At 35.0% G+C, this 111200-nt stretch overlaps 15 protein-coding genes and 1 long non-coding RNA gene across 28 annotated transcripts; 6 read left to right on the forward strand and 10 right to left on the reverse strand.

Annotated features, from left to right (window-relative positions):
* Window positions 1-5264: 5264 nt before the first annotated feature.
* Window positions 5265-16369, reverse strand: LOC140982981 (uncharacterized). Of its 3 annotated transcripts, XR_012176367.1 has the most exons (7): window positions 16043-16369; window positions 15564-15882; window positions 6586-7111; window positions 6456-6504; window positions 6033-6073; window positions 5859-5949; window positions 5265-5768 (listed from the first exon to the last, which is right to left on the reverse strand). It is a non-coding gene; the product is annotated as an uncharacterized lncRNA (long non-coding RNA). The 3 variants fall into 3 exon arrangements; XR_012176366.1 differs by lacking the exons at window positions 5265-5768; window positions 5859-5949; window positions 6033-6073 and having other exon boundaries at window positions 6240-6504; window positions 6586-6888; window positions 7000-7111; window positions 15729-15882; XR_012176365.1 differs by lacking the exons at window positions 5265-5768; window positions 5859-5949; window positions 6033-6073 and having other exon boundaries at window positions 6240-6504; window positions 15729-15882.
* A 1916-nt stretch (window positions 16370-18285) lies between these two features.
* Window positions 18286-18849, reverse strand: LOC140982162 (uncharacterized). Its single transcript, XM_073448579.1, has one exon. It carries the CDS (start codon window positions 18847-18849, stop codon window positions 18286-18288), a length of 564 nt encoding a protein of 187 aa, XP_073304680.1.
* A 2066-nt stretch (window positions 18850-20915) lies between these two features.
* Window positions 20916-22857, forward strand: LOC140983083 (DNA-directed RNA polymerases II, IV and V subunit 10). The gene is made up of 4 exons (XM_073449985.1): window positions 20916-21042; window positions 21137-21195; window positions 21860-21954; window positions 22470-22857. The coding sequence occupies exons 1-4, from the start codon at window positions 21007-21009 to the stop codon at window positions 22493-22495; spliced, it is 216 nt and encodes a 71-aa protein (XP_073306086.1). The 5' UTR covers window positions 20916-21006; the 3' UTR covers window positions 22496-22857.
* A 709-nt stretch (window positions 22858-23566) lies between these two features.
* LOC140982833 (embryogenesis-associated protein EMB8-like) lies at window positions 23567-29853 on the reverse strand. Of its 3 annotated transcripts, none has more exons than XM_073449585.1 (14): window positions 28896-28915; window positions 28565-28626; window positions 27937-28034; window positions 27726-27826; window positions 26938-27027; window positions 26436-26558; window positions 26275-26352; window positions 25849-25934; window positions 25593-25677; window positions 25033-25089; window positions 24830-24960; window positions 24680-24763; window positions 24241-24310; window positions 23567-24141 (listed from the first exon to the last, which is right to left on the reverse strand). In XM_073449585.1, the coding sequence occupies exons 3-14, from the start codon at window positions 27983-27985 to the stop codon at window positions 23731-23733; spliced, it is 1365 nt and encodes a 454-aa protein (XP_073305686.1). In that variant the 5' UTR covers window positions 27986-28034; window positions 28565-28626; window positions 28896-28915; the 3' UTR covers window positions 23567-23730. The 3 variants fall into 3 exon arrangements, with proteins under 3 accessions (XP_073305686.1, XP_073305684.1, XP_073305685.1); XM_073449583.1 differs by lacking the exon at window positions 27937-28034 and adding an exon at window positions 29510-29853 and having other exon boundaries at window positions 23569-24141; window positions 28896-28985; XM_073449584.1 differs by lacking the exon at window positions 27937-28034 and adding an exon at window positions 29510-29853 and having other exon boundaries at window positions 23571-24141; window positions 25629-25677; window positions 28896-28985.
* A 681-nt stretch (window positions 29854-30534) lies between these two features.
* Window positions 30535-34647, reverse strand: LOC140983201 (sucrose transport protein-like). 3 transcript variants are annotated; one of them, XR_012176393.1, is made up of 7 exons: window positions 34548-34647; window positions 32564-33057; window positions 31504-32289; window positions 31219-31416; window positions 31077-31140; window positions 30958-31001; window positions 30833-30858 (listed from the first exon to the last, which is right to left on the reverse strand). XR_012176393.1 is itself a non-coding variant. In XM_073450140.1 (6 exons), exons 1-6 carry the CDS (start codon window positions 34621-34623, stop codon window positions 30679-30681), a joined length of 1644 nt encoding a protein of 547 aa, XP_073306241.1. In that variant the 5' UTR covers window positions 34624-34647; the 3' UTR covers window positions 30537-30678. The 3 variants fall into 3 exon arrangements, 2 of the variants coding, with proteins under 2 accessions (XP_073306242.1, XP_073306241.1); XM_073450140.1 differs by lacking the exon at window positions 31219-31416 and having other exon boundaries at window positions 30537-30858; XM_073450141.1 differs by lacking the exons at window positions 31077-31140; window positions 31219-31416 and having other exon boundaries at window positions 30535-30858.
* A 6602-nt stretch (window positions 34648-41249) lies between these two features.
* On the reverse strand, window positions 41250-43890 carry LOC140982434 (protein DETOXIFICATION 54). 3 transcript variants are annotated; one of them, XM_073448936.1, is made up of 4 exons: window positions 43816-43869; window positions 43492-43609; window positions 42519-43388; window positions 41250-41880 (listed from the first exon to the last, which is right to left on the reverse strand). In XM_073448936.1, exons 2-4 carry the CDS (start codon window positions 43543-43545, stop codon window positions 41338-41340), a joined length of 1467 nt encoding a protein of 488 aa, XP_073305037.1. In that variant the 5' UTR covers window positions 43546-43609; window positions 43816-43869; the 3' UTR covers window positions 41250-41337. The 3 variants fall into 3 exon arrangements, with proteins under 3 accessions (XP_073305037.1, XP_073305036.1, XP_073305035.1); XM_073448935.1 differs by having other exon boundaries at window positions 41251-41880; window positions 43492-43690; window positions 43816-43890; XM_073448934.1 differs by lacking the exon at window positions 43816-43869 and having other exon boundaries at window positions 41251-41880; window positions 43492-43787.
* A 2862-nt stretch (window positions 43891-46752) lies between these two features.
* On the reverse strand, window positions 46753-48526 carry LOC140983437 (protein DMP7-like). Of its 2 annotated transcripts, none has more exons than XM_073450491.1 (2): window positions 47540-47678; window positions 46753-47447 (listed from the first exon to the last, which is right to left on the reverse strand). In XM_073450491.1, exons 1-2 carry the CDS (start codon window positions 47553-47555, stop codon window positions 46765-46767), a joined length of 699 nt encoding a protein of 232 aa, XP_073306592.1. In that variant the 5' UTR covers window positions 47556-47678; the 3' UTR covers window positions 46753-46764. The 2 variants fall into 2 exon arrangements, 1 of the variants encoding a protein (XP_073306592.1); XR_012176428.1 differs by lacking the exon at window positions 47540-47678 and adding an exon at window positions 48293-48526 and having other exon boundaries at window positions 47212-47447.
* Window positions 48062-49535, forward strand: LOC140983434 (F-box/LRR-repeat protein 25-like). The gene is made up of 2 exons (XM_073450489.1): window positions 48062-49066; window positions 49156-49535. Exons 1-2 carry the CDS (start codon window positions 48062-48064, stop codon window positions 49237-49239), a joined length of 1089 nt encoding a protein of 362 aa, XP_073306590.1. The 3' UTR covers window positions 49240-49535.
* LOC140983436 (uncharacterized oxidoreductase At4g09670-like) lies at window positions 49373-50679 on the reverse strand. Its single transcript, XM_073450490.1, has 2 exons — window positions 50156-50679; window positions 49373-50072 (listed from the first exon to the last, which is right to left on the reverse strand). Exons 1-2 carry the CDS (start codon window positions 50615-50617, stop codon window positions 49452-49454), a joined length of 1083 nt encoding a protein of 360 aa, XP_073306591.1. The 5' UTR covers window positions 50618-50679; the 3' UTR covers window positions 49373-49451.
* A 3572-nt stretch (window positions 50680-54251) lies between these two features.
* LOC140983562 (uncharacterized) lies at window positions 54252-57711 on the reverse strand. Its single transcript, XM_073450653.1, has 3 exons — window positions 57378-57711; window positions 55931-56428; window positions 54252-54950 (listed from the first exon to the last, which is right to left on the reverse strand). Exons 1-3 carry the CDS (start codon window positions 57651-57653, stop codon window positions 54741-54743), a joined length of 984 nt encoding a protein of 327 aa, XP_073306754.1. The 5' UTR covers window positions 57654-57711; the 3' UTR covers window positions 54252-54740.
* A 2236-nt stretch (window positions 57712-59947) lies between these two features.
* Window positions 59948-66578, forward strand: LOC140983633 (phosphoglucan, water dikinase, chloroplastic). The gene is made up of 19 exons (XM_073450756.1): window positions 59948-60479; window positions 60718-61339; window positions 61444-61530; window positions 61611-61742; window positions 62054-62179; window positions 62266-62444; window positions 62684-62765; window positions 62942-63109; window positions 63179-63231; window positions 63400-63608; window positions 63696-63814; window positions 64037-64107; window positions 64196-64313; window positions 64401-64487; window positions 64583-64669; window positions 64743-64819; window positions 64960-65098; window positions 65177-65291; window positions 65506-66578. The coding sequence occupies exons 1-19, from the start codon at window positions 60259-60261 to the stop codon at window positions 66405-66407; spliced, it is 3594 nt and encodes a 1197-aa protein (XP_073306857.1). The 5' UTR covers window positions 59948-60258; the 3' UTR covers window positions 66408-66578.
* A 39-nt stretch (window positions 66579-66617) lies between these two features.
* LOC140983634 (auxin response factor 17-like) lies at window positions 66618-69967 on the reverse strand. 3 transcript variants are annotated; one of them, XR_012176458.1, is made up of 3 exons: window positions 68951-69967; window positions 67180-67918; window positions 66618-66871 (listed from the first exon to the last, which is right to left on the reverse strand). XR_012176458.1 is itself a non-coding variant. In XM_073450757.1 (2 exons), exons 1-2 carry the CDS (start codon window positions 69914-69916, stop codon window positions 67238-67240), a joined length of 1647 nt encoding a protein of 548 aa, XP_073306858.1. In that variant the 5' UTR covers window positions 69917-69967; the 3' UTR covers window positions 66679-67237. The 3 variants fall into 3 exon arrangements, 1 of the variants encoding a protein (XP_073306858.1); XR_012176459.1 differs by having other exon boundaries at window positions 66678-66995; XM_073450757.1 differs by having other exon boundaries at window positions 66679-67918.
* Window positions 69968-71879: 1912 nt separating this feature from the next.
* LOC140982163 (uncharacterized) lies at window positions 71880-72485 on the forward strand. Its single transcript, XM_073448581.1, has one exon. The coding sequence runs from the start codon at window positions 71880-71882 to the stop codon at window positions 72483-72485; it is 606 nt and encodes a 201-aa protein (XP_073304682.1).
* Window positions 72486-75555: 3070 nt separating this feature from the next.
* LOC140982333 (uncharacterized) lies at window positions 75556-76620 on the forward strand. Its single transcript, XM_073448810.1, has one exon. It carries the CDS (start codon window positions 75700-75702, stop codon window positions 76429-76431), a length of 732 nt encoding a protein of 243 aa, XP_073304911.1. The 5' UTR covers window positions 75556-75699; the 3' UTR covers window positions 76432-76620.
* A 6855-nt stretch (window positions 76621-83475) lies between these two features.
* On the reverse strand, window positions 83476-87597 carry LOC140982906 (uncharacterized). Of its 2 annotated transcripts, XM_073449690.1 has the most exons (7): window positions 87278-87597; window positions 86713-87202; window positions 85869-86590; window positions 85697-85786; window positions 84936-84971; window positions 84189-84839; window positions 83476-83829 (listed from the first exon to the last, which is right to left on the reverse strand). In XM_073449690.1, the coding sequence occupies exons 2-7, from the start codon at window positions 86798-86800 to the stop codon at window positions 83707-83709; spliced, it is 1710 nt and encodes a 569-aa protein (XP_073305791.1). In that variant the 5' UTR covers window positions 86801-87202; window positions 87278-87597; the 3' UTR covers window positions 83476-83706. The 2 variants fall into 2 exon arrangements, with proteins under 2 accessions (XP_073305791.1, XP_073305790.1); XM_073449689.1 differs by having other exon boundaries at window positions 86713-87597.
* Window positions 87598-101424: 13827 nt separating this feature from the next.
* LOC140982270 (nitrate reductase [NADH] 1-like) lies at window positions 101425-105503 on the forward strand. Its single transcript, XM_073448729.1, has 4 exons — window positions 101425-102540; window positions 102667-102807; window positions 103782-104014; window positions 104129-105503. Exons 1-4 carry the CDS (start codon window positions 101514-101516, stop codon window positions 105461-105463), a joined length of 2736 nt encoding a protein of 911 aa, XP_073304830.1. The 5' UTR covers window positions 101425-101513; the 3' UTR covers window positions 105464-105503.
* The last annotated feature ends 5697 nt before the right edge of the window (window positions 105504-111200 follow it).

A 111200-nucleotide genomic window follows, 5' to 3' on the forward strand; every position in this document is an offset into this window, starting at 1 on the left:
AATATTTTTAATACGATAATACTCTTAGTGTAGGTTGAACTCAACCTGTTAGATCAATTAAGTTTTGATAATTTAATTAACTGAGCTAAACTGAATAGACATTATTTGAAAAATCAGTTAGACTACTCAGAGTTACAAAACTGAATTATTGGATCAATTCTTTCGTACAAACAGTCTCTGAATTGTCAATAATCCGTCAAAACTATCTACAGTGTACAATTTGTTAGAAGGTACAATGACGTGAAAAACTATATTAATGACTGTCATATTTGAAACATATATAATATTTGATTTTACTGATCGTTGGATCGAAGTATATAAATAGAAGAACTTGTAAATTAGTTAAGCTTTACGGAATATCGCTTAAGGTCAATTATTTAAGCTTTCAATTGCCCAACTATTTTCAAGACTTCTTAGCACACCCTTAAGTATTATATTAGATCATTAAGGATCATTTGAGGTTAATATCTTTCGTTTCGAAATACTTATAAACTTACAGTTAGTGTATTATTCAGTGTTGTTTAAGTAAGCAAGTTAAACTAAGAGTTTCAGTTAGGTAGTGATAAAGTCTGACTGAATTGGGTTGTTACAAAAGTTGTAATTTCCAAAGTCTTATAATGAATATCATTCCCACAAGGAAGAATAAGTGGCGTAAAAGTTGTTCAAATTTCCGAACATCCAAAAACGTCTATATGTTATTTACATTTCAGTCAGTATATTCTTGATAACCCAATTTTTTTCTTACTTAGTCATTTTTTAGTGCTCGGTCTGTCATTCTAGCTTTCTTCTGTACAAAACTTATCTGATTAGCCAACTGACATTGATTTGACGAGAATTACAAAATTCAAAGTTGTTAACACGACTGAATTTCGGACAAACTAGCATGATGTTTATTCAATCTTCTTCTAATCAATCACTTGACTCTAGCACAAACTATTTTTAATTAAGGCAGTTAATTAATATGTTACATACTATTGATTACGCGTGACGGCCTGACGGGAGGCAGATAAATAAATAGTTCAATATGAAGCTAAAGGCTTGTTTGGAAGGCGGCGTTACACCAAATTTCACGCCACCCCTCCACTCCTGAGGCTTTGCAGCCACAGTAATAACCACTTAAAATTACTAATATTTAACTAGCTGAGTCCTGGCATATGCAATTTGTGTAGATCTTAAATAATTGAAAAGGAAGTATGTTTTTAAAAATTGAAAAGGATTTTTTTGTTTATTTAAATTGAAATGATAGGAGAGAAGAAATATAAATGTGGAATTAGATAATTAAAATATTTTTGGAAAAAAAGAGATTAACGGCAAGAGAGAAGATATGATGGAAATATATATAAATGCAAAATTAGATAGTTAAGATTTCGTTTCAACAAGTACTTTAAAAACATTTTTAGTATTTTATAAGTGAAGGAAACGTAAAGTATGTGTTTGGATAATGTTTTCGTAAAACATTTTTAAAAAAAATTTAAAAAAAGTGTTGTCCAAGTGTAGTTTTTAAAAAAACAATTGAGATGTACGTATTTTTTTTATGTTTTTAGAAATGAAATTAATGATAAAATTTAATTATTTTAGGAGTTTTAATTTTGATTAATAATATCGATTATAACTAATCTCTATCCAGTTTCTATATCTGAATTAACTATATCAATAATCATTCGCTTCTTGTTTTTAATTTTTCTTCACTTTTCTGTGTTCTTATATTATGACTACGGACTTAAAAAATAATGTTTTTAAAAATAAAAAATTATACAAGCACACAACGCGTACAACGAATTTTTTCTGAATTTGGACCAACTTTGCTAGGGCTTCTATAGGAATTGTAATCAATAGTGAGGCAAAGTAAGATTGAACAAAGCTTTCGGAATCGATGTTGGCTAGTGTGGTAAAAGTAGAACGAAAAGTGTGAGTTTTTCAAATTTCAACTGATCAATTTCTCTCACGCATGGCTATATCTACTTTTGTTTTAGTCACTCATTCTGCTTAAGCTAATACCATCAATTCTTAATGCTTAAAGTTTTTTCCTCAATTAAGAAAACCATTTTTGGAATATATGGTGCCACATTCATTGGCATGCAGAATATAGCAAACTTTCAACATTTTGACCAATCTTCCCCAAAAAAAATTAATTAATTAGAATTATATATATAAATCAGATTATAGCAACCTTTGAAACAATTAAATTAATAAAAACTCAAAAAATATTGTTCCTTAATTTAAATAATTTGATTAGTTGCCTCATACCTTAATTAATTAATTAAGACGTGGACCCTGGGAATTTGCTAAACAATTCACAGTGTGTCCTTCAAGATTTGCAGCAATCTGTATAGCCCTTTCCGAGTCCGAAAAGGTGATGCCCCAAATAGAACTTCGCTTTGCAGAAACAATATGCATGGGATCTTCAAGCTCAAGATTCAGTACTCGAACTGACTTTCCAATTTTATATATTTTTTCCAACACAACACAACATAACATGTAAAGTTCAGGTCGATTTCAAATCCGCGGCAGGCCTTTGCTTGAATTCTGTTTTGAATTTGATTATTAAAGAGAGGTAAAAGAAGCACGATCATTTTAATTTCCATGGATATATATGCATATATGGTGCATGCAAACACATATCTGAACAAAGCCTGACGAGATTCGATAGCGGTGCATCGAGTATTTTGAACACTTTGGCCGGGTCTGGGTACAAAATCATTGAATTCCTATAGATGATAGAAACTGAAAGACAAGAGAGGCCAATGAGCTTAGCACCCATCAAAATACTCCCAAATTGCTGCTTTTTCTGGTTCTTTTTGGGTGGGAAAATGTATTTTCATAAGTACACTACTACTTAAAATTATATAACATCTATTATTATTTATAAACAATCAGAAGCAACAGATAATATTGATTTATATTATAAAAAATTATTGTAACTTAATGTAATTCTTATCAAGTTAGTTGCATAAAGTTTATTTTTTTTAAAAAAAAAATATTCTACTATGTACACGTATATATCATGTGTATCTCTTGTTCACTAATAATACTTTATGTTCGTGTGAGTCGTTCTCCAAATTGTATCTTTACTTTGAAATGTTCTTGTTAATCTAATGGTCTTTTGGATTGAACCCTTCCGCTAGGCCGAAGACCTCATGACATGATGCTCTTGTTGAGAGACGATGAAAGATCGCGCTACCGGAAAGTATTTTTTTGCGCATGGTTGCCAAGATTAAACGGGATATATGATACAACAATTCATATAAATTGTATCGTATCGGACAAGAGATTACATGCAAGCTGAAAGAGTAAATTATCATCTAAAGATATTTTTTAAAAATTTATGTATCTATCAGTTTCTATAATTTCATCCATAGATATCTTAAAAGGGGTTAGATTAGCAAGAGTAACAGTGTAAATCAAGCAAGGGAGTGTTTTTGGGGCGGTTTGTGGGACTAAGGAAAATGTTTGACACTTGAACATCATTCTTGGATTAATTTCTTAGCACTATATAAGTCATTTTCAAGCTTAGTTATCCCCACCAGAATCCATATAAACACATGTATCTATATATATAGCTACATCCATATAAACACATGTATCTATATATATATATACACATACATATATATGGATTCTGGTGGGGATAACTAAGCTTGAAAATGACTTCAACAAAGGCTTCTAGATCTAGTAGGAGTGGATCCAAGTTACCATTTATTAACCGAGACTGATTAAGACATGCCTCCACACAAAACCAAATATTGTCTCTCATTACATCATAGGACAGCAATGGTTTGATGATTGATGTATTACAAGGTTATTCCCTTCAATCCAGATTTGATTTCATTGCTTACTCAAAAAAAAAAAACATCTTTTTACCCCAATGCATCCTTTTATTGGAAAATAAGAGGGTCCTCCGTCTTTTATCCCTGTTTAACTTTCAAATGACATTAATAAAATGTGAAGAATTAATCCAGCTTGATTTCATGATTTTGGAGCCAATCATGCNAAAAAAAAAAAAAAAAAAAAAAAAAAAAAAAAAAAAGCCATTATATTATGGTATTATAATATACTTTTTGAAATTAAAATTTCTTTCCTCATTCAGTTTAACTATTTTGCGAATTGTATCATTATTTTATTGGGCATTGCTTGGATTGCAAGAGGGATGATCATACGAGCCGAAAAGTTGTATCCGTAGATGATTGCTTCATTTCAAGCTACAATCAATTATGATGTTTTTGAAATCATTTTTCATATCTTTATGGACCAACGACACTGGGGATCCTCCGCGTTGAGCTCCAAAATTATACAAGGACCCGGCAATAAGTTTTAAAAATATTTAATATAATTTTGTCATATTTTAAAAGTTTAATTGATGACATGTATTTATAAAAAGCTTTTTTTTGTTCTAAAAGAATTTTACGTCTGTTTGAATACAACAGTGAAATAAACTTTATTTCAAATTTTTAAAACATGAAATCGAAGAAAACCTTGCCCTGAGTCATGTTTTCACGGTTAAGGTTAACGCTTTGCCTCCCGGCAGTTAAATCCTTTTCTAGGCTTCCATGGATAGGGGTGTCAATCGGGTCGGGTGGGTCGAGATTCGGATCAACCCGTGCATTTTTTTCTCAACCCGAACACGAACCCGTATAACCCGAATTATATTTATTTATTTTATTTTTTAAAAAAAAATTAATGAAAAAAATTCGAAAAAATAAAAAATAATAATATTTTAATTTAAACATATAATAACAAAATTTTCGATTTAAATTTGAAAGTTTAATTGTAGAAAATTAAAAGTATATTTACTAAATCAAATAAAAAATTATTAAAAAAATAAAAAAATATACAAAATAAATATTAAATGATGAAAATTTATCATATAAATATACAATAAATTTTGTTCAAACATACAATATATAAAAATATAGATAATATTTTCACACACAAAAAGTTTTCGGATTAACCCGCGACCCAACCCGAAACCCATCTAACCCGACACTAACCTGAACCCACCCGACCCGAACCCGAAAAACTCTAACCCGAATCTGATTTTTTTCGTGTTGGGTCGTGTCGGATTGACGGATCGTGTTGCATTTTGCCACTAGGATGACTCCCCTCCCATTCCTGTTTCACGGACTCCTGCTTTGACATCTTCTTTACACGACTCTTTGTTGACGCCTCCTGGCGCTTTTCCACCAATGATTTTGATCGTTTTGCCTTATACTTTCATGCATATTTCATATTAATGATTTATTTATATAAAAAAAAAAAAAAAAAAAAAAAAAAAACTTTGGACAAGGTGTTTTATAGAAGAAACGGAACTTCAGACGAGGTGATTATACATTTAGACTTCACATCTATTTGATTTGTCTCTTGACCATCGATATTGGATAAACTTACAATCTTATTATCATCTAAAATTGGCAAATCGCTAGTGGCGAAAGATGGCTAGAGAATTTTTGACAAGATAATATAGTCGCTTTTATAACATAACTTTCATTATCAGACCTAGCCACAAATTGAAGAAGCAATTACGGAATTCTCCAAGGTAAGACGATTAACATAACTATTGAACTCAGTTGTCAACTCTAATCTTTACATTTACGGGTCATGTGCATTCTGCTAAATGATACGAGTCCCTCGTATTTTTATGAAAATTTACACGACGTGTTGGGGATCAAAAGGCTAAAATTTGACTACACCATATGGAAAAATTAGTCCGGGTGGAGCATAGACAAAGCCGGTGCAAACGCGGTCCCCAAGAGGCTTAATTGTGTAAAAAGCTAGCATAGTACATTGTAGCTTTTAGAAATTTAACCTGAATTGTGAAGGTGCCGAAAAAGAAAGTGTGTACATGACAACATTGACCCTACCTTTCTTTCAGGAGGTAATGTCGTCATCCATTCTTCCCTCTTTGGGGCCACTTTAACATCCGACTCAGCCAAAAGTATGTCATCGCCCTCCCTAGATATATCTACCAGATAAGAATTTCATTTTGCATAACAAGATCATTCTCATGAGCTAAATATCTTCGAACCTATTCTTACCAACATTATGATGATCATGATGATCTGAGTCCCTACAAAACCTGAATAAAGGAAAGCCAGAGGTATGGCATACAAAAGATAGCAGTTCAGATTTAATAAATTCACAAGATTTTTGTCAATTTTTAAAATGACATCCAGGAGCAACTATACTAGAAGAGCACGGTAAAGGATTAATGACAGGTGTCGAAAATGGTAATATATGAAGTGTCCAAATGCAACTCAAACAATAAGGTCAAATTTGCCTGTTCTGCAATGGACTGGAAAACTTCAATCGCGAATATTAGACCACTTAAGCTGACTTTAACCAAGAAGATATTTAATTTAACACATTGACTGTCTACAAGCAAGTCTTTTAGGTTTCATCGCCCACCCACTTCATGCATCAGCATATGTATCACACGAAATTTTCCAGAAAATACACACCTTGCAGACGTCTCCATTGTGCAGCCCCTTGCATGACTTTCAGCTCTGCCTGCATAAAATTAACAGTTTGTCAATAAACAGATCTGTGGTGCCTGTCACGCTGCATACATAATACAGTGACATATGATACCTGAAATGATTCTTGTTCCTCCTTCGCCTTTATTTTGTCATCTAATGCTCTTTTCGTTGCCAAAAGATAGTATGCTTATGATGTAAATCAAATTTCTTATCTGTATTATAAATTACAGTTACTTGTAGCCTCCTATGCAAGCTGTCCAGGCTACGGATTATTCCATCTTCAACATAGGCTCCTTGCTATCGTGGATTCTTTGAGGTCTACAAAGCGTGATCAACATCTTCAAAAAATCCAGGCACATGACAATATAGAACGACAGTTATATTATCCCAAACATGCCACCGAGGCAATAAGCTCCTACTCACATATTAAGTTCAAATCATGAGCCTGAGCATTGCTTACATTAGCATGCAAGTACGTAAAATTCTTTCCAACTTTCACAGAGTTGAAACTTGTCAAAGTACTTACCTTATCTGGATCCTGTAAATCCTTAAATGCTTTGTTCAACATAACAAATGCTTGGTTAGCTTGAGGGTGAGAGCATTTGTCAGGATGAACCATAAGAGACAATTTCCAATACCTAAATATCATATTATATGAAATTATTGGCCACATATTTCAAAAAGAGCTGTGATGCCCCGTGACGTCCAGAGTCATGGATAGGCCCTGGGACTTCATGGGCCATGAATAGTGCCCGGTTCAGGATGATATGCTCCCAGGCCGCTAGCATGACAAGACGGGTTAGAAACCTGAGTTATATAATTGTTCGAAACGAAGAGAGTACAACTTAGAAATCACAAAGTGAGCAATCAGTCAATGGGCCGAGTCATTGGACCACCCGGGACATGACTTCCCCAAGACGTGGAATGCCCGAGCTTTTCTATAATCGCCCGAGAAGCATTCTGCTCGGTCACCTCGATATGAGTAAAGCATTTAATGGCGTCAATTTGGTAGAGCATGCACATCCGACTTATTTCTGACAATAACATAAATGGTTGACAAAATTAGGTGGGTTGGATGTGACTAATATATGATTTGACATGTCAGAATATAGGGTATAAGCAGCCACCCTATTATAATTAATGATCAGCGCAAGGAACGAGGTCATCATTGTGATCTTTACTATAAATATCAAGTTTTTTATTTACATTTACTCTCGATTAAGATATTAACTCACATTGAATACTCTCATTTATTGTCACACCAATCACGTTCATCACTTACCTATATTGGTTTTATTGCTTGAGTACCCTGCTGACTTAAGCATCGGAGTGGCCACGCCGGACATCCCCCGGCGCCCATTCACGAGTTCATCTCCTTGTCTACAGGTCACAGGGAAAGCCATATCTCACACTGCTCTTATTCCCTTCATTATCTTGATAGCAGATCCGGTGGAGCACTCGACCCGGCTCGTCCATTTCACCCGGATCGCATCATTGGCGCCGTCTGTGGGAAATAGAGTTCTAAGACGTTGATATGGCTCCTACCAGAAGGACGAACCAAGACACCTCTCGAATCCAGGAGGAAAATAACACTCATCTTTCTGCTGCAGGTGGCCCGCCACCCAATGGCCCTCAGCCTACTATCCATTTGACACCTGCTGAGTTGACTAAAATTGTGACTGATGCTGTCAAGACAGCCATGGAAAAGCAGGCCACCACCCATCATTCTAGCCAACCTGAACAACCACATGAGCAACCACAGGAAGAGGAGAAAAGGGAAGAGGAGAGAGAGTCAAGTGCAGGTTCTAAATCCCCCACTGTTGCGGAAGAATTGGAGGAGTTGAGGAAAAAAGTAAGAGTATTAGAAGGGCAGGTTGGTTCTAAGAGCAATGCTCCAGCTATAAAGGGTTGCCCATTCTCTGATATTATCATCCGGGAACCGTTACCCGGACATTTCAAGTCAGCCAAGATCAAAGACTATGATGGGAGTTCTGATCCTGAGGAGCACTTGGCTCGCTTCGAAAACATGGCTATGTTGCATTGCTACGGGGACCAGATCAAATGTAAAGTGTTCCTCACCACCCTCGTCGACTCTGCCCAAAGATGGTTTGAAGGGCTGGTACCACAGAGTATCAATTGTTTTGAAGATTTCCAAAAAGTATTCTTGCATCAATTTAACAGCAGCAAGAAGTACAAGAAGACCGCTTTCAGTCTATTTGAGGTAAAGCAAAGGCAAGATGAAACCCTAAGGTCATATCTCAAAAGATTCAACCGAGTGGCCCTGGATGTGCCGGCCTGTGCACCCGAGACGAAGACCACAGCGTTCATGCAAGGGCTGTGGGAAGGTGATTTTTTCCGATCCTTGACTAAGAAATTGCCCAGAAATTTTGAAGATCTCTTGTCCCGTGCTGAGAAATACATTAATATGGAAGAGGAGCAGAATCAAAAGAGAGAGGCTTTGAAGAGATCCAGAGGAGACCGGGTAGCCAAGCCTGATGAAAGAGCTCCCAAGAAAAGTGGCCCGGGACTTTAATCTCATGTGCCTTTGAGAATTTCCCGGGACCGAGAGATTCAGGAATGCAGCTCGGATGTAGTCTCGCCTCCTGGACCAGTAGCCAGGACCCCAAGACCAGAGCGGAAAGGGTACTGTACCTTTCATAAAGAGTGTTCTCACAATACAAATGAATGTCGAACTCTAAGAAAAGAATTCAAGAAGCACTCTGAACCGGAATCTTATCCCTCTCGGGATGAACCTAGATCAACACCTTGGGTATATCGTCGTCCCGGATTTAATGCTCCCAAAAAATCAGCAGATATCCCGAGTAGAAGTAGAAGAGCAGAAGGAAGTTCCAGGGAAAAGAAAAATATACAAGAGAAAAGAGATCCTTCCCCAAGCCGAGGAGTAATAAAAATGATTTCGGGAGGATCCACAGATGGCGACTCCAATCGGGCTCGGAAACCCAGAAGCAGGAGGGAATGCTTGGAGGTCGATGGGATGAAGAGAGACGAGCCAGTTATAAGCTTTGGACCAGACGACCTCAGAGGAGTTAGTTTACCCCACAATGACGCTCTTGTTATTCAGGCCCGAGTGGCTAATTATGACGTGTTGAGGGTATGCGTTGACAATTGCAGCTCTGTTAATGTCATATTTAAGGAAGCCCTTATCCAAATGGATTTGCATGAATATCAACTAGAGGCGGTTGAGACTGCCTTGTTTGGTTTTGCTGGGCATTCTGTATACCCTGAGGGGGAAATCATTCTAACCTTAACCCTGGGCACTGGAGATCTGAGGAAGACAGTGATGACTGTTTTCACAATAGTGGTTGCCCCATCCTCGTACAATATTATATTGGGAAGGCCGGCCATGAATGAGATGAGAGATGTGGCCTCCACTTATCACCAGAAAATCAAATTTCCAGTGCGAGGACGGGTTGGAGAAGTCAAGAGGGACCAACCCTCTTCTCGGAAATGTTATGGGGAGACGATCCGAGTAAATCAAAAGAAGGCAAGGAAGGAAGGGAAAGAGTATCGAGAAGGGGCAAAGGAGGGAGAAGTACATTTTGTCGCAGAAGAGGAGCAAGAGGTGGTGGAAATTGAACCGGGAAAACACGTCCGGGTGGCCCGAGACATCTGCGCATCCACCCGGGTAAATCTCTTAAATTGTCTAAAAGATAACATTAGTGTTTTCGCCTGGTCTCAACAAGAACTAAGCGGGATCTCGCCCCAAGTGGCCGAGCATAAATTAAATATCCTCCCGAGATCCCGGCCCGTAAAGCAAAAGAAGATGCATTTTGGCCCTGAAAAAGACAAAGTGATTGAAGAGCAAGTAGGAGAGTTGCTGAAGGCCGGACATATCAGGGAAGTCTAGTTCCCCACTTGGCTATCAAATGTGGTGCTTGTCCCAAAATCCACTGGGAAGTGGAGAATGTGTGTTGATTTCAGGGACCTGAATAAAGCTTGTCCGAAAAACTGTTATCCACTCCCCGGATTGATCAGATGGTAGATTCTACCGCTGGATGAGAATTATTAAGCTTTCTGGACGCATATCAGGGGTATCATCAAATCCCCTTAGCTCTGGAAGACCAAGATAAAGCCAGTTTTATCACCTCCGGGGGCACCTTCTGCTATGTTGTTATACCTTTTGGATTGAAGAATGCAGGGGCTACGTACCAACGCTTGATGAATCTAGTCTTCCAAAAGCAAATAAGCCGGAATATTGAAGTGTATGTGGATGACATTCTAATCAAGACCAGGGAAATTTCCAACTTTATTGATGACTTAGCTGAGACCTTCACCACCTTAAAGCAGTACGGAATAAAGCTCAACCCGGGCAAATGTATATTTGGGGTCAAGAGTGGTAAATTTTTGGGTTTCTTAGTAACTGACAGGGGAATCGAAGTCAACCCTGAAAAAATCAAAGCAATAATGGGCATGCCTTCTCCTCAATCTGTCCGAGATGTGCAAAGTCCATTTGACCATTAGCCTTGATAATGACCGCTAGGAAGTTGAGACCTTATTTTCTCTCACATCCCATCGTGTTTTTTACCAATTCTTCACTCGGAAGGATCATAACTCACACCGAAGTCTCCATACCTTTCCCCATAGCCCGAGTACAGAAAAAATTCCTTCTTGTGGCTGTGGATTATTTCTCCAATTGGGTAGAGGCCGAGCCATTATCCAAGATTACCGAGGAAGAAGTCATGAAATTTTTATGGAAGAGTATTGTTTGCAGATATGGTATCCCGAGGAAATTAATTTCAGATAATGGAAGGCAATTTCAGGGGAAGAAAATCACCTTCTGGTGTCGAGAAATGAAGATTACTCAATCTTTCACCTCAGTAGCTTACCCTCAGGTTAATGGCCAGACTGAAGTAATTAAATAGGATCATTGTGCAAGCACTGAAAGCCCGACTCTATGGGAAGGGTAAAGATTGGGTAGAGAAATTACCGAGTATATTATGGGCATGCCGAACTACACCTCGATCATCTACTCAGGAAACACCCTACAACCTTGTCTATGGTTCAGAAGCCGTCCTACCCGTGGAAATTGGGCAATCTTCTACTCGGATAGAATCTTATCCGAGCAACAATGATCAATCCCGGTCCATTGAACTTGATTTAGTAGAAGAAAAAAGAGATCGAGCGGCCATTCGAATGGAAGCTTATCGTAGCCGGGTAATGAAGTCCTATAACAAGCATGTTCGACCACAAAATTTTCAGGTTGGTGATCTGGTTATGAAAAAGACCAAGCCGGTAGGTGATGTGGGAAAATTAGAAGCAAGGTGGGAAGGACCTTTCAAAGTAATTCAAAGAGTTAGTTCAGGTGCAGCTTATTATTTGGAAGATCCTCAGGGACATGTCCTTAAAAGACCCTGGAATGCATTTCATTTGAAGAAATATTATGTATGAAGAATTGTACCTATTATAAGTTTTCTTAATAAAGGAATCATTCAACAATTCATCTACAAAGTCCAAGGACCCGTACCTTGGCCCGGGGACCCGTACCCCGGTCATCTATACAGTCCAAGGACCCGTACCTTGGCCCGGGGACCTGCACCCCATTCATCTACAAAGTCCAAGGACCCGTACCTTGGCCCGGGGACCTGCACCCCATTCATCTACAAAGTCCAAGGACCCGTACCTTGGCCCGGGGACCCGTACCCCGGTCATCTATAAAGTCCAAGGACCCGTACCTTGGCCTGGGGACCCATACCTCGGTCATCTATAAAGTCCAAGGACCCGTACCTTAGCCCGAGGATCCGCACCCCGGTCATCTATAAAGTCCAAGGACCCGTACCTTGGCCCGGGGACTCGCACCCCGTTCATCTATAAAGTCCAAGGACCCGTACTTTGGCCTGGGGACCCGTACCTCGGTCATCTATAAAGTCCGAGGACCCGTACCTTGGCCCGAGGACCCACACCCCGGTCATCTACTAAGCTCGGGGACTTATACCTCGGTCATTCACCGATTTCAGGGGCCTACACCCCATTAATTTAACAAGCCTAATTACCTAAGGAACTTTATTTGGTAAGGGTTGATTAAATCTCACAGAAATACGGGAAGAAAAGTCAATGTGAAGATGTGGGAACGATTATTCGAGGCAAGAAGAAAAAGGAAAGAAATATTTCATTAAAGAAGGAAATATTTACAGGGTGCCCGAAAACTCGGGAAATAAAAAAAAAACGACAACAACAATAGAATTTATTCTACAGGGGGATCCTGCTCTTCTTCTGGCCGAGACATTGCAGCCTTTTCTAAATCAGGAAAATCCTCCCGGTCGGCTGGAACCAGGCCTGCCTCTTCGAATTGTTCCAGGCACTTATTGAAGCCCTGTTCACAGTAAGGAAAAGCCTTATCGGCCACCATTTTCTTGAACTCTCGGGACTTCAAGAAGCGAACTGTGTGTTCTTCCTGGGTTTTCTTTATTAGTTCAACGCCAGCCTGAAAGTCCTCAGCCCTAACCCGGGAATATTCCGCTTCCGCCTTTGCTGCCTGCGTCTCTGCCCGGGCTTCAGCAAGTTCTGCCCGAATCGAATCCATCTGTCCCTGCCAAACAGCCCTCTCCCGAGCCAGAATTTGCTCATGAAGCTCATTCAACCGACCGATCTCTTCTTGGAGTTTGTCATGCGCCTCTCGGGCGGTTTTGGCTTGAGTATTGGTCCCCTTGGCCGCATGAGCTACCCGTTCGTAAGCATACATGAGCATCTGCAGGCCCTGAAAACCAAGAAAGGTCAGAAGAAATAATATGAAAGTTTGTACAAAATCAGAAAATTAAGGAAAAGAAAACTTACGGAGAAGGACCGGGCAACTCCATCTGACAGTAGCATATTAGGGTGGAGCCCCTGAAGATGTTCCGCCTCGTCGGGACGTAAGAGGCCCCGGATCATTTTTACAAGGTCCGAGCTGACCTCATCCCCAAAAATATTGGGGAGGATCCAGGGCCTTCCACTGGTGGGGCCAGCAGATGACCCGGTAAGTGGAGGAGACCTGACAATCTCCTCGGGTACATTTCCAGAACCACCGTTTCCACGACCGGTTCCGCGGCGGCTTTTCTTTTTCTGTGGTTAAGAGGAGCCGGGTCCTCTTCAGCAGCCTGGGAGGTAGTGTCCTCCCGCGCTTTTGTCTCTGTTTCTACCCGGCATTCCTCAACTTCCCGGGCCTCCGCCGCCGCCCGAGCTCGGCGTCCTCCTCCTCCTCCTCTTGAGCCTCCCGGGCTTTTTTGTCCGCTCGAGCTTTCTTCTGCTCGGCCTTCTTTTTGGCAGCCGCCTCAACCAGGCTTGCCTTTATCATATCTTCTTCAGCTGCGTCAATCAACAAGTCAGAAGAATTTACATACAAGAATAAAAGAACTAGGAGAAATAATTTACCAGCCCGTGACTCGGCTTGATCGTATTCATCAATAATCTGGTCCATCGGGTCTTCAGGTCGGGACCCAATCCCATAGAACACCAGATTATCTCCCCCGATCAGCACTGAAGACTGAAAGGATTGCTTTTCCAAAGCATCCCAAGCTTGAGTAAAAGGAGGGAGAAACTTGTAGTCTCGGGGAAGCTCAGGTTGCGGGGGCAAAGAAGTAAGAAAGCCTGTCGCACAGGTCAAAGAAGTGGGGGGTTGTAAAAAGAAAAATTTTGTTTTCCATCCCTTCAGAGAGGAAGGGATGTCAGTCAAGAACCGATAATGCATTCGGGCCATGAGAGAGAAGACCCATCATTAAATCGGCAAGAAAAAAATAATGAAAAATAGAAGAGTTGAGTAGAAGAGATTTCATACGAAACAAAATAAAAGTAGCAGCCATAATGCGGAAAGTATTAGGGTGGAGATGATTAATGGGAAGTCCAAAGAATCGGGCAACCCCTTCAAAAAAGTGATGGACTGGAAATCGGAGCCCACTTTTGAGTTGTTCAACAAAAAAAGTCAGATAACCCGGGGGTGGGGTGTCAGGATGGTCGGAGGACCCGGGAATTTGAATTTTGTAATAGGAAGGAATGGACCCTAAAGACCTAATTTCTTCCATATTACCCGGGCGAAGGGTAGAAGTCACAGTAGAGAACCACAAGGGCCCTGCTACCTTATCTTTCCTTTTGTCAAGAGAACTGGAAGGACGAGAAGAAGTTTTGGGTTTTTGGAGAGGTTGGGAAGAAATGATAGGGATACCTATGGGGATTTGAACAGAATGTTCGGAAGAGTTCGGGGAGTTATCAACCGACCGACCCTTGGCATTTTGGCCAGAAGTAGAAGAAGTGGAATTTGACATGAATCAAATAAAAGTAAGGGAGAAGGAACTTACGATCCACTCGCTGTCCCGATTCGTGTGCCCGGGTCAGGATGATATGCTCCCAGGCCGCTAGCATGACAAGACGGGTTAGAAGCCTGAGTTATATAATTGCTCGAAACGAAGAGAGTACAACTTAAAAATCACAAAGTGAGCAATCAGTCAATGGGCCGAGGCATTGGACCACCCGGGACATGACTTCCCCAAGACGTGGAATGCCCGAGCTCTTCTATAATCGCCCGAGAAGCATTCTGCTCGGTCACCTCGATATGAGTAAAGCATTTAATGGCGTCAATTTGGTAGAGCATGCACAACCGACTTATTTCTGACAATAACATGAATGGTTGACAAAATTAAGTGGGTTGGATGTGACTAGTATATGATTTGACATGTCAGAATATAGGGTATAAGCAGCCACCCTATTATATTAATGATCAGCGCAAGGAACGAGGTCATCATTGTGATCTTTACTATAAATATCAAGTTTTTTATTTACATTTACTCTCAATTCAGATATCAACTCACATTGAAAACTCTCATTTACTGTCACACCAATCACGTTCATCACTTACCTATATTGGTTTTATTGCTTGAGTACCCTGCTGACTTAAGCATCGGAGTGGCCACGCTGGACATCCCCCGGCGCCCATTCACGAGTTCATCTCCTTGTCTACAGGTCACAGGGAAAGTCATATCTCACACTGCTCTTATTCACTTCATTATCTTGATAGCAGATCCGGTGGAGCACCCGACCCGGCTCGTCCATTTCACCCGGATCGCATCAAGCTGCTTTCAATCACAATGGGTATTCACATACATCAAACAACGATAGCATGATCTACCATAGAACACAGCTATATTTTTCTAGTTCCTGAGATGGTAGGAGTGCTATAGGGCAAAGAAATTGATGTTACAAACAACATTTGACATGCGAATAGTATGAGAATTTTCTGTTCATCCTAAAATATTATCACAAGTGTACCTTTTCTTCATGTTTTTTAGCTGACATATTTTTATTCACCCCAAGAACATCATATGGACGAGCTTCTTTAGCACCGATTATTCTTGTAATATGAACCCACGCAATGATAGTTAAAAAATCGATTGCACGAGCAACCACCAAATCAACATGCTGCCTGATGGAAAGTAAACAGAAAAAATATTTCTATCAGGAAAAATTTAAAAGTTAGAATTGTGTACCCGTCAACTAAGAGTAAAATTCAGAACAAAACTGAAAATTCAAGGAATGCACTAAAATGAAAAGATAAACTTTTGCGAAACATATAATTAAATTACTCCAGTTCTCGTGAAATTGGACTGACCATCTCATTTCCATCAAGAAGTTAAAGTAGCTGGAAACAGGAACACTACAAAGCATAAACACACACCCACACACAAGTAAGCACGGATTTCAATATAATAAAGAAAACCCATGAAGAAAAATATTGAATCGATTATAAATTCGACAATAATTTGTAGAAAATAGGAAAACAAAGCAACTTGAATTGCTGGACTGAAGATGCCGTGCGACGGGGGAAGATTAACAGAAACACCGATTCGGTGCTTTCCACTCCACGCGACTCTCCTAAGTCAGGCTAAATCTTTACAAAAAGCGTGTTCCACTTACGACTGTTCATGCGATTTAAACTATCCAACATTTTTAAAGCAGGACCTGGACTAGTATTATAAAATAATATCGATTAAAATATAATTGCAGTATTATATTGTATTTTAAATTTGTAGTTGGAAAATTAATGGCTATATATAATTTAAAAAAATTTAAATAGTGAGTTGACATGTAAACAACGAATTGGTTATTAAATATTTTCCGATCGACGTTAATGTAAAAATATATTAAATGCATCTGACAAAGTGATACAAAGAATTAGTTGAGATTAATGATTTAACATATTTTGATATATAAGATTTACAAAATAATAGTATAAATGCATAGTTCCATATTTTTATGTCAGGTAATTATCAAAAGAATCTTTTAACTTTGATTTAAAAGAGTAGATTGTTGGGTTGTAATAGTTGTATTTGTTTAATAAAGGAATCGAAACGTGACATCTCTTGTACGATTTAAAATATTTGAATTGTATAACTACCATCAACTATAATTTTTTTGTAAAACGACAAGTGTTCGGTCCTACATTTACAAATAGTGCAATTATTTAGAGATAGACTGTTGGAGTGTAATAATTATCTCTGTTGGTGGAGCAATCGAAACGTAACGCTTGTGATGTCGAATGATTTAAAATGTTTGAATTTCATCATTTTCACCTATTAACAACTTAAATGTTAGTAAAACGACAAACGTTAGTATTACATAAATTTATATAATTTTTTTGTTTGTCAAATTCACGATGAACTTGTGAAGTTTATAAGATTTTGTGACTAGAATTCGCAGCATAATATCTTATTTTTTTAATAATTTAATTATTTTTATTCTATTGTTATTCTGTCTTTTNATAGACACACATATATTTATCACAAAACAAATTTTATGTGTGACACAGTCTCACAGATCAATTTTATGAAACATTTTTATTAATCAATTTTGTGAGACGGATCTCTTATTTGAGTCACCTAAGAAAAAATATTATTTTTTGTGTTAAAATTATCATTTTTATTGTAAATATGATTATAATTGACACACCTTACAGATAATGATCTGTGAGACTGTCTCACACTATATTTGCGTTTGGAATTCAAGATTTATATATTTGGAATTATATTCGATAATAATTTGTGTATATAATATGGTTTTTATGCATAATCATTAGGCACCAATGTGTTAATTGTGATGTACCTTCTTGGTTGTCGGATCATTTATTTCGTGATATTAGTTTACAATCTTAATAGATAGTTTTATTTTATTTTTTTTAAAATAATTAAGTCAACCCTCTTTAAAATAAATTTCTTAATATACCAATTAACCTATTTTGGACACATATAAGAAGAATAGTTCGATCTAGAATTATACTAAATATTGTAATCTAGATTTTTACAACTACCAAATGAAGATATTATTATTTTTAAAAAAAGTAAAAAAAAAAAGAAATTATTATAAATGAACACCATTAGGTGATGTTTATATATGTATAGGGAAAAATTTGTTTGAGACGGTCTCACGGGTCGTATTTTGTGAGACAGATTTCTTATTTAGGTTATCCATGAAAAAATATTAATTTTTATGTTAAAAGTATTACTTTTTATTTGAATATCGGTAGGATTGACTCGTCTCACAGATAAAGATTCGTAATACCGTCTCAGGAGACTTACTCATATGTAAATCATGTGCAATAATTGGTCGGCATGTATGACTAATTATGAAGGAAATGGAATCATATATCTTGTCTCCGTTTGAATATACAAAATGCATGTGCTGTTTTTTCGATAAATCACACACGATTGTTCGAGAATTACATTACAAGTACGAGATTAACAAATAAAAAAAGGAAACGTATTCTTCTTCAAATTAACATCAAGAAACTGTAATTTCCTAAAATGAAACCAAAAACTAGAAAGAAAGATAATCACCATGCTCGTTTCTTGATGGAACAACGAGAATTACGGTGGACAAGAACTTTTTTCAAGATTTTGATGAAAACTAGGATCTTCGGTTTCTTCCCAGAAAACCTGTGTCCATTTGATCTTGACAGTTTCAACGCTTCGATGCAACTTACTTGCACCGCTCGTCCAGGTGATGAATTAGCATTATTATCACAAGTTTCCGCCATTTTCACACAATTTCTCGAGAATTGTACGTCTTCGTTCAAATCTTCCCACAACACGTCCATTCTCTCGTCTTCGTAATCGCCATAAGAATAACTCCGTCTCTGAGTAATTACAGAACTTTTGGGTTTCAGTTCTTGGAACAAGCAAAACTTGAAATGCGGTGGAGGGACGTCAGTGGTGGTGGGGTAATTCATGTTGCTGTTGCAAGTTCTGAGTTCTTGGAAGGAAGAACAAAAGTCGAATTCTTGGTAGTGGTTTTGGCGGGGGAGCCGCCATAGAGGCGGGGAATCCATGAAATGCGGTGGAGGGACGGTGGTGGTGGCAGGGAAGCTGAAGTCATCATCTTCTGCGCCGGCGGCCATGGATTTGGGATTCTTGAAGTTTGTGAAGGGATACTGTCTGTTATAGAAGGTGGAATATGTATGCGGATTCTAACGGCTATAACTTGTCACTTGCGGCACTAGTTAATATCTTCTCGTTATTATTATTGTCATTAAGTAAAGGATGGGGGGACGTTTATTAAATTTTCACCAAATCTAGTTAATGAGAGAATCAATATGGTATAGTATCTAGATTTTGTGAGACGACATCTAATTCGATCTGATTCATGAAAAATATTATTTTTTATATTAAAATTATTGATTTTACTTTAAGTATGAATCGGGTTTATCGTTTCACAAAAAAAAAATCAATGAGAGCGTCTCATAATGAATCTTATTTATTACATTTGCGTTTGGAATTTGAGATTTATATATTGGGAATTATATTGGATAATAATTTTGTGTATATAATATGGTTGTTATGAAATATGCATAATTATGAGGCACATATGTTTCATGTAACTTGGTGGTTAGATGGCATCTCGTCTCTCTTAAATTAAACTAGCCAGATCTCATACTGCTGGAACAATCGTATCTTTTTTTTAAAAAAAAATAATTAGATAGCTTCAATTATCATTTTGCTATCGTTAGTCTTGATTATTGAAAGCAAATTGTGATCAAATAATTTTGGAGTCAAATCATATTATCTAGATAAATGATTTAATTTATAGATTGTGAAGAAATTAATGTGAAAAATAAAAAATGGTTAGTGTCTAAAAAAACGAAAAGGTAAATTTTTAAGTTAGAGTGTTTGGTAAATAAGTTATTACAAGAATAATGTTAACTGTATAACAAATATATGGTACAACGATCTGCACAATAATTATATCGTGGTATTTTGTTAATATTTCATGAGATTTTGAAAAATAAAATTTTTGTATTATAAAAATTATTGTATAAATTTAGTTGTATATATAATATTACACTTATTATAATACTAGATTTTTAATAAAATATCAAATATTCTTAATTGGATAATACAGATATCCCCTTCAAACGTTTATTTACCAAAATATCATAATCATTTTTTAAGAATCAAAACCGTCGTGAGACCAACTATGACATTTTCATGAAATTAAGCGGAAGCTAACAAATGATTGAAGAATAATTTTTTTTAGAAATCGCAAAGTGCATTGACTGATGTAATATTCACTTATTAGATGTATGTGACGCACTGCGACAATACTCACGTAGATACTCACATAGACGCCAACTGTGGGTGTTCATCATATTAAAACTATATCTATAGAATTTTGATATGATGAACATTTACTTGAACATTTATGTGAACACCGCTGAGACGACGTCGTGTACATTTAATATGTGAATGTTATCTCATAAGATGTTCACTATATCAAAACTATACCGTTGAGGTGATATCATGTAAATCTAGAACAAAAGGTAATTTAAATAATAATTTTCACAATTTTTATTCAAATAATTCTCTAAGAGTGTAAAATTTATTGTAAATTTATGGAGTGAAAATATATTTCTCATTAAAGTTATTACAGTAGCATTTATTAAGAGAAGTTGATATTTCGATGAATTAATTATTCGTAAAATGTCAATGAAAAAATTATGATCTGGTACTATCATTGAATTAAAATATTTAACTTCAATTATAAAATCAAAGTTTTAAAAATCACTCAATCGAAAATATTTATGAATTTAATAATTAGAAAAAACTTACATTTTTTAAAAATTATTAAAAAAAATTATGGTAAACTGAAAACTATGTAATATAGCACATTTATTTCAATAATATGCCAGAAATTTTGGAGAATAATTTCAGTTGTCTAGTTTTTTTTTTTAAAAATAATAACTCACCGAGTCGTAGTAGTGGGAAAAAAGTAATTTATGATGATTATTAATCAGCAAACAATTTGTTTTAAATGAGTATTATAATTAAAAATAAAAATCATTACAACACTCAATTTTATCATATATATATTTTATTTAGATTATAAATATAATATAATTAATTCGTTTCATAAATAAATAAAAAAATTTAAATGTATAAAGTCTGACCCAATTTTCGTATGTGGATCGAAAAATATGGGCCTATAAATACTGGCTGCTGGCGATACAAAATTCTTCTGGAGTTTTACTTACCGGAGAAAAACCCTAGCGAAGGGCAAGATGATTATTCCGGTTCGTTGCTTCACGTGTGGGAAGGTCGTCTTTCACTTTTTGTAGTCTTTGTTTAGATTTACTGATGCTTAATACTTTGTGTCGATGTTTTGATTTTCTTGGAAAACCTTTCTTTTAGGTGATTGGAAACAAATGGGATATGTATCTTGACTTACTCCAGTCTGATTACACCGAAGGGTGAGTTTTCTTGCAGCGGGGTTCATGATTTGTTTCCTGTAAGAGGTTAATTTAATGTTCTGATGTTGATATTTGCTTTGAAGTTATGTTCTCTTATCTTCGGGTCAAAGTGCAAGAATCGCGGTTTGTTCTGGAAACATCAAAGTTAAATTTTGATTCGCGTAAATAAACCTTAATTTTTGTCCATAAAGCAGTGTGAATGAATATATTATTCATTTACGGATATGGTTTATGGTGGTTTCTTGCCTTTGAGATTCATGTATTGATGAAAAGTATCTTTTCCTGGTTCTGTACCGGGTAACATATGAAAGTGTCACTAACTTATTGTTTTATTCTTCTAAAAGTAAATTTGAACGAATTCCTTGAAAAATAATCCTTGAACAATTCATTCAAATCCGTGAGATGAAATAATCCTTGATTACGACACCTGGTAAATTGCATGCTTTGTCATGATCTTGTTTCGTGAGAGAGAATATTAAATTGGTAGAAGTGTGTGTTAGGATGACCTTTGTATAGAAAATTGTAGTTTAGCTAGTTAACTAAACTTAATCCATTCGTCTTTGTTGTTTTGAGAAAGAAGTGAGGATGAGTTATTTTAAAATTTATTTCCGATTTATGTTATCTTTGTACAATTTCAAGGTAACCACACGAGTTTTCTTTGCAGCGATGCTCTAGACGCACTTATGCTTGTTCGGTACTGCTGCCGAAGAATGCTGATGACTCATGTTGATCTCATCGAGAAGCTTCTGAACTACAACAGTCAGTGTCATCTCCCTTATTTTTAAATCTCTCCTGCTTTCTATTCTTAGTGTCTGCATGCTTGATCTCTTTGATCGGTGGTTATGGATGCCAAAATCTGTGAACATGTCCTGTCAAGAGCTCTATCTGGTTGAATGGTTATTTATCATGATGGTAATTCTTTCCTTCTTTACAAATTACAAGCAAGGTCAAATCTAGTTGTTGCAATCGCTCTATGCGGCTTGGACCTATGGCAAACCACTTTGTGATATGAACATTCAAACATGTGAAGCGACTTAAATTGGCTTTCTGATGAAATTGATACATGTAATGGAACATTTGAGAACTCGTTAACTTCCCAATACACGACACTATGTTCCCTCGAAGAACATGTCACAATACGAGTTATTGCTTATTGAATCTGTTCATACTTGGATGCTTAGAAAAAACCCTTAAGCATCAAAATAATATCGCCCTTGGTTCACCGCTCTCCATAGTTGGAACTCACTTGGCAGTTGACTCTTTCTCTCTTACAGCTTTGGAGAAATCAGATGGCAGTTGATGCAGCTTCTTAGTTACTGTATTTGCGAGTGTGTATCTCGCAGTGCATCGTTTTGTTTCCCCACTGGTGGGAGGTTCATGTTAGCAGTGTAAAAGAATACTATGTAAAAATCTGGGAAGGCAGGCAAGGTGGTCTTTGAATCATGTGAACTTTCGAAGGAAATCAGCAATGAAATATATTAAAAAAATTTATTTCTTTTCCTTGCATTACACAGTTATATCAATCCTTACGTGGAAGACGCCTTTCTTATTCATTTCTGATTTCTTTACGTTATTAAAGTTAAAGATCTTTTATATTAACTCTTGTATTTCGATATATGTTGTAAAATCTTACTGTCATCGTTTTGAAAGTCATAATTCGAAGTTTTTTTTTTGTTCTAAAAAAAGAAATTATACTTGATGGTGATTGTTTACCTAAGGTTTTCCTCTTTGCAATGGATTTACATTTTTGTTCTTTTTATTTATTTTACTTTGTTTCTGGAAAGCAAGGTTCAAATTGTTTTTATCAGCCAGCATTAATTAAATTAATCCGTATTAATAGAGAAACATCATCTTGGAAAAGAGATTATGGTTATAATGCATTTTGATGAAAGCATTGAAACTATGAAAATTGTTAGAAGATGAAGAGTTGGAGATGACAAATGGAGGAATGTGGTATTTTTTTTATGTAACAAGTAAATTGATCTAGTACATGATTGTATTAACCAGTGTTTTCAGAATTAGATCGGTCAGTTGGGGTTTGTTCCAGACATCTTCTTATAACCGTTTGATCCGTTAGAACCAATCGAACAGGTATTGAACCAGAGTTTTCAATTTTTTAAATTTAATTTTCTTATTTTTAAAATCTTAAATTTAATATTTGATTATATACATACATTATTATTTGAATTAAAAATATTATTTTGGTAATATTAAAGTTTATTTAATGGTAAATTTGATTTAAATCCTCACACCCAAACTTAAATTTGTATTTTGTCAGAAAAATTACACGTTTACACTTTTTTTATTATAATTATAATTACAAAAAAACACCAGATACCGTATATGTAAATGATACGTATCTATCAACGTAACACAGAGTTCACAACAGCTATAACAAATTGAATTAACGCATGATAAAATTATTTGTAGTAATATTATAACAATACGAAACGAGACTTGAGCGGTCTTAAATGTTTCTTGAAACTTAATAAGAAGCTTTATGCAAACTAGTACAGGAACTGTGATAGATTTTAATTACGCGGTTTTTCCTTGTAATGCTCTTTTAATCTTCTTTTGGAAGAAAAAACCAAGTGCTGCCCCGACTATAGGCCAAGTTGATAGAATGGCTACATAAGCAAGCAACCAGATGGACCTCTTATTTTGTCGCGAAATCTGATATAAGCACCTTTCAACGACAGTTGAGCCCTTTGAATCCCCACCTTCTTTTTGAGCCACAAAGGATGAAGAATCCGGTTTTCTTGGATCAGTGACCTCATGGTTGCCTGTATCAAAACCGGTTCTGTTAGTCTCATCAGATGTCTCAATGATAGCACCATCCGTTTGCTCATTTCCCATTGCAGCCACCATTCCATCAGCTACGTTGAGATATGGGCCTTGATCTATCGAAGATTGAAGTAGTACAGAATGAGATCCATTGCTTTCTTTCTGAAATGATGATAGTAAAAGTGTAACCATTATTAGCCGAGCTTTATGCTGCGAATGTCCTGTTCGCTAGAAAAGTAAGATAGTGAAACAAACATGGACCTTCTTTTGTTTATGCATGTAAGAACTCGAATATAAAACTTCGAGAAATTCATTAACGGCTGTCACCCACCTGTGGAGAAAAGAACACTTTGAATTCAAAGATCCATGCCAAATTTCTGTGAAATTACCATTTAGCGGATCATGGGATCATGGGAGAAGTTTACTTTTAAAACGAGTTCGCATTGGCTGACTGGTCATATAGTGTAGAGGGAAAAGGCCTAGTTGCATGATAATATTCCTATTTCATATCAACGAGGCTAACCTAAGTCTACTCATATTTATAAATTTGTAGCGGTTTTATCAAGGCGTAAAAAACTGAACATTAGTTGCATGCTAATAAATTTGTAAAGATTGGTGAAATTTATATTGTCACGCATCACTGAAGACGTTAGTTTACAGAAAAAATGACAAGATAGGTATAATGTAGAGAAAAAAGTACCATAGGCCAGATGCAGTGAAGCCCTCAAAGAATGCCAGGTGTCCACCATGTTGTGTTGTGGCTAGAACGATGTTTTTATTTGCTCTACAATAAAAAATTAGTTATGGCGGGTCACATGAACTGTAAGAAGGCAGGGAGATGTAAACATACCGGCACTCATCCCAAGGAATGGCTTCTCTAGTGCAAACCGGGTCGTCCAATGCACTTATGCATAATAGTGGAACTGAAACTTGTCCGATAAAAGCAGCACTGCTACAACGTCTATAGTACGTGTCCACAGTCTTGAAGAAATAAAATGTATTTCAATATGCTTCCAACGAACATGATAGGGAGGAAGAGCAAGAGAAAGATACCTCATAGTTTCCAACTAGACAGGTGGCATGAGTATCAAAATCCCGAATAGATCGTGACTACAAAAAGACACATATTTAACCAGAAAGGAAGAATATTCTATACAAGTAGCTAATTTCTGAAACACAATATATCGCACAGGGAAAAACACACTTGAAAATAAGTTGCATTCATCATTCATGTTACCCATGTTCGTTTCACTAATTCCAGAACAATTTTAGATTAAAACATTTACAAAACTTTCAAGAAGAATCAAGTTTCAAATGAAATAAAGGCCATCAATCTAGTGGAAGACATTTGGGTAAAGCTATACATTTGTACATGACAAAGAAGTCCAAAAAACACTTAGGCGGACGAACCGTGTGATATATAACAGAACAAAGCTACTGGGGAAAAGGTAGTCTAGTTTAATCAACTAGTTCCTTGCAGTGCCACATAAGGAGCATTTACAAATCAGCAATTAAACAAAATATTAAGGCAACCTGCGGTATGTACAAATTTCGAAGGAAAAAAAACAAATTTTTAGTAAAAACAATACAAAATCCCAAAAAAGTAAAAGTACTTGCTCGAAAAGTACACAGCACTGCAGAAGACTAACTTTTTTGATACCCTCCCAGTTAGCAAGGCGAGAATAACGAGTTTCATGCCTGCATAACACAATTATATAACACAATAAGTTAGTGACCTTTTATGCCAGCCCAACATAAGATAGCTTATTAATAGAAATAAGTGAATGAAAATATTGCATCTTTGAAACAGGACTAGAATTCTAAATGGACTAACAAAGTTATATATCATTTTAGAGGGTAATAACATACAATTGTGCATAACCTTGAAGACCAATGGTAAGAGCTCTGTCATATAACTTTTGTACTAGTCTTCGACATATAAACCTGGAACCAATCTGTGAAAGTGGAAATAAAAGAGAGAAAATTCTATTAAATTATGAGATTGTATTATGTATAAGATGTTCCACTCAAGAAAATAGCTTCCGAAAATTGATAATTGACTTCTTATGGTACATGAAGGATTGGATGATGTCTTTTTCTAATATTGTCCAGCTACAGTTATCAATTTTTTTAAACCACAACTTTTATGAATACTTTATAATACTGAGCACCAACACAAACCAAAAGCAGCAGCCTTTTTACAAACTATCAGAGTCATATAAATTGTGTCTACAGTTTGTTAACAAAAAAAATGATATGACTTTAAACCAGTACTAGTAGTTCACACAAACTGACCAAGAGATCCCAAGGAGAGCAAACTGCTACAGCACCTGCAACCGGAACATTCTCCCCATCCTCTCCAAGATATTTTACCTACAAAAAAATATTTAGGTACCAACCAGTTACTAATACTGTCATTCTGCTCCATAGAACAAGGTAATACACTGGGAACATACCAAAATGTTAGCACCGATACTAGTTCCCACAACAAACAATGGTGCTGCATAATACTTTTCATGTAGATAATTAATGACATCTCGCACATCCTCTGTCCATCCAGCATTATAGAAACAATCTGACTGCAGAAATATAATCACTCAGGCCAAAGTCAAGGGTCGGAAAAACAACTATGATCGATATTTTTAATGAGAAATCCTGGTTGGCCAGCTAAACTTAACAGCTCCCACTCAACCTCAACAAGAAACTTTAAAACAAGTTTTACTGGAATGATCATCAAATCTTTCACAGAGCAACACATAAGATACAACAAATTCCAAGCATCGAAATAGAGAAGCATTGAAATATAGATATTGCAGGTGCTTGTATCAAACATAAGCACACTATCGCTCCTCTGAAATAAATACTTTCTCGAGAGAGAAGAGAGATGTTTTCACAAGTAGTTACACTTCAGAAAACCTACCATCCTTTGCTAGTATCGCCAAGGATCCTAGTACTTACAGTTACAGAAACGCCACCTAATCCTCGGTGATTGCTGACAACCACATTCCAACCATGTTTTGCTGTATTGAAAACAAGATGTTTCATGTACTGTAGCAAAAATCAATTAGATAAAGTCAATTTCTAAAAAGAGATGCAAGTTATCCAATGATCACGTAAATTAAAAAAGAAGCAGACATCCAATCACTAAATGATTCTTAAGGATTTGCCATTCCTAGTGTTTTGTTTGATTCCAACAATAAGTAATGAAATTCAACTCTGATACAATCCAATCATCCTATAAACAAAACATAGCTTACTTGTCAAAAATTCCATAAAACATGGTAAGCTGAACATCAAGATAAGAATGCCCGAACTAGCCAGTATAACCATTAAAAGGTCCATATAATAGGTTTCGGAAAATTGGATTTGCCATATAAACATGCTTCTTGCAACTCTTGTTTCATTATTTTGCTACTAGAACTCTGGATTAGATTTTAGGGTCCGTTGTTATGGATGTCGTTCTGAGCATGCAGTATTTTTTCTCTCTACTCTCTTGTTTAGTATGCAAGCTTCTGATGTTTTGGATGGCATACCGTTTACTTGGGTTATCAATGAAATCACCTTATCCAAAATTGCAGGAGAAAACTTTTAGGCAAAACGGTCAAGTTTGTTTACATTTTTTAGTTCATATTCAACTAATGATGACTGCCAAAATACAAAACAGGTACAGCACTTGAAACATCGAACAATTTCTCTTATGCCAACAGACAAAATCTGTATTCAGTGGATCTCAATCCCAAGCTCACCGGAGAAGCAGAATCACTTGTCAGTCCTGGAATCATAACAATAATTGGAGTCGCATCATCTTCAGAAATAACGTGGTTATTTGTAGCATCTACTCCAGATACTGCCAAAAAAAAACTGAAAGTCATATACGAGAAGTAAGCAACCACACCTCTTAAACAAAAAATAATCAGTTTTAACTGTCAGAAGTTGGAATATAATAGGATACTCAACAGACATAAACTTGTGCACAGGTGGGGATACTAGTTGCCAGATATGCCATGTTTCTTCTATCTATTCATACCAGAAACATGCACACCAAACCCGGTCCTCTTCAGCCAATCCAAAGAAAGTAAGTGGTGAATGTTTTCGTTTTTCTATATCTGTGGAGTGATGTTCGAGGTAGAAGACATTTAAATGCATTATAGTTAATTTATAACGTGAAAATGAAAGAACAATGATTTAAAGATTGATTTTTGCATAAATAAATTAATCAAGAAAGTCCATAATTGAATGTTGTGGTGGTGGTGTTTTTTTTTTTTTTTGGTATTAATGCAAAGACTGAGTGCAAAAGATATCAAAGTAAATAGATCGAGAAGATATAAATGACGAAGCTTCTTCGAAGGGAAAAAAAATAGAAAAAAGAAAAAAATCAGTATTAGTAATTGAGCAATTGTACTCATGAACATGAAACATGACTACTGCAGCAAGAATAGGTTTAGCATTCTAAACCCATTTATGGAGCTGAAGAAGCTATGTTGGGGAAAAACTCTTTTTATGATGCATTGGTGTATGCTTGCATTCTGTATCTGCTACATGCCTCAACCAGTCAAATAACAATATAAGGTATCATTCTCTTTACCATCAGAATGCATTAACCAATCCAGAGCAAACGTCCCACCATCAGATGCATGAAACATTTGTCTGAGATAAATTTCAACACAAGCATTAGAGGGGAGTATCAAGATAATTTCAATAGCATGAACAGAAACAATTTTAAGTTTCTATCATCCCTGGAAGATTTGAAAAGTGAATATACAGCAAATACTGAATACGGTATTATCTTACAAAGATCAAAACATTCTAACACCATAATATGCATATTGCTCTGAAGGTATGCTATCTATTTTCAATTTTCCCGACAAAGAAAGTAATGCGCTTGAAATCCTTGAGTATAAGCAGAAATACTTCACCTTCGATAGCTAAACACTGGAGGCCTCCCAAAGAAGTTTATGAAAGAAGTTTGGAAATGTGGATTTGAGAGCCAGGGTGTCGCCAAATACCTATTCAGTGCCAGGGTTACAGTAAAACAACATATCAACCAAAGTTGAACTGGAAAAAAAAGCAAGCTAGATTATAGCTACAACTATGAAATTTCCCTGCCAGTCATCTCTAATCTCGAAGAGGAAGTTGCTGGAAGTAATGTTAAAACAAACATCCTGAAATCTAATGAAAAATTGACCATCGAAATGAGAAAGGATCACTAGGAAAGAGTATAATTATTTTTTATCCCTCGCCATCTTCATCAACTAATAATGCAGATATTCTTCCCCTAGCCTCCACCAAAATTCATATCCAGAGGCCAGCATCACCGGCAGAAATGCAATCAACCATAAAAACCCGAATCATAAATGCAATTACATTTCAGCACTTAAATGATTTGTTCTTTTAACACCAAATTGTTCATCGATTCAAATATCTGATAAGCCAATATTTTAAAGCCCTTGTCTGAACTCTACTATCAAGAAAGTTCTCATTTGAGTTTTATTTTTATTTTTGCAATTTTTTTTTAAAAAGAGAACTTTACCTCCCATGAAGCGTCTTACACTTGGATACGACTGCACGATATATATCCGAGCTCGGATTAAACGTCAATGAAACCGGACCACCGCGAAATCCAGTAAAAAGATCCTGGAAAAAATGGAACTCCAAAAAATTGTACAACAAAATAGTGCAAAAGAGAAGAAACCCAGCAAAATACTTCCAAATGGGTATTGCAAAAGCGGTATCAAGAAGGAGCTTATAAGGAATTGCCGGAGGTTCAAGAATTGCTTCAGAGCAATCATCCATGGAAAGAAAAATTAATCGTTTTGATTAAATGTGATCGAAATTTCAGGTATTTGTGTCGGTTAATGGTTATTAATTGAGTAAACTGCCTGAGAATTTATAGTGATTAAAGAAATATTGTTTTAATTTTTTTGGAAAAAAAATATTTAAAAATTAACGATACTATTAAATATGTTCAAAATATATGATTTACGGAAAAAATTATTTATTAAACTTAAAACTATATAGTTTTAAAATCGATCACAATATTCTAAAACTATTTTCTGTAAAAATATGTCTAGAAATAATTATTTGAGTTTTTTTATATATATTATCATGCCGATGATAAAAAAGGTTTAATAATACCAAAATATGTTTAACTTTCATAATCTTATTTTATCCAAATGTCTTCACATCTTAATTATTATAGGAAGATATTATATTATTTAACATAAATTTACTCAAACATCCTTTAAAAACCAAGTTAGAATAATTGAAAGCCCTCTATTTTCGTTTGATTTGATTATTTTGTGAGAAGGATTAGTAGCCATATATATTAATTTTTTAGATAGATGCAACATAATTGGAGTACTGTACTGAAATTTCCATTTTCCTGCTTTCACACATAAACTTGTGCAAATTTCAAATGAATCCCAGCACTAATTAGTCAATAGGATATATCTAAAAAAATATTTAATAGATTATTATTATATGCTTTTGAATTATGATGAAATCCCTATTCTTGAATATTTTTCAAGTCAAAGAGCTCACTGGATGCGATAACAACTTAATTAGTTAATTCTTTTGTTCAACCAAAGGCCAATTGAACTAACTAGTGATTTCATAGAAGGGATCATCTCCACAACAATTTTTACACAAGCCGATTGTTTTTACCCAAAAAAAAGAGAAGAAACTTGGGACACAAAACATTCAATGAAATCCACCGGTGCACAAAGCATTGGCTGATGAAACATCAGAATGTGGAGATGGAAGCATTGTCAATGCAACAATACCGCTGGCAGCGGCTGCCACCGCTCCCGCCACAAATGCAGGCAGGTTACTGCCTCCGAACATGGCATCCCACGGCCCACTTGCCACAGAAACCATCATCTGGTTTCAACCAAAAAAATCAAGATTTTCATTCCCATCCACATGAAAAAGTGTAGCGCACAGTCGTTTCTCAGATAAATACCGGAATATTTTACATACCTGTGGTATGACAATTGCAAGATTTAGAACTCCCAGTGAAAGACCTAACCATGTCATTACCATAATCAGTTAATGAAAAGATTGAAAAAACTCCAAGGGATAAGGTAAGCAGTGTTTACCTTGCCCTGCACCAGAATTACTGGAAAATATGGATGCCAAAGTAAATGGAATGCTGTAAGTTATCTAACAAAACAGATGATATATGTTAGGCTACAGCCTTTCTTCAAAAATTTTGGAATGTTCAGATTACTGAAACATTACCATTGGAAACACATTTGCATTTTAAGCAGCCAAATCCTATCAGGACAAAACTGATTTATGTGGCTGTTTTAACTGATATCATGTCTGCTTTCGAAAATCAAATAGACTCGCCCTAATGAACTATGGCTTGAAGGTACAGGGCTTTCGAATCAATGCTCAAAGTCCTAACAGACACATGCAATAATCTGCATACTAAGCCTGACATTTTGAAGCAAATTCAGTACCCAAGATTGCATATCCAAAGCATACATTATAACCAAGTGACAAAGAATCAACAAAACTCACTGCTTGAGGTATCCCAAGAACAGCAAAGAGGGCCAGAGCTCCAACCCTAACACCAACCTGAGGCGGCTGCAATGTGGCACCGGCACTCCCATTGGTGGCAACACCACGCCTACTTGACTCGGCAAATTTAGTGATCCAAAGAGTCATTCCCAAACAGAAAGCCAACAAAAAGTTAACCCCACCCCACACCTTTTTCACCCCACCAAAAGAATGAACCAAAAATTGTACTCCCAAAGAAGTGATACCCAATACCACAGAATTAAGCATCAGCCCCAGTGCACCAGCATGCACACCAAGATCATACAACTTCCCCTCCCCCACTTTACCACCGTACACCTCCTTCCCCATCCAATCTGTATCAAACAACAAGAAGGGGAACCAAGCAAACCAGTTAAGAAACGTTACCAGTAGTAAAATCCACATGGGTCTAGGCAAGTCCTTAAGCGCACCCAATAATTCCCCAAAAAGTGGAATCTTTCGTTTTTTGGCTGCCTCCAGTGATGAGATGTTTGGTGTTTCCTTTTCTCGTACAATGATTAATGCTAGAGCGGTCAAAGTCAACAAAAGAGCAACGGAGATGAATAAACAGCTCTTGAGATTTGCACAGTACAAGTCGCAAGCTTTGGTCTTCGAGAAAGGGAAGATTTTGTAGAGGTGGGTATATGCTCCGGCGGCGTAGCCTAGAACGTTCCCCACTGCCATGAAGAACGAGTACAGAGCATTTGCGGTGCTCATTTTGCTTGCACTTCCTCCTGATAAATCGGCCAAGAATGCCCTACAAGGACCCTGCAGAAGGGGAAAAAAAAAAGACTCGGAAAAGATTTCGAGAAACAAAAACTCAGAATCATATTATTTACATAATTTTTTAAGTAAATTTCTTGCGTTTTCTCATTTTGACATTCTAACCCGGTGCTGATAGAGCAGTATGCTTGAAAGTAAATCCTTATCCGCGATTTACATTACATGAACAACATCAGGAATTAAGGAAAACGATGCTGATGGGGCTTTTTTCAGCAACGACATGGAAAATTTAATTTTCTTATCGACCATTTTAGCTTACCTGTAACATGTTATTGGCAACGTCAAGAATCCAAAACCCCACCACAAAAACAGTAATAGCTCGTGGCTTCACAGCCTTCCCGATGTGATCACCCGCTGCATGGCCTAAATCAGCGGCGAATCCAACGAGAAAAACGGCAACGGAAACCAGGGCAGACCCGGCGGCGATGAAGGGACGGCGGCGGCCGAACCGGGAGGTACAGTTATCACTGTAGTAACCAACAATTGGCTGAACCAACATCCCCGAAATGGGTCCGCAAAGCCAAATAAAAGCGGCCCACCTATGGGGTACTCCTAAAAGCTGCACGTATGGAGTTAGAAGAGAGAGCTGCAGAGCCCACGCGAACTGCACTCCCGCCGCTATAGAGGCCACCAGAATAACTTTTTCCAGTGGCTCCGCCCCTAACGGCGGTTGTTGTACTTCCAACGAAGAAACTCTACTGTTCTTTACTTCAGCATCAACCTCCATGTAACTGCCTTTCTCTAGTCTTTTTCCTGTGTGTGTATTTATGTAACTTAGATTTTTGTATTTTTGCATGTAAACACGGCTAATCAGTAAAGAAAACAAAACCAAATCATCAATTTTCTGGCTATCACCAATTGAATTGGTAATCTTGGGATAAAAATAACTCAAATCAAACATATTCAAACAAGACTATATTAATATAAATGAATCGTTAAATAAATTTTGTTAGTTTAGGTAATTTTTCTTGATAGGAGTATTTTTTATTTTATTTTTAGTTTCTATTATATTATTAGTGGGTTTTTTGACAGTATAAATATATTGAAAATTTATTTATCTTGATTTTAGTTCAATTAAATATAATGAGTAGGTCTTTTGTGAGACGGTCTCACTAATTTTTTTTTTGTGAGACGGGTCAATCCTACCGATATTCATAATAAAAAGTAATACTCTTAGCATAAAAAGTAACAATTTTTCATAGATGACCCCAAATGAGAGATCCGTCTCACAAAATACGACCCGTGAGATCATCTCACACAAGTTTTTGCTAAATATAATTATAATTCTTGAAGTCTAGATTTTTTTTATAAATTTCGAAATTATGTAACTTTCTTAAATATTTTAATATATTTTTTTTACTTATAAATATTTAATCAACTATCAAATAAAATATTCACTCAATATATGTCAAATGTCAATCGTTAATTTTTCCAAATTATAATATAACATGCAATAAAATAATTTACTCTCAAACTCAAAACTTAAAATTAGTTATCTAAATTGGACCAAACCGAAATTCATGGTTTAAATTGGTTTGGTTATAAAAATATATTGTTTGTTTTGAAATTATGTAGAACCGAAAACGCAAAACTTAAAATATTGAGCATATTTAACTTTGAGAAATATAAAGATTTGTTTTTCGGGTATGATCATATTATATCCTAGTTTTATTTTAAAAATATTAAACTTAGCATATCAGAATATATTCAAACTATTGAATTATATTGAATTTAAAATTAGTTTATTCTAAAAAATTCGATATTAAGAGAAATGATTGAAAGAGCTAATTTCCTAATTTTGAGCGGTCAATTTTAAGCTAAAAAATCATAACGAATTTAGCTTTTGTTCGGTCTCTGTGTTCGAATAAATTTCACTTCCAAAAAACTCTTGCAAACATGATGCAGCTCACAATTCATATGTCACTTTTACGTGTTAAGAACTGATAAAACAGGACATCAAGAAAAATAAGAATTTGGAAATCCCTTTTGAGTAAAATAATCAATACTAACAATGAATACAAATTTGCACTAGAAATGCATAAAACAAGCAATTTAGTTGAAGGAACAATTCAATATATATATATCGGAGTGAGAGAGTTGGTGACAGCAAGGTCCAGACAGCAAAATGCTCACTTGATGATGATAACTTCATTTTCTGGCAATAATCATAAAAAATTATATGCCATGAAACAAAGAATAACAAATAGTGTTACTAAAGATGTTGGAGTCTGCAGAAAGCATACCCAAAAAACGTAGTACTATGCTGTCAAGTTCATGAATAACTGCATCATAGCAAAAGAAATATTGCTCCTGCAACATCAGAAGCACAGATATATAATCAACAATTAACAAAGGTTGATCGGCAAAACCATTAAATTTCATCCTATATACTACATGCATGAAGTCCTAAAGTTCTGGACTTCTAATACTTCATTTGAGAAGAAAATGCACTAGATTGATTATTTTGCTATCATAAAACACAAGGATCTGGCGTGTATCTAGGAATTTAGTTGAGAAAGGCTATCTGTTTTGGTGAGAGATCACTTGGCGTGGATGACGAAGAACCAGGAAAACAAACCTGAGTTTGAATCGTTCCGTTTCACGGTCTTGGCCAGATCCACAGCAGACACGTCTCCAAGAAGAACTATTTGAATTGTGTTGTGAACCAAACAGTGAGTTCCAGTTCTGCCAATACCTGCACTGCTAAAGTAAATAAACGTCAAACATGAAAAAGATTTCCTGGAAAGTCATAATACAAGGGGTCCATCATTTAGGTAAATTTATAATCAATCTAAATTGGTAGATCACATTGTTAACAGATGATTTCCTCACCTCTTTGCGTTTCACCTCTAAGAATAGCAAAATTAATGAAGTATCTGTTGTTTGTACCCATTAGTTCAAGATGCATATTTTGCTAAACTCTTTGGGTACGTAAGTCATCTGCTTGGAAATAATCTCCATGTTTCACTGTCTGAACTGTCATTCCACGTGAAAGGTTAGTATAGTTCCCTAAGACATATTTAGCAAAGACATTATTAACCAGATAGAGACAAACCAAGGACTCGGATAATGCTTATACAAAAGATATACTTGTAAAAGAAGGCTTAAAACTGGAATGAAAATTTAAAACAAACTGACACATGGACCTCTAGAAAGGGAGCTCGAATTACCTTTTGGCTTAATTTTAGTGGAGGTGGTGGAAGGGTTATCATGAGGAACCAGAGAAAAACAAATATTCAGAAAATACAGCAAAGAGGTTCATCATATCATGATACTGTAACTCTGTAAGCCTGCCTATCACACGCTGTCAAATTCTAATTTTTTTGCAATGAAAAGCTTGCATTGATATATTTCCCGGGTGATTCTCCGTTATCTTTAAACTGCTTCAAGATAACCCTGTTATTGTAAACTGCAGCGATGAAGTTTAAAGATCATTACTATTACCGATCAAAACTAGCTGTAAATCGTAAGCTGCCAGAGAAATTTTCAGATTGGCATACATGGCAAGATATTGGCGTAGCGGTTCTTGCAGAGATTCGTGCTACCAAGAGCCAAGGTGCATCCGTTCCTCAAGTCCAGATTATTCATCATATTTGCCTGAAACAAGCAAATTTGGTCTTTACACGTTGTGACAGAGCATAATTAGAAGCCGGCCGGGCCGGACCAAGCCGGGATGTGAAGAGACACTCATTCTCTAACACAAAACTTTAACCCATGTCCTCTGAAATTCCATCTTCCTTGCGAGTTAAAAAGCCACGTATGTATTAACGACNAGTAATACTCTTAGCATAAAAAGTAACAATTTTTCATAGATGACCCCAAATGAGAGATCCGTCTCACAAAATACGACCCGTGAGATCATCTCACACAAGTTTTTGCTAAATATAATTATAATTCTTGAAGTCTAGATTTTTTTTATAAATTTCGAAATTATGTAACTTTCTTAAATATTTTAATATATTTTTTTTACTTATAAATATTTAATCAACTATCAAATAAAATATTCACTCAATATATGTCAAATGTCAATCGTTAATTTTTCCAAATTATAATATAACATGCAATAAAATAATTTACTCTCAAACTCAAAACTTAAAATTAGTTATCTAAATTGGACCAAACCGAAATTCATGGTTTAAATTGGTTTGGTTATAAAAATATATTGTTTGTTTTGAAATTATGTAGAACCGAAAACGCAAAACTTAAAATATTGAGCATATTTAACTTTGAGAAATATAAAGATTTGTTTTTCGGGTATGATCATATTATATCCTAGTTTTATTTTAAAAATATTAAACTTAGCATATCAGAATATATTCAAACTATTGAATTATATTGAATTTAAAATTAGTTTATTCTAAAAAATTCGATATTAAGAGAAATGATTGAAAGAGCTAATTTCCTAATTTTGAGCGGTCAATTTTAAGCTAAAAAATCATAACGAATTTAGCTTTTGTTCGGTCTCTGTGTTCGAATAAATTTCACTTCCAAAAAACTCTTGCAAACATGATGCAGCTCACAATTCATATGTCACTTTTACGTGTTAAGAACTGATAAAACAGGACATCAAGAAAAATAAGAATTTGGAAATCCCTTTTGAGTAAAATAATCAATACTAACAATGAATACAAATTTGCACTAGAAATGCATAAAACAAGCAATTTAGTTGAAGGAACAATTCAATATATATATATCGGAGTGAGAGAGTTGGTGACAGCAAGGTCCAGACAGCAAAATGCTCACTTGATGATGATAACTTCATTTTCTGGCAATAATCATAAAAAATTATATGCCATGAAACAAAGAATAACAAATAGTGTTACTAAAGATGTTGGAGTCTGCAGAAAGCATACCCAAAAAACGTAGTACTATGCTGTCAAGTTCATGAATAACTGCATCATAGCAAAAGAAATATTGCTCCTGCAACATCAGAAGCACAGATATATAATCAACAATTAACAAAGGTTGATCGGCAAAACCATTAAATTTCATCCTATATACTACATGCATGAAGTCCTAAAGTTCTGGACTTCTAATACTTCATTTGAGAAGAAAATGCACTAGATTGATTATTTTGCTATCATAAAACACAAGGATCTGGCGTGTATCTAGGAATTTAGTTGAGAAAGGCTATCTGTTTTGGTGAGAGATCACTTGGCGTGGATGACGAAGAACCAGGAAAACAAACCTGAGTTTGAATCGTTCCGTTTCACGGTCTTGGCCAGATCCACAGCAGACACGTCTCCAAGAAGAACTATTTGAATTGTGTTGTGAACCAAACAGTGAGTTCCAGTTCTGCCAATACCTGCACTGCTAAAGTAAATAAACGTCAAACATGAAAAAGATTTCCTGGAAAGTCATAATACAAGGGGTCCATCATTTAGGTAAATTTATAATCAATCTAAATTGGTAGATCACATTGTTAACAGATGATTTCCTCACCTCTTTGCGTTTCACCTCTAAGAATAGCAAAATTAATGAAGTATCTGTTGTTTGTACCCATTAGTTCAAGATGCATATTTTGCTAAACTCTTTGGGTACGTAAGTCATCTGCTTGGAAATAATCTCCATGTTTCACTGTCTGAACTGTCATTCCACGTGAAAGGTTAGTATAGTTCCCTAAGACATATTTAGCAAAGACATTATTAACCAGATAGAGACAAACCAAGGACTCGGATAATGCTTATACAAAAGATATACTTGTAAAAGAAGGCTTAAAACTGGAATGAAAATTTAAAACAAACTGACACATGGACCTCTAGAAAGGGAGCTCGAATTACCTTTTGGCTTAATTTTAGTGGAGGTGGTGGAAGGGTTATCATGAGGAACCAGAGAAAAACAAATATTCAGAAAATACAGCAAAGAGGTTCATCATATCATGATACTGTAACTCTGTAAGCCTGCCTATCACACGCTGTCAAATTCTAATTTTTTTGCAATGAAAAGCTTGCATTGATATATTTCCCGGGTGATTCTCCGTTATCTTTAAACTGCTTCAAGATAACCCTGTTATTGTAAACTGCAGCGATGAAGTTTAAAGATCATTACTATTACCGATCAAAACTAGCTGTAAATCGTAAGCTGCCAGAGAAATTTTCAGATTGGCATACATGGCAAGATATTGGCGTAGCGGTTCTTGCAGAGATTCGTGCTACCAAGAGCCAAGGTGCATCCGTTCCTCAAGTCCAGATTATTCATCATATTTGCCTGAAACAAGCAAATTTGGTCTTTACACGTTGTGACAGAGCATAATTAGAAGCCGGCCGGGCCGGACCAAGCCGGGATGTGAAGAGACACTCATTCTCTAACACAAAACTTTAACCCATGTCCTCTGAAATTCCATCTTCCTTGCGAGTTAAAAAGCCACGTATGTATTAACGACATGTGAGGCCCAATACCTAAAAGGCCCAGCCCATTTCATTTAATTAAATACCCAAACCCATTTGATAGAAATCAGATCGTTCAATTCCAGCAAGCTCTTCGCCAGCCTTGCCCGTCGCTTCTCTCCATTTTCTTCTTCAGTCGCGCAGCGCCACCGGTGGTCGGAGAATAGTGCAGCAGCTTAGCAAACTTTCTTCCTCCATTCTATTAGCTTCTTTCTTACCTTGAATCGGAAGGTTGCAAGCTTAATCGGTCTTGTTTTTCCAGCAACAGTTTGTGTGAGCTTCGATTCGGGTTTAGGTAAGCTTTTGGCTTCGAATTTTTGGTTGTTCTTGGTGGATTAGTTTATAAAAGTGTAGCAGTAAGCTTTTTCCCTAATTTCCAACTCGTTTTTCAGATCGTGAACAGTGTTTCCGGCGACATTCCGACGAGCTACTTCTCCGAGATCACTATTGTGCGTTTTAGCCTAGATTATTGAGGTATTAAGCTTGAATTTCAGAATTTGATAGGTTATATAGGCTGCCCGGAAATTGATTTTTAACCGAGCCAATTTAATTTGTTTTAGTTGGTTAGAATGCATTGTATTGAAGTGTATAGCGAATGTATATTGTAGGTTATATCGTTGGACGAGTTCATTCGATAGTCCTTAAGAATTTACTGTGGTATTGTAAGTTGTAATTGAGGTACGCTCAAACCTATATTATTATGACGCTTATATTGACGTGTAAGAATATTCGGTGAATGTTGTTTGCTATTACGTGCCTTGAATGTTTATTCTGATGCATTCATGCATAAATTATATTGACATAACATATTGAGCCTTGACTCCTTTGACGGCGATTTATGTTGATTCTGTTGAGATATACTGAGTCATCAGAGGGACGAGTGGGTTAGGATTAGCCACATTCCCAGATGACAGCTAGGGACGAGCGACTTAGCTACTCGCATTCCCGATGCTACGTGCATGGACGAGCGGCGATTTGATGCTGCATTCCTGGCACGGGTGGCCACTGTTACTGTTGATGATGCTATTCGTTTGGACTCCATTTGGTATCCGTTATTCCATTGTTACCATTCATGCATCGCATATCATTGCATTTACTTGGTATTATTACATGTCTTTTATATACGTCGTGATTTTACTGGTTTGTCGTACTGGGGTCCGACCCCTGTTTTCTTTTTATGTTGTGGTTGTTTTTGATGCCATAGCAGGTCATTCCAGGGGATTTGACGCGTCTGGTGGAGCGTCAGCGAGTGGTACCCAGTAGTCAGTCGGTTTGTGTCAGAGTTCCCAGATATTTATATATATTATGCTGGTTTGATACATTTGCTAGGGAGATGCCCTGTGTAGCTGTATGGTATGATGTTTTTATGTTGTTTGAGATTTTATTTGTGGTATGTCGTGTCTAGTCCTGGCCAGTGCGGCTGTAGGATGTTTGTGTGGTTGATTGTGAACTTGATGTTATTTTCGATCGTATAATGTTATTGTTGTGTTTTGAAATTTTTGGGATGTCCTACTTATGGGGAGGTCATGCCGAAATTTCTGTAGGCCCAAATGAACGTTTTAAACTCGTTTTCGCTGTTTACACCAATTAATCCTTGTTGTTTGATAATTAAATATTAATTAAGTGCACGGGCCCTGACACGACAAGATATTATAAAGAAAACCTATTGGTGTGAGTGCTAAAACAGGGATTTTGGAATTTTACAAACATGAAAATATATAAATATCAGAATGTGACAAATGAATATTCTGTGTCCTAAGCCAAAGAAATTTGCCTCAATATTGCATGTTTACATTATCTATTCATCGTTTTCTGTATGGAATTGTAACTGATTTTCTAATTTAATATATTTAAAAAAATTACCAGATGAATACAACAAACTCAATATTTGACAATAAATGTTAATATAATAGAAAATGTTGCATGAAAAGTTAGAAGACATTTTTCTTTTCTGTCATAGGACAATAAATCGATGAAGGGATTTTTATTATTATTTTTATATAAAATGCTACATCTATGCGCTCAGTTAAAAGATTAATTTAGGTATAAAAACAAATTGAAAACTCGTGAAACATAAAATTTATAGACTATCGATATCATTCATCTACATCAAAAGGAGAGGAACGAATTTGTGTGAGATATATATATATATACATACAAGATTAAAGATGGAAATAGCTAAGGTACACCCACACTGATCTTCTCTGCTACAATATCTTGCTTTTACGTGTCGGCAAACGAGTGTATAGTCTGAATAAAAATTGATGGTGGCTGAGAATAATAATGTTTCCTTTTTCTTTCTGCAAAAAAATATGCATGGATGACAGTAAATATTGCAGTGCTTGCAACTGCACTGAACTAAGCACGTACATCTTTTTATAGTTGCAGAATGTAACGTTTCTGTCCTATTTTAATTTTATATATATTCGGACTAACTTGTCACCCCACACCAACTAAAGCCAGTGAACAATTCAACCCCATCCACTACCCTCTTCCTTTATACTTTTCAAATTGCAAAACAATCTTTGTTCCATCAGAAAATTCCTTCGATCATCACAATTTGTTGCTCAAACACACATGCTCCATGAATTAAAATTTCAAGCATTTTACATTAAATTCCCGTTTCACCGTAGGCTAAACAATTACATCATGCATCAATCTCCAAAACTAGTAATCCCTTCTTCTCTTCGTTAATATTCTTGCCCTCACTATTCATCTCTAAGCCGCTAAGTTTTGAGGCATTCAAAGACTCAATTTCCCAGTCTGTGCGACGAAACACAACATATAATATCGAAATAGCACATGCGGCTTGCGCAGCGAGTAAGCCAGACCACAGCCCGCTGAACCCAACGTTGAGCCAGAAGGCTAACGCGACTGCCACAGGTGTGCCGACAAAGTAGAATGAGACAAGATTGATTCGTGCACCAACAGATGGCCTAGCCGCGCCACGCAGGATGCCACAGCCAGTAGTCTGGGGGCAGTTTCCGAGCTCACATAAGCCGATGACAGGCAAAACTGAGGCAACTAGAGCTTTTAGCATTTCATCATTTGTAAAGAGTCCACCCCATTTCTCCTTAAAGACGGTTGTCCATATCACGTTGATGAATCCAATAGCAAATGCACAGGCCAATGCAACCACAGCAGCCAACTTGGCCTTGTATGGCCTCCCTGCTCCGAGCTCATTGCCAACCTTAAAATAGGATCAGTTGATGAAATAATTTAATTATTCAACAGCAATGTAACTACCACGCGTAGTTTGATGCTCTCAAGGAATTCAAGACTGTTAACTCGTGTCAACAACTAAGAAAACACATGCATCAAGTACGAATATGTAACAGGAACAAAAAAGTGGCCAGTGGAGATGAACATGTGTTAAGTTGAGCAGAATGATGGTTGATGAGATTACTCAAGTCGGGGTATTGTCCCAACCGGAATGGCTAATTTTCGGATCATGCTTTCTCCCTGAACTTCTCTTGCGGAGTGAATGGTCCCGCAATGGTTTAAGCTTGTGGTTCGCTTGACCCTTGTGAAAGGTCAATTATGTACATTTGATCTAAACTGAAGGCCTATAATGCCCTCAGCTAAGATTGGACTCAACCATATCATGCAGTTTTAGATGCCAATGTGCATGACAAGTGGATTAATTAGATAAGTAAAGGGAACCAAATTAAACTAAACAGTCTGACAAAGTATCAAGAAAGTGCAAAACACCCAAATAATCAGAAAAATTGGTCGCAAAAAACCATAGAATCACTATTTGATCAATTTTATAGATTTCGACACTACAAATATATCCTCATCACATAATTTTTTGTAACATTTAAGTACCCTCGCTGAAATGCAGCCCGCCAATGCCATAGGAACGGTGTACATAAGGCTGGTTGTCTGAATAATTATCCCAGTGGCAGCTACCGCAAGCTTAGGATCCGGTAAGTACCCGGCCAACACCGTCACAATCTCGTACCACCACCACTCCAAACAAATCCCAATACAACTAGGCACTGCCAGCTTAAGAAGAGACGCAACACCTCCACAAGCCGCATCAATTTTCTCCCATTTCCACTCCCACCTCGTATAAGCAACAACGTAGCCCATCATCAACACCATCATGTGCAAATTTGTGATCACAGAGGCCATCGCCACACCCGGAACACCCAACCTCAAAACGACAACAAGCACATAATTCAATGGTATATGAAACATCACAGCCAATAAAGTGCACCACATTTGGGGCTTTGTCACCCCTTGTGATCTTAAATATACTCTCAAAGGTTGTAAAAAAGTGTTTGTCAAAAGGTCAGGGAGTGAGTAAACACAGTAGGTCGCAGCCATTGAGGTTATATCTTTATCTTGGCCCATAAAAAGCATGATGGATTCAAGATTAATCCAAATTACACTTATGGGGATTACTGCCAAGAAAAGTATGAAGATCATGCGGTGGAGAGAGAGTGAAAGAAGGTCCCAGTTTTTGCTGCCGTAGGCTTGGCTACACACAGGCTCGAGCCCAGATGCAAGGCCTACTAAAACTGAGTAGCCAGTTATGTTTGTGAAGCCTATAGAAAGGGCACCACCGGCTAACTCTAGGCTCCCAATTCTGCCCAAAAACAAAACTGAAACCACTGCTCTAACATACACTAAACAGTTCATTGCTGTTATAGGAAGTGCCATCGACCATAGTTCCTTCAACTCCTCCACTACCTTTTCAAGAAAATCACCGAAAAAAATGCAACATAACTTAGATTAAGCTTTAAATGCATGTAAACCAATATAAAAAGTCGAGGGATAGTCCTCAAAAGGGTACCTGGGAGGAGGAAGGTAATTTGTGGGAGTAAAAGTCTGAACTTTTTTCAGCCATTCTAGCAAAAGATGAGAATTACTCAAGCTTTTCTTTCAACTATTTAAGGATGGCATGTGATAATCTGCAAATAAGGCAGGTCTCGATTACAAGAGCTCGAATAATTCCGAAAGCACAAAAAGTTGCCTTTCGGAGACTCGAGGAACTGCAGAACAATAAATTTAATCAATTTCGTGATTTTTCCTGTAAGCTTTAGAAAACTGTTGCATAATTAGTAACCATGTAAAGTACAAGAGGAAAAGGAAATAATAGATTTTCTCATCAAACAACCTTTTGTTTCTTCTTAACTTCAAGATTCTTGTTTCTGGAAGGAAAATATAACATATACGAGCATAAGCACACACATATATATGTATGAAAAAGATACCATATTCGAGCATAATTGAGTTTTGATATGCTGCACATCTATGTGAGCACTGATGAGTTGTCACTCACCCATTGGATACGCAATTTTTCTATATTTCGTCACATCCAATGGGTGAGTGACACCTCATCGGTGCTCACATAAGTGTGCAGCATATCAAAACTGTATATACACCATCAAATATTATTTATTTGTCACTTATATACATATTAAAAAATAAAGAGAAATGTATATAAAAAAGCATCTAATGCTTTGAATCGTAAAAAAAAAGAGTTAGTTTTTTTTTTCTTCGTAAATTTTAATGTGTATGATATAAACTCTATACTTATTATTTGAACTAAAATATTGGTGATAAATGAGAAATAATTGATTGATTTAAAGGTTTTAGACCAAAAAATTTAAATAATTAAATGATAATCAAATTTAAAAAATAAAATCCAAAACAAGTAATAATTTCATTTTAATCTCTAGTTTCAGTTTACAAGTGGGATTTGTAAAACCGAAAAAGGACAGCTAATGGCGGCGACTGTGACTGGGCTTTTATGGGGAGCTCTGCAACTGAAGCAGAAAGAAGAGACACGTCAGAGAAAAAAACAAGGGAAATAAAGACTAGACAGTAAAAATGGTGAAAAGATATATGGATTTTTACTCTCTTTCTTGAAATGGTGATTGTTTCTTTCATTCGTCTTGTTTTTTTCTGACAGCAGCTGTCCACTGTCAAATATCTGCAGTTATAATTTTGTTTTATAATCATATCATATCATAATTGAAGAACTTTCATAGTTTTTTTAAAAATTTTAAAAAAAAAAATCCATAAACCACAGTTAAAGTTCATATAGTTTTAAAAATAATATTTAAAAAATGAAAAACTTTTCAAATCGGGCTCAAATCTATTCTCAATTGTTCCACATCGATTGGTTAATATACCTGAGATTTGCATGTATGGGCTTGGACAATCCTCTCCCTTGAGCTAGTTTTTGTGGTTGAGTTAGGTCCAAGTTTTCATCTTAACATGGTATCAGAGCTCAAGTTCTACCGTTATGTATTGGACTGCCCATAGTTGGGTCACCCGTTCTGTCCATATTTGGGTCATTTGTAAAATTCATGCTCCAGATGTTCATTTCTGGGTGTGAGGGGGTGTGTTAGTTGTCCCACATCGGTTGGATAATATACCTGATACTTGCATATATGGGCTTGGACAATCCTCTCCCCTTGAGTTAGCTTTTGGGATTGAGTTAGATCCAAATTTCTATCTTAACATTCAGTTTTCTTGATTTTTGAAAATAACAATTCATGTATATATAATCTATGAAATTTCATTTAAATTGTATATACAGGAAACAAGTAACACAAATTATAACCAAATATTCAAACTTGTTGCAATTATTTCATAATATACTCACAATTTCGTAATAAGAGTATATATTGAACAAGAAAAGCCAATTTGGTGGTGGTTGCTTTTTAAACTAGTAGATTGGACGTGGATAGCACTTATATCGATTCCATCAATAAATAATTGAATGGGCATATACTTCACATTTGTACTTGGTATCATTTTTACTTTGGAAAGATGGTGACTTGGTTAGTAGGTTACCCATGCATTTGTCTCGATGGAACATATGCTAAATAATCGGGGGGCTTACTTAAATATGCTTACAAATTATTATTATTAAATTGAAGAAATTGTCAAATCATATGTCTTAAATACTTAGAAATAGTTTATTATATTATTACCACTCAGCTTTTAATATCAATCATTTGGTTTTTTATTTTTTGTATATACGTCTTTTTGAATTCGATATACAATTATGAAAATAAATTAAAAATATTTTAACATATAATTTCAAATTTTTTGTATAAGTATTATCCACATAAACGACAAATATATTTAATAAAAAACATACAATTATTATTTTTTTAAAAAGTACACTAATCATAAATAACAATGAAAAGTTATAACAAAATAATTAAAAATATTTTCAAGTAGGAAATCCGTGCATAGGACCACTGGTATATACTATATTTATTTAATATTATAATTCATTTATATTAATGTAATTGTTCATGGGAAAAAAACTATTGAAAAGTATAATGTCTTTTAATTCATGCCACTAGCATTATTCCCCCTCATATTAGGTTTACTTTTCCTTTTTATTTTTAACAATTATTTCCCAAACGTCTCAATCATGAGTAAGTCTCTTATGAGATAATCTCACGAATCTTTTTCAGTAAGATGAGTCAACCCTACCGATATTCACAATAAAAAGTAATACTCTTAGCATAAAAGTAATACTTTTTCGTGGATGACCCAAATAAGATATATGTCTCATAAAATACGACTCGTGAGACCGTTTCACACAATTTTTGCCCTCAGTTATAACCTTATTTATTAAAAAAGAGTTTAAGATTTGGCCCAATCACGCTTATACGTGTAAATATTAGAAAAGTAATTTTTTCCCCTATTAATTCTAATTTTTTCACGAGTACGTTCATAGACTCCATCAACTATATAAACTGAAATAATATACATCTCTTGAGATGATATTGTTAATCAATTCTATAATGAGTAGCATTTTATCAACCTCCCTCCCCCAAATAATCTCGGTTTTTCCCTGTGAAGATAAATCGGTGAAAGAATTTTTGGATTTTTTTAAATTACGGATGAATGTGATATCATACAATTTTGATGTTGTATCAAAAAATTCTGATTGACATAAAAAATTGTCGATTTATCATATATCATATATCAATAAAACCAAAATAATTGAAAATTAAGAGTTAGCTTATTAAAATTAAAATTTAATGGATCAAAATACATAACAAAATATTTTTTTACTTAATTTTATGAGAGGTCATCAATTTATTCCATACAAAGCATCACTCTGCAGCAAGAAGGGATACCCGATCCCTCTTCTCCTAGAAGGAAACAACGAAAAAAGCACACTTGTTACGAATCCAACAACCAAGGGGACAATGTTAACAAATTTCCTCGGCAAGGCCAAATGGTAGCAGCTCAGAACATCGCTATGGAACAATGCAAATGCAAGAAAAGCAAACGGAGCAAGCGTGGCATGGAACATATCTCCCCATCTCAGCCTGAAATCTGATGGCACACACGGCCTTATATGCCCACCACCGAACGTTCTGATCCCACCAAATGTCGCCACCCCGTAGTACAACCTCCCTGTGGCCGAACGAAAACTGTCGGTGAAGGAGAAGAAAACACATGAAGCTGCTGAAAAGGCTAAGAAGAAGCCCATTAACCATCTGTCCAAGGTGGTGCATTTACCATCATTGGTCAGAAGTGGGGCGAAAATGGTGAAGGCGAGGATGGTGGCAGTTGGTAGGAGGACGTTGAGTCGTGCAGTACCACTCAAGATTGTGTTGATAATGCGTATGCATCCGTAATTATCTGCATCAACTTCTTGATCATCTGTTGCTGCTGCGTAACAATCACTCTCGTATTGATTGTCTTGTATGTAGCAATAGTAGTAGTTCTCATCTGCTGACGTTTCGATTGGGTTCTGAATGAAGTTGTCTACCGACATATTGAATTTGATTAATTAGCCTGAAGTTTCTATGAACTTGGAAATTGATTATAATCTTTGTTGAGGATACAGTTGTTATTACAAGATGGAACACACATCTGAGGAGAATCAATTCCTTGCTCTTCATTATGTTCTTGTTCTTTAGTTTAATGTAAGAAAAGGTATCTTTGAGGCGGCACCAACTCAGCAAGGAGCGCGGATAATAAAAGGAATAACATTTAAAAACAGTAACGTGAACATGCATTAGAAGGTTATATTTTGTTGAGGATGATTGGTTTATAAAACTTTAACCTTAACACTACAGAAATAAAATGTTAAACAATTTTACTTACTGCTCAAATCCAACCGTATCAATAAGTTAAATGACTCATCACCTCTTTCCTTTAAACTCGATCTGATTTTTTACTGATTCAAGTCCGAAGGTTTTATAGCGAGAGATTCTCAAAATCCAATATTTCCTGAACTCTTGCTTCTACATACAGGAAACGTGATTCCAATTCGGGAACACTGGTGAGAAAATAAATATCCAATTGCGAAGCACCATATCGATCAAATCACTAGCTTCATCTTTACAAGTTCATTTAAAAAAAAACCCAGATCAGAGATGGAGCATCATGTAAAGGCAGTAACAAAAAAGCAAGAAAAAATCGATCTTGATGGATTCAGTTGTCTACCGGACTGCATTTTGAGTCATATATTCTCTTTTCTTGACACAAAATCCGCCATTAGAACATCACTTCTGTCCAAACGCTTTAAACTAGTTTGGACCCTTTCACCATGTCTCAACTTTGAGTTTTCAGGATTTAGCCAAATAAAATATCTGAAATACACTTACCATGTTATGACAGAAGAGGAGCAAGCCAGTGTTGAATCTTTCAAGTCTTGCGTTTATAATGTGTTGAAACAGAGGGAACACACAACTCTCACAAAGTTTCACCTTTCGTTGCCTGAGGATGCCGGGTCCACGTTCATCGAGGACTGTGCTTTTTACGCGGCGCAACATAACGTGCAGGACCTAACAATCTGTGGATTTACAGAACTCAAGCCCGCCATGTTGCCAAGATTGTTGCTCACCTCTTCGTCATTGACAAGTTTACACCTGCACAATGCTTATGGACGTGGTATAGAGCTGCCAAAATCTGTTATTTTGCCCAACCTAAAGGTTCTGCACCTCGACAAATTCAAGTTCTCGGTTAAGAAATACGACGGGTGGTTATCCACAGGGTGCCCAAATCTTGAAACTTTGATTCTGAGCAAGTGTTGGATCAACCCTGGGGATAAGTTCGCGGATTTAGATTTGAATTCGCCGAATCTTAAGAACTTGGAGATCGAGTACTGGAGTTGTGTTTGGGATAGCTTGGATGATTGTATGATCAATGTGATGGCTCCTAGGCTTAGTTTGTTTAAGTTTGCGGGTCATCTTGTGAGAGTGAATTTTAAGGAGGGGTTGCCTTGTTTGGATGTATTGTGCATCGACTTGTTCTGCCCTTCTCTAAACCTTTGCACAGTGGTACATAAATGCCGAGAGCTAAACGGGGAATATTTACTTCATCTTTTCCACCAAATATGTGTTGTTAAATTCCTTTCTCTATCGCCTAACACAATCGAGGTATGTTAATTGACAAATTCGGTCTTGGATGCATATAATAGCAAGCTTCAGTATTGTAATTTTTTAACGCATGTTGCTATTTTGATTAGGTTATATCGAGAATGCCCGAGTTTGGACAAGTCGTGCCACATGCCATGTTTGAGAAGTTGAGGATCACAGAATCCACATGTTGAGAAAGAGAGTTATTTCGAAGCTTGGATGGGTTTGTGGAAGTAGAATGAGTTTCTTGGTATCAAATAATTTGTAGCATACAATTATAAAGTCGAATTACAGTTCGTACAATATCAAAGATAGCAAAACATATGATGAGATAAAACGTCACTCATTTATTCAGATTCGATTATATATATTTCCACATAATTTTGGAAGTTCTTAAACTTTTTCATCATATTGCAACCTCAACAATCTGGTGACCTCTGTCGATGGAAACCTTAACGGCATCCAGAACAAGCTGTGTCTTCCTACTAAGGATAGGCCATATCTTCTCTGGCTTCGCGCCGTCAAATTTTATACAACTCACCAGCCTAGATAACTCATTCACCATTAGAGTTTCCTGAGGAAGCTCTGTCATAACTATATGCTCGTTTGGTTTTGGACCAAATCCTCTCTGGAGCTCAAAAACTTCAGATTTCTCAGCGGTATAAAACGAAGCCATGTTCTCCTCAAATGGGACAACAAAGTCGTTAAAGTACAAATTCCCATTTGTGCCGATCGCCGTTAAATCCATTGTCAAGTTGGCCAAGAAAGAGCAATGAAAGGTGGCTGCTTTCCCATTTTGCCATTGCAGAGAGGCGGTGCACGCTACAATGACGCCTGCGCTGTTGAAAATGGTGGTGGGCATTGCAAGAACGGATTTTGGGAGCTCGAAATCAGCTGCCCACAAGATTGACCTGATGCAGTACCACCCTGTGTCACCAAGAGCACCAAGAGAATCGAGTTCCGGCTTCACACGAATGTTATCCACAAGAAAATCGTCCTTCGCTTTAAATGTAAAGCAGCTATGCACCTTCACAATAGCGAGACAAGAATCAACTCAATCTCGATGAGGAAAAACCAAAGTGACAAAATTTTGAATTTGAATGAACATACGAATTTGAGTTCACCAAACAAGGACGGATCCGACAAAAACTCCTTAATCTTAGCTGTTCTGGGATGATGCATCCACATGGTCCCGTCCATGATCTGCACCCCATTGGATTCGCACTCCTCGAGTATCAAGTCAAGTTCTTCAACATTCAGCGCGACTGGCTTCTCCAACAGTAGGTGCTTCTTGGCGCGGGCAGCTCGGACTGCCCACTCGGCATGCATGCTGGTTGGGAGCGGCAGGTACACCACGTCCACTTCTGGGTCATCCAAGACAGCATCGTACGAGCCGTACGCCTTGGCTGATTCCGGAAATCCGTTTTCTTTAGCGAATTTGATAGCTTTTTCGATGGAGCGGCTGCCCACTGCGTACAGGGTAGAATTGGGAGAGAGGATAATTGCACGTGAAACTTTCCGGGCTATCTCAGCGCATCCCAGGATTCCGAATTTGATCGGAGGTGGAGACATTTTGGATTTAGGAGGAAGGTTTCGAGTGCATTATAATATAGAGAGAAAGCTTTTTGGTTAGCCAACCAAAACTGAATTTGATCTTCTTCCGTCAAAGTCGTATTGTAAGCAACTTTGGTTATTTAAATATTTCAAAACTCAAAAAAAAAAATACTATATTTTCGAGCTAACAGAATAAATTCAATAACTTTTTGCTTTTCATTGAAAATGCGTTAAAGATGAATTATTCGAGTCATCTAATTTTTTGAAAAAACATAGTTTTTCACTCATTGTGAAATTAGAAAAGTACTTATTTTGATCGATAAAATATTTATTTTGGAGTTATAAATATTTGATTTGGTTATTTTATACTTTAAATGTGTAATAAAATACTTGAGTTTCAAGTAATATTAAGTGACTTTTGGTGATGTCATTTGTAAAGTTAAAATGTGATACCTAAATTGGTACAAAAAGTATCTAATTAGAGTAAACAAATACATGATTTTATCTCCTAAATACTCATATCCAATTATTTGGGGATGTCAAAATATAATTTGAAGTTAATATTGAGTGACACTGATGATGACATTCGTTAATTAAAAATGCGATACATAAATTAATACAAATAATATATTATTCGAGTCCACAAATACATGATTTTACTCTTTAAATATGCAAATTCGATTATTTGAAGATGTCAAAATATATAGTTTGAAGTTAAGATTGAGTGTCTTTTGATGATGAGATTTGTGAATTAAAAATGTGCTACCTAAATTGGTATAAATAGTACCTAATTTAATTTCACATATACATGATTTTACCCTTTTAAAACTCAATTTTGATTATTTTGGGATATAAAAAATATATTTTCGAGTAATATTGAGCGACTTTTGATGTGTCATCTGTGATGTTGAAATGTGATACCTAAATTAGTACAAAAAGTATTTAATCTGAGTCTATCAATACGTTATTTTAATCACTAAATAATAAAAATCAATTAATTTTTATGTCAAAATATATAATTTGAAGGTAATATTGAGTGGTCTTTGATGATGATATTCGTAATATAAAAATGTGATACTTAAATTAATTCAAATAAAACCTAATTCGAGTCCAAAAATACTTGATTTTATCCTTTAAAAACTCAAACTTGATTATTTGATGATGTAAAAAAATATAATTTGAAGTTAATATTTTCGATGGTGTCATTTGTGAAGTAAAAATGTGATACATAAATTAGTACAAGGAAAACCTGATTCGAGATTACAAATAGTTGATTTTACCCCATAAATACCCATATCCGATTATTTGGATATGTCAAATTAAACATTTTTAATGTCAAATTTTTAGAAATCACAGTTATAATTCACGAATGTCATTATCAAATAAATATGTCATATTTTTAGATATTATATTTTGACTTCACAAATGTAAAAAAAATATAGTTTGAAGTTAATAACTTTTGTTCGTATCATTACCAAAGGTCATTTGATAATATCCATGGAGTAGAATTGGATACTATTATCATTAAATCAAGTATCACATTTTTATTTCATGAATGTTATTATCAAATGACACTCAAAACTAACTTCAAACTATATATTTGGACATCCCCAAATAATCGGATATGAGTATTTAGGGGGTAAAATCAACTATTTATAACTCAAATTAGGTTTTCCTCATATCAATTCAGATATCACATTTTTACTTCATGAATGACATCGTAGAAAATATTAACTTCAAACTATATTTTTTGACAACATCAAGTAATCAAATTTGAGTCTTTTAAGGGTAAAATCAAGTATTTCTGGACTCGAATTATGTGTTATTTGTATTAATTTAGGTATCACATTTTAACTTTACAAATGACGCACCAAAAGTCACTCGATATTACTTGAAACTATATTTGTTTATATTCTAAAATAATCAAAATTGTGTCTTAAAACGGTAAAATCAAGTATATATGAGATCGAATTAAGTACTATTTGTACCAATTTAGGTACCATATTTTTAATTCACAAATCTCATCATCAAATGCCACTCATTATCAAATTCAAAAAATATATTTTGACATCCTAAAATAATCGAATTTGAGTATTTAACGTGTAAAATCAAGTATTTGTGGTCTCAGATTATATCTTATTTATATTAATTTAGGTATTGCATTTTATTTCATGAATGTCATCATCAGTACCACTCAATATTAACTTTAAATTATATTTTGGCATCCCAAAATAATTGGATATGAGTATTTAGGGGGTAAAATCATGTATTTGTAGACTCTTATTAGATACTCTTTGTATCAATTTAGATATCACATTTTAACTAAACAAATGACACCATCAAAAGTCGCTTAATATTACTTGAAACTCAAGTATTTTATTACACATTTGAAGTATTCAAATAGCCAAATCAAATATTTGGAACTCCAAAATAGGTATTTTATCGATCAAAATAAATACTTTTTCTAATTCCACAATGAGTGAGAAACTATGTTTTTTCAAAAATTAGATGGCATGAATAAGTCATCTTAACGCATTTTCAATGAAAAGACAACCAATTATTGAATTTATTGTGATAACTCGAAGATCCAGTATTTTCTTACACATTTGGAATATTTAAAAAGCCAAATCAAGCATTTGAAACTCCAAAATAAGTATTTTGTAGGTCAACATAAATTCTTAATCTTATTTTAATGATGAGTGATGAACTATGTTTTTTTTAAAAAATAAAATGACAAGAATAGGTCATCCTAATACATTTTTCATGAAAAAACCAACAATGATCAAATTTATGACGATTGCTTGAAAATATAGTATTTTCGTATATCTTTGGAGTATTCAAATAACGAAATCAAGTATCTTAAACCCCATAATAAGTATTTTTTATGTCGAAATAAGTATTTACTCTTATTTCATAATAATTGAGAAACAATATATTTTAAAAATGATATTTTAGATGAAGAAGACACATGTAATTTTTGTGGATAAAATAATATATTTATTTAAATAATAAAAAGTAAAAATGTAAATTTAGGTTTGTGGGGAGTTAAAACTAAAAGTATAACATTGTAAGGTACTGATTCTTAAAAAATTATAGTTATTTACTGAATTTTAATTCAAATATTGATTGATAGATTTTTCATAAATTTAACCTTTTTCGTTTCCCAAAATTACTTCTTCTTTTTTTTTTAACTTCTTATGTAACATGTGCGTGTACTTGAGCACTATTTCCTCCCAATGACACGTGAAGTACTTAAGCATTTAATTTTTATGATGTCGATTTATACAGAATCGTAGAAAATTAAGGACACGTGAAGTTCTTATGGATTCAATGCATTGTAATTGCAAAACACCTTCTCCGTCCTACTTTAAAATTTTAGATCGTAAGTATATTCGCTCTAAGAAACAAGAATTTGAAATCTTTCATTATGATCGAAAAAATAATTACGAGTGAAATCTAAATTTAACTCGGATCAAGAACCTTATTCAGACACATCTTTAGATATCCATTGGATCGAGGGATTTGAAACAAATTAATTTCGGACATTTAATTCAAATCCTTTTCACATGTGGTTAGACATAATGAAATTCTAGTTCCCTCCCTCAATATCCATGCTATGTTCTAGTTAAATTTGAACTCTTCAAATCCAAACAATAAGAATATGTAAGATTTTATAAGTTCAATCTTGTCAAGTGTTCCTAAGAAATATTTGATTCATGACAGCAGTGGCCTTCATCATGAATGGTGACTCTAGCTCAGATTACAAGTTCATGGTTTAAAATCAAGTGGACTAAACCAAAAGAACAACGAGCCGACTATTAAGCCACCTGCTTGTTCAGATGTTGACTTTTGCCGCTTTTGACTGGCATCGACTCTCAACAAGGATGGATTAGCTCGAGTCGAACGAGTAGCTATTCGAATCCCGCTTAAATTACTCAACTAACTGATATCTAATTTGTTAACATTTCCATGTGTTTTGAAGGATGGCAATGTTGTCTTAGTCATGACAAGAGACATACCATTTCATGGTGTAATAACTAACTTGCACGCATGTATGCCACTAAACCGGGAGAAGGGATCTTTCCCCCGTACCTCTGCAAGCTAGAGAAAAAGAGAACATAATAGCTGTGATTCGAGTAAATCATGGGTTTTCGAGACCAACAACTGAGGGAGGCTGCGCAGATAATCTCTCTTGCACTGCAGGAGGTTTCCTTATACCAGGTCCGGATGAAACCTTAACCATGGCAGGTCTTAATAGGCGGTCTCCAAGAAGGAACCCACGACGGAATTCTTGGATTACAATTCCTTCCTTGAATTCGTGTGACTCGTCGCGAGCAATAGCCTCATGCATCTGTACACAGTTGAAATCTTGATTTAGATAAAGGAAACCAAATGCAAGATACTTCTGAACATAAATCTAAAAGCAAATTGCATTAAGAGATATCCACTGCACTCATGAAACAGAGTGATGAAGCCTGGGATTGACCTCGGGGTTTATTGCCACTAATATGCGGCAACAACATTACGAGTTCTGATGTCTCATGAACTTAGATTAACTGGTGACAAGTATAGAAAGGGACATGGCACCTGCTACTTGGTAAAAATAACAGTTTCAGGCAATCTGAGCAATAAGACCAATTAGCCTTGGACAATCCATATTATTCTCTAACCAACTAACTTTATTAGAATCCTAGCATAGTTTTAATATTTATTGAAAACCTACAAAAAGAAGGCATTACCGTCTTAGCCTTAGTTTTGTTTTCAAAAACCAAAAGACAAATCCTTCTCACTTGGGAAACTCGACTGATGTTTAAGAATGGTAGTCATTCTGAAGTGTCAACATAGAAATAAACTTGTCTGGGACAATAGCATTAACTTAAACCAATGAAGAAATGAGTAGACAATGCTTCCATCAGCAAAATTGTGCCAAACTGGCAAACGAGAAAGATAGAAGTGCTTTCAGCAGCAAATTGGATATTCTTAATTTTATCACTGGTTCCACAATGAAGGCCGAGTAATCTAAAATAAGTCTTGACAATATCACATACTGACATACACAACGCAGAAATGTAACTAACCCCAGCAGTCCAAATTTATTTTATATATATTTGGGTTTTTAAGTTTACTTCTTTTGACAGGTAATTTCTATAGGATTTGCAGACAAATCTAGAATCCAGTTATATATTTTAAAAAGAAACACCAAAACTCACGGAAAAATGTGTTTTCAAACTTTTTTGCAGTCCATAGACAAACCAACTCATGAATATCACAAAATAAAGTACACAACACATCATCAGAAAGAAAAGAAAACGAGGGGTACTTTAGTCTTACCGAGGGATCAAATGGCTTCCCCACAGTTGGAACAGCAGTCACCCGCAAGCTCCTCATAATTTCCACGAACTGCTTGTATATGCCCTGGTAACTAGTATCAATCTTCTTTTCTTTCTCAGTCTCTACTTTTATCTGTTGCTTGGCTCTTTCAAAACTATCAACCATGGGCAGCAAACTCTCAATTACTTCTCCTTGGGCATTACTCCTAACTGTTAATCTTTCATTTTCTGCTCTTTTTCTATAATTATCAAAATCTGCTTGCAAACGCATGTATTTTTCCTTTCCCAACGATATCTCCGCAGACAAAGTTGAAATCCTCTCCACCAGCTCTTTATTTTCTTTATCTACCTTGAATAGCATATCTTCAATTTCGTATATACTCTTTTCATCACCGACTGAAACGGCTTCCTTGTATGCCTTGATAAGGGACCTCAGAGTGGACAGACCGTTGTTGTCTTCTTGGAAATCATTGGAACTAGACCTATCTTTGCCATTTCTCTGAAAATTCGATTTGGATATAATAAAAAAAATGAGAGCCGTAAAATCATTCAAAAACTAGTTTCGTAGAAAGTCTCAATATAACAAATACGTTTCCAATAAATATCAAGTAAAAATACCTTTTGCAACAAGATTTAAAGCTACACAACAGTACCTATCAAAATTTCACGAAAACATTTTTTATGACAGAAGTTAAACACACATCGATTCAGTTTTAAGGCTTCTGCATGACTATCTTTTCCGACTACCAGTTGCATCTTAGTCTTGTATGTTGCCGTGGAATATATGACTAGCAATTCCTGTATATATAATTTCATGTAATGCTCTTCCCTTATAACTGCCCCCACTCTTACAACAAACAGAGTCACACAGAGGCAGACCAGGCAGGGGGGAAGGGATCGATCCCTCCCCTTAGTTTGCTCCTCCTCTGCCCTAATCTTAGGTCCACCCCTGCAGTCACCCGTAGTTTTTTTGGCCAGAGAACCACTAACTAACATAACTTGATCCTCTTATATCCAAATTCAGTGGTCCCCAATAATTTGGCCAGAACAGAGCTTTTCCTTCCGGTTAGCTTACAACAGGCCTAAGTGGTAATCAAACAAAGAGGCAAGTGACACCCCTGCAGTCACCCATAGTTTTTTCAAAACTCCAACAACCATTTCAAATTTGACATAGGTACTTCCGCAGCTTTATCTGACCAAAAAGCCAAAAATCTTCTGAAACCTCTAACATTTCCCGACAACAAAACGAGGTTCCATTATCCACAAAATCCCTTTTCAACTTTCCTTAATTTACCAAACAACTAAATTCGAAAACTTTTTAAAATCCCATAATCAATAAACAAAATAAATAACAGAAGCATATACAATTAGACCAACACAATTCGATTGCACAACTCACAAAACCTTCAGAAGTCTGCGTGCGTCAGCGAGAAAGGCAAAGCAAGTACCTGGTAGGGGTGAGACTCTTGTTGGGCTGAAACAGAAGGCTTGAAAAAAGAGCGCCTTCTAGTCTCAAGCTCGATAATCTTTGAATCCCCCCTTTTTCCATTCGAATTCAGTGTGGAAAACAATGAAAAACAATTTCTTGAAATGGGATTTCCTGAACAAATAAGTTGTTGATCCCGTTGAAGACACAAAAACTTTGTGGGTCTGGAAAAGTGAAGAGAGAATCGGTGATGTGTGTTCAGGGAGAATGTGGTATGGAGAGAAGCTGAAGCTGCCATTGATTTTCTTGTTTGAATAGAGTTGAGAGACTTTCAAGAGGCAGAGTGTGTGATAGGTTTCACCATATGTTCTTATATTACAAGAGGATATATATTGTAAATAATTTCATTATTTTAATTAGCTAATGTCAAAAATAGTCTTCTTTTATTATATAATAAAGTATTTAATATTTTAAAGTTCTTAAAATACCTTTGATTTACCTTTTTCAATCACTCCATTACTTACAATTTAGTGAAATAAAAATTATTTCGTATGTGTTAGAATAATTAATTGTCTTTTAAATTTATCATATTAAATTCAATTAATTATTCAACCATTAATAATAAAGGCTTCTAGCTTATCGTTTACTTGTTCATCAAATTTTTTTTTTTAGAAATTCCGCATTTCATTTTTACATGTTTTATTTATTTTCAAATTTATTAGTTATTTATATAATTTATATTAATAATAATACTTTCATAAAGTTAATATTTTCTAATGAATTATAGTATAATCATATCATAATATTTGCTAAATTTAATATGCTTGTTTGTTAGTATAAAAAGAGTCTAAATAATATATTTGGAATTTAAGACTAATATAAAACTTAATCTAAAGCCAAATTTGACTATGGTAGTTTTTAGGAGACTTTTTAGAAGATCCGTCTATATTATATATAGCGAGAGTGCATTTTTATTGATTTATTATATAAATATAAACTCTAGAGATAATGGGATTTTTTTAATGTATAGATTTAATTAATAAATAACTATAATAAGATTAAATAAAATATACACAATTTTGAAATAAAAATGTGTAATTTTGTTAGCAAGTCATTTGTGAAGTAGATATTGGTCAGAATTATACGATTGTAACAATCATTATTTAGTGGGTCGGGTCCATTATCTTGCCCGAACCATATTTTTATGATTAAAAATTAAAATATCACAACTTATTATATCAAAATTTTACCTTGGATTCGATCTGGAAAACGGATATTAAAATATTGACACTTGACTGGGTCAGATCGGAATTGTGGGCTCTACACAGACAGAAATAAGGTTAAGGGACGTTGGGGAGTTTTCCGACGTGACCCCTCCAAGTGCTAGGGAGTGTCGCTTGGACTCCGGAGAGTGCTAGAGAGTGTGAGCTTGAACTCCTAATAATGCTAGGGAACGTGGTCTAGGGTCCCTAATAGTGTTAGGGAGTGTGGGCTTAGACTCTTGATAGTGCTAGCGAATGTGGGCTAGGGATTGTTTTGATATGGGCTTGGATTACTGATAGGGCTAGGGGTCCATCTTGATTTGGGCTATAGATTGTGATGATAAGGACTCGTATCCGTCCAGGTATACCAAATTTAAGGGCATCAACAACTAAAAAATATATTGAAAAGATAGAAGAAAAACAATAAATTGTATTTTCATAATTTCTGAAATTATTATTTGAATTCCATATCAATCTGAATTTGAAGAGTTAAAAAAATGAATTAAACAACAAATCAAAATTCACGGGTCGGATTCGAACGTATCCTCCATATATGTCATCATGTCATTAATGGTAATGATACATGGGCTACTAGGCCCAATAATCAGGAGGTGGAGCATTAAATTTAGATAAATACAGAAATAGTGGGCCGCTAATAATTGAGAATTGAGCCCATGAAGACTATTTTCACAATTCATCCATTTAATTTCGAATATTATTATCCCAAATTCTCTCTGCATTCAATGTCAGGGGAAATATGTGTGTTAATTCTTAAAGCACATATAGTGAGGATACTAATTCTTTAGGAAAAATGATGTAATTTCTTCCTATGCTTCAATATTATAGTTCTTGTTTTAAATACATAGAACATCGAAACCTAACATCTAACTCGACTCTTCTGCTTCCATTTTTGTGATTCTTATATCGAAAAATTCGATCATAACATAACATAAGGTCACTGAATATGAGCATTTCATTATGTTATGATCGAAATTTTCTGATAAAATCATTACATAAATCCTATGTAAAAGCATATTCTTATAAAAACCACATAATCATGTTTACCCTCAATTAAAATTTTTATGCTCCCCAATTTTACACTCACTTGAAAATTTAAAATAATCTAATATAAGTGAGCAGATATTAACTAAAACAATCCAAAATATAAAGAAATTAGAGATATTAAAGTGCATTATTTCTTTGCAAATATCTTGATGGCTCCTGTGGAAAGGCAGGGAGGGATGAGAAAGAAAGGTCTAGAAAACAGGGAAAAAATCCACTCGAAAAAAAAGACTAATAAATAAAAAATCACGTTAAGGAAAACTATCTGAAGCTCTAAAAATCTAGTCTTGAACATTTTTATTCAAAAGGAAAAAAATTATAGTCTCATCTTTCAATCAAAACCTCGATTCTTGTACAAGTTCCCAGGTTCATTAATGGGAATTGGGATTGGTGGTTCACATGTACTAGTACTACGTTGATTATCAATATCAACAAAAGTTTTCCTCCCTCCACGTGTTCGCCCGTAAATTTTTCCGCTTCCCAATTCAATCAAGATTTCAGATTCAGTCGTTACTCATATTTATATATACAGCTAAAAGGTTGCAGATTTCTTGAAATTTATGTTGTTTAACTGCGGAAATGGAATGTTCTGGTGTGTTGCACAGCAAATTTTGTTCTTTTTCTCGAAATATTGCCTCATTAGATAGATTACCTCAGAATTGTTCTTCCATTAAATTTCTTCGCCAGAAACCTTCAAGTTTCCTGCCGTTTAGAAGAAATTTTCGCTCATTCTCTGTCAGACCCATCAACAGAAATTTTCTTAAACCGTTTGTCTCCGCTGTTTCTTCAGTTGAAACCAGGTAAAATTTTTTCACTTTCTTGTCACTAATTGTGTGTACCTATATGTAGTAGGAAAATATGTATTCAATCTGAGAAAGGCAAGCCTTATTTCCTTCATGCCCCTGAAACTCAGACTCGTGATTGAAACTAAAGCAAAAAAAAAAGTTGTTAAAAGTGCTATTTTTTATAACAATGTATTTTTAGTTCTGTCAAAACTCGAGCTGGTCACATTTTTTTTTCCATCTTTTGTTGGTTTAGTGATGAAGAAATGAAGAGGGGAAATGAAAAGGAAAATCGGCTTAAAAACTCTGGTGGTAACAAAGTTAAACTAAAAGTTAGGCTAGATCATCAAGTTGAATTTGGGAAACATGTTGCGATTTTGGGATCTGCCAAAGAATTAGGATTTTGGACGGAGATGGTGATGATGGAATGGACGGAAAATGGTTGGGTTTGTGATTTGGAACTAAAGATCAATGAAGAGCCCCTTGAATATAAGTTTGTGATAGCAGGAAAGGATAAAAACTTGATTTGGGAAACCGGTAATAACCGTACTCTAAAGCTGCCAGAGAGGGGAAGTTTCAGTATAAATTGTAAGTGGGACACGACTAACGAGCAAGTAGAAGTGCTTCCATTGGAGGAGGAATATGAAGGAGTTTTGGAGGAGGAAAATGACAATGGAAATGTTATCGGTGATGCACTAAAAGAGGTGGTTACCCCCAGTTCATTTGTGGAGCAATGGCAAGGTAAGGATGTTTCATTTGTGCGTTCAAAAGATCATTTTGATGAAGAAAGGAAGAGAAACTGGGACATATCGGGGCTACAAGGGGTTCCTTTGAAGTTGTTGGAAGGTGATCAGCGTGCTCGGAACTGGTGGCGTAAGGTATTTTGAGCCTCTTAAAGCTTGTGAAACCTCTACTGAAGTCTCATTTGGCCAATTTGTAGTTTCTTGTTACGACTATTATTTTCTGCATTTCTTATTTTCAGCTTGAGGTCATACGGGAGCTCGTGGTTGAGAATATTGAGAATGGAAAGCGCTTGGAGGCTCTCACATATTCAGCAATTTATCTAAAGGTTTTATTAATTTTCGTATTTAATTTGGTTCTCTGAGACGACTAGCTGTACGCTTACCTGATCATATCGTTTTTATGCAGTGGATAAACACTGGTCAGATTGCTTGCTTTGAAGATGGTGGTCATCACAGGCCAAACAGGCATGCTGAGATTTCAAAACTTATTTTTCGCGAATTGGAAAGAATTTCTGCCAGAAAAGATACTTCACCTCAGGTTTCCTCCTTTGTAATTTTAGAAGCAATTTAACTTAAACTCCATCAGATTCGTTGAAATTGTTTAATTAGTTTGGAACCACCATGGCTGTGATATTATCAAGTTTAAATACAAAAGTAATCCTACTGTCTTAACTAATATAGATTGTTATCATTATCTTTTGCCAGTTTTGCATGATATTTGTAGTTTCATATATCAGGATAACTTAATATCATATAGCTAACTCATTATACACTTTCGTTTTTTCTTTGGATTTTATTTTATTATGTCATTGTTTATCCACATGGATTTGATGCTCTTATTTTACACAGGAAGCACTTGTTATCCGCAAGATTCATCCTTGTCTGCCGTCTTTTAAGGCAGAGTTCACTGCATCAGTTCCATTGACTAGAATAAGGGATATTGCTCATAGGAATGATATCCCACACGGTCTTAAGGTTATTCACTGGAAATGCTCTTTTAATCTTTTTTTTATCATGCGTGGAAAATTTGAGTTGCTGACATAATAAAAGAAACATTTCAGCAAGAAATTAAGCACACAATACAAAACAAGCTTCACAGAAATGCTGGTCCCGAAGATTTAGTAGCCACAGAAGCAATGCTTGCAAGAATTACCAAGAGACCTGGAGAATATAGTGAATCATTCATTGAGCAATTCAAGATATTTCATCGAGAACTTAAAGATTTTTTCAATGCTGGAAAGTAAGACCCTTTTCATTTTGTAAATCACAGCCTATATCAATAAAGAAGTGCCATATCTGATATTGTTCATTCTGAGTTTTGCATTGAATTATTCAGGTTCAAAATTAATTTTTTTTAAAAAGCTGGTCTTGACTTTTTTCGAATAAATGTTATCATGCGTATATACAATATAATATCGGTGTTTCTTGGATAGTGGAATTTTAGGTTAACCATCTTTTGATGTTTTCACGTCAATGAAGTCTTGAGGAACAGCTGGAATCAATAAGAGATTCATTGGATCAGAGCTCAGAAACTTTATCTTCGTTTCTAGAGTCAAAAAAGGTATTACTTTTCAGCCGTGGATTTATAATATTGTAGTTTGATAGTTCCCTGGAACTAAAATTGACGTGTTAAATGTGTTAGGCGAAACTTATTTACACGTCTCAATATTAACATCTTTCGATACGTTGCTTTGGGTATGTTCATTCACACCTCAAATATTAGAGATTATTTTTCAGGTTTTGGATAATATGGATGGAAGTGATAATATTGCAGAAAATGGATGGATAAGTGTGTTGATGAAAATGATTCAAGCTATGAATAATCTTCGCAAAGAAATTATAAAGGGTCTCGAAAGTGGTCTTCGAAATGATGCTCCTGATGCTGCAATAGCAATGCGCCAAAAGGCAAATTTAACTTAGCTATTTCTCCATAATATCCAAATGTGTGTTAATATATGTGTTCGCACATTGCAGTGGCGTCTTTGTGAGATTGGACTCGAAGAATATGCCTTTATTCTTGTTAGCAGGTAGACCACTGCATTTTTACAAAAATATCAAAAATATTAGTTTAGAATAATTATTACTGTCCATCTGATATTATGTATACATATTTTGTTGTGCAAGATGTGATTAAAATATGGTCTTTTGGTGGTCTATGACAATCAAATTCTTTCTATTTTGAATGGACTGTATAGATTTCTAAATGCACTTGAAGCTAGGGGAGGAGCCATTTGGCTTGCGGAAAACATAGAGCAGAATAAAGCTGATTCTTGGACCGATCCAATTGATGCTCTAGTCATCAGTATCCATCAGGTTGGCTTATCTGGCTGGAAGCCTGAAGAATGCATTGCCATCGGAAATGAACTTCAGGCATGGCAAAAGAAACTCCTTTTGGAAAACGAAGGTATCTTGTTTCTTCATAAAACTCATAAAATTTGTTTTTTTAACCATACCCATTTTTTCTACCATCTATTTTGTTAACCGTAAAAAGGCATTGAGGATGGGAAGAGAATATGGGGATTGAGGCTTAAAGCTACACTTGATAGAGCTAAAAGATTGACAGAAGAATATTCCGAGGAACTTCTTAATTTATTCCCTCGAAATGTGCAGGTAGATGAACATTTTAGCATCTCGTGAGCAATAATAATTCATGTTTGTACTTATTTAATAATTAATAATTCCTCATAATTCATTTGAATATATATGTATGTTTTGATGCGGTGAATCTAATATCAAATATATTCCTGGTTTCAAATCTTCAACCCTTGCCTGCCTTCTTAATTTCGGGTTCACGATAGAAGATCCTGAATCTATGACTCTTGGTTCTTGCAGATACTTGGAAAAGCTTTAGGGATTCCTGAATATACAGTGAGGACATATGCGGAAGCTGAAATTCGTGCAGGGTACAATTATCAAACTGAGTGCAGTTTAACACTCACCCATCCTCTAAAAGAAACCCTACACAGGCGTCTAATTTTCAATGGAAAACAGCGTGATATTTCAGGTTTCGAAATTCTGCACTCTTCTTTTGAAGGCTGTAAGAAAGGTTCTTGGTTCTGAGGGCTGGGATATTCTTGTTCCTGGATATGCTTTTGGTACTCTCGTCCAGGTACTATCTCGTGCCTGAAAAGACACTTGAGAGTATACGTGTACATGTGATTGTTAGGACCTTACATGTCACTAAACTGCATCTCAGTTGGAGAACATTGAACCAGGATCAGTTCCATCGACTATCACAGGACCGGTTATTCTTGTCGTTAACAAAGCTGATGGAGATGAAGAGGTAAATTAATTGTTGAGAAAACAAATATCAAGATGATATTCGTATAGATTTCAGTTACATTTAAGATTAAGTTTTGCTGGCGACCAACTTGATAGGTAACATCTGCTGGGGTAAATGTTACTGGAGTCATACTGATGCAGGAGCTGCCTCATCTCTCTCATCTTGGTGTTCGGGCTCGACAAGTAAGTCTGGACCATAGGAATTTTGAATTTTTTCAATGAAAAATGGCACCCAAAGTTGGTTCTTTAACTGCAGGAAAAGGTTGTATTTGTGACCTGTGAGGATGATGAGAAAGTTGCATATGTCAAAACACTGGATGGAAAATTTGTCGAGTAATATTTTTTGTCATTCCAAGAGAATTTTAATTTCTGCGGGACAATTTAATATATTTTGGGTCGACCCACGGCCTTAGACTATCTTTTTCTATTGTGTTTTGTTTTTTCTCCAAAGCTTTACGCGCTTTGTATTTCAGGTTAGAGGCATCAACAACTGGTGTCACTTTGACTCCATCTTTATCAGATAGCAGAAATGGCAACATCACATTGGAAAAACAAACATCCACTGGAAACTCGACTGATAATAGTCACTCATCGCGAATAATCAAGTTCTCTGTAAGCCATTACGTCTAATTTGCTGCAACAGTTGACTCGATGTTTTAACAAATTTCGAGATAACTTTTGGTCATTCAGGGTCGACCAGCTGAAGCAGGCGTTATGCTGCTTGAAGATGCTGATCTAGAAAGCGCAGGTGCAAAAGCTACAGCTTGCAGAAGCCTAGCTTCATTAGCAGTTAGTTCAAATAAAGGTAATATAATTTGTACTTAGAGTTGTCTAGTAGCATCTTTCGTGGTAACCATATCCGGGAAGGAGCATCATGTATCCAGTAAAAAAAATATTGAAATTTCATATGTAATAAGTTTCACCGCTCCAGTCAGCTAAATTTCTGGGTTTGCCACCTGGACCTTGGACAACCCATTGCATCTGATAAACTGACGACGAAGTTTCCCTTTAAATTGCAGTGTACAATGAACAAGGAGTTCCGGCGTCATTTAAAGTCCCTTCTGGAGCAGTGATACCATTCGGTTCGATGGAAATGGCTCTGGAAAACAGTGGATCATTAGAGACCTACAGATCCCTTCTTGAAAGCATTGAAACTGCAAAAGTGGACAAAGAACTCGATAAACTCTGCGACGAATTACAGGAGCTTGTATCTTTTTTAAACCCTTCGAAAGCAATCATCGACAGGTTATCACAAATATTCCCCACAACGGCACGCTTAATAGTCCGTTCCAGTGCAAATGTGGAGGACTTGGCCGGAATGTCAGCTGCAGGGCTTTATGAATCCATTCCCAACATCAGCCCTTTGAATCCAATCATATTTGGACGTGCTGTTGCCCGTGTTTGGGCGTCATTGTACACACGCAGGGCAGTTCTAAGCCGCAGGGCTGCTGGCGTGCGCCAGGCTGAGGCTGTGATGGCTGTTCTGGTGCAAGAAATGTTGTCTCCGGACCTGTCTTTTGTGCTACATACTCTTAGCCCTACAGACAATGATCATAGTCTGGTGGAGGCTGAGATTGCTCCAGGTCTCGGGGAAACTCTGGCTTCAGGTACGAGAGGAACTCCTTGGCGTCTCTCATGCGGGAAGTTTGAAGGCGCAGTGAAGACATTGGCATTTGCCAATTTCAGCACTGAATTGGTGGTGGGAGGCAGCGGCCCTGCTGACGGAGAAGTGATGCAGTTAACCGCAGATTACAGCAAGAAACCCTTGACGGTGGACAGACTTTATAGACAACAGCTCGGGCAGCGACTCGGTGCCATTGGTTTCTTCCTGGAGCAGAAGTTTGGTTGTCCGCAGGATGTAGAAGGTTGTTTGGTTGGAAAAGACATATATATCGTGCAGACAAGGCCTCAACCGCGATAAAGATGATTGCATTTGGAAAGAGAAATACAAGGGCCAAGTCATACCAACATGCCACGAAGTTCGTGACCATCCATCGTTCATTATATTTTAGAATGACGGATACATAATTCTATATGACAGTTGATACATGATATTTACAAATTTTCCCCTCTCAAGTAGTGGTTACGAAAATTATCGATTATAGATCATCATTTCACAATAAGCACTGGGATAGTTTAAAGACCATCATTTCAAAATAAGCACTGCGATATAGAAATGTCTATGTTCAAATCAAGTTCAAACAAAAATGTCGGATTAAATTGCACAGCTCCTTGAAATGGTAACTAAACCAAGCAATCTTTAAGGGGCAAGTCTGAATCACGACATTGGTAACCAAGCCTAAACACTTACAAAAGAACATAGAGAAGAATTTGCTTGTGTTGTTGAAAGGGTTAGATTTCCAGTCAAATTCCTGTTGAAAGTAACTGCAGAAATTGAAAACAAAGAACCATCAAATAAAAAACTGCGGTTATCAACCACGACAAATGCAAAGAACAGTTCATACGAACTGATAAGAAGCTCTTGCTTGTAAAGCGGGTAGAAAATCACCTTCAGAAAAGGAAAACAGAGATCAAGATAACTTAGCAAGAACAAACATCAAAGTCTGCTACGTAAGAATGCAAACCAAGAAACAAATAGATGTTTTTTTATGAGTTTTCTCCACTTAACCATTACCAAGAAAATTATATTTGGAATTCTTCTGGTAGTAAAAATAAGGAATCCTTGGAGTTACCTGTACAGCTTCGAATCGCCAAAAGAGAGTTTCTAGTTGATTTAGAACGTGCTTCTTTTTAAAGCTGAGGCTTTTCAGAATTGATAATAAGGCCTACAAACACTCCGTCGCTATTCCGAATAGGAGAAGAATTTGGTTGGTTGCTGATAATACTATTTTCTTTGTATTCACCATCTGTGCGACAATCCTCGTTGCTCAAACCACGTTCCGCAGGCTTGGATATCTCGATGATCTTTCCAAACAATTGAAATGAATGACCACCAATTGGACTTGAAGAAGAATGTCCCTGCTGTCCAGATGACCCAATGCCACAGAATTGATCGCTGTTCTGACTACTTGATAAGTTGTCCAGAGGTGAGTTTTTAATGTTCAGAGCTATAGAGACAGGTTTCGAATTTGAATCTGCACCATTTGTAAGTAGGTTGGCGAAAGTCTGGAGGGAGTTGTCACTCTCGGAGTTAGACAAACTGGATATACTACAGTGATCTCGCCTGGCTCCCTGCATGCTATCAGGAAAAGAAGAATGATTGAACACGGACGAGTTCAGATTCTCTGCCATTGCATTAGTTATCTCGTTCATAGGGAAATAACAATTTGCCTCTCCATGATGCTGGAGGACTTTTAATTTCTTGTGATAAGGAAATGGAGAATGAAGCTGTGGCAAAGGCAGAACATATTCAATTTGCCAAGGGTTCAACCTGTTCATGTTCTGCTGGGTTTGAGCATCATCCCATGTTACCTACATGAGAAAATTAAAGAACTTCAGAACAAGAGGGTGGTAGAAAGCTATTGAATGTCACGTTTTCTTGCAGTATTCATTAAAAGTACTGGGATGACGTGATGAGAACAGAATAAAAAAGAAAAAGAAAATCACCAGCAAGAAGAAACAAACGCAGACATCTATGCAAGTTCGAAGTTTGAAACTCTTGGGGTTTCCAATACACTGCCAGTTTATCCATTTCCCATAATGATAACTGCTAGACATATGCATTTGAGTCATCTGACAATTTCAGAACATTTTCTTGTAGTTCGAACATAAAGTCAAACTGTACACATGACCTAAACATATTGATTTCCGTATCCAGCAAATCTTACAAAGCAAGTTTGACTTTACACCTAAAATCCCAAATACAAGAGCTTGAAATTAAGCATGATTATATAGCATCTAACCAAATCAAGCACACGGCATCGTTGACTCAAATATAACATAACAAATCAAACCATGTTTCAGGGCAATTCTCTAAATATCGCATCAACGTCTGTCCGCCTCCATCTTCTGAACAATGAAACAAATCCAATTTATTGCAATATCATGCAGAAGTCCTGAATTGCATAACGTCGGTAACAGAAACACGGCCTATAAACCTTTCTTACAATCCGTTCAATACATTAAACAGTAAATTAGAGAAATTTTTTAAAGTTTTTACTTCATTAATTATAGAAGATAAGGCCTACGACCAAATTTTTTTTCAGGAAAAAGAAAAAAACAAAACATAATATCGACCGGACAGCCCATAATCAACTCAAGCCAATACCGGACACATAAATACAACCTCCAAAATCCAACATGCATGATGTGGAACTGTCCTAAACATTAAAACAATGTTCACTGTAGCTAACATTAAAATTTACTCAACGCACAAATAATAGCAAAAGAATCCAGAAAGGAAAAATAATAATGTACTGTTATACAATCTCATAATCAAGATAAATATCCACCCAAGAGTATCATATAAAATCAACATACATGTACAGTTGAATCGTATCATACCTGGAGCATGCGCCAGGGAGAACCGCGCCATGGCCCGGCCTCCGGTGACCCGGCAGCCGTTATGGTTCCGTGATACCATGTCATCCTCGACGTATCCTCCGTCTCTACTGCCATTTTCACCTGCATTCCAGGGCTCCAGCAAATCCGCAATGCATCTTCCACCCTCTCCGCGCTCACCACAAAATCCGGCAATCCAGCCTTAGGATAATACACCACCTCGAATGCCATTCCTTTCGCCGCCTTCTCCATCGCCTCCATCACCTCATCCTTGCTACCATTGGAAGTGCTTTCGGCAGAGGTCCATGCGTTTTTGGTGCCAAATCGAACGGCTCTCCTTACTCCAATGAAGAGCTCGGCAGTGGATTCTTTCCGCATAAACACAGTGGTATCTCCCGCAACGAGGCGTTTGGCATTGACAAACTTGCTCCAACCAGTGGTTAACAAGTGGCGGCGTGGTGTGCCCCGATAGATGTGTCGAAACTCCCATGCATTGTTATTGGTGTCTTTCATCGTCAAATTTTGGACAGGGGGGTCAGCCTCGAAGTCGAGTGGTGGAAAAATCGATTCCGCGCAGTATCTCGGGACAGAAAACCCTCCGCCATTATTAGCATCCGATGGAGTCAAAATCTTCGCAAAGGAGACCACGTCGTTTTGAATGTCATCGCCGTTGCCATTGCGATTCGCCGCGCGTTGCACGTGGGGGTGAAGTGGCTGCAGAAGAATTTTGGCGAAGACCAGGTCGGAGATATGGCTCGAGAGTAAACGAGCAGATAGAACTTGGCAGAAAATCAATGGCCTTTTAAGGGGAATACCGGAATTCACGATGGCGGGAGAAGGGGAATGTTCGATATGACCTTCCGGGAAGTAGTAGACGTAGGAGTGAGGGGAGGGGATTTGTACGGATGCACCGGCAATTGCGAGCCAAACTCCGGCGTCAACCTCGGAGGCGGTGGCGGGGTTAGACATCGGCGGCGGTGGGAGGCGTGTACGTATTTGTGTATGTATAGATTACGTATGGAAAGTTAGTGAAGAGGCAAAGCCAAGGGGGAGAGGGGGGGCAAGGGTTTGATATTTATATTGTTGCAAAAATACCCTCGCCTTTGTCTGGGAATTACGGGAATGTGCGCCAGCCGACGTCATAACTGTCTTCCAGCAAACTATATTGTCCACGCGCTTCTTCGCACTTGGCATACACACAACCTTATTATTATTCAGCGAACAAATATATTAAAGCAGTAAGTTCATATTATGGATGAAAATCTAAATGCAATTATAATTCAATTGAACCAAAGTTAACAAATGATGTATCGGTATGTTTTTTTAAAAATAAATTGACGAATCGTTCATTTAACATGTGTGATATATCTTATGGTATTGTTTATTTGTTTTAATTTTAATAATAATATTTTAAATTTGAGACGAGTTTTTAATTTCAAATTTAATAAAAAAAAAAAAGGGAACTCGTTGGTTAGAACTAATATTTTAACAAAAAGCGCGTGCAATGAAATTGCTATCACCCTCAAATGTTATACTGAACAACAATAATTAACACTGTGAGAACAAAACATGTAAGTCGAATTGACAAGTAAGCCCCCACCTGCTCAGAAACATGTTTCATGTCACGTTTTTTGTAATTTTCTATTATAATATTATATATATATATATATTCACTTTTTCAAAAAAAAAATAATAATAATAAATCCACACATGATATTCGCGCAAACATATATTCTAATGTTAATTCAGTATGTAAATGAATTCCATTAAAAAAATATACAAATGAAAGATAGGAATCGAGAATTATTTATAAAAAATAAAAAATTCACCAACATGACTCTTAAAAATTTAATCATGATGCATTATCATATCTTTAACTATTAAATCATATACGTACGTACTACTAATCAATAAGACGACACTCATCTATTGGATGTATAATTTAAATATGTTTCATCATCATATCTAATAGATGAGTGTTAAAAATTATTAACTCACTAAATCAGTAATTAAAAATTAATTCGCACTTTAGAAATTAGGATGCATATAAATATGCATAAACATGTAAGGCAAAGTATGAGTAGGTCTCTTGTGAGACGGTCTCACAAATTATTATCTGTGAGACGGGTCAACTATACCGATATTGACAATAAAAAGTAATATTCTTAGCAAAAAAAGTAATATTTTTTCATGGATGACCCAAATAAAAGATTCGTCTCACAAAATACGATCTGTGAGACCGTTTCACACAAGTTTTTGCCAAAAGTAGCCACTTTGTAACAGACTCTCTTGTGTGGTTACTACACTTTTCTTCCGGTTTTTCCTTGTTTCTCTCAATATGTATTGGCAGCCCCAAATCCAAAATTTTTTTTCGAGTTGGATATAAGATAGATATTCGGGAGTCTTATTTTGGATCTTCTAAAATGGAAAGATATTTGACCAACCCAAAACCCATTCACATAATCCAAAAGATAGTCTATTAATATTCACTCAAAATGGAAAATAACAGGAGAGAAATGTAAATGGCATAAATATAGAAAAGAAAAAAGAAGTGCTGGATATTATATCTTAATAGGTAAACAAGTGGGGCACATTCCTATGATTTGAAACCGAGAAATGGTTGAGACCGGGCTTGTAGTCCAGTGGTCTCACCCCGCCAGATTAGCTGGCTCTCCGGGTTCGATCCATCCCCTCGCGTGTGTTGTAATAAAAAAAAAAAAAAAACCGGGAAATGGTTAGGTCCTGACAAATTTTCCTCTATTTCGGGCTTCTTTCATGAGTTTTGACTCTTCTCCCTCCCCCTTCCTCTGCCTATAAAATGGAAAACTCGTGTATTTTCTCCTCATTTCACTTCTCCATGTCCCACGTTTCACACGTATTACACGCACTGAAACCGAAAAACCACACACAGAAAGTGTCGGAGAAGATCCAAATGAGCAGCAGATATGATCATCAAAGGGTTCACCTCCAAAAACCCATTTTCTTGCCCATCATTTGCCGCTTATCAATCAAAGACGTCGAACCAAACAACCACCACAGGCGTCGAATTCAAAAACTTGACGTACCCTCTTCCCCCAGAGTCAGTTGCATAGGCCAAGTCAAAAGCGACAACAGGATTACCGTCCTCCCTTTCAACGTAGCAGCCCCGGCGCCCAACGCCAATCACCACAAACAGAAGTTGAAAAAACCGCGTTCCAGCGGAACCCTTCTGCTCTCAACCACCAACGGCGGCGGCGGCGGAGCCAGAGGGGGGGTTAGCAGAAGCTGCCGAACCAGTAAAGAAGAGATGATTGTTAACAATTCAACAAGGATAAAGTTGACTAATAGTGGATATCAAGATCGTGTGAAGGAGTTGAATATAGGTGAACTTGATCCTCCGTTGCCTGTTGTGAAGAGGGTGGTGCCGCCACCAGGGGTTGGCCGCGATGAGGTGAATCTTTGGAGAAGGAGGTGTTTAAGAGGGGCGGAGCTGAAAAGCTTGCAGATTAAACAAAAACATCTGCCAAACAACAATTTTGAACCACCGCCAACGGTTTGAATTACTGAGTACCGATTAATCCATCGATTCCTATCCCCGTCTCGTTGGTTATACACTTGTACGTAACTGATCGTAAATGAATTCGAATTGTTGATTCTTTTTTATCCATTTTGGTGGCTTTTTACACGACAATTTGAGAACGATGATCATGCTTCACACTTCAATGTAAAAAGAATCGAGTAGGTAGAGCTTTTTTTCTTCATTACTTATATGAAAAATTTTACTTACAATTTTTAAAGTCGTATCAGTTTTTAAATATTCCCACTTTTAAAAAAAACTATACATAAATTATAAATCGAAACGAATACAAATAAATTAACGTACAATATGAACTTCGAAAAGGGTTCAAACAATATTGATTGAAAATAGCCACATCATAATATAAATTAAGCATGACAGTCAAATTTATAATCGACGACTTACAACTCGTCTAACATCAAAAACTCAAGTTAGAAACGAGATCTCGAGTTCGATTATAATAAATCTTTCCCCACCAAGAAAAATACTCAAATCTATAAATGGTTTTCAATCTTTTTAGTGTATCTTGAATGGGAATATAAGCGAAGACTTTAATCAAATGCCGTGTATGGTATGAGAATTTGGATCAAACCCAACTTTTATCGACAGCCTTACACATAATTATCAGAGTGCACGCGTCCAAGCACATGATTTAAATCGTGTTTAATTTATTGAACTAGTGGCGGGGCAGACATCTTCCTTCAAGCAGATAAAAAATTCATCTTTAGACTTATATAATATAATTAATTACGTATTAAATCACACCCTCTAATCTTTAGTGGACATTTAACTAATTTTTTTTGGTAGGTCATATTCTTGACTAATAAACTAGTAGCTATATCAAGTTAATGGTTTCGATTATAGTTTTATTGTTATAACGAAACATTACATAAAATCTTAAATTCATAACAAATTTTTTTACACATTACTTATATAAAATAGAATGAATTTCAAACGCATAAATTATTAGATGAACTTAAAATCCATCTTAATTAACGTAGAAAACTATATAAACATGCAAGATGTGAAATTAAAATTTATGATATTGCCTTTTAAATACATTTGAAATACATCGATTCAAATGCGTGCAATCTTAGACTAAACTAATTCTAATCCAAGTATAACATTAAATGTTCGATAATACATATTTTATTTTCATACCTACGTACACATATAGGCTTATTATTGTTTTCTTGAAAGTAAATATATTCCAACATTTCATAATAAGAACTCCAACAAATTATAATTCACCAACATATCATGGAACTTTTTTGACTTTATAAACTAATTTTTATCAATGAAGATGTTAAATAATAATATATTTAAGACGATTGCATAAATAATTACAATATATTTGTAAATTAAATTAATTTCAAATTTTAGTGTCATTAAAATAAAATGTATGAACTTAGTATGTTTTGGATAGATCTTCCTATTAGATTTCAACTTGAAAAAAATTGCAAATTAATTTTCACAAATTCAAAATGGGCTAAAAATAAGTGTCAAAACACAGACTTTCAATACACAGATTTGAAAAACGAGCTGAGGAGTCCAATTCAATTTACCCACATCAACTTCCAGGCCCGGCACGGCCCGACCGGATCTAAAAATTAAATATTACTTTTTATATCAAACAGAAACACAGACAAGTGGTGATTATGCTGCAACAGTTAAAATATGCACGTTCATGTATGTTTAATAATCTAATCATAAAAATTTAACAATGATATTAGTAATTTAAATATATAATATTAAGAAAAAAAGTAAAACTGATCAATAACAAGATTATAATTGATTCAATAACCGATATATAACTAAAAATATCATACATCAATACATACATGACAAAAAAATGACATTTCACTTTTTTACATTTATAATTTTTTCATGTACTCTCTATTTAGCCTACAAATATATATTATATATATATGACTTATAAAATTAGATTGAGAAGGATTCGAACTTCTCAATCTAACCTATAAAATATGACTTTGCGAGGGTAAAAGTGAGACTGATAACCTGAAGTTCCAAATAAGTAAGTCGAGTGGTTCAAGGCGTAGCATTGAAACTGCTATGATATAAATCGCGCATTAGACATTGCATTTATAATTTTAAGAATATTCTCGTGCTATTTTATGGATTGAACCAACACAGCATGTGATCAGACACATCGAAAATTAGTGACATACAGTTTGATCGGGTTCATCTACAGAAAGTCATCGTATAGTAGAGAACTGGAAAATTATATATCAAGCTGAGTTGGAATTCCAAACAGCTCCATATCATGCTTAAAGTGATAAAAAGAGGAATCGAGAGGGAAAACATTTCCCAAATAAATGGAAAATTTAAAGTACGTACCACTTCAATATTATCAAAACATCCTATTTTTCCTATCAAGTCAGAGTTTGAAATTAATATATTTTATTAAATTTTAATCTAAACAAAATTTGCTAGCATTGTTTAAAAATTTCTCATCCTTTTTTCAACATTGTATAATACATGCATTATACATACGTGTGCCATGCACAGTGCTACCCATTTCTTAATTATGCGTCCACTCAGAGTGAGAGAAGCAATAAAGCTTTCATTTTTATATATAAAGATGGAGAAATAATATTTTTAATCTTGTAACTGTATATTTTTGACCCATTTTAGTGCACTAACTTTCCAGTTGTTTTCATTTTTGTTTTTTTTTTTCAACGAAATGTTGACAAATAATGATGTGGTGTCGGAAATTGATAATGTGTCCGATGTCACGTCAACATTCCGATAAAAAATGATCAAATTCAAAAATAATGTGCAAGTTAGTGGAGTACAAATTTAAATTAAACGATGAAAAAATAAAACTGTACGTAGATGTGACATAGTCAACCAGGAATGTTGTTTTCANATATATATAATAGAAAATAAAAAATGTCGCAGGCTATATATTATCGATCCCCATCAAATGACGGCTCGATGCACATGGAGCACTATATACCATCATCCAGAAATTGAAAATATTGGTTTGAAATAATTTGATCATGAGAGGTGGGAGACAGCAGAAGCACACTAGTTCATCATTTTTGTGGTGTGCTTGTGCACTGGACCATTTGTTGGACAAAAACGCTAAATGGATTTCTCTTTACTTGTTCTTCAATCTTCGAAATGGTGCATAGACGCGTTTTTAATGCTCCTATAAATACCCTATTGCTCCATGCATGTGATACAAACCATTGAAAAATTCATTGGCATGGCTAACAACCGACTTTTTAGTGTGTGTTTCTTTGTTTTATTGTGTTTAGCCATATGTTCTGCTGGTAGGATGCTCCTAGAGCCTTACGGCTATGGAGGCAATGTAGGTGGTGGAGGATATGGTGGCGGCGGAGGTTCCGGTGGAGGGTATGGTGGAGGTGGGGTTGAGCATGGTTATGAAAGTGGTGCTGGTAGTGGTGCGGGAAAAGGTTATGGGTATGGCGGTGTTGGAGAGTATGGAGGTGGTGGTGGAGGTGGCAGTGGTGGTGGCTCTGGTTATGCTACTGGGGGAGACCATGGCTCTGGGTATGGAAGTGGAGGTGGTGAAGGAGGGGGTGGAGGGTATGGAGCTGGAGGAGCACACGGCGGCGGAGGAGGTGGTGGTGGTGGGGGAGGAGGCGGAGGTGGTGCTGGTGCTGGTGGAGCACATGGTGGTGGGTATGGTGGAGGTGAAGGAGGGGGTAGTGGAAGTGGTTATGCTGCTGGTGGAGGGTATGGCCCATATGGGGGTGGGGGAGGTCATGGTGGTGGTGGTGGGGCTGGCTATGCTGGTGGAGCTACAGGCAATGGATATGGTAGCGGTAGTGGTGCTGGAGGTGGCGCCGGAGGGTATGTTGGTGGTGGCGCGGAGGGAGCCCATGGCGGTGGATACGGAGGCAGCGAAGGCGGCGGCCATGGTGGCTATGTCCCTTGAACTTATGCTGCTTCATGGTCATTTCAATATCGATATTAACATGAAATATAATTATGTATCAAAAAAATAATATGTTGGAATGTGATTACTACTGCTGGTTCTCTGATGGATGTTTGACTTGTATGCAATCATAAAAGTTTGTATGTTCTGTTTAATTGTTCATTAATGACACCAATATTTACTTTATAATCTCTCCTTTTGATGTGATCTGAATTGTTCTAGTATGATTTTGGAAATATATGAAAAACTATTAATTGTTAGTTATGTTGTGAAAAAGTAAAAATTTACGGTAAAAAAGTAAAAATCTCAAACTCTCAAAATTATCACACTACACACTTTATAATATTTTTCTCTCAACTCAATTGTGATTTTCTTCACAAATGAGAGATCTATTTATAGAAAATTTTTACAAATAATCCAAAAATAAAATACATCATTACCTACATCATCACACACTAATTTTCAATATTCAACACCTAATTTTACCTAATTTTCAACATTCAACATTCACATTTTCAACACAAATATTTAACACATTTTTAAATAATTTTTCAACACTCCCCCTTGTGATGATGATCATAATGATTGTATACATTACGTGTTTTTATACTGCCTCGTTAAAAACCTTACTAGGAAAAACCCATTGGGATAAAAACCATAGTAAGGGAAAAAGAGTGCAGTCACGTAAACTCCCCCTCATGTTGACACGAACAATTCTTCACAAATTTCGTAGATTGCGCATCCCAATATTATATATGTGCTTTCTGAATATTGTCGTAGGAAGTGCCTTTGTGAAGAGATCTGATGAGTTTTCACTTGATTGAATGTGACGAACATCAATACATTTATTCTTCTCAAGCTCCTTGGTGAATGCGAAGAACTTAGGAGGAATATGTTTAGTTCTGTCGCTTTTTATGTATCCTTCTTTCATTTGAGCAACACATGCAGCATTATCTTCATATAGTATCACAGGCTTCTCGTCGAATGATAATCCGCATGAGATTTGGATATGTTGAGTCATTGATTTTAACCACACACATTCACGGCTTGCTTCATGTAGTGCAATAATCTCGGCATGATTTGATGAAGTTGTTACAAGTGTTTGTTTCTGTGAACGCCAAGAAATTGCAGTGCCTCCACGAGTAAATACATATCCAGTTTGAGAACGTGCTTTGTGTGGATCAGATAAGTATCCAGCATCGGCATAACCAATTATACTTGGATTAGCATCTTTTGAATACAAAAGTCCCAAGTCTGTCGTTCCTCGTAGATAACGGAATATATGTTTAATTCCGTTCCAATGTCTCTTTGTTGGATATGTGCTAAATCTTGCCAATAAATTTACGGCAAAAGATATATCAGGCCTTGTACAATTTGTAAGATACATAAGGGCACCGATAGCACTTAGATATGGTACTTCTGGACCAAGAATATCTTCATCATCTTCACATGGACGGAATGGATCCTTTTCTATGTTTAATGATCTAACAACCATTGGAGTACTTAAAGGATTTGATTTGTCCATATTAAAACGTTTAAGGATCTTTTCTGTATAATTTGTCTGGTGAACAAATATTCCACATTCTTTTTGTTCAATTTGTAAACCCAGACAATACTTGGTTTTTCCAAGATCCTTCATTTCAAATTCTTCTTTCAAGTATGACACAACTTCTTGAATTTCCTTATTTGTTCCAATGATGTTTAAATCATCAACATATACAGCAATAATTACGCATCCGGATGTTGTTTTCTTAATGAAAACACAAGGGCATATTGAATTATTTACATATCCCTTTTTCATCAAGTGATCACTTAGCCTATTATACCACATTCTGCCGGATTGCTTCAACCCATATAATGATCTTAGTAATTTCACAGAATAACATTCTCTGGGTTTTGAACTTTGTGCTTCAGGCATCTTAAATCCTTCAGGGATTTTCATATATATATTACTATCAAGTGATCCATATAAGTAGGCTGTAACAACATCCATAAGACGCATTTCTAAATTTTCAGATACTGCCAAGCTAATCAAATACCGAAACGTAATTGCATCCATCACAGGAGAATACGTTTCTTCATAATCAATTCCAGGCCTTTGAGAAAAACCTTGTGCAACAAGTCGAGCTTTATATCTTACTATTTCATTTTTCTCATTTCGCTTTCGAATAAAAACCCATTTGTATCCAACAGGTTTTACACCTTCAGGTGTAAGGACTATAGGTCCAAAAACATTACGTTTATTTAGCGAATCCAATTCAACCTGGATGGCATCTTTCCATTTTATCCAATCCTGCCGATTTTTACATTCACCAAAAGATTTTGGTTCATGATCTTCATTATCATTTATGATGTCGATTGCCACATTATAAGAAAATATATCATCAATTTCTTCTATATCTTTTCGGTTCCATATTTTTCCAGTATTAATATAATTGATAGAGATTTCATGATTCTCGTCAGTTTGTGGTTCTGACAAAACATTTTCATCATCATGTGTTTCTTCAGGAACATCATTCTCTATTTTGTGATCATTATGTGTTTCTTCAGGAACATCATTCTCTATTTTGTGATCATTGTGTTTCTCTATGAATTTTCTTTTTCGAGGATTTTTATCCTTGGAACCAACTGGCCTTCCACGCTTCAGGCGTTTAATGACATCATGACTATCTTCAATTTGTTTCTTCGGAATTTCAATTCGAGCAGGGGCATTTGCAGCATGTATATATGATTTAGTTACCCCTTTTGTGTCTGCAAATGCATCTGGTATTTGATTTGCTATTCTTTGCAAGTGCACAATTTGCTGTACATCTTTTTCACATTGTTTTGTTCTTGGATCCAGATGTAACAATGATGATACATACCATGTAATTTCTTTTTCGGTATGTTTCTGTTCTCCCCCTAACATTGGGAAGATTTCCTCATTAAAATGACAATCAGCAAAACGTGCTGTGAACACGTCGCCTGTCTGTGGTTCAAGATATCGAATGATCGATGGACTATCATAACCAATATAAATTCCAATCTTTCTTTGAGGTCCCATTTTCTTTCGTTGAGGTGGTGCAATAGGCACATACACCATACATCCAAAAATTCTCAGATGAGAAATGTCTGGTTCTTTACCAAATGCAAGCTGCAATGGGGAGTATTTATGATATGCACTTGGTCTGATGCGAATTAATGAAGCAGCATGTAAAATTGCATGTCCCCATATAGAAATAGGGAGCTTTGTTTTCATAATCATTGGTCTAGCAATCATTTGCAGACGTTTAATCAATGATTCAGCCAATCCATTTTGAGTATGTACATGAGCAACAGGATGCTCAACAATGATTCCCATAGACATACAATAATCATTGAAAGTCTGGGAAGTAAATTCACCAGCATTATCAAGTCTAATTTTCTTGATTGTATAATCGGGAAATTGATTCCTCAATTTTATTATTTGAGCAAGTAATCTTGCAAATGCAACATTTCGAGTTGACAATAAACATACATGTGACCATCTGCTGGAGGCATCAATCAATACCATAAAGTATCTGAATGGTCCACATGGTGGATGGATTGGTCCACAAATATCACCCTGAATACGTTCAAGAAACATTGGTGATTCAGTTTGGATTTTGGCTGGTGATGGTCTTATAATAAGTTTTCCAAGAGAACATGCTTTACATTGAAACTTATTATTCTGAAAGATCTTCTGGTCTTTCAATGGATGACCATGTGTATTTTCTATAATTCTTCGCATCATTGTTGAACCAGGATGTCCTAATCGATCATGCCAATTGGTTAATATTGAAGAATTATCAATTACCATGTTTGATTCAATGGGACGTATATGTGTATAATGCAATCCAGTAGGGAGCATTGGTAGTTTTTCAATCACATATTTCTTTCCTGATTTATATGTGGTAAGACACATATATTTCTCATTCCCTTCATTCATTGTTTGAGTATCATACCCATGGGAATATATATCATTAAAACTCAACAAATTTCTTTTCGATTGTGGTGAATATAAAGCATCATTGATCAAAAATTTTGTACCATTAGGTAACAAAAATTGTGCTTTACCACATCCTTTAATCAAGTCTACAGGACCTGATATTGTATTCACCGTTGTTTTTGTTGGTTTTAGTTCCAAGAAATATCTTTTATCTCGGAGGATAGTGTGCGTTGTACCACTATCGGGTATGCAAACTTCAGCTTTGCTCATAGCATTTTCCATATTTGAACTTCCAAAATATGCAATGAAAAAAATTAATGACAATACATATTTAAATATAACACATATCATAATTGTACAATAAAACATTATAATATAAATACATGAAAAATAAATTATTGTACATTTATATTCTACCACTATATTGTTCATTTTCAGAGAAATCATTGAGAAAATCTGCAGCATCAATATTGTTCATTTCTATCCCACCAACATATTGATCATTTCCAGAGAAATCATTCATAAAATCAGCAGCATCAAAATGAGTTGAATCACTCAAACGGTCACTTCGCTCAGTGAAGTTGATCTCCTTTTCTTTCCCCTTTATCGATTCTTTATAAAGTTTGCAAAGATGCTCAGGGGCTCGACAAATACGAGACCAATGTCCTGAATAACCGCATCTGAAACAAGAACTTTCAAATCTTTTCGAGTGATTTTCATTAACACTCATGTTTTCTTGATGCCTTTTCTGTGGATGGTTTGGGACGTTATTTTGAGATGAGTTATAGAAATAACTATCTCGATTATTTTCAAAACCACGGCCGCGTCCACGACCACGACCACTTCCTCGTCCACGTCCACGTCCACGACCTCGACCTCGACCTCGACCTCGACCAAAACCTTGTCTTTGAATTTGATTTTGGTTTCCAGGTTTAAATTCATTTTTACTTACAGCATTTACTTCTGGAAATGCTGTTGATCCAGTGGGTCGGGACTGATGATTTCTCATTAATAGCTCGTTGTTCTTTTCCGCCACAAGAAGACAGGCGATGAGTTCAGAATATCTCGCAAATCCACGCACTCTATATTGTTGCTGTAGTGTTATATTTGATGCGTGAAACGTGGAAAATGTTTTTTCAAGCATTTCCGATTCTGTAACCTCATGTCCACAAAATTTTAACTGCGAGATTATTCTATACATCGCTGAATTGTAATCACTGACTTTTTTAAAGTCTTGGAATCTTAACATATTCCATTCATCACGGGCGGTCGGAAGTATAACTTCCCTTATATGTTCAAATCTCTCTTTTAATCCTTTCCACAGAGCCATGGGATCTTTTTCGATGAGATATTCACATTTTAAACCTTCATCAAGGTGTCGTCGTAAAAATATTATAGCTTTTGCTTTTTCTTGTGATGAAGATATACCATTTTCTTTAATGGTCTCGCTTAGACCCAATGACTCAAGATGCATTTCTACATCAAGAGTCCATGGCATATAGTTTTTCCCAGTAATATCAAGAGCGATGAATTCGAGCTTTGCCAAGTTTGCCATGGTGGTACTAAAAATTACGATGCATTTTATTAGTTAATGAATATTGCAATACAAAGTAATGGATAAACAACAAGTACAAGTATTCGTAAAAATAAAGAAAACACACGAGGAGGATATTCTCCGATAAATACAAGACTGGTGAGTATGATAACCAAAATAATTAAAAATAACCTCGTGAAAGCCATCTTCTTTTTTTCTTCGAAAATTTGATGAAGAATAATTTTTAGAGAAGAAGAGAAAGTTGGAGTGATTGAATGTATTTGTGAGATTGTATTTATAGAGCAAAAACTAGCCGTTTTGTTACCGTTTATTACCGTTGGTGTATAAGAAAATAAATGTATGTATTTGTATAATTTTATGGTAATAATATGGTGTATATAATATTAGTCATATTTAAATAATTATGTATATCATATCACATTATTATAATTAGGTGTCATAAGTTATTTTGTTTAAAAAACCTTATAGGCTTTTATACTTGTCGTATCCCTTACCGGGAGTGTGGGATGTCGTCTTAACATCCTCCCAGGATTTATAACAAGTTTTTGAAAAAATTATTTTTATTATTTCTAACAATAACATTATATTATATATTACATATATAAACAATAAATAAATAACAGTAAAATAAATATTATTACTTTTGTTACCTTTTTCTTCTGTTCGGAGCTTGGAAAAATATAGAGGACTTTTAGAGCTTCGTGCTGATAACGTGTTGTGAAAAAGTAAAAATTTACGGTAAAAAAGTAAAAATCTCAAACTCTCAAAATTATCACACTACACACTTTATAATATTTTTCTCTCAACTCAATTGTGATTTTCTTCACAAATGAGAGATCTATTTATAGAAAATTTTTACAAATAATCCAAAAATAAAATACATCATTACCTACATTATCACACACTAATTTTCAATATTCAACACCTAATTTTACCTAATTTTCAACATTCAACATTCACATTTTCAACACAAATATTTAACACATTTTTAAATAATTTTTCAACAAGTTATGGTTACATGTGGGAATTGAGGTTGGATTTTTCAGGTCCTTTCCGGCCCCATCTGATTGGTTTTTTGCTGCTTCTTTTTTTTAAAAGTTGATAATTAATTCAAAACTTGCACTGGAAGTTACAAATATTTATAACTACAAAAGATATATTTATAAAAATAGCATAGAATTATTATAATTAACTAAAATAAATAGAAATGATGGCAGCGAATGAAGGTTTATTTGCTTGCATTACAATTTACAAAATACGATGCCATCAATCAATCCGTTCTCCGATGAAGCTTTCATCATCACTTGATTTCCATTAGGTAAAATATACAATAATTTCAATTCTTTAAAATTAAAATATTGTTGAAATGTCTTCTTTTGTTCGTCATAAACAAATTAAGAATATTTTGTAAATAAATACACACATTTGAAACCCCGGAGATAGCATGAAAGTAAAATAATTAACCTTTTTTCCCTTCACGCAAAAATTGATCGGAACGTTGTAAACCATATTTCACCTTCTTCAGCTTTCTCATGATGCAAAATATATCAAATAGATGTGATAGATACCACAAGTGTAAAGTTAAAAATGGAAGCCTAGCACGGTAACCTAACTTTAAAGCACAATCCCACAAACAGCTGCCTTTTCGAGTAGCATCAATGCTAATTCATACCACTCCATTATCAGACATCCCTAAGTTAAATCATCCTACCGTGAAAAAACAGAACCTTCAACCGGAATTGATTGGTCAGCTGCCTTGAGATGAAGTCAGGATTCAAGCTTCAGACTCAGACATGGAGGAGTTTGAGTCAGAACCAGCTATGCCAGACGTTGCTGTGTGAAATTCTGTCAGTGTAGAACTCATGCACACTTTGGAAGATGGCCTTCTATTCATGTACTGTGAAAAAATTAGAGGAAATAAGATGGCTGCGGAACAAACATAACTTGAAACAAGGCATTTTATCCATATAAACTTGAAACAGAGAACAACTTAATCAGATATATGGATAAAATGGTCAAATAAGCAATATCTATTAAAGAAGAGCAAATAGAGCAATTAACTTGGTATCTTAGTTTTAAAACAGTTAAAAACACTCATTTCCTCTGATTAATGTTATCAGAAATTAAATTCAACAATCTAAAATTACTACAACACAGCATACATGTAATGTATTGAGCAAGTATATGTGTGCTCAATTGCTAGCATCTAATAGATAATAATGCAGTTACAAAACAAACTGCAAAATAAGCACTCACCTCCTGATAAAAAGCATTGATTTCTTCCTCTGTGAGGCCTTCATCTTCTCCACCATTTTCCTCCCAACCAAGCGATCGAAGGAAAGCTGCCTCTTCTTCATCTGGACAAATTGCCCCATCACCTGACATTTTCTTCTCTCCAACATCAGAAAAATTGAAAATCTTCTCAGGAACTTCACGCCCATCACCATTGCAAATTACAGAACCATCATTCTCATATACACGAGGACTCATTGAAGTATGAACACCTTGAAATATTTCACCAGATGTCTCTGCACTCGAAGGTGAAACAGCCGTACTTGAATCTGATAGAATGGCTGGAGCAGTAATTGAGGTTTTTCTTCTCATGAGATTAAAAAATTCACTTCTGCTTTTGGCCATAGATTGGGACAGTCTCTTGTCCACAGTAGATCTAGAACCAAGTGATAATGTGGCAGTCTTGTTTTCAAGCACCGAAACCGTAGAACTGTTTCGACTCAGTGATGCAGTTGGGGTTGATGGAGATATAGCAAGCTGCCCATTAGCTGTCCTGAAATTTGAATCACAAAGACTAGATGCATCCTTTGTCCCAGTGGTGACACCACTCTCACGTCCTGATTTAAGAACCATATACTTTCCAACATGAGATGTACTCGAAGAATCAGATTTGACCTGTCCAACATGAGGTTGAATAGAAATATGAGATAAATAGAGCTGCAATTGGACAGCCTTTGAGGCCACATTCAACTCATGAGTTCTGATGCAAACCTTTGGTTGTTTCAATTTATCTGCGGAACTAGGAACCTGAATAATAACATTTGAAACCATCATTACTATAATGTTATCCAAACACACTGTCGCATATGTGCAAAGAAGAATAAGAGACAATGGCAACATCTAGAGAAAAAGGTTAATTCACAACTTCAATGCACTGTTTATAATTCGGGTCATCTATATTTATGATGGCCAGGCCCATTCATGTCGGAAGTATGCTTTGGAGTCTCTTAAAAACTACAATTTGGTCTCCCAACTCAAAAGGATACAACATATCTACTGATTCCATATGACCATGTTGCAATTTCTGGCTTCATTTGAGGGTCTTAAGACATGGGCTAAATGATACCTAAAAAAACCATAATAAAAGAAGGCTCGAAAAGGAATTTCTATAATTATTTGGTATTTTCTCAAAAAAAACAGAGGTACAGTAATCGCTCATTTCCAAGAAAAGTACACAAATGAATGTATAGAAATGAGAAAATATGAAACTATATGATCCTCTTTTCGCAGACAGAATATGAATCTTGGGTAAAACACAGTTACGCTATCAACGCAAAAAACAGAAAAGAAATAATAGCATAAGATATATGCATACACGTTAATGATTCAGTCTTAAAGTGATATATTACTTTGCTGCAAAAGTTGGCCTGCATAATGAATTCTGGTAACAGTGTATTACATCTTAGTTCTTTGACATGCATAATCTCATTATTTATAAGGGCACCCCATATAATAAAATCAGTTAAATTTACCAACAGTTTAGGCATTGACGGAGTCATAGGAATCAATTGTCTAGACTGCTTGATGGCCAATTCCTCAAGCCTTTGGCTCTTATCAGGTAGCTGCAAATGTGGAATAGAATGTACATTTCACCCCTGGTTCCAGCCAAAACATAAAGGAATGAATTGAAAATTTCTGTAAAACCTGAGAGACATGAACTCGTGCAGGAGACTGGGACAATGCCTCAGCCATGTTAAGAGAAGCGGTGCTAGAAGCTCCTGATGCTGAAGACATAAGTGTTCCCAAGCTCTGTTGAGGAGTTGAGTGATCCGTGCCATTATTGGTAAGACTGGCTGGCACCTCCGCTAAAGCAGAAGTCCATTTCTCACCACCAAGAAACCCTGGATTGCCAATGGGTAAATTTTGAACAGCAGAACCTAATCCAGGAGACAAAATTTTCCTAACTCCAGTCACGTCATGCTTCTCCTCGGTTCCAAGATATGGAAAGTCCTTTTCAAATGTATTCTTCTGAATTCCACGAGAAATACTGCCCGCATTATGTATGCCATAATGGTTAATACCGTTTCTTGAATCATCTGCTCTGTGAGCTAATACTTCACCAGGTTTTCTAGAAACCAACGAATGTGATTGCTTCAAGGCACTATTATCGACTCTACTGGTTAATATACTTGCTAAGGAGTCATGATCCCAGATGTCCATGGAAAGTGATTTCTCTTTTTCTCTGTCAAAGTTCTTATCCCGGCGACTCCTTGTGAAATTACTATATGGATGCTTCCCAGAACCATTGCTACTTGAACTAAGTCTAGAATTGAATGAAGCATTTCTATCCACAAAATCAGGCCTACCTTTCTCACTGTCGCTTCTAGAAGGCTTACCTCGTATGGAGTTCAGAGAAGAAAAAACATCTACCAACAAAATTAAAAAAAAAAGGTAGGGTCATAATTGCGCTGAGTGCTGACCATATGCAAAGAAAATGTGACTTTAATGCTGATGCACACATAGAGAGAGAATGGGATAATGAACAAACCTGAGTGGTGGGCGGAGACACCACCTCCAGCAACATTTCCATTACTTCTCAACCATTCAGGAACTAATGTAGGTTCAGTTCTTTCCATCAGTGCCGAACATGATCTTATAACTAAAGAGAATCGAAAAGTCTCAACTAATTAAACCTCCTTTATCAACCCAAATGGTCCCTTTCCTCGATGGATACTAAAAACTAATAGAAAGACATACTTTCACTACTGACAAGTCAAATTAGCACGTCTCGTTTCCTAACTCATAAATGAGGATTCCCTTCCCTTAATAGCATTTTCACAACCCCTCCATGTAAGAGTGGATTAACTATCCAACAACAAAACAACAATTGAAACTCAAGAACCAAGCAGTCTTCCCTCTCTTTAAATATCACACCATCACAAACAAATGAAACACAGTAAAATGCAACCCTCTAAGTAAAATTCCCCACACCAACTAGGGTCTGCCAATTAACAACGACAAGCAAAATGCCAATTTCCCTGTCCATAAATCATAAATGCATTAACAAACTCTTACACAATCAAAGATACGAAGGAGAAACTGAGCATCCCTACCTGAACAAAAGTAACCGAAAAGAGGGATCGAAGAGAACCCTAACCGCAACAAAAAAAAAAAAAACCGCCAAACTGTATGTATACGAAAATTAATCAACGGTGTACACACAACTTCGACGATTTTTTATATTTTTCCGGAGAAAATGTGAAAATTACTATATTGCCTGGATGCGTCATTCGCGGTACCGGAACAAGAAAATGCAGGCGGCGAATTTGAAGAGGATCTGTGTAACAATTAGGGTATATACGCAGAGAGAAACGTCAACAGACTGCGTCTTCGGTGTGAAAGTGATAATAATAACAATAATTCAAACGAAACTGCAAATCTTCTGAAATAAATCTTATAACTAATTTTTATATTATGGTCTGTTTTTTTTTCTTAAATCAGAAATACATTTTTCCATAAATTACCAAACATTCTATTTTTTTAATAAAAATATCATTAAACTCATTTTAGTAAAATTTACATCTTTTTCGTCTATCATATCTTAATAAAATATCTTTCAATTTCTAAAAAAAATTAACATGCATACACATATCGCGTATAAAAAAACATTAATTTAAATTAAACAAAAACAAAAGTATATATCGACTTAATTTTAGATTCATTACAAGAACCAACATTATTAAGATGCATCAATCAAATTTTTAAAAAAAAAATTTATTTTGACCAAAACTATTAAGTTCTTAAATTGTTTTTAAGTCATGATTATCATTACATCATTAGTATAGAAATTTTAGCTTTCAATCTCATTAGAATTTTAAAAAAAATCAAATTTTATTTTATATTTTAAAACGGTTAGCTTTTAGCAATGATAATTTAGTGGTGTCAATTCGGGTGAGTCGTGTCGGGTTGAGCAATAGTACTATTCAAAAATTGCTCAACCCGAACCCAACCTGAACCCGAGCCAACCCGAAAACTCTCAATCCGAACCTGAACTCGAATCAACCTGATTGACCTGTATAACCCGATCTTGAATTTTTTAAATAAAATTAAAAATAATAATAATAATAATTTAATTTAAGCACATAATAATAAAATCTCTCTCATATATATGATTTAAATTTAAAAATCTAATTGTAGAAAAATAAATTATATTTACTAAATCAAATAAACAATTATTTAAAAAATAAAAAATGTTCAAATTAAATATTAAATTATGAAAATTTATGATATAAATATACAATAAATATTTTTGCAGACATACAATATATAAAAATGTAGGCAATATTTATTAATTATATTTTCTAAAAATTAAAATTAAAATTTTCAGTCAACACCGGAACCCAACCCGATCATGTTTTCGGGTCAGCTATCGGATTCAACCCGATCTGACCCGAACCCGAAATATCAAACTTGATTTTTTTCTGGTTGAACAGTGTCGGGTTAATATGTCATGTCTCCTTTTGACACCCCTAAATGATATGCTACTCCAGTTTCAAGCAAGTCTAATTAATTATTTGGGCCCTTATGGGGTCGACTGATTAAAGACCAGTATTAGGAAGTCTGATTCAAAGACTTTTTTATTCTGAAGCCCAATAATGATTGGGCCTTGGTAGATATAAAACTAGATGCCACTTAAACTTGGATAATCTATATCGTTCTTGGAATCGCATTACTTGCCATCTTGAACAGTTGAAGAATCCAAACTATAATCAGTTTACCTTTTAATTTAATATTTGACAAAATTTATTCATTCTTTACTTTCCTTTTTTTTTTTATCCATACATTTATTGCTTTTCCCATTTTTAAAATTCATACATCCATTATTTTCCGTTATTATAAATTATTTTTTTAAAATAAAACTCGTAAATTTATTGATTAAAATCATCTATTACAAGCCTAACCAACTAAAATAGAAAATCACCATTCACCCAAACAAATGGTGAAGGGGAAGAAAAAGCAAAACGAACAATATTATGAGCAACTTTATTCGATGAGCGACAATCATGAATACACTCGGAGATCAAAAGTTTCATCAAACACTTTTTAATATTAGCTGCACAAAATGTCTAATATACCCAAGATCATCCTGATTGTTAGTGACTATCTGCACTGCCAATAAAGAATCAGACACTACTTGTACATCAGCAAAGTCTTTTTCATAAAGTGGGAGAATTCTTTCCTGGATTGCCAACCGTTCTCGGTTGTTATAAATTATTGTTTTAACTAAAAAAAAAACTTAAAATGTAATACTTTTCTATGTCAATAAAGAAAATTTTCATATTTAAAAAGTTAATCAGAACTTTCTGTTATATTTAATTATATATTTACTAAGATAGGTTATGAATTTCTAGATGATTATATTATTTCTGTTATAAAAATTGAATATAAGAAATAATTAAATTTAAAATTTTAAAAAGTTAACACAAAAAATATCACACACGTAACACGTACAAATGATCGCTAGTTTTAGAATTTTCGCTGGAAATTGTGACATTTCAACTGTATAAAATATGCCAAAGAGAAGAAAAATCAAAGGGGAAAAGAAAAGGACATAAGTGAAAGTTGAGTCCATCGCATTTTATATAAAAAAAAAAAAAATTGAATTTTATCAATGATTTATTAAGAAATATTAATATTTATCGCTTCAACTCTGACTCGATGGGCTTGATTTGGTCGGGATTATGTACCATTTCTTTGAATCTTGAATTTGATAGTTTTGTTTGAACTTAATAAGCAGAAGCATAAATTCAAGGCGACATTTCATCTTCCAGCCTGTAAATTATAAGTTTTTTCCCCCTTTTAATCGTTCTTATTCATTAAATTAATTAAGGCAAAAACTTGTGTGAGACGATCTCACGAGACTGATATCTTATTTGGGTCATCCATGAAAAAGTATTACTTTTTATACTAAAAATATTACTTTTTATTGTGAATATCGGTATGATTGACTCGTCTCACAGGTCTCACAGATAAATATTTGTGAGACCGTTTCATAAGAGACCTACTCATTAATTAATTGTCCAATACCCTGAACGTTATTTCTTGAGTTAATAGAGAATATATCAATTAGAAGAGATTAATTGAACAATTAAGTTGAAATTTAGACGGATGTTAAAATGTTTTGAAAAGAAATAGAATTTGTTGATAATTGGATGAGTGTATTAACTTAGTTAAGATATATATTCTACAAAAAAATTCTATGAGCTTGTCTAATAATCAATTTTGTGAGACAAATCTCATAATCGATCCGACCCGTGAATTTTTTTTTGTTGTTGTTGAAAGTATTACGTTTCTTTTCATGTATGAACCAAGTCATTATATCTCATATATATAGATCCGATACCGTCTCATAAGATATCTATGTTATACTCTGAATGTATTTTCAAAAATCAAGATTTGTAAATAATTGGATAAGTTTTTTTTTTTTTTTTGGGAAACTCAATGTTCCCCACGTTTTTCTCGTTGTACGTTGAAAATAACTTTACATGTATATGTGAATTGATTTCTAAGTCCGTAGCAAACAAGAGCATTCATTTGGCTTGTGGAATAAATTCTCTCTTTGAATATTCTTGCTCAATTTAAAAAATAAAATTGATTCACTGTATTATTAAGGGGAAATTGGTGAAAAATCCCCAATCAAAACATTTATTTGGGTTCATTCCCTACCCACAAAATTGTGGTACTATGTCATACAAATTGTGGTACACTTCATGTGGAAATGTGGTATACTTCATGTGAAAATGTGGTATTAAAAAAATACCCATGGACTGAACACAAAAAAAAACGACGGCTCCTTATTATTAATCTCAAATTTGCTGTAACATTCACCTATAATTTGCCGCCAAGGAATATGAACCGAATTGTCGCTTGTGCAAAGGGTCAAAAGCCAGATAAAAAATTGAAAAAATCTTCAATAGATTATTTCCAAACCATAGAAATATATAATAAAGTTTAATTTACATTTATTGAATATTCGCGTGGAATATGAACAAGAAACTGTCACATCCTAAAACTATGAGAAGGCAGTGGCAGACCACATGGTTCCAATCTTGTTGATACAGACTGTGAAGTTCCACCCCACAATCCGTGCGTGGATGTCATTCACTTTCAAGATTTGACAAGTCGTCGGCAAAAATTTCATGGTTTTTCATCTAACTGCCTAGCTTTTTCATGCACGTTATATTATAGTCATTGTTTAGAATCGACTATAGACATTAATTGATTACGCGTCTTTTTAAGGACACTATAGACACTAATTGATTATGTGTTTTTATTGCATATAACCACTACAAGAAATTTTGCATACAACAACGCATATACGACAACGGTTTTTCACAAAAATTGTTGTCGTGTGTTTTTAACAACGATTTTATCGAAAACCGTTGTCTTTTGGGGGCAAAGACAACGGTTCAAAGACAACGATTTTTAAAAACCGTTGTCTTTTTGGAGTCAAAGACAACGATTTTTGGGATCAATGACAACAGTTTTATAGAACCGTTGTCTTTGAGCGTTTTTTTTGGGTCAACGACAACTGTTCTATGAACTGTTGTCGATTAGCGTGTTTTTTTGGACAATTGACAACGGTTTGACGAAACTGTTGTCGATTAGCGTGGTTTTTTTACAAACAACAACGGTTTTGGAAAACGTTGTAATATTTAGCGACGGTTATTTCAAAAACTGTCGCTACGTTTAAATCAACGACGGTTATTTCAAAACCGTCGCTAAATTTAGCGACTGTTTTAAAAAACCGTCGCATCTTTAAATTTCAAAACCGTCGCTAAAATTAGCAACATTGTTTTGAAACCGTCGCTAATTTTAGCGACGGTTTAAATCCAAACCGTTGTCAAATAAAAATATGCGACGGTTTATCATTTACCGTCGCTATAACCAAAACCCGTCGTAAACTGTCTATAAATATCTCCATTTTCGTTCCATTTTCCTCCACAACACTTAAAATTTTTCTCTTTTACACCATTTTATCACTTCACACAACACTTAAAATTTTTCTCACTACTTCATAACACTTAAAATTTTTCTCTCTTACATCATTTCATCACTTCACCCAACACTTAAAATTTTTTTTCTCTTACACAATTTTATCACTTTCACACAACACGTAAAATTTTTCTAACCACTTTGTAACACTTAAAATTTTTCTCTTTTACACGATTTTACTACTTCACAACACTTAAAATTTTTTCTTTTACACGATTTTAGTTTGGATTATTAGATTCTTTTAGATTTATTAAATTATTAAAAGTATTTTTTTTATTTTTCGAAACAAATTAGCGACGGAAATCATGACAGATGACCGTCACTGATCGTGATTGCTACCCGTCGCTAATTTGTAAACCGTCGCTGATTTGAAATAGCGACGGCTTATGTAACCGTCACTGATTTGAAATAGCGACGGTTTATGTAACTGTCGCTAATTTTGAATGAGCGACGGTTTTATTCATACCCGTCGCTATTTTTATTTACGACGGTTTAAAACCGTCGCAAATTTGATCTATCACAACGGATAAAAATTGTTGTCGTTGAACGGACTTTCAACAACACCCTCAGTTACAACAGTTTTTAAATGGCTACGACAACGGATATCCGTTGTCGTTTGCCTTTTTGTAATAGTGAACGTTTATTTTGTTTATATCACATGAGTCACATGTGAAAATATTGGTTTCAAATAAACAATATTATATGAATTTAATGACTTCTGATCAAAAATACGAAAACCAAAAGAATTCCAAGCTATCAGGTGAAAATCAAAATTTGATAAATTATCAGACTAAAATCTAAAACATGTCAACTCACATTACTGAAACTATAATTTTTCTTATAATACATGTAAAGTTAAGTCTAACATAATAAATTAAAAGAGTAGGTATCTTGTGAGACGGTCTCACGAATATTTATATGTGAGACGAGTCAATAATATTTATATGTGAGACATGTCAACCCTACTGATATTCACAATAAAAAGTAATATTCTCAGCATAAAAAGTAATATTTTTTCATGGATGACCCAAATAAGAGATCAGTCTCACAATATACTACCCGTGAGACTATCTCACACAAGTTATGGCCAAATTAAAATCATTAAACCCACTAAGCGCAAGCAAACAAATATAGCAACACAATATTTATTTAAGAAACTAAAATTTAGACACATATAAATAAATAAAAAAGAATAAGATGAAAGAATCTTGGCCAGATCCTTTTCAGTGACTCCATGATTCCCCAAAGGGCCAAATACGTTCTCCACCCCTTCGGCCCCGTCCGTGCCCAGTTGGAATTCTGCCCTTTCTAATTCCGTCAACACACACCAAAAACCACATATTACCCTTACTTTTGTGTCCGCTTCCGCAAGGCTGAAAATTAACCCCGCCCCATGTTTTTGAAATTATACTGGCGATTGGGTTTCCCATGCGCCACTTCTCATTCACAATAATTAATGTGACCCTAACTAGTTTTTCTTTTATTTTTAATATAATATAATGTAATAATGGAGGGGAAGTTGGTGAAAAATCCCCAATGAAAATATTTCTTTGGGTTCACTCCCTACCCACAAAATTGTGGTATTATGTCATATAAATTGTGGTACACTTCATGTAGAAATGTGGTACACTTCATGTGGAAATGTGGTACTAAAAAAATACCAAGGGATTGAACACTAAAAAAAACGACGGCTGGGGACTGATCCCCAATTTCCCGAATAATGGACACGAATCTTTTATACCAAATCCCACCTTTAAATTTGTACATTCTGAATTATTCAATGTACATTTATTTTATTATTTGGTGAGAAAAAGGCTATAATTTTTGGACGAAATTAGTAATTTCTATTTTATGTGGAAGACAATTCGGTTTTCGCCTTTCTTGGGTTAGCTTTCTGTCCCATATATAAATACAAATGATGTAAAAAAATTATTGAAAAAGTTTAAATCTGCCAAATATTAAAAATCAGTCGATCAAATCATCTTCCGAAGTTATTTTCCCACTTTCTTTTTATGTTTTGATTGATTATATATTTTAACATTATTTCTTCATAATTATTTTCATTAAATATTTCCTCTTTTTTAAATAATATTCTATTCTATTTTATTAAAGTCGAGGACATTTTAATAACTACCTAGGAATGATATCAACTTTTCCTTCCAACTTTACTCTTATATGATATTAATATTACATTTTTTTTTAAATTTCAACACACAATTTTAGTTTTATTTTTTTATTTCAACAATTCAAATATCAATTTAGTCGCTCCATAATTTTCGATAATGATAAAAAAGACTGTACAAATACGTATCACGTGTGCAGATTAACTAGTAATAATTATGCTCCGTCAAGTTCCAAAATATAATTTTTTTCAAACTATTTTAGTTCTATACCTTTAAATTTCAGGTTTTGAGAATGTCGCACGCTCATTTACTTTTTTTTCTCGGTCCCAAGATATATGTGTGCTTATTATTATTATTTATATAAATACATTTTTATCTTTAGATCTGAATCAGTGAATCTTGAATTACTCGAATCCTTATTTATTCGAGGTCGAGTCGAGCGAAACTTATTATAAGAAAATTTTCCCCGTATATTTATTATTATTGTTATTATATTTATTAAAAATATTTATTTTATTATTTTAAATACGTGATAACTTATTAATTTTTACAATTATGATATTATATATATTTAAATAAATAATAAATTAATTAAATAAAATTATAATTAAGTAACATCTGCGCCAATATACTTGTTGGATTAAAGGTATCTGTTTTTAGGCTTATGGGCTTTCCATGTGTCTGAATGGAAATTTGAAAGGTGAGTTTGTCCCACATTGTAAAAATGAACTGAAATAAATAAGTTTATATTGTGTTACACTTTATGGAGGTGTAACAATGATTGGTCAAGAGGGTCTCTCTCGCGCACGTCGGCGCAGGAGGTGCAAATCATGAGCCCGATTTGTAGTGGAAAAAGGCTTGACTTGTGTGCAAGCGTACGAGCGCGACCTGGGTGCGTCGAATGTCGGACCGATCAAGGCAAAAATTGTCTAGCTATTCTATGTCATCTTTTGCTATTTTTTTCGGTTGAGACCCTTTCACATGCCCTGAATTTTGGCGCTTCGTCTGCCCAACCGTTAGTGCATCGTGTGCCTTCTTTATGACAACCTTTGGCCTTTCGTATGGCTGGTATGATGATGTATAAATAAGGGATGTTCCAATGCAGAAAAGACACACAAAAATCCACTTTCTCCTTCACTCTTGCTTCTGCCTTCCTGTTGTTGTTTTGCTCGCCTTGCTGCTGCTATGTTCCTTCCTCGTCCTCTGATAAAGTTCACGTATTGTTTTCGTTCGCTAGCATAGTGAGTTGTGCTACGTCACTGCTGGTCTGCCCGTTGTATCCTAGGAAACAGACGTCCGGTGGAACCTCGAAGCATATACCGGAGGGGGCGAATCTGTTTTAAGGAAACTGTACAAGCTACAGGTATCAGTTTGGTTTTGCTTCCTTTTACACGATAGTCATACTGTAAAAAATACACTTGTTTCGATTAATATTTTATCTTTATAAATCTATTTCTACGTTATTGTTGTTAGCAATCGTTTCCAACACTACTAATTATACAGCACAACACAAGTTAATTTAATTGTTGGACTGACATTTCGAATCTACCATTGCATCCAGGGAAGTTTCTATCTAGACTAGAGTTCACAACTTGCGGCGGCGCCACGAAGTTTCTGTAAAAATAATTGAGAGAAAAAACAAGTTACTCACCAAATAGTTAAAAAATCATAAATAAATTATTAATATTTCCTCCCCTCAAAAGTTATCGTGTACGCGTGTTAATAGCAGAATGTGGTTTCCCGATTTCGATTCGTGTAGGCTGAGAAATTAAGTAGAGTCATCTTTGTGTGTAACGAAGTAATGCCACGGGATCTCTCTTCCTTCCTCGTTATATAAAAGATAGATCAATTTTGTAAAATAAATTTTTAATATTATACAAAACGTTATTTTTATATCAAAAATATTAGAGCTATTTTTATAAATATTGGTCGAGTGAACATGTTTGTATATAAAAATTTATGAGATTATCTCATAATCTATATATATATATATATATATATATATATAAAAAAAAAATTTTTTTGTTGTTTTTAAATATTGACAGCTTATTATTTTCTCAAAAACTTTTTGTTAACTTTGTTAGAATAACGTATGAGAATTTCAAGATTTTCGCGACGTGCCACCTGTACTATGGGTGGATGGGATGTGAGCGAGTGAAGCAATAAATATCTCATGAGAGGCTCGATTAAAATGTGATTTCAGCTTAATTCCAGTAGCTCGAATAGTGGAAATCGAATTTTAATTAATTGCATTTGAGTAGTTCATCTCATATATATATATAAGAGATATAATTTAAATGTAATTTTGTCAATATAAATACAAATTCAGAAATTATGGTACAAACAATTTTGAGATTTTCGAGCATCATCTTGAATAATTATATTCGATATTGTCATGAGTCGATCTCGAGTTCAAAATTGAATAATCGTTAAATTTTTCGACCTAATTCAAACCTACAAAATTTAAATCGGAGCGGCCCTTGTGCTACGTGCACTTAGCACAACAATTGATGAAAAAGATAAAATATAGAGGATTAAGTTCGGATTTACTCTTTTGCCATTAATTTTGTTCTTTTTTCTTGATTTTTTTGTTCGTTTTACAAACTGTGTTCGTAAATAGCATGATTAAATATGTTGAGCATCCATAATTGGTTATATTGAAAAGGTAATTAAAACGAGTTATGTGGAATGGTAGGAATAAACGAGGGAAACCAATCATTTACATAAATATTTAGCATACGTATTTTTCCCCCATTTTGAAGAATTAAAACGTCATATGCAAATATTTTAAAAATATGGTACTTTGTAGTATTGATCCCTATAAAATAAAATGAAAATATAAATTTGATTAAAAGGGATCAAAACCTTTAAACATAATTAAATTTACGCCATGGTTTCAAATCAAATTTTGTGTATATATATATATAAAGCTCTGTATTCAACTGAATATAAAATGTGAAAACTGTAATTTTAAATCACTCATTTGAAACCCACCCCGCTTAGTTTCATTATAGTATTAGTAGTGTGTTATTGGCATACATATTAAATTTTGGTATAAAAATTTAATAGATTATCTTAAATTTTTAAATTTTGAAATATGGGTTTTCTATGATAACTTTTACGTTGATATGATCATTTAAAATTCAAAAAGTAGACAAAAATTATTTTTTATTAGGATATTTAGTTAGATTGGATATAAATATAAATGTATTAAAATAGATTTTTATGTTATTTTTATTAAATAAAAAAGAAAAGTGGTATTTTTGGTTTATTAAAATTATATCATGGTATGAAAGTTAGTTATTCAATATCCTTCAACTTCAAATTTTATCATGTGTTCAAAAATATATGTTTTCGAAAAAAAAGAAAGCAATTAGGTATCTTTGAAGCCTGAGACCGAAGAGGGCATGGACTGACAATTGGAGTCGTGAGGTAGTACGGATAAATAACGGCTCTTAACAAAATTTTAGACGATGAGAAATATGAATAAATCGATCCCACACCAGAATTAGAAATATTCCAAGACTTTGTTGGTATGAAATAATATTGTTGAAAAGTGCTTAAAAATTTTGATCACATGAAGAATGTTTGTATATTCTTTTCAGGAGTCTATAACTAAAATTGGAGATTCGGTTATGGGTACCCAATCATATTGGGTTATTTTTTTAAAAAATTCGGGTTCAGATAATACCTTACCCTGAATTATACATGTCGGGTCCGGATATAGCTAGTAGGATTGTTCCTACATGATGCCTAATCATGCACCCACAAAAGTTTAGTTTTACCACATTTTTAAATATATTATCATACAATAAATAAAAATTAATTAAATAAACACTACTTTCAAGTAGAGGTGTCAAAATAGATCAGGTCTTTTTGAGCAGCTCGCCTCATCATATAAAATAAGATAATTAGGTTGGTAATTTATCAACTGCACCAAAATGGTTGTCAAGCTCGCATAATAGTGGGTTATAGCAAGTTGCATGCTGACTCATCTCAACCCACCAAATTACACACAAAATTGATCAGGCTCACCTGGACAGCGAGCCCTGCCACCTAAAATAGGTGGGTTGATGTGATAAATTCACAACCCATAAATAATTCGAGCCGACCGACCCCATTGAAAACTGATGCAACTCTGGTTGTGCAGGTTATACACATTGTGGCACCTCATGCGCCCATTACCTCTCTTCTAGACCAGATTCGTGGATTTATGCTCTCGCAACCCCGAGGTACCATTGCATATACCCCGCTCAACCAATACCTTATCCCACTATTTAGCTAGGTGTGTAATTTTTTTTTTATAGAACTTGTAATTGTATTAAGAATATTCATCTATTACAAGCCTGACTAATCAAGAGAGAAACTCACCATTTATCTAGACAAACGATGGATGAGTGAAAGAAACAAAACAAGCAATTTTATGGACTACCATATTAGCTGATCTACTAACATGTGCATTATCTGAAATTACCGGTATTCTTATATGCTTTCTAACTTTAGTAGCACATACACTAACATAGTCAAGATCATCTTGAGTAGCTGTGACTGCTTGCACTGCTAGTAAAGAATCTGATTTAATCAACACATTAAGAAAGTTCTTCTTATAGAGTAGCTTTACGCCTTCAAGGATAGCTAGGAGTTCGCCATGGACTACTGAGAGTAGCTATGTAATCTGTTTGCCGAAATGCCTAGAACCGCATCCATGATATCAATGTGTCTAAAATACCACCCTTCAAAGACACGACAAATTAGTGAACTAGGATCGCGAATAATTCTCCAAAGTTGTTTGGCTAATATGCACGGTTAAATTATGTCATTTTTTTTGAATCCGAGACCTCCTCTAGATTTTGGGTGGCATAAGGAATTCCATGAGCGCCAGTGCAATTTCCGCTTTCCATTGTCGAATCCTCACCAGAAGTTCGCACATTGATTAGGTTCTTTTGTAAATGTTAATACTACTATGTAACGTTAATGAAATTATCATTTAACTAATATATGTTCTTTTAAAGTTTATTTTTGAAAATATATTGAAAAGGTCGTTGCTCACAAACATACATGAAACAATTATAAACGAGTAAATCAGAATTTGGTGTTGTGCTCGGATGTTGACAACACCAGCACACAACATGCAGCGGAAATTAAGTTCTAACACACAAACATAATTTTAATGAATAAACATCAGTTTTAAATTATCTCATGACAAAAATTCACTAAAAAAAAAATGTAAACTGTTTACACCAAAACAATACTAGTGAGATTAACAAAACTAAGTTCCTTTGACAATCCAAGGAATTAACATGCATCAAACGCTTAAAATAAATACTAGATGCATGAAACAAAAAATCGTGTTGCTTAAAACCAAATGAAATCACTCTTCGATCAACACTCTGCGTCAGTGTTGTTTTTCGAGTATTGGCAACACCAATCAACAACACGGAAAGTATGTGAATCAATCACACAAGCCTTCACACCGAAATATTCAATTTTGAATATTCTGACTCCACCAGCACCGTTGTTATTTTCAGGGAAAAGCACCACACGTTTCTCTCTCAATATTCTCACTATATAGATTTTTTTTTCTCTTTCCTCAATATTTTTCCATAGATACTCAAATCCTACAAATACAGAAAATCAAGAATTTATTAGGAATATAACCCTATTTTAAAATAAGATAGTATATGTTAAAGATAAGTTTCTAAATTGAAATCTGTGGAATAAATCCCAAGAATAAGATTTATCTAGAAATAAATTTTATCATATAATCAATTTAATTTAGTCTAGAAATGCAAAATTCTAATATTTCATTTTAGATGAAATATAGAGTAAATAAGAATAAAATATTCCTTTCATATATAAATATGAAATTTCATACAAAATATGTAATCAAATATCACATAATCTCACGTTTATTAATAGATATATTTTAAGCATATTAGTATATATAATATCATCAATTGTTATAAAATGAATTATTGTAGCTCATAAATTATTAATATTCAATATAATTTATAAATATGCATTTTTTTTATTCTTATATATGACAAACGATATAAATTACTTCTTTTATTCATATATCAGATTCGAACTTCTATCAACAAATTAAGTCCTTATATCCTCAAACTTGGAACCAATTTTAAATATATCACACCTTTTAATATCAAATTTATTTTCAACTAACTATTTAAACTTAACTAATTACAAATAGTTAATATATTATATATTTTGAATACATATCTATTAATAATTTTTTTGTTATAAATTATGATATTAAATAATAGGTTTATCGGGTACCTGACATTATTCTGGCACCTGATACTATTCAGGTTACAGTCGAGTATATTTTTTTTCCTGCTCGATCTCTTGACTACCTAATTATAAATATCCAAACCCGAAAAAATTCGACCTTCACCCATCCCTATCTATAATTTTAGAACTAAAAAGTTAAACATATATGATTAGAGAAAATTTTGGAATGAGTGACCTTACAATTAACATTTCGATATATGATTGATATATAGGGTCTAATTTAACAAACTTCTTCTCAACTTAACTAATTTGCTATCCCTGATCCCACCTAAGCTAACCAAATTTCATGTATAGACATTGTTTCCTTCATATAAAATAATATATTCGAATAAGATATAGTCAAATATAAAATAAATATAAATAATTAATTAATGTTTTATAATATGTATGAAATGCTTTATTTCTTGCAAATATACATGTTAATTAAATCACCATTTTACACCCCGTGACTGAGCTATAAGTAGAGACACGTGCCACGGGTACGTTTTTGTTTGTATATTTGTCATATATATATTGATATTTGATTGGGTTGTTAAAATTTTAAATATAAAAAAAAATGGAAATATATGTTTAGACATTCTGTCTCAACTTTCAACCTGCTTTCACAAAATCTAAATGTTTTTTTACGAAAATATAGATAAATGAAAATAATGAATGATATAAAAAGTGGGGCCAGGCAGTGGGGTCCTTACCCTAAAGCTTGGGATTAATTTTTTTTTTCTTCAAGAGAAATAGTTCCCATTTTCTCTCTATATAAACTACCAATCCAACTCTAAATCTTTCAATAGAAAATAAACAAAAAAAGGTAAAAAGTTGTGAAGAGGAGTAGAACAAATCTATCTCCTCCCTTTCTGTTCCCCACATGGCGGCCTCCGTCGAGAACCGGCAGTTCAGAACTCTTGAACCGGGCCTGCCGCGTCCCCACAAGCCTGTTCCGCCCACCCACCGCCGGTCCGACTCCCCGGTCCGTGGATTCAACTTTCCTCCGTCGCCTGACCCCGCTTTCTCCAACATAACAATGAATAACGGCAATTTTGTAGCCGATTATACGTCCAGCGACGAAGATGATGACGAAAATGAATGGGCTGTCCTTATCAAAAAGGCCAACGCCGAGGTTGAGCCGTCGGTTCTCGACTCACGGGACGAGCTCACCGCGGATAATTGGGTGGAGCGCAACCCATCCATGGTCAGACTCACCGGAAAACACCCCTTCAACGCGGAGGCGCCGCTGCCACGGCTCATGCACCACGGCTTCATCACCCCGGTTCCTCTCCACTACGTCCGTAACCACGGCCCGGTCCCGAAAGGAACCTGGGACGAATGGACCGTCGAAGTCACCGGTCTGGTTAAAAAACCGATGCGGCTGACCATGCACCAGCTGGAAACCGAGTTCCGCAGCAAGGAATTCCCAGTCTCACTCGTCTGCGCCGGGAACCGCCGCAAAGAACAAAACATGGTCAAACAGACAATAGGTTTCAACTGGGGCGCCTCCGGCGTCTCCACCTCTGTGTGGCGGGGCGTGCCTCTACGCGCCATCCTGAAACGTTGTGGGATTTACAGCAAGAAAAAAGGTGCACTCAACGTCTGTTTTGAAGGGGCGGAGGATTTACCCGGCGGCGGGGGATCTAAATATGGGACTAGTTTAATGAAGGAAATCGCCATGGATCCGGCGAGAGATATTATATTGGCTTACATGCAGAACGGCGAAAGATTGGCTCCGGATCACGGGTTTCCCGTGAGGATGATAATTCCAGGATTTATTGGTGGAAGAATGGTGAAATGGTTGAAGCGTATAATTGTGACGACAAAAGAATCCGATAATTATTATCATTATCGGGATAACAGAGTTCTTCCTTCTCATGTTGACGCTGAACTCGCTAATGCCGAAGGTAATTTTTTTAATTATTATTTTATTTTATTTGCACTTTTAAGTTAAAAAATAAGTAATTTATATTTATATATATTGTTGCATGAATAAAAATATCACATAATAATTTTTTATATTATGTTTTCAGCTTGGTGGTACAAGCCCGAGTACATAATAAACGATCTGAACATCAACTCAGTGATTACAACACCCTGTCACGAGGAAATCCTGCCCATTAACTCGTGGACGACTCAGAGGCCTTACACGTTAAGGGGTTACGCTTATTCTGGTAAGAGCTCCCACTCCAATTCTTTACATACTTACCATTTAATTTCATGTTTTTGGGTAATCCCAAAGTTTATCCAATGGTGGCATGCAATGTTTTAGGAAACGTTAAAAAAAAAATTTACATGTAAATGCACGAATAGTTTAGATATGTAGTGTCTAAGAGGTAGAGTGAATAAATTATATCTACGTAGATAGCGATGATTCGACTAAACTCTGGTTTTTGTTTTCGCTTCTAAACAAACTGCAAACCGACTGGAAAACCATGAGCATGCACACAGACACATAATCCAACAGATTGTCATCTATAATTGCAAGAAATAACTTTTTATTACTTTTTTAAATATTTTATTTTCTACAAATATTGTTTGACTTTTCAAATATCCGAGCCTGGGTGGGTGCGTTGCAACTAGTTCCCATTGGGTGCGTTGCACACATACTTTCCAAGTGGATTATTGATATTTGTTTAAATGTGTGGAATCCACTCTTTCGGCAGAAGAATTGATTAAGCAAACTATATTGTAAGAGGAGTGTTTGAGAATATTCATAGATAGTGACCATCAGATTTGACTGATATATGTATATATAATAACATTTAATTTCCAGAATCTTAGGGTCATACGTACTTTACAGCTGCATGTGACGGAACAAAGCACCTAAATTTTTCCAACCTTTCTGATTATATTTTAATTACTTTCGCATGACTAAATGAGCAAATCATAAGGTGTAGTAGAAGATTTGTGAAATGAATGAATTAAGCATAATTAATGATTAAAAAAGTCACGTATTCGGATAAAAAACACGTGATTTTCACTGTATTTTTCTTTCAAATTTCAATGACAATAATGAAATTTATGTTGGCGTGCATAGATCTTGATTTTTATAAGCATCTATAGTTTTTGTCAATATCAAATAATTAATGTTATTTTTCTTGATGAGATGTATCAAGTGGGATTAATTTGAAATCAAATGAAATAGGTGGTGGGAAGAAAGTGACAAGAGTGGAGGTGACTATGGATGGGGGTGAAACATGGCAAGTTTGCGTGTTGGACCACCCTGAGAAGCCTAACAAGTACGGTAAATACTGGTGTTGGTGCTTCTGGTCACTCGAGGTCGAGGTGCTCGACCTTCTTGGAGCCAAGGAAATCGCGGTTCGGGCTTGGGACGAGACTCTCAACACACAGCCTGAGAAACTGATTTGGAATGTCATGGTATGTCTATACGTAAACAGTTAGTATACATGTACAATTATTTGTTGTTATTGTTAAAAATCACTTTTTTTTTCCTTCAAAATTTCTTCTTATTATATATGTTTCTTGATTCAGGGTATGATGAACAACTGTTGGTTCCGAATAAAAACCAACATGTGCAAGCCACACAGGGGAGAGATTGGAATCTTATTCGAGCACCCAACTCAACCGGGGAACCAAACTGGCGGATGGATGGCGAAGGAGCGCCACCTAGAAAAATCGTCAAACGAAAATCCAATCTTAAAGAAGAGTGTGTCCTCCCCATTCATGAACACCACCTCAACTATGTTATCCCTGTCGGAGGTTAAGAAACACAACTCCGCTGATTCAGCCTGGATCATTGTCCATGGCCATGTCTATGACTGCACCCGTTTCCTCAAAGATCATCCTGGAGGCACAGACAGCATTCTCATCAATGCTGGAATGGACTGCACAGAAGAATTTGACGCCATACATTCCGATAAGGCGAAGAAAATGCTTGAAGAATATAGGCTCGGGGAGTTGATCAAAACCGGCTATGCCTCTGCTGATTCGTCGCCGAATAACTCAGTCCACGGCCCCACCGGCAATGGTATCTTCCCCCTCACGCCAATCAAAGAATTGTCGCCACTACTCAGAGGTGTCGCTCTTGTGCCACGTGAAAAAATTCCATGCAAACTCGTGGCCAAAACTTCCATCTCACACGACGTGCGATTGTTCCGATTTGCACTGCCGAATGAAGAGCATGTTCTTGGTTTACCAGTTGGAAAACACATCTTTGTCTGTGCCACCGTTGATGAAAAGCTTTGCATGCGTGCATACACCCCATCTAGCGGCGTCGAAGCAGTCGGATATTTCGAGCTCGTGGTCAAGGTATACTTCAAAGGGGTGCATCCGAAATTCCCTAATGGTGGGATAATGTCGCAGCATCTTGACTCCCTGACTCTGGGTTCATTTATCGACGTGAAAGGGCCGTTAGGGCACATTGTATACCTCGGAAAAGGGATTTTCACAGTGCATGGCAAGCAAAAGTCGGCTAAGAAACTAGCAATGATCGCCGGTGGAACTGGAATCACCCCAATCTATCAAGTCATGCAGGCGATTCTGAAAGATTCTGAGGATGAAACCGAGATGTATGTCGTGTACGCGAATCGAACGGAGGACGACATTTTGCTGAGAGATGAGCTTGACGAGTGGGCGGAGAAATATCCAAACAGGGTTAAAGTGTGGTACGTGGTGCAAGAGAGTGTACAGGAAGGGTGGAAATACAGTTTGGGATTTGTAACAGAGAGCATATTGAGAGAGCATATTCCGGCGCCCGAAAAAACTCTGGCATTGGCCTGCGGGCCGCCGCCGATGCTGCAGTTTGCTGTGAATCCGAATTTGGAGAAGATGGGGTATGATATTAAGGAAAATTTATTGGTGTTTTGATTAAAAGAAATTAGAAATAATAAACGGACTTTGTAAATAATCATCATTGGATGATCCAATTTGTACGGTGTAAACGTAATATTAGTGATGTAATTTGTACCCTTTTTTTTATTTTTATTTTCTTGATTCCAATCAAAGTTCTCTATCTTTGAGAATTGGCTTGTCCCAGTCCTTCTCTCAATCCTTTTCTCAATGACACTTGAGATTCAAATATTAAAATGGGTGACTTTAGTTGACTAGAAACAATAAAATAAATAAATATAATTGCTGAATTTATTTGATTGATAAAAATAAAAAACAAGCCCCCTTCTTAAGTTATTAAAATATTATGTTGCAATTTTGATATTTTTTATGATAATAAAAAGAAAAAAATTGTGTTTCTAGTTTTGTATATTTGATTTTGATTTTCTATGTTTTTGAATTTTAATTTTGGCAGGGTGCACTTCAATATTTTATAACTTTAGTACTTTTCTAATTGCGAGCGTTGATGTGTCACTATATACGTGAGCGTGACATCGGAAAATTACTGCCACTTGAATATGCAATATTAATATTCTCCCATGTGATGTTACAAGTATCCCTTTCTCAGATTGCATACATTTGGTACAGAGAATATATATAGGTGATAACTTGATTTATTGAACATGATATTGTTGAATTAGGGACACGTAATGCTCCAAAATATCTGACAATATAATGTACGTTTAGTCAAAGTATATTTTAATTGGTAAAAGTTGGAAAGGGTAGCAAACAAATCCAAAGGGAATCTATCGGGTCGTTGGCTGCTGTGGCCTCCGAAAGTCGCATAAAACGTTGCGTTTAGCTTAGAGCCAAATACCAATTTTATTATTTTCATCAAGCAAAGGCCATCAACCTATTCTCCGCAGCGCACTCTGCCTTCACCCCTTGNTTTTTTTTTTTTTTTTTTTTTTTTTTTTTTTTTTTTTTTTTGTCTTCTTCAACAATATTTTTTTCCAAAAAAATCTCGTAGAAAGCGTTTTATTAATCAAATTTGTGAAATAGATCTTCAACATGATTCATGAAAAATATTATTTTTCATGTAAATATGAACCGAATCAACTCGTCATACGGATATAAATCCATACGATATTCTCACAAAAAAACTAATTTTTTACCAATAAAATTTGTTTTCTTTTAATTAAAATCTAGAGTCGGTCTCACATGAGACCGTTTCACGGATCTTAATCTGTGAGACGGGTCAACCCTACCCATATTCACAATAAAAAGTAATACTCTTAGCATAAAAAGTAATATTTTTTCATGGATGATCCAAATAAGAGATCCGTCTCACAAATACGACCCGTGAGACCGTCTCATACAAGTTTTTGCCTAAAATCTATGATAACTTTCTGTTGGAAAAATATGTCTTTGACAAATTGAATGATTAAAAAAAAAACACGGTAAAGTTGAATTTTATTAAGTTTTTACTTTATTTTTGCAAAGTGGTTAATATTATAATTTCGAATTTTGAATTCCCATATAAAACATTGTTTTTTTAAAAAAATAATATTTGTATATATTGTGTTTACTTTGAATTATTTATGGTCGATCAAGTTGTTTTAATTCATAATCAAACTTTGATCAATTCATTTGTCATTGTGTGAAGTTGGAAACACTCACACGAATTAACAATCATATTTATGTTTAAATAATTCATAATGCTAATTTTTGCGTGTCCGTTTTTGAATATAGACTTCAACCTTTAAACCATTCTACACCTTTTTTACAGCTCAAATTTATTTTATATATGAGACCGTCTCACGGATCATAATTTGTGAGACAGATCAACCCTACTCATATTCACAACAAAAAGTAATACTCTTAGCATAAAAAGTAATACTTTTTCATGGATGACCCAAATAAGAGATACGCCTCACAAATACGATCCGTGAGACCGTCTCACACAAGTTTTTGCCTATATATATATATATAATGGAAGACATTATCAAATTCAAATTAAGCTAATTGGGACTCAACTATATATATCTTATTACAAATGATAATTTAAAAGATATCAACCTATCTACATCATTAGTATTTTCTATTTCAAATGGATTAATATTTTAGAGTATGCTCTGATCTTAAATTAAAGCCACCACGAATCTTTGAAATTTTTATAATACCACTAAAAATAGTTTTGAAATGTTCCACACATTCACTGTGCACTTATGTGAGCACCGATGAAATGACACTTATCTATTGGATGTTCAATTTTTTCAGGTTTCATCACATTCAATGTATGATTGACACATAATTGATACTCACATAAATATGGATGATAAGTGTACAACTTATCAAAACTACTTCTAGGTGGAGGAGAAGCGTGAAATAAATTATATATGATATTTTAATAATGATAAACACGTTATTTATTATTAGATTGCATCTCGATTGAATACGAGCTATCACTTTTCTAATGAGAATTTAAATGTTACTAATTATTATATGGATCGTAAGTCATAAAACCCGATGCAAAATAAATAGTTAATTATTAAAGAAAAAAAAATAACATGTTGGTTGGTAGGTTTATCCATTGAATTTGTATTAAAGAGTGTGTAATTATTTTATAAACCACTTGGAATATTCTTCCAAAGTCATTGGATTTTGCAAAAGTGATTTGTTTATTGTTTGTACTCTTTTGTCTTAACCTTGGGAAGTGGAGTACAAGTTGGTCTTGGCTGCCGACTTACTTTATTATTTTAACTAACAAGCGACTTTGGGAAATTGGTGTGATTAATATTAATCACAAACTTCTTTTATCATAATTTTTCGATATTGCCATCAAACTTGTTTGACTTTTGCAATTTAAAACTAGACAATGTGAAACGAGCTCACGCGTTAATTTTGTGAAACGAATATTCATCTCACCAAATTCATAGAAAATATTATTATTTATGATAAAAATATTAATTTTCATTTAAATTATAGATCAAATTGACTAGTCTCATAAAAATAGATCCAGAAGACATATATATTATTTTTTTTTCTATGGTGTATTTCTTTTTCTTTTTTGGCATATTCTAATGGTTTCTAAGATTGAACCACAAGCACGTACAATAATCATCTCCTCCAAATCGAAATCACAAGTCGACGATGTTGAAAACAATTAGTTTTAGATAGAAGAAAATAATTAATTAGATGTAAAGTATGATGTCTATTGTTAGATGATCTCATATATTTTTATCAGTGAGACGAGTTGACAATGTCTATATTCAGAGTAAAAAAATAATTATTCGACATAAGAAAACAATATTTTTTCACGGGTCAGGTTTGATAAGAGATTTGTATCACAAAATTCTTTCGTGAGACGGGTTCACACGAGTTTTTGTGTTAGATGTAAACTAAACTCAATACAAATGTAATATTTATTGTGGTAATTATAATAATTACATAAAGCGTTGTGTATTGGACCGGGTTAGCGTATTCTCAAATGGGTGTTTGTTAAATTAATTGGGCCTTTTGGAGCCCCCAATTAAGTATAAAGAAACCCAATTTGGAAGCTTGTATATATGGACTAGTAGTCTGTTACATTGATGATTTTCCATTCTCTGAAAAAAGGCCCAGTTCTCCGACAACTTTAAATGTAGATAAATAACTTTTTCACTAAACAATCTATGTGAAACGATGTATTATAATTTAAAAATGTTAGAAACAATTTTTTAATGAAAAATTATATATTGTTGGAGTTAATTTAATATTTAAATCACAAAACATTTATACTGAAAATATTTGTAATTATTTTGTTATAATTTGTAAATAATACTATAGGGATAATGTGCTATTTTTTTTTTTTATATATATAAAAATGATGATGCAATTTGTTTGTGGGATGAGTATGATATTGTCATCTGAATATTAATCTGTGGCAAAAACTTGTGTGAAATGGTCTCACAGGTCGTATTTTGTGAGACATATATCTTATTTGGGTCATCCATGAAAAGTATTACTTTTTATGTTAAGAGTATTACTTTTTATTGTGAATATCCGTAGGTTTGACCGTCTCACTGATAAAGATTCGTGAGACTGTCTCACAAGAGATCTACTCTTAATATGTTAAGTGAGACGATGATAGTATTTATATTTAGAAAATTATAATACCAAGTTAGTTAATATTAATGGTATATTCTTTATATAATAGTATAGATTTTTTCGGTTATACTCGAACATTAAAGATTATTATTAAGTTGAAGAATCTTGAAAAATTGGAGCAAATTTCTTTGTTAATTAATTTTTTTTTGGTTATATTCATGAAAATCGAATACCAAATCATCGAGTCTTTGTTTGGAATGAATAGTAAAAATATTTGTACAAGAATTATTTAATTTCTCGACACTAAGAACGGAACAGGTGTACAGTTTATTGTGTTGTATAAATGAATATTTTGCTATGTGAATTGGTACGAAATTGCACAAATAGAGCGTATTTATATATCCGTGTAGCGCGAATAACATTCAATTTAAAGAGTAGGTATCTTGTGACACAATTTCTCATATATTTTTTCTTTGAATTACTACCTATAGATTATTCTTGTGATCGACACTGGCTTAATTCAGGTGGATGTTTTCATTTCTTAATTTTAAAAAGCATGTAGTCAATGGAGAAGCATTTAACAAGATGATGCAAGTAGTGTGGGCATGATTAAAACAATAGAGGCCTAGTAGTTTGAACAATCTTATTCATTGTAGTGGTATATATGCTTTCTCATGTTCAAAAAACATGGCGGTCATTCGACAACCGGACAAGCGAATTGAGCCACCCATCAACATCTTAACCAATCAACCGTCCTAGTTAGTTGGACGTTACCATTTACTCAATGAGAGCTACGGGAAATTAGATATAAGCATGATTGATGAACATATTTTCTTGTGACATTTATGTAGGATAAAGTTGTCAGGTAACACGATTTAGCTGTGGGTTGATATCGTAATGTATAATTTAAATGTTTGAGTTGTTAGGGCAGAGTTGACGCAGTGTTTTGAGGAGAGATTTGTTGTGAATATGATCATGTCAGGAGGAAATTAAGGACAGTTGAATCTAAAAAACAACCTTCTCTGTTACATTGATTTTTAAAGCTAGAGCCAAGGAACCATCATATTTGTAAATGTTTCATCCATATAGAAAGGCTGAACCCTTACTTTGCTCCCTGATTATGGTGACGCAAATCTACATGTTTAAAGTTTATCTTGTTTGAACGTTAAAACAGAGATTGAAGACTGAGGAAATTACTTTGCTATTGATATTTTGTGCTTGAGTTGATTCTTCAACTCTATAGTATAACAAATGCCACTCTTTCTTTTCATTTATTGTGAATAGTCTATATATTTATAGTTCAAAATTAATACCAATGCTTTGTCATGGCCGGACGAAGCATCTTAGTATTACTTTTATTTGAAACATCCCCATTCCTAACTATCTCAACGATGCTGCATGGTTCATTTAATGCATTCCACTGCTATTAATACGATGTACATGTCCCAGTGTTAATATGGAACTTCCTTACTTTTCAGATGATTGGCACCCCTTCAGAAGCTGATCTGGAATCCCTGCATGAAAATGGATCAGATGTAAAGTTACATCTGTTCCTTGTATAGTTTCGAATACCATCTCTTTAGAATAGTATCCTGTGTATGCTATAGTTCTTTATCAGAGATTGACCTGTTACATTAATCCTTCGGCAAATTGTCAATTTAAATCTTAGTGTAATTAAGTTTATGTG

Source organism: Primulina huaijiensis, chromosome 8 (assembly GCF_012295235.1).
Source record: "Primulina huaijiensis isolate GDHJ02 chromosome 8, ASM1229523v2, whole genome shotgun sequence".
NCBI lineage: Eukaryota > Viridiplantae > Streptophyta > Magnoliopsida > Lamiales > Gesneriaceae > Primulina > Primulina huaijiensis.

What these genes read in the sequence shown, in the direction of transcription:
- LOC140982162 (XM_073448579.1), bottom strand. Translation starts at nt 18,849, where the DNA reads ATGGCCGCCGGCGCAGAAGATGATGACTTCAGCTTCCCTGCCACCACC.
- LOC140983083 (XM_073449985.1), top strand. Translation starts at nt 21,007, where the DNA reads ATGATTATTCCGGTTCGTTGCTTCACGTGTGGGAAG. An exon ending in CAGTCTGATTACACCGAAGG is followed by an intron (nt 21,196 to 21,859) that starts GTGAGTTTTCTT and finishes TTTTCTTTGCAG; the next exon opens with CGATGCTCTAGACGCACTTA. An exon ending in GAAGCTTCTGAACTACAACA is followed by an intron (nt 21,955 to 22,469) that starts GTCAGTGTCATC and finishes TCTCTCTTACAG; the next exon opens with CTTTGGAGAAATCAGATGGC.
- LOC140982833 (XM_073449583.1), bottom strand. Translation starts at nt 29,772, where the DNA reads ATGGATGATTGCTCTGAAGCAATTCTTGAACCTCCGGCAATTCCTTAT. An exon ending in CAAGTGATTCTGCTTCTCCG is followed by an intron (nt 27,028 to 27,725) that starts GTGAGCTTGGGA and finishes TTTTTGCTACAG; the next exon opens with TACATGAAACATCTTGTTTT. An exon ending in GCTCTCCTTGGGATCTCTTG is followed by an intron (nt 25,935 to 26,274) that starts GTCAGTTTGTGT and finishes CCACTTTCACAG; the next exon opens with ATTGGTTCCAGGTTTATATG.
- LOC140983201 (XM_073450140.1), bottom strand. Translation starts at nt 34,623, where the DNA reads ATGTTGCAGGAGCAATATTTCTTTTGCTATGATGCAGTTATTCATGAA. An exon ending in CATAGTACTACGTTTTTTGG is followed by an intron (nt 33,058 to 34,547) that starts GTATGCTTTCTG and finishes ATACACACACAG; the next exon opens with GAAAAAGACTAGAGAAAGGC. An exon ending in TTGCCAATAACATGTTACAG is followed by an intron (nt 32,290 to 32,563) that starts GTAAGCTAAAAT and finishes CCCCTTCTGCAG; the next exon opens with GGTCCTTGTAGGGCATTCTT.
- LOC140982434 (XM_073448936.1), bottom strand. Translation starts at nt 43,545, where the DNA reads ATGGCTGAAAAAAGTTCAGACTTTTACTCCCACAAATTACCTTCCTCC. An exon ending in AATTACCTTCCTCCTCCCAG is followed by an intron (nt 43,389 to 43,491) that starts GTACCCTTTTGA and finishes TTTCTTGAAAAG; the next exon opens with GTAGTGGAGGAGTTGAAGGA. An exon ending in CGGGCTGCATTTCAGCGAGG is followed by an intron (nt 41,881 to 42,518) that starts GTACTTAAATGT and finishes TCCTATTTTAAG; the next exon opens with GTTGGCAATGAGCTCGGAGC.
- LOC140983434 (XM_073450489.1), top strand. Translation starts at nt 48,062, where the DNA reads ATGGAGCATCATGTAAAGGCAGTAACAAAAAAGCAAGAAAAAATCGAT. An exon ending in TATCGCCTAACACAATCGAG is followed by an intron (nt 49,067 to 49,155) that starts GTATGTTAATTG and finishes TATTTTGATTAG; the next exon opens with GTTATATCGAGAATGCCCGA.
- LOC140983436 (XM_073450490.1), bottom strand. Translation starts at nt 50,617, where the DNA reads ATGTCTCCACCTCCGATCAAATTCGGAATCCTGGGATGCGCTGAGATA. An exon ending in TGTTTGGTGAACTCAAATTC is followed by an intron (nt 50,073 to 50,155) that starts GTATGTTCATTC and finishes GCTATTGTGAAG; the next exon opens with GTGCATAGCTGCTTTACATT.
- LOC140983562 (XM_073450653.1), bottom strand. Translation starts at nt 57,653, where the DNA reads ATGGCAGCTTCAGCTTCTCTCCATACCACATTCTCCCTGAACACACAT. An exon ending in AAGAGTCTCACCCCTACCAG is followed by an intron (nt 56,429 to 57,377) that starts GTACTTGCTTTG and finishes TCGAATTTTCAG; the next exon opens with AGAAATGGCAAAGATAGGTC. An exon ending in GGAAGCCATTTGATCCCTCG is followed by an intron (nt 54,951 to 55,930) that starts GTAAGACTAAAG and finishes AACTGTGTACAG; the next exon opens with ATGCATGAGGCTATTGCTCG.
- LOC140983633 (XM_073450756.1), top strand. Translation starts at nt 60,259, where the DNA reads ATGGAATGTTCTGGTGTGTTGCACAGCAAATTTTGTTCTTTTTCTCGA. An exon ending in TTGGTGTTCGGGCTCGACAA is followed by an intron (nt 64,670 to 64,742) that starts GTAAGTCTGGAC and finishes CTTTAACTGCAG; the next exon opens with GAAAAGGTTGTATTTGTGAC. An exon ending in CTGGATGGAAAATTTGTCGA is followed by an intron (nt 64,820 to 64,959) that starts GTAATATTTTTT and finishes TTTGTATTTCAG; the next exon opens with GTTAGAGGCATCAACAACTG.
- LOC140983634 (XM_073450757.1), bottom strand. Translation starts at nt 69,916, where the DNA reads ATGTCTAACCCCGCCACCGCCTCCGAGGTTGACGCCGGAGTTTGGCTC. An exon ending in CTCCCTGGCGCATGCTCCAG is followed by an intron (nt 67,919 to 68,950) that starts GTATGATACGAT and finishes TTTCTCATGTAG; the next exon opens with GTAACATGGGATGATGCTCA.
- LOC140982163 (XM_073448581.1), top strand. Translation starts at nt 71,880, where the DNA reads ATGAGCAGCAGATATGATCATCAAAGGGTTCACCTCCAAAAACCCATT.
- LOC140982333 (XM_073448810.1), top strand. Translation starts at nt 75,700, where the DNA reads ATGCATGTGATACAAACCATTGAAAAATTCATTGGCATGGCTAACAAC.
- LOC140982906 (XM_073449690.1), bottom strand. Translation starts at nt 86,800, where the DNA reads ATGGAAAGAACTGAACCTACATTAGTTCCTGAATGGTTGAGAAGTAAT. An exon ending in CACGAGTTCATGTCTCTCAG is followed by an intron (nt 85,787 to 85,868) that starts GTTTTACAGAAA and finishes CCACATTTGCAG; the next exon opens with CTACCTGATAAGAGCCAAAG. An exon ending in CGTCAATGCCTAAACTGTTG is followed by an intron (nt 84,972 to 85,696) that starts GTAAATTTAACT and finishes GTTATTATTCAG; the next exon opens with GTTCCTAGTTCCGCAGATAA.
- LOC140982270 (XM_073448729.1), top strand. Translation starts at nt 101,514, where the DNA reads ATGGCGGCCTCCGTCGAGAACCGGCAGTTCAGAACTCTTGAACCGGGC. An exon ending in AAGGGGTTACGCTTATTCTG is followed by an intron (nt 102,808 to 103,781) that starts GTAAGAGCTCCC and finishes CAAATGAAATAG; the next exon opens with GTGGTGGGAAGAAAGTGACA. An exon ending in AACTGATTTGGAATGTCATG is followed by an intron (nt 104,015 to 104,128) that starts GTATGTCTATAC and finishes TTCTTGATTCAG; the next exon opens with GGTATGATGAACAACTGTTG.